The sequence below is a fragment of the Panicum virgatum genome, chromosome 3K (assembly GCF_016808335.1).
Source record: "Panicum virgatum strain AP13 chromosome 3K, P.virgatum_v5, whole genome shotgun sequence".
NCBI classification, from domain to species: Eukaryota; Viridiplantae; Streptophyta; class Magnoliopsida; order Poales; family Poaceae; genus Panicum; species Panicum virgatum.
Genome location: NC_053138.1, coordinates 17,421,659 through 17,549,219, shown reverse-complemented (window position 1 = coordinate 17,549,219; position 127,561 = coordinate 17,421,659). Strand labels below are relative to the sequence as shown.

At 46.8% G+C, this 127,561-nt stretch overlaps 13 protein-coding genes and 2 pseudogenes across 42 annotated transcripts; 8 read left to right on the top strand and 7 right to left on the bottom strand.

The window, feature by feature from the left end:
* The first annotated feature begins 6,593 nt into the window (after positions 1–6,593).
* On the top strand, positions 6,594–8,299 carry LOC120697997 (WRKY transcription factor WRKY62-like). The gene is made up of 3 exons (XM_039981419.1): positions 6,594–7,229; positions 7,346–7,486; positions 7,664–8,299. Exons 1-3 carry the CDS (start codon positions 6,907–6,909, stop codon positions 7,866–7,868), a joined length of 669 nt encoding a protein of 222 aa, XP_039837353.1. The 5' UTR covers positions 6,594–6,906; the 3' UTR covers positions 7,869–8,299.
* A 1,455-nt stretch (positions 8,300–9,754) lies between these two features.
* LOC120697994 (myosin-11-like) lies at positions 9,755–35,641 on the top strand. 20 transcript variants are annotated; one of them, XM_039981409.1, is made up of 49 exons: positions 9,755–10,243; positions 11,264–11,392; positions 11,660–11,803; positions 11,904–12,049; positions 12,150–12,306; positions 12,444–12,502; positions 12,672–12,831; positions 12,907–13,056; positions 13,136–13,272; positions 13,432–13,578; positions 13,662–13,763; positions 13,850–13,907; positions 13,999–14,100; positions 14,861–14,898; positions 14,988–15,114; positions 15,196–15,363; positions 16,064–16,195; positions 16,277–16,386; positions 16,885–16,945; positions 17,395–17,572; positions 17,662–17,867; positions 17,978–18,097; positions 18,188–18,286; positions 18,366–18,554; positions 18,791–18,930; positions 22,828–22,995; positions 23,150–23,317; positions 23,464–23,631; positions 29,330–29,497; positions 29,638–29,805; positions 29,877–30,044; positions 30,138–30,305; positions 30,417–30,584; positions 30,709–30,845; positions 31,634–31,796; positions 31,894–32,103; positions 32,219–32,328; positions 32,402–32,508; positions 32,614–32,685; positions 32,765–32,959; positions 33,112–33,453; positions 33,535–33,675; positions 33,757–33,827; positions 33,919–34,018; positions 34,702–34,758; positions 34,861–34,917; positions 34,997–35,077; positions 35,169–35,251; positions 35,341–35,641. In XM_039981409.1, exons 1-49 carry the CDS (start codon positions 10,241–10,243, stop codon positions 35,456–35,458), a joined length of 6,450 nt encoding a protein of 2,149 aa, XP_039837343.1. In that variant the 5' UTR covers positions 9,755–10,240; the 3' UTR covers positions 35,459–35,641. The 20 variants fall into 20 exon arrangements, 12 of the variants coding, with proteins under 12 accessions (XP_039837343.1, XP_039837344.1, XP_039837341.1 ...); XR_005684636.1 differs by having other exon boundaries at positions 9,756–10,243; positions 30,709–30,873; positions 31,634–31,792; positions 35,005–35,077; positions 35,341–35,397; XM_039981410.1 differs by having other exon boundaries at positions 9,756–10,243; positions 29,378–29,497; positions 30,709–30,873; positions 31,634–31,792.
* On the bottom strand, positions 35,631–38,572 carry LOC120697995 (protein phosphatase 2C 50-like). Its single transcript, XM_039981418.1, has 4 exons — positions 37,914–38,572; positions 37,494–37,832; positions 37,317–37,422; positions 35,631–36,331 (listed from the first exon to the last, which is right to left on the bottom strand). The coding sequence occupies exons 1-4, from the start codon at positions 38,277–38,279 to the stop codon at positions 35,991–35,993; spliced, it is 1,152 nt and encodes a 383-aa protein (XP_039837352.1). The 5' UTR covers positions 38,280–38,572; the 3' UTR covers positions 35,631–35,990.
* A 9,670-nt stretch (positions 38,573–48,242) lies between these two features.
* LOC120697989 (beta-galactosidase 8-like) lies at positions 48,243–55,251 on the bottom strand. Of its 3 annotated transcripts, none has more exons than XM_039981398.1 (19): positions 54,753–55,247; positions 54,347–54,631; positions 53,741–53,936; positions 53,232–53,320; positions 53,061–53,141; positions 52,856–52,950; positions 52,162–52,232; positions 51,897–51,987; positions 51,691–51,808; positions 51,482–51,577; positions 51,349–51,397; positions 51,008–51,198; positions 50,834–50,905; positions 50,603–50,749; positions 50,315–50,365; positions 50,025–50,220; positions 49,090–49,220; positions 48,909–48,974; positions 48,243–48,628 (listed from the first exon to the last, which is right to left on the bottom strand). In XM_039981398.1, exons 1-19 carry the CDS (start codon positions 54,816–54,818, stop codon positions 48,542–48,544), a joined length of 2,178 nt encoding a protein of 725 aa, XP_039837332.1. In that variant the 5' UTR covers positions 54,819–55,247; the 3' UTR covers positions 48,243–48,541. The 3 variants fall into 3 exon arrangements, with proteins under 3 accessions (XP_039837332.1, XP_039837333.1, XP_039837334.1); XM_039981399.1 differs by having other exon boundaries at positions 54,518–54,631; XM_039981400.1 differs by lacking the exons at positions 48,243–48,628; positions 48,909–48,974; positions 49,090–49,220 and having other exon boundaries at positions 50,085–50,233; positions 54,753–55,251.
* Positions 55,252–55,397: 146 nt separating this feature from the next.
* LOC120697993 lies at positions 55,398–64,352 on the top strand. The gene is made up of 7 exons (XM_039981404.1): positions 55,398–55,628; positions 56,115–56,233; positions 57,033–57,115; positions 57,360–57,481; positions 57,984–58,148; positions 63,732–63,825; positions 63,917–64,352. The coding sequence occupies exons 1-7, from the start codon at positions 55,598–55,600 to the stop codon at positions 64,122–64,124; spliced, it is 822 nt and encodes a 273-aa protein (XP_039837338.1). The 5' UTR covers positions 55,398–55,597; the 3' UTR covers positions 64,125–64,352.
* A 572-nt stretch (positions 64,353–64,924) lies between these two features.
* On the top strand, positions 64,925–67,894 carry LOC120697991 (probable ADP,ATP carrier protein At5g56450). Its single transcript, XM_039981403.1, has 2 exons — positions 64,925–65,410; positions 67,062–67,894. The coding sequence occupies exons 1-2, from the start codon at positions 65,039–65,041 to the stop codon at positions 67,686–67,688; spliced, it is 999 nt and encodes a 332-aa protein (XP_039837337.1). The 5' UTR covers positions 64,925–65,038; the 3' UTR covers positions 67,689–67,894.
* A 1,049-nt stretch (positions 67,895–68,943) lies between these two features.
* Positions 68,944–72,696, bottom strand: LOC120697990 (nucleosome assembly protein 1;2). The gene is made up of 11 exons (XM_039981401.1): positions 72,483–72,696; positions 72,348–72,391; positions 72,110–72,205; positions 71,210–71,302; positions 70,710–70,818; positions 70,559–70,623; positions 70,248–70,432; positions 69,974–70,151; positions 69,834–69,877; positions 69,511–69,682; positions 68,944–69,417 (listed from the first exon to the last, which is right to left on the bottom strand). The coding sequence occupies exons 1-11, from the start codon at positions 72,544–72,546 to the stop codon at positions 69,349–69,351; spliced, it is 1,119 nt and encodes a 372-aa protein (XP_039837335.1). The 5' UTR covers positions 72,547–72,696; the 3' UTR covers positions 68,944–69,348.
* Positions 72,697–73,963: 1,267 nt separating this feature from the next.
* Positions 73,964–77,225, bottom strand: LOC120697988 (protein REVERSION-TO-ETHYLENE SENSITIVITY1-like). Of its 4 annotated transcripts, none has more exons than XM_039981395.1 (4): positions 76,918–77,064; positions 75,308–75,670; positions 75,122–75,178; positions 73,964–74,608 (listed from the first exon to the last, which is right to left on the bottom strand). In XM_039981395.1, the coding sequence occupies exons 2-4, from the start codon at positions 75,587–75,589 to the stop codon at positions 74,189–74,191; spliced, it is 759 nt and encodes a 252-aa protein (XP_039837329.1). In that variant the 5' UTR covers positions 75,590–75,670; positions 76,918–77,064; the 3' UTR covers positions 73,964–74,188. The 4 variants fall into 4 exon arrangements, with proteins under 4 accessions (XP_039837329.1, XP_039837328.1, XP_039837330.1 ...); XM_039981394.1 differs by lacking the exon at positions 76,918–77,064 and adding an exon at positions 77,071–77,225 and having other exon boundaries at positions 73,996–74,608; XM_039981396.1 differs by lacking the exons at positions 75,122–75,178; positions 76,918–77,064 and adding an exon at positions 77,071–77,224 and having other exon boundaries at positions 73,996–74,608.
* A 2,242-nt stretch (positions 77,226–79,467) lies between these two features.
* On the top strand, positions 79,468–81,628 carry LOC120697987 (annotated as a pseudogene).
* Positions 81,629–82,028: 400 nt separating this feature from the next.
* On the top strand, positions 82,029–86,058 carry LOC120697986 (glucosamine inositolphosphorylceramide transferase 1-like). Its single transcript, XM_039981392.1, has 4 exons — positions 82,029–82,633; positions 82,728–82,850; positions 83,692–83,859; positions 83,939–86,058. The coding sequence occupies exons 1-4, from the start codon at positions 82,373–82,375 to the stop codon at positions 85,610–85,612; spliced, it is 2,226 nt and encodes a 741-aa protein (XP_039837326.1). The 5' UTR covers positions 82,029–82,372; the 3' UTR covers positions 85,613–86,058.
* A 6,583-nt stretch (positions 86,059–92,641) lies between these two features.
* On the bottom strand, positions 92,642–96,585 carry LOC120697984 (flap endonuclease 1). The gene is made up of 17 exons (XM_039981390.1): positions 96,447–96,585; positions 96,214–96,330; positions 95,622–95,680; positions 95,463–95,522; positions 95,325–95,378; positions 95,164–95,212; positions 95,033–95,080; positions 94,760–94,825; positions 94,615–94,665; positions 94,415–94,534; positions 94,259–94,343; positions 94,084–94,165; positions 93,774–93,882; positions 93,637–93,693; positions 93,509–93,555; positions 93,362–93,416; positions 92,642–93,049 (listed from the first exon to the last, which is right to left on the bottom strand). Exons 1-17 carry the CDS (start codon positions 96,456–96,458, stop codon positions 92,981–92,983), a joined length of 1,140 nt encoding a protein of 379 aa, XP_039837324.1. The 5' UTR covers positions 96,459–96,585; the 3' UTR covers positions 92,642–92,980.
* A 3-nt stretch (positions 96,586–96,588) lies between these two features.
* Positions 96,589–97,720, top strand: LOC120697985 (uncharacterized protein At4g29660-like). The gene is made up of 2 exons (XM_039981391.1): positions 96,589–96,957; positions 97,316–97,720. Exons 1-2 carry the CDS (start codon positions 96,604–96,606, stop codon positions 97,448–97,450), a joined length of 489 nt encoding a protein of 162 aa, XP_039837325.1. The 5' UTR covers positions 96,589–96,603; the 3' UTR covers positions 97,451–97,720.
* Positions 97,721–97,851: 131 nt separating this feature from the next.
* LOC120697983 lies at positions 97,852–102,649 on the bottom strand (annotated as a pseudogene). The gene is made up of 14 exons (XR_005684635.1): positions 102,571–102,649; positions 102,300–102,395; positions 102,108–102,212; positions 100,131–100,217; positions 99,947–100,036; positions 99,618–99,698; positions 99,456–99,524; positions 99,317–99,394; positions 99,127–99,222; positions 98,947–99,048; positions 98,746–98,849; positions 98,564–98,669; positions 98,344–98,422; positions 97,852–98,253 (listed from the first exon to the last, which is right to left on the bottom strand). The product of XR_005684635.1 is annotated as a chaperonin CPN60-2, mitochondrial-like (transcript).
* A 1,710-nt stretch (positions 102,650–104,359) lies between these two features.
* On the top strand, positions 104,360–111,610 carry LOC120697982 (SWR1-complex protein 4-like). Of its 4 annotated transcripts, XR_005684634.1 has the most exons (17): positions 104,384–104,633; positions 104,709–104,804; positions 105,417–105,482; positions 105,568–105,627; positions 105,726–105,782; positions 107,141–107,270; positions 107,827–107,894; positions 107,998–108,090; positions 108,167–108,214; positions 108,558–108,701; positions 109,577–109,687; positions 109,768–109,863; positions 110,086–110,157; positions 110,582–110,636; positions 110,743–110,777; positions 110,989–111,116; positions 111,229–111,610. XR_005684634.1 is itself a non-coding variant. In XM_039981386.1 (16 exons), exons 1-16 carry the CDS (start codon positions 104,520–104,522, stop codon positions 111,064–111,066), a joined length of 1,323 nt encoding a protein of 440 aa, XP_039837320.1. In that variant the 5' UTR covers positions 104,360–104,519; the 3' UTR covers positions 111,067–111,589. The 4 variants fall into 4 exon arrangements, 3 of the variants coding, with proteins under 3 accessions (XP_039837320.1, XP_039837322.1, XP_039837323.1); XM_039981386.1 differs by having other exon boundaries at positions 104,360–104,633; positions 110,989–111,589; XM_039981388.1 differs by having other exon boundaries at positions 104,382–104,633; positions 110,874–111,589.
* Positions 111,611–114,889: 3,279 nt separating this feature from the next.
* Positions 114,890–117,287, bottom strand: LOC120697981 (pathogen-associated molecular patterns-induced protein A70-like). 2 transcript variants are annotated; one of them, XM_039981385.1, is made up of 2 exons: positions 115,575–117,287; positions 114,890–115,391 (listed from the first exon to the last, which is right to left on the bottom strand). In XM_039981385.1, exon 1 carries the CDS (start codon positions 117,153–117,155, stop codon positions 115,653–115,655), a length of 1,503 nt encoding a protein of 500 aa, XP_039837319.1. In that variant the 5' UTR covers positions 117,156–117,287; the 3' UTR covers positions 114,890–115,391; positions 115,575–115,652. The 2 variants fall into 2 exon arrangements, with proteins under 2 accessions (XP_039837319.1, XP_039837318.1); XM_039981384.1 differs by having other exon boundaries at positions 114,890–115,377.
* Positions 117,288–127,561: the final 10,274 nt, after the last annotated feature.

The following is a 127,561-nucleotide window of genomic DNA, read 5'->3' as shown; positions in this document are numbered from 1 at the left end:
AACCTTTTCAGGGACGGGTGTAACTTTTCGCGATGAATCTAATGACGGTAATTAATTGATGATTTGCTACAGTAATCATCTTCTAATCACGCGGTCAAAGGGTTCATTAGATTCGTCTCGCGATTTACACGGGGGTTGTGGAGGTGGTTTTATAATTATATTTTATTTAATACTCGTAATTAGTTGTCAAAATAGGGTGAAAATTTTTTCACCTACAACCAAACACGGCCATGGTATCCGATGGTTCAGAAAGTTCAGAGCTGCGGCAAGAAACCTGTTGAGATTTGGTTTTGACCCATTGAATAGACCACAACACTGTGCGGTCAGAACGCACTCACTGTGTTGTAGGGCAATCCTGAAACCTGCCGGTGTGTGGCTGGTTGGGAAACCACGCTGCAGGAGTTTCGCCCACGCAGGGTTTTCCTGACCGACCGGTTGGACCGAACCAGCGCCCACCGGTTCTGGTTTACCGGACCAGTTTGACCGGTTACCGGTAGAAATCGGTTAAATTCAAATTTGAATTCAAAAAACTTAGTTCAATCGGTTCGTACCAGTATACCGACCGGTTAGACCGGTTTACCGGCCGGTTTGACCGGTTTGAATTCAAATCCAAATTTAAAATCGCATGTGTAACCGGTATACCGGCCGGTTTACTGGCCGGTTTGACCGGTTTACCAAGTGGGCCTTAATGGGCCGTCTCATTTTTTTCCTTTCCTTTTTTGTTTTAATTTTAAATGCCCGAAAAGTATGTTAAACGAATGAATTTTTAAGAAAATTTGACACCATTAGATTCGTCGCACCTTGAAGTATTTTTAGAATTTTTTTTAGAATTTTTTCATTTTTTGAATTTAAATTTAAATTTTAAATTTGGACCGGTTTGATACCAGCCCAAACCGGAACCGGACCGGACCGGTAACCGGCGCCCACGACGTCGCGACAGCGACGCCATTCCCGTGGCTCTGCCGCCGTGTGTCAGCCAGTCAGTCGGAGCCCTTTACCACTGCTGCGGCGGTGCAGGGGCAGGGGCAGCTGCCATCTGCCCTGGTCGTCGGGTTCGGCCGCGACGGGCGGGGGCCGAAAAAGGCAGAGCCGGAGAGGCTCGCTTGGCTTGACCCCCCGCGTTCCAGGACCCTGCCGAGTTGCCGGCGGGAAGGTTCGGAAAAGGGTCGGCGGGGTCAAACCTCCTGACGCGACGTCGGGTCGTCGCCGTCCCGCATGCCCTCTCCGATCCCCTCGCCGGAGTCAGCCCTCGCGACGCATCGGGGGGCACCACCAGCGTCTAACGATTCAGCGCTCGCTGACGAGGGAAGAGCGCGACTCGTATGCTGTGGCATGGTTTTACACTGACGTGTGTGCGTCCGCGACGTTTGGTGGTTCTGGTATTCAATTGGGAGGTCGCTGGGTACTGCGACTGAAACACACAGGATTGAGCATATATTGTTCTTTGTTTCGAATTTTCAGAACCGACTTTATAAGCTCAACACATGCGTGTGTGCAAGGGAGCTCTCCTTTTTACGTGGAAACAGTTATTAAAGTTTATTGCATATGTGTAGGGTGGTAATGGGACATAGTCCTAGGGGTCTTTTCACAGCCCAACAAAGGCTTTTAAATTTTTTAGCTCAAAATTGCATAAGATTAGAGTCCATTCCTTTTAAGATCCGGCTCTTAAATTTTTTAGTTCAAAATATTAGCCCTTTACCACCCCTACGCATGTGAATGACAACTTTGTTTCCTTCGATTTTGTGCCAATCATTAAAAAACTTTTTAATGTTGTAATTTCACAATGATATGATCATCAAGTGCTAAATGTCACGTACGAGATGGCTACTGAACTTGTACCGAAATTTTTTGTGATTAAAAATGAATATTTGATCATTTTGGTTTCATAGCTGGGACAATATTTTTATATTTTCAGATTCCAACAGAAACATTTTGTACCAGCATATTTCCCATAATTACTAAACGATTTGACGCAAGATTGTTTTTTTTTCAAAATCTTTGGATAAATTTGTTAAAGATAGCTTGTAGGTTACTGAAATGCAAAAGGACGCATAATTTACATTACTCTCACCCGTATCAGCTGTAGCTCGACGGGGAAATGATCGCCTTACTATTTGTGGTGCAAGAGAAAGTGATGGATTCCAGCTGGGGTTAGAACCTTTCATGCTGTTTTATACTCTTGTTACAGGATACATGCATGCGTGTAAAAACAATAAAAGAAGGGTTGAGAGGGAGAAGTATGATGCCGAATTGCTGATTTCGTTATCAGAATGTACCAAACAAAGGAGCAACAAACAGCCATACACTTTTTTTTTGCGAGGAACAACCATACACATTATATATACTACGTTAAAGGTGTTTCGCGGTCCCTTCTTTAACGGCACGTGCTTGATTATCCAAACAAACAGGCTCTAGATAGGAACAAAAAGAGACTCTTGTTAATCCGCGATCACTCCGATCTTAAAGGTTTAAAAATACTGTGGTGATCACTGGGCCCTTCTAGACCCACCGAGTCATCATGAAGGAAGCTGCAAACATGGTGGACCACCAGCTTTTGGTCATTCTCAAAGACCCTCCGATCCCTCTTCGTTCTTTTACTTAAACTAATAATTGAGGAGCAGGTTAGGTTCAGCAAAGTTCGTTGCTTTCAGTGGATGATGCATGTAGTACCAGGCCACATTTTTTATTTTTAAACCAGGCGTGCCGTACAACTTGATGCTATATTTACCGTTCAAATCAAGACGGCCTACCTTGCTGGTAGTAGGCGCAGAATATGCAGCATAAGTGAACCGTACATCTCTGGCTATCTTTGCTTGTAGTAGGTGATCAGCTTGTCAATTCATCTATCAGCATGACTGGGCTGCCCTCATTTGCTGGCCTAGTGGCATGTACTCTACCGATGCCACTAGCTTGCGCAAGGCAGCACGCTAAGGCCTTACTGTAGCAGTTAGGATGCCACGTCACCAAGCATAATAAGCCAACTAGGATAATTAAGCAACTATGAGGATCAGTTAACATCAGCACATCTGCTGCGCATGCGCTATGGTACTCACGGGCAGGCTGTAGCGAAGCCACTGTTTTTTTTTTTTGAAAAGAAAGCGAAGCCACTGCTACCGAGCGAACTGTGTCTTTTTTCCCAACAACAAGCAGCGTTTTCCCTCCCTGATTGATTGAACAGACTAGAGGCCGAGAGCAGAGTAGCGTACGTGACCAGGCTGACGTGCGCCGGCCCTGCGGCGCTGACAACCCGCCGGGTCCGGCCGCGTTCCTGGCAGGTTCCGACGACCGGGAGCAGCAATCGCGCGCGTGGGGGCAACTGGATGTCTCATGTCTGGATGCCGTGGATGCGCCACAAATCCGCAGCGGGAGCGCCACGGATGCCGCCATCGAAAGCGAGGGCGGCGCCGCTCGCCCGGATCGGATCGCGCCCGAAAATAGCCAGAAACCTATCAACGCACCGGAAAGGAACGGAGGCCGACGGCGCGACACCGCCCGCCACGCCACGACGCGAGCGCAACACTGCTCCGCCGACCCAGCTAGCACGTACCGCCCCCTGCCGCCGGTCCTGCTGCGGGAGGCGGCCGTGCGCCGGCGCGAGCGCGGGGAGGCTTCCAAGAAGAGAGAGGAGACGGCGTCCGGATCGGGCCGGATCGCGCGGGCCGCTGTCGCCGGCCAACCTGGGTTAAATTCGGGTGGAGCGAGCGCGGGCGGAAGCTTCTGACATGAAGAAAGTGTGGATGTGGTTGGTGGCAAGTGGCGTACTATCAGCTTTCGGCAGTGGTAGTACTCAGCTATTTCGCCGTTGCTATCGCTCGCTCCAAGCTCCGTCACTTGGGTAAAAGGGTAACGGAGGAGCTTGTATTGGACGCCTTGTGGAGTACACTTGGGATATGAGAGATGCGGCCCGTGTTTACTTACAAAAACCAAAATTCTAAATTTTTTTCTAGCACCCGTATGGAGACTTAAATCTAGACGAAATAAAAAATGCATTGCGACTGCTGTCTGTAAATGGCGAGACGAATCTAGTGAACCTAATTAGGCTGTAATTAGATGCTAAATTGTTACAGTAATGCTACAGTAAATAATCTCTCATGACGGATTCATTAGGTTCATTAGATTCGTCTCGCGATTTACAGACGAGTTATGTAATTATTTTTGTAATTAGTTTATATTTAGTACTTCAAATATAGAAAGATGTATTTTCAAAAACTTTACAATGCGCAACCAAACGGGGCGATAGATGTTGTTTGTCACACATACGTAAGCATACTTTTCGTCGTAAAGAGCTTTGTCCAATGTAGCAAGCAAGGAGTATCCGAGTTTTCCCCCCTCGCTCGCTCAAACACTACTCTTTACTTATCAGCTAGGGAAGCATACTCGGGGTGCCACAAGCCGACAACCGATTCTCTATTGCTAGTAATAACAATTTTTAAAAATATAGAAAACTACTAGCACTAATAAGTAGTACTGAACTAAAAATGATCGATAGAGCCCGAAGGCACAGTTCGTACACCTAAAGCATGCTAGGTTGGTGCAATATATAGTGAAGTTATGAGAGCATGACTGCACACCTAAAACATGCTAGTGCACCTGTGTTCTCTTCTTTTCTTTTTTGAGATTACACATCACAACTCAGACACTCACAACGTATACATACTCACACTTCTATGAACACACATAGGCAAATCCTACCCTTATGAGTATCTTCGAAGACCGGCAAATTCTCAAGATTGATGAAGTCACCACAGACGCCTCGCTAAACGCCGTTAAATTCCAAAATATTCGCTCCCATAGGGAGTCGAACTCAGAATCTCAAATGCTAGCGAGACTCTTGTAACCACTAAGTTACAGGTCCTTTCGCACACCTGTGTTCTCTTCTAATCACATAAAATTAAAATATACTTTGATCTGCATATAGGAATAATCTCATGGGGCGTGACGTGACAATTGCATGAGCGAAAAAGGTAAACTTGTATTGCACAAACCCTCTTAGAGCTCGCCGGCACTGCCGTCTGATTGCGATAAGCACATAAATAAATTCAGATCCCCCAAAAAAAAAAGAACAGAGAAAACGACCTAACTTCGATTGCCACTGCTCTGTTTGCTCCCCCGGAGGTCGTGTTCTGCTTTCGTCGCACTCGCGCCAGGTGCACTGCCCCCGCGCACCCCCGAGATCCACCCCATCCATCCGATCAGTTGCGTCCGCCGCCTCGCAACGGGCCCTGTCACGCGATCGATGCGTCACGTGTGCGTCCTGCGAGCCCCCGAGGCCCTGAGCCCCTGACACGACACGACCCGCCTGCCAGCGACGGCGACACATGCATCTGCACCCGCTCCGCCGGCCGCCGGTGCTAATTCGCTAATTCGCATGTGCTCGCCGCCGCGCACCCACCATCCCCGGAGCCATCGGCGTCTCTGCCCGTCGATCCCCGGCGAAGCAAGAGTCCACTCCGAGCTAGTGAGGTCACGTAAAAAGTGCAGAAACTGGAAGCGAAGCAAGAGTCCTGGTGGGCTCCCGGCAGAAGTAGTCAGCCGTGGCCGATCGGCCGCTCGTGCCAGCCACAGGGCGGCGGATTCGGCGGGGACAGGGACGGGGGCGCCACAGCTTCGCTCGGGAGATGGATCGGCCGGCGACGCAGCGCGCGCACGAGAGAGCCTCCGGCGAATAATTTGCCCGAGGAAGCTGCGCAGAATCCAACGAGGAGGAGGAGCCCCCATGGCTTCTAGATGGCGCTGGCTTCGCGGGAGATGGATCGGCCGGCGCACGTTTTGGCTTAGCTTGGTTTGTTAATTGAGCAAGTATATACAATTTTCTGAGATCGACGACGGCGACGGCGTGCGTCTGAGTTTAATACGCAGTACGAATAGCGACCTGGACACGTACGAAAAGGACGTCGTTTTGGACATTCGGCTTCGCTCGAATGACTGAACAGTACAGTACTTGGGTTTGCAGGGCCGTCCGTCCGGCGCGGAGGGCGGCGACGACGAAGGGTTTCGCAGCACATTGCGGTGGTTTTCTTGTGGGCACAGAACCTTGCCGCTCAAAAATTGTTTTACAGTAGAAGCAGTGAACTATCAGTGAACTAAGCGAGTCACTAAAAACCGTTGGCGAGCACGGTCATCTTTCGTTAAGATTAATCTTGCTTTTGTTTGATGAATTTTGTGGCAGCGAGGGATGACAAATGTCAAATGTGAGATGAGTAGGTGCATATGAGTTCAAATTGTAAGGACACTCATCGTATTATGTTAATCTAAGCTCTAAATTGTAGCGATTACACAATATTTTATTATCAGTATATTTTTCCAAAACACTGCTAACTTTTTTTTTTCAGGTGCACGGATTATTAAGCTCTAGCCTCAAGTGCGCATAAATTACATCCCCAGGGCACATGCACATGGTGCAATTCATGTATCCATCCATACGGACACCAATGACAGACCCGTTCCACTGTTACGGTCCGGCCGCAGTCCATGATCACAGCACCCGCAAAAGGAATTGAAAACGGCTTGAATCGGGCGGACCGGACCGCCCCTCCCCACGCCCCCCTTTGAAAGGCAGAGGCACTACGTGGCGTGTGGCGACGAGCCGACGACCGCTCGGGTCGTGCCCCCGCAGACATTTCCGCCCCTGCTATAAGTGGCACGCCGGGCGGGGGCAAGCGGCGGCGCGCGGCGACCCCCGCAGCAGCTCCGAACCTTCTCCCCGTCCAGGAAACTCACCGGGAAGCCGGCCGAATCCCCCCCAAATCCCACACACGCATCCCCGCCACCTCCTGCCGCAGCTACAAATCCACCCGCCGTCGGCATCCCCTCGCTCCCCATGCACACCGGCAGCTCGCCGACCCTCCGAGTTCGGGCCGCTACTGCTATAAATACGAAGCTCCCGCGGCGGCGGTCCGGCCGGTCATGGCGGCAGTCGGCGCGCGCCCAGTGCTGTACCACCACCCGGCGCCGGCGGGCGACGCCGCCTCCATGTCCTCGTACTTCTCCCACGGAGGCAGCTCCACCTCCAGCTCCGCGTCCAGCTTCTCCGCCGCGCTCGCCGCCGCGGCCGCGCCGCCCCCGCCGCCGCTTGCCGACCAGTTCGACATCTCCGAGTTCCTCTTCGACGACGGCGCGGGGGCGGCGGCCGCGCCAGGCTTGTTCGCTGCGGCGGCCGACCGCGGCGCGCCGCCCCCCGTCGCGCCCGCTGCTGGCAGCGCGATCAGTGCGCCCGCACATGCCGCCAGGTGGGTGGTGGCGTTCGTCACTTGGCAGCTCTGCCTGAGTTTTTTTTCCCCAGCTCATCGTCATCGTTAGTCTGGATTCTGAACCGGCCGGGCTCGCCTTCGATTGGGCATTTCAGGAGCGCGGCGGAGGCGGTGCCGGAGCGGCCGCGGACAGAGCGGATCGCGTTCCGGACGAGGTCGGAGGTCGAGATCCTGGACGACGGGTACAAGTGGAGGAAGTACGGCAAGAAGTCCGTCAAGAACAGCCCCAACCCAAGGTAATCCAGAATCGACAAATAAGACGGGAATTGTGTCGCTCATCCTGATCAATCAATCATTCAAGAAATGATGGATCAGCTCATCGCGGTTACTAGCTACTACTAGTAGTACATTTCATCACGATCTGGCTCTAGCCATCCTCGTCTCGACGACACTGACGGGTCGTGCGCGCGCAGGAACTACTACAGGTGCTCGACGGAAGGGTGCAACGTGAAGAAGCGGGTGGAGCGGGACAAGGACGACCCCAGCTACGTGGTGACCACGTACGAGGGCACGCACAACCACGTGAGCCCCAGCACGGTGTACTACGCCAGCCAGGACGCCGCCTCCGGCCGCTTCTTCGTCGCCGGCACGCAGCCGCCGCCGGGCTCCCTCAACTAGCCCCGGCCGGCGCGGCCGATCGATCCAACTAAACCGAGCGTACGTCCAAGAAAGCCGGCGGCCAGATAGCTAGAAGTCGATCGGTATAGTATACTAGTATAGTAGGATAGGTGATCACGATCTGGGTCGGTTTCTGGAGGTGGATCGTTTGGGATCTAGCGCTCGTCCTCTTTTCCCCCGTCCTTTTCGGCGGCCGCTGGCTGCTGGTGCGATCGAATGAATGAATAGTGTGCGGCTGCTGCTGCTGCTGCTGCTGGCTCAGGAGGTTTTCCCCCACATCACTTGTTCCCACGAGCTGATCAGCTAAAACAGTCTGGGAAATGTTAGCATTTATATACTGCTGCCTTGACCGTGCAATAAGATGTACAGATGTTTTGTCCGTTGTGTCATCGATCCTGATAACGATCGCTAGCAATTTCGTTCCTTTTTTATCTAGTTGTGCTACTTGTGCAAGTGGTGGAACTACTACTATATGCGGTATGCGTGAGATTTTGCAAACCAATAAGCAACTCTCGTGTAAAGTCACGCGATATCATGCCTCTAATCAGCATGAGTAATAGAAATTATCTCATCATGATTAATCAAACTGACTCTGCACGGGGGAATATGAAGATGAGATCATCATCGAAGAAATGAAACTAAACTATATACTGTCACTGCTTGCTTTAATTTAATTTCATCTTCGGCCGCTCGCTGTGTCGTTTTGGTTCCGGTGGACCCGCAAGAATATCTCCACTTCTGTATGCGTGCACGGCACAAGTTGCACCGCATCGTTGTCTTGCTACGTTTTAATGTTTTATATAGACTCGATCGGGTGATGACGTGCATGATTGTGTTCTTTGCCCTGAGAGAATCATATGTGGCAGTTTTGTTCTCTGTGTTGTTTTATTTAGGGAAAATTCGATTCATGCCACCACAACTCCGTGAATTTGGGTTTCATGTTCAAAATCATGCCACTCAATGGCATGGATTTCAACATGAAATCCAACTTCAAGAAATTGTAGTGGCATGGATCCAACTAACCCTTTTATTTATATACGATGCTTTTTTTTTAACCCTCTGTGGTCCTTGAATATCACAGTTATTTTATCCTTTGTACTGAAAAAGAAAGAAAAATAAAGAAAGAAAATCTGTCTTTGATGCTCCAGCGAAATAATAAGACAACGGTGCAACAACTAGCTAACAACTGATTTTGTATATTAATCTCGGCATCATGATGCTATTGTCAGTCTGTCAAGTTAATTAACACTGTGTGCTTGTAATGATTCTGTGATGGCCATGGCAATGTGCCAATGTCAAATATTATTATTGTACTCTAGTATGTAGCTACATGTGATGCAATACGTAACGAATAATATACATATGGGCTTTCGATGGTCTTCACTACCACATCTGGGCCAATGCTCTTGGACCGCGCGGCCCAAGTATACTCTAATTTTTTAGCCAGATGTTTGGTTTTAAAACTATTTATTTTATTTTTAAATTTACTTACTCGTATTCACATGCAAGTCAAATCACCCTTTTCTTGTTTGCTCACATGCAAGTCAATTATCTCTCTCCTACTTTAGATCCTGCTGCATGCACAATATATTTATTGAGTCTCGCATGCAAGTCTTGCACGGGGTTCAAGAAAACCTTCAGATGCCATTGAGAAATTTATAGTTGTGACATCTAATATAGTCTTGTTGTTCTTAAAATAATTAATATAACCTTGTCCAAGAGAATCTGGGATGATTCTAGTGCAAAAAGCGCGCAATTTTTGAAATTCATTTAGCTTGTAATTTGCGGCGGCACATTACGGAATTGCTCTACCACACGCTGACACGCCAACGGTCACACCGGCACCAAGCCACCAACGCACCCACCACCCGCTGCTCCCCCTCCGTCCTTCCCACTTTGCCACTTGCCAGCCTCGTTCCCTTCCCCCTCCCTCTCCTCTCCCCCGTGTTCCGGCGAACGCCACGGCGGTGGTGGTGCATGTGGGGTGGCTCCCGCCGCCCCGAATCTTGCCGCTTGTAGCCCGAGCGATCCGATCAGCACCCTACGGCCCTACCATCTCCACCCCCGCTCTAACACCAAAAATAGATATGGGGGATGAGGCCTCTGGTGTCCGGTTCGCGCCCCCACATTCCCTTTTTTTTTTTTCGCGCCCCCACATTCCCTCGTCCGCGTCCCTTCCTTCTCCGCTCGCTCCGCTGCTGGCATTGCGCGCCTCCGCAAGCACGCGTTCGAGACGGACCGCACCAGGTGCCCCGCCTGTTCCCGCGCGGTGGCGAGGCGATCGGCGGGCGGCCCGAGGCGGGGAGACAACGCCGCCGCCTGCCCCGATTCGACGTCACCTACAACGGCTGTAGTGTTCGATCGCGTGGCTCATGGTAAGTGTAGGTTTGATTGTTTGCGCTCTGGTTCTCGCATGAACAGGGAGTTCCGTTGTGCTTGGTGGTGATGTCTGCGGTGCGTGCCCGCCCGTCATGCAACTTTATCGAGTCACTGTAAGCTGGGGGTCCGGGTTAAGGTGGGACAATGTGGGTATTTGTTGCATTGGAAGTTTTGGAGGATTTGGTGTACGAGTGACCTAGTTGGCTGGAATTTCATAATTCCCCGGTACACATGATCGTCAGCCTCCTTTAATGTAGTTCTGTGGAGTGTTTGATCGATGGGGTATTCAGATTTCAGACTAATAGAGTAATAGTTAGCAGAGCCACATGTAGAATGCACTTTAAATACAACCCACTTTGATCTCACTATCTGGTCCAATTTGATGAGATGAATACATATTTCTAGGTGTTGTTACAGTATGATGGATTAAGTGCATAGCAGAATGAGCATTAACTGAAACTTTAGTTTGATGATGAAATTAACGGTATACTAGTAATTCATACTCTCATGTAACTGCCCTGAAACCAGGTTAGGTATCACCAATCAAGATTATTGTGGGGAAGTAGGTATTGAACTTAATGCTAAACATTTTATTGTTCATGACTGGTTGTAGTTTTAGTTAATCCCTGCCCTAGATTTTATGGCTTAATGTACAACATTATCCTATTCTATTTTAACAATATAACCCACTTTCTTATAGTATAGCTTTCATGATATTGTTCTAACTTTACACCTTTTGTCCCCCATATAATTATTTATCATTTGGCCTTTTTCTGCATGGAAACCTTCTCTTGTCATTTGACAGCAGTTAGCTCATTTAGTAACGAGCCCTGTATCATGCTATGTGCCATTCAGTATAATAGGTCTTAAATCCTTATGGTGGTCTGTCCTTTCGCACCTATTGTAATGAACTTTATCCAGAGGTGCACTACCATTTTGTTTACCAACAAGACAGTCATGTGAAAGAAAATGGGCTTTCCAGACATTCTGGAGGTTTTGACTTGTCTTGTGTGCAGGCTTCCACATTAAAAATTGTTGTAGGCTCCCATATATGGATGGAGGATAAAGATCTAGCTTGGATCGATGGTGAGGTTTTCAGAATTGAAGATCGAAACGTCCATGTCCATGCTACTAATGGAAAGACGGTACGCATGTCTTATGCTGCCTGTTGATCTTACATGGTTCAGTGGTGAATCAATTTGCGCATAGTAAGACATTTAATTCGTGCCTTTCTTCTAATTTTAGAAAATTACAATTGTACTGCCTTTAACGTATGAATCAATTAGAAGGGGCTCATTTTGCTTTGACTTGCATATGAGTATGCAACTTTTCCATTGTTTATTTAGACTTGTCCATGTTCATATGTTATCTGCTGTACAACCTATGCCATTTCTTGTATTCCGTGAAACCAGGTTATTGTGAGCATATCAGACATTCATACAAAGGACACGGAAGTGCCATCTAATGGCATTGATGACATGACACGTCTATCATACTTGCATGAACCTGGTGTTCTAAATAATCTTGCTATTCGATATGCAAAAAATATAATCTATGTGAGTATTTTTAACTAAATTATTGTCACTTCAAAATGATCAAAGCAAAGAAGTTTATTTTTGCCATTTTTTATTCTAATTTCCTCATTTTGAGTTCCAGACCTATACTGGCAATATTCTGATTGCAATTAATCCATTCCAAAGGCTGCCTCATCTTTCTGATCCCTATACTATGGAGAAGTACAAAGGTGCTAATTTTGGTGAGCTAGACCCTCATGTATTTGCAATTGCCGATGTTTCTTACAGGTGAATGCCTACAGTAACAGTGGTGAATGATTTCTTACAATGAAGTGTGGCAATAATATTGATAGAACCTTTTGTGACATTCTTTTGAATAAGGAAACAGGCAAATGATGAATGAGGGAAAGAGCAACTCCATTTTGGTGAGCGGTGAAAGTGGTGCTGGTAAAACTGAAACCACAAAGATGCTTATGACATATCTTGCTTTTTTGGGTGGACGATCGAGAACAGGAGGGAGGACAGTTGAACAACAAGTTTTAGAAGTAAGTTGGGAAACACAACTTCTTCTTGTTAACAAAAATGTCCTGCACGTCCAAAAGGCACTGGAGGCTTTTAAAGTATTGTGCCATATTAGTTTAACTTGAAACTAATCCAATATCTAATTACGCCTTGTGTGCAGTCTAATCCCGTCCTCGAAGCCTTTGGCAATGCAAAGACTGTTCGTAATAACAACTCAAGGTGATCTTCTTAAACTACTTTTAGTCTTATAAGACAACTCTTTGAAAGCTATTTAGTATGGGACATTAAAATGTTTAAATATGGAATAGAACTAAATCTTCATAGTTGAAGAGAGAGAGAGAGATAAAATTTCCTCACATACTTGTTTATTTTTTATGACATGATGAAGTCGATTTGGCAAATTTGTTGAAATCCAATTTGACAAGAGTGGGAAGATATCAGGCGCTGCCATTAGAACATACTTGCTTGAAAGATCTCGTGTTTGCCAAATCAATAGTCCAGAGAGAAACTATCATTGCTTTTACTTCCTATGTGCAGCACCATTAGAGGTAAATTTCCTATCTCAATATGATTGACTGGTCGTGTCTCCAGTTCTTTTGCTGATGTATATACCCTACTGGCAGGATATCAAAAGGTATAAGCTGGCTGACCCGTCATCGTTTCACTATCTCAACCAATCCACGTGCATTAAACTTGATGAAATTAGTGATGCTAAGGAGTATCTCGCAACACGCAGTGCGATGAATACGGTTGGCATCACTGAACAGGAGCAGGTTTCTGACATGAATTTCTCAACAAAATATATGACGCAGATGTGCATATAACCTTTTTTGTTATTCATTTATATTTTAGGAGGCTACATTCAGAGTAGTTGCTGCTGTTCTCCACCTCGGGAATATCAGTTTTGTGAAAGGGAGAGAGGTAGATTCATCTTTACTAAAGGATGAGAAAGCTAGGTTTCATCTTAATGCAGCAGCAGAGCTCTTGATGTATGTCTAATATCTCCTCCATCTTTTTATAGTTTACAATTTTTCTTTCTCTTTTGTTAAATATAGAACAGAAAAGGGAGTACAATAGGGACCTAAGCTCTAATACGCATGTACATTCACATTTATAACCTATGATGCATCGTGGCATTCTGATTACAGGTGCGATTGCGGGAATCTGGAGAACGCATTGATAAAGAGAAAAATAAATACACCTGAAGGAGTTATAACCACAACAGTTGATCCTAATTCCGCTACTGTTAGTAGGGATGGCTTAGCAAAGCAAATATATTCTCGACTATTTGACTGGTACAAAATACTACCGTGTACTTAATTCCTAAATCATGTACGTAGTGCACCCTTGTAAGTGTATGTGCTTGTACCATCCGCAGGCTTGTAAACAGACTAAATGCATCCATAGGACAAGATACATCCTCTGACCGATTGATTGGAGTACTTGATATCTATGGTTTTGAAAGTTTTAAGACTAATAGGTAAATTATTTACTAAAATATGACTTCAACTTACAATTGAAGTCCATTTATGGATGTTTCCTGTCTTTGTCATACAATTGAAACAGCTTTGAACAATTGTGCATCAATTTCACCAATGAAAAACTCCAACAACATTTTAATCAGGTACTTGTCGAACAAATGTTTGGATGTTCATGATATTATAGTTCTCTTTGGTTCTATGGGTTGGTAAAAGAGTTAGTATTTGTCATGGCAGAATGTTTTTAAAATGGAGCAGGAAGAGTACAACAGAGAGCAGATTGACTGGAGTTACATAGAATTTGTCGACAACCAAGATGTTCTGGACTTGATTGAGAAGGTACGTTGAAATTTCTTTAGTTTTATTTGAGAAGGCATCTATTTGAGGAGATAGCTGCTTGTTTCTATTCGTTGGTGTTGTTAGACTTCTGCAGACTTTGCTAAGGATTTTATGATAGTTGGCCTTCCCACAAATGCAACCAAAACAACTTTATGAAAAAATAAGTATCATCGGTCAGTCTACAGAACTGTAACTGATGGATGAGCTATTCTGCTGTTTTGTGAATCCAAAGTTGAGCCTAACTCAGTTGATTGAGGGTGTGGATGTACGCATATACTACCCAGATTCAAATCCTCGCCGAGGCGAATTTGGGTGCCTACTTTCTTCTTAATACAAAGCCCTCTAGTGTTTTTTTAATGCATTGTTGCTACCCACCTCTTCTTTTCTCATCAAACATTTGTGAGGGGCAATGTGGGTATAAAGCTTTTATTTATCCCTTGTAGCCATTCCAATGTAGACCTCCTGTGTGTTCAAAATTACCAAAAGGGGCTGTAATATTAAGCAATATGTTTTCTTTGAACAATTCTGCATTACTATGATTTATGGACTTGGAGCTATTTGGTATTTCCTAACCTATAATTACAATCACCAGAGACATTGTGCATGACAATTGCTTTTGCAACAGCATATGATGGTGGTCTAAAAATGAAACATGGTTGGTAGTGCTAGGGGCTAATGTAAATGTGTATTCTCGTTATCCTTTTATATCAGTTTTTCTTTTCTCAAGTTCAATGTGCCTATCTCGTCTCTTTATGTTCAGAAACCTGGTGGAATTATTGCACTTCTTGATGAAGCTTGGTGAGTCTGAACTTCTTATATTGTATTTATTTCTGTTTCTGAATCAATTTTTCTAATGGATTTTTTTTGGTTTATTCTTTGTGCACCAGTATGTTTCCTAAATGCACGCATGAATCATTTTCTCAGAAGCTGTATGAGAAATTCAAGAATAACAAAAGATTTAGCAAGCCAAAGCTTTCTCGCACTGCATTTACCATACAACATTATGCGGGAGAAGTAAGCATTCTTCAAAACATAGCATTCCTTTCAGTACATTTGGATGAGTACATTCCTTTAAATTTTATGTTTCTTTTCCAGGTAACCTATCAATCTGATCATTTCCTGGACAAAAACAGAGATTACGTGGTAGTAGAACATCAAGAGTTACTTAATGCTTCCAGGTGCTCATTTGTGTCAGGATTATTCCCATCAGTACTAGAGGAGAACACAAAAGCATCAAAGACTTCCATTGCTACTCGCTTCAAGGTATGATTCTCCTACAGTCCTACTTGATTATTATGCCTACAATTCCATACCAAAGTTAGTTGGAGAAAAAAATACTTAGGAAGTTCCATTTTTTCACTTGAGGTTTGGCTTTGGTTGTCTTTCGAGAACTAAATTCTCATATATCCATTTGGCCTCAAATCCAGAGTTTTGGTTGTATACTTCAAATTTTATCTATTGATGATGGTGGATTTACTTCCAGATGTAAGTTTTACAATGTCATCATTTGAGTTAGCAAAAAAAAAAGAAGAAGAAGCAAACTAACAAAACAAAACAATATGGAGAAGAAGGTGAAGAGGTTTGCATACTGAAGATATAATACCCCAGTCCATTAGTAGCCTTATCATGGTCAGATTAGTGTCATATGGAGATTTTAGGTAGGTGAGAGCCAATCCTTTGTGTTCTGAACATAGTACCTTCGAGCTAAATCTTTTTAGGTAGGTGAAATGCAAGCAAGGGATTGCTTCATCAATGAGTTGAGCTATGAACGGATATTGGTGTTATAGAAATGTTATCATATTTGCAGGGTATAAAACAACTAATCTAGAAAGTAAATGAATACTACTTGATAGAGGAAGGGAAAAGAGAATATATAAGTTTGTTCGACCATAGAGTTATGTTTCATGTAAAATTAGTGTCATTTATTATCATTTATTATCTGATAACTTCCATGTACTCCCAGTGGCAACTCCAAGAACTAATGGAGACGTTGAATTCTACGGAACCTCATTACATTAGATGCATTAAGCCCAATAATATTCTTAAGCCTACTGCATTTGAGAACATCAATGTACTGCAGCAACTTCGGTGTTCAGTAAGCAACAGATTACTCATGGCAAAGTTTCCTTAGAAACTCAGCACCATTGTATACTCTAATGGTTTGTTGGCATTTCAGGGTGTTCTTGAAGCTATTAGAATCAGTTGTGCTGGATATCCTACAAGAAAAATATTTCATGATTTTCTCTATCAGCTTCGCATTCTTGCTCCTGAAGTTTTCATGGAAAAGTGAGCACGCAATTTTTTTACTGAACTCGCAGAGTTGATAAGGAGATATTATGTATGTGCACACACAGACACAGAGAGAGAGAGAGAGAGAGAGAGAGAGAGAGAGAGCGAGAGAGGGAGGGAGGGAGGAAGGGACCTATCCTTGAAACTCAAGGTGGAAGTGGATGACCTGAAGCATTGAGTTTGAGCATATGAAGCCGATGTTGCTTCAACGCAATGAGCAATTATCACTAAAGCCGTTGCGCTAACGTGTATTCATTTTCTTGCTTTGTCATCATACCTAGCATAGTACACCTTCAAAGTCTTTTCTTCATCTTGGGAGAAGTCTTGAGTGTGTCCTTTTTAGTAAAAAAAAAATCTTCTTTGCAGTTCTGATACCATATTCTCAATTTGTATGTATATATAGAGAGCACATGGCCTAGATTAACAAGTTTGATAGCAAAATATTTTCCCCCTAGATCTGATAGTAAAATATAATTCTTCTCTTATATCTGATAGAAACAATGAAAAGGTGTTGTGCCAAAAGATTCTGGACAAGATGGAACTCCATGGTTATCAGGTGAAGAAAACTATATTTATGGTTGTTTATGTTATATGCCTTTATCTTTGTTATATATATGCCTATATTCTTTTCCTTTCTGCATGTATAACAAAACAAGTCACTCAAGTAAAAAATGCAATGCTTGTTCTCGTCAAGTAACTATAGTCTATGATGTGGTAAATAATAAAGATGTAAACATAATGCTTCGTGTGAATAACATTGGTCCATTTTTTATGATTATTTTTTTTTCCAACAACCAATTTATAACGCCTAATGATTTTGGTTTGCATCACTACTCCATCAGCTGTTTTTTGTCTATTGTTGATTTATATTTTTGTTGCCAACAAGCAGAATTTGTAATAGCTAACTACTCCACGTGGTACGTTCGTTTATACAATTGCATGGCAGAAATCTCTGCTTTCAGCATATTAATATAATGAAATATCATCATGATATGTCCGTGACAGATTGGAAGAACAAAAGTGTTCCTGAGAGCTGGTCAGATGGCTGAATTAGATGCTAGAAGAACTGAAGTGCGGAATAAAGCAGCTAGAGCTGTTCAGAGTAGATTCCGCACTCATGCTGCTCGTGAAAAATTCCTTGTATTACGCAAGACATCAATATCTTTTCAATCTTTTGTTAGAGGTAAGGTGTTGTTAGTTGGTATCCCAAGTGGAAACAATGCTCATTGCTCGGATCATATCGTATACTGAGAGTACCATCAACTATTGCAGTAATACTCGCTTTTAAATTACGTGTTCTACTGAGAAAACAAGCTGCGGCGTTGCAAATACAGAAAAGTTACCGCTGCTATGTTGCTTGGAACTCTTATTCTAAGTTACGCTCTTCAGCAATTACGTTGCAGACAGGATTAAGGTTGTTTGGTGTTTATAAGGAATACAATATCAGAAAACAAAATAAAGCCTCTATTCATATCCAGGTAGACCACAAATTCACTATTTTATCCAAGGGAAAGCTAGCTACAACCTCCAACTTTCATATTTTACATGGACATATCTGAAATGTCACTCTGGGAATGGTTGCCTGCAGGCTTGGTGGCGATGCCATAGAGATTATTCGAACTACTGTAAAATTAAGAGATCAGTGTTAATTTATCAGTGTGCATGGAGAAGACGGGTTGCTAGAGGAGAACTCAGAAAACTCAAAATGGTACGGATGAAGCAGCTGTATCATTTTTTAATCATGTTGTTTCTGCATTTTTCACTAATACATCCTTTTATTTGTCGGTATGTTTCGTAGGCTGCAAGGGACACAGAAGCCCTAAAGGTGGAGAAGGAGAAACTTGAGGAGCATGTTGAAGAGCTGACTAGCTGTTTAGGCTTGGAAAAGAAACTTAGGGTAGATGCTGTTCTCGAATTAAGATAATATGGGATGAATTAACTGGTGAATTTATTCTCGCATAATATCACTTTTTTAGACTGATCTGGAGAAGAACAAAGCAGGAGAAATTTCCAAACTACAGGCTGCTCTTCGTGAGATGGAGCGGCGGGTGGAAGAAGCCACAGAGATGCAGGAAAGAGAATTAGCCAAGAGGGCCATTGAAGAAGCTTTAGCTCAAGAAAGAGAAAAGATCACTTCATTGACTAATGAAGTTGAGGAACTGAAGGTCTTGTACTTTTTTCCTAAACCAACATAGGATTCACTCAAATGCATAGATTCCAAGGCTTTAATTACTGCATTCTAATAAGATGAGATACAGTTACAGGATGTGTTTCATGTTAAACGATAAAAAGAACAGCCCATTACATAACATATCCATGTTTGATTAGAATCTGATGGTAGATGTAACTTATTTATCTATGACATGGAATTCTTTTTTATGGATGGTTGTGACTTTAACAGGTACTACTACTAAGAGAACAAGAAGAAAATAGTGCAACTAAGAGTGCACTTGTGATTGCTCAGGAAGAAAATGATGCATTGAAAAGAAAAATTGTGGTCGCAGATGAAAACGTGGAGCAACTTAGAGATACTGTAAAGAGGTAGGTTACTAGGGACTTTAAGCCATAATTTGTTTAAACAACCAATACTAGAAACTAGTGTTCCTTTCAGGATAGGACCACCAAACGTATCCCTTAACATTGCTGCTTTGATGCAGAGGTCTGACAGAAACGGATATCTTTTGAAAACCTCATATGCAATTTACCCACGAATTCTTCTATGAGCACATGTATCGGACATGGTTTTTTTTTATGCAGTCACACTTATTTAAAATGCTAACCTTTTATGCTGCCTGGGTTTATTTTGTCATTGCTAAACCACAATACAATACTAAGATAACATTTGGGCACTAAAGAATAGTTGGTTCATTGAAATGCTTGTTTGACACTAGTAATTGCAGTTTCAGACTAGCAATGCTGCAGTAGAACATACCAGGTAACATGAAACATATATTAAGATAACACTAGTCGAAAGATATTAACATAGAACAAATAAGATCATACTAGCAAGAACTTAAAAGTGAGATAAAGTACCTAAAAAGGAAATCAAATACTCCATTAACCTAATATGTTTGCTTCGGAAACTGTTTGACCAAATCTCTTGTTGTTCACACGCGTGTTTGTTCCTTCAAATCCTTGAGAATGGGTGTGTCTGTTGTAAGGGTTCTTTCCCTTTTTTATTCTTCTTAATGTAATGATATGCAGATCTCCTACACGTACGAAAAAAATATGAAATTGTTTGAATGCACTTCATCATCCTGGTGATCACTGTGATAGAGCAGGCAGCTCTCAGTGTAGGAGGGAAATAATGGATGTATTATTCCAAACCCTAGAAGTGTGGGATATATAGATCCTATACATGGTCCTCTATACATGGACTCATATATACACCAACACCCCCCCAGTCTGAACTACCGGCGCAGCGGTGTTCAAGACTGAACAACAAGAAAGCCAACACCCCCCGCAGTCTGAACAATCGGCGCAGCGGTGTTCAAGACTGGACAAGAAGAGAGTACAAAGGGCAAATCCCCCCCCCCCGCAGCCACAACTAGCCACCTGCTATGTTGAGGCTGGAGCAAAACTCCGAGAAGGTCGAGGAGGGTAGTCCTTTGGTGAAGATGTCGGCAAACTGGGAGGTAGTCGGGACATGGAGTACCCGAACATCGCCGATGGCGACCCTGTCGCGCACGAAGTGTAGGTCGATCTCCACATGCTTCGTCCGCTGATGCTGGACGGGGTTGGTGGAGAGATACATGGCGCTGACGTTGTCACAGTAGACGAGCGTGCTCTTGGCGAGCGGGCTGTGGAGCTCCGCCAAGAGCTGTCGTAGCCAGGACGCCTCCGCCACGCCGTTAGCAACAACACGGTACTCCGCCTCGGCACTGGAGCGGGAGACAACCGGCTGCCGCTTGGACGACCAGGAGACTAGGTTGCCGCCCAGGAAGACAGCGTAGCCGGAAGTGGAGCGGCGAGTGTCCGGACAACCAGCCCAGTCAGCGTCGGTGTAGGCAACCAGCTCAGCAGAGGACGAGCGGTGAAGAACCAGGCCGAGGTCCACAGTGCCACAGACGTAGCAGAGGAGACGCTTCAGCGCAGCAAGGTGTGACTCCCGGGGATCATGCATATGGAGACAGACCTGCTGAACAGCGTAGGTGAGGTCCGGCCTGGTGAAGGTGAGGTACTGCAAAGCGCCGGCCAGACTCCGGTAGGCAGTAGGATCAGCCACCGGATCACCCAGATCAGCAGACAGCTTCGCCTGAGTGTCGACAGGAGTGGAGCAGGGCTTGCAATCAGTCATCCCAGCCCGCTCCAGAATATCAAGTGCGTACTGCCGTTGGTGAAGGAGAAGACCAGACGGGCGAGGCTCAACAGTGACGCACAAGAAGTGGTGGAGCTGACTAAGATCCTTCATAGCAAACTCCTGCTGCAGAGAGGAGATGACACTCTGAAGTAACTGCTGACTGGAGGCTGTGAGCACAATGTCATCGACATAGAGCAGCAGATAGGCAGTCTCATCCCCACGGCGGTAGATGAAGAGAGACGTGACAGACTTGGCCTTGGTGAACCCCAATGTCAGCAAGAACATGGCGAACCGAGAATACCAAGCCCGAGGAGCCTACTTCAGACCATAGAGAGACTTGTTCAGTCGGCAGACCATGTCCGGACGACTGGAGTCCACAAATCTCGCTGGCTGAGAGCAGTAGACTGTCTCTGACAGAGTGCCGTGAAGAAACACATTCTTCACACTCAGTTGGTGCACAGGCCAAGAGCGAGAGAGCGCAAGCGAGAAGACCGTGCGCACAGTGGCAGGCTTCACCACTGGCACACATGACAGAGGTGCTCAGTAGGAGCCCTAGTACATGGAACATCGGTACTACGACTGAGCTGAGCCAAAACGTCGCGGTCGGGGTGTCCAAGCTGACAGTGCCACGTGGTGCTAGAAGGCGTCACGGCGAAAGCAGCAGATGAAGAAGAAGAAGTCGAAGGCGGAGAGCAGCGGAAGCAGGAAGCCGAAGAGTGTAAAGGGGCTCCGGGCTGTCACATTGGAGGAGCGGACGCCGAGAAGCCGAATCCTTCACAGTAAGACCAGAAGAGTCAAATTCAATGGAACAAGAGTTATCAGCAGTAAACTGGCAAATGAAAAGAAGGTTGTGAACCATCGGGGGAGCAACAAGGACATTAGGAAGGCGAAAAGAATCAGGAGCAGAACCCACGGCGGTGACAGGAAGTCAAGACCCATCACCAACCATGATTGAAGAAGGACAAGAGGGGTGTGGGGGTCGGACAAAAGAGAGTATACCGGCATCAGGAGTGGTGTGGAAGGAGGCACCCAAGTCGGCGATCCACTTCGTGCTGACCGGCGGCGTCAGTCCCATGGTGTTGAAGGACTGCGCCAGAGCGGCCTGGTCCCACCCCCCAGGCCAGGTCGGCTGCTGGGCTGAGCGGGCGGGGTCCAGGACGGCACGAAGAGGGGAGCAGCACCGGCGAACATGGTCGCCGGCTGGAGTTGAGGACGAGGCCCCCCTCCCGGACCCTGGAACGGCCACATCGAGATGCGCCCTAACCATGAGTTGCTGAAGGATGGCCAGGGCGTACGCCCCGACGGCCCCCACTGGCACCGGGACCCTCAGAAGCAGGGCTACCAGTGCCACCCCCCCCCCCCCGCCGACGACGTGTATGGCCCCCCTCCCCCCACCTCCGGTCTGCCCGGCGGGAGCAGCACCGAGGGAGGTGGCAGGAGCGGCGGAGGAGGCCGGTGGAGCAGCGACGAGTGCGATGGGGGTGGGCGAGGACGATCCGGGCGCAAGGCCACTAGTGATCTCCTCGAGAGCGAGGTCGTCCCGGACCTGCAGGAATGAGGGAAGAGGAGGGAAGGAGGAGAGAGGGGGGGGGGGGGGGGGGCGGCGGCCGTCGGCCAGCCATGGCCGGCGGCGGCGGCAGCGGCTGGGATGGGAGGGAGAAGAGGAGAGGTAACCCTCACCCTAGGCTAATGATACCATGTAGGAGGAAAATAATGGATGTATTATTCCAAACCCTAGAAGGGTGGGATATATAGATCCTATACATGAGCCTCTATACATGAGCTCACATATACACCAACACTCAGTACTAGTTTATTTCTTTGTTGAGTTCATAATATCCAGTTTTGTCATAGCTTCACGGAGCTGAAGATTGCAAATATAAATGATACTTTACTTCCGGTTACTCATTGAAACTCAAGATATAAATGAAGAAGCAATAGAGAATTGAAGATTAAGGAGAACATGTTTTTTTGTTGATCCGCAAAGGCCCAATAATACAACTAAGTCCAACCTTTCTCTTAGTTCCATTTCTCGTGCTGATACTTTTTTGTATCATATACTTGATTACAATAAAGTAAATCCAATCTCATCCTTTCTATTCTGAAACTACAACTTTCTTCCTGTCTGTTGAATGCAGATTTGAAAAGAACGCGACAGAACTAGAGTCTTCACTAATGATGGAAAAGGAACAAAACGTGACTACTAGAAGGGAACTAACTGAAGCACACCAAAGGGTGGATGAACTACTGATGGAAATTGCAGATGCCAATGGAAAATCCACAGAGCTTCTGACTACTGTACAAAGGTCTCATTTTGGTTTAGTAAGAAATATAATATTTGCCATGCACTCATATAATCTTTGCAAAAGTATTGTTATCTGTGATTCTCAGCAACCACGTAGAAATATAGGACCATTTAGTTTACTTAAACTTCATTAACTTTCTTCCTCATGAACACAGGCTGCAAAAAAGCTTAATTGAGGGGGAGGCTACTTTACTTACAGAACGACAAGAAAGTGAGGCAACCAAGAAATCACTTAGTGAAGCTCATGCAGAAATCGAGGAACTGCTCAATAAAATTAAAGTAGCTGAACAAGACATTAGTAACTTCCAAGACAACACACAAAGGTAAATTGCATGATTCTGAAAATTGTTTTTCCCTGTCCTTGAGTTCATCCATGCTTGACTTCAGTTCTAAACTCCTTCCATTTTTTATTCTTATAATATCATAATTGTAAAATGACAATGCTAATTTCTATTTTCAATTAACATAGACTTGAAGTAACTGCTACAACATTGGAGACTTCATTGTTAGCTGAAAAACAAAAGAGTACTGCAATCTTTTCACAATTAGCTGAAGCACAGCAGGATATTGAAGTACTACAGAAGAAATTTGCAGACGCTAATAGGACAAATGATCTACTTCAAGATTCTTTGAAAAGGTTGTTTTCTCATGTTACATTAATTACTCAATGTTACCATACTTCAATAATCGGTGGTGGTATGAGTTGTTTTTCTTTTGTTTGAAAGGAATAAGAATAATTGGTGTTCGAGTTAATCTATCATATACTCAAAAAATACATGTATAAAATGGTGGAACATGAACATTAATATACATTTTCGAGCAAGGTACTTATGATTTCATGAAACTGATTTCATGAAACTGCAAAGGGAGTTCCATAGGTTCATTATCAGTACCTCTTTGAAAATGAAGGATCAAAAAGTATATTATAAGTCATGGTGATGATGTGTACAGTATACAGTGGTACCCAGGAAACATCTCAATTGCAGCTGAACCCAACGAGGGCAGCTTGGCTTATAGCCACTTGATTGAAATGGTAAAGGTAATTGCCTCACGGTTACAAAGGATGGCTGCTGCTTATATAGAGCAAGGCCTCTACTAGCATATTCCTTGCATAAAGCAAGATGCTTAGGCTACTTGGGAACCAAGGCATCTCATGATCAACTTGAGAGCCAAGACACCCCTACTTGGTAAAGTAAAAAGTTCATAAAGTAAGATACAAGTGCTAGCTTAACACTAACAATCTCCCCCTTAAGCCTAGCACTAGGTGACCTGCTTCAAGCCAATCTTCCTCCTCATCTCCTGGAACTTGGTCTTGCCCAGTGACTTGGTAAGGATGTCGGCGAGCTGGTCAGCGGTGGCGATGTAGTTGGCCTTGATGCTCCCTTCCTCCAGACAGTCCCTGGTGAAATGGAACTTAGTCCTGATGTGCTTGCTCCTGTCATGGAAGACAGGGTTTTTGGCCAGAGCTAGAGCAGACTTGCTGTCCACCTTAAGCTCCACTGCTTCCATCGTCCTGTCCAGGAGCTCCTCGAGCAGCCTAGACAGCCACATCGCTTGAGTTGCTGCGGTGGTGGTTGCAATGTACTCAGCCTCGCAACTGGACAATGCCACCACCCTTTGGTTCACGGACTGCCAGCTGACCAAGCAATCTCCCAGGAAGAACAGAGTCCCGCTGGTGCTCTTGCTTGAATCCACGTCGCCGGCGAGATCACTGTCGCAGTAACCGACGAAATGTGCTATGCTCGGAGCCCTCTTGTAGTGCAGACCGAAGTCTAGGGTCCCGGCCACGTAGCGCAGCACACGCTTGACCGCCTACAGATGCTCCGCCGTGGGCCGTTGCATGAACCGGCTCAGGTACCCGACCGTGAACGCGAGGTCCGGCCGAGTGAGGACGAGGTACCGCAGGCTGCCGACAAGCCGCCAGTAGTGCATGGGATCCACTTCCTCCGCCTTGCTCTCCCGGCTGAGCCGCAACTTCTCCTCCATTGGTATGGCGGCTGGATTGCACCCCGCCATTCCTCCCAACTCGAGGATGCGCTCGGCGTAGCGGGCTTGGCGAAGAACGATGCCCTTGGCATCTTGGCGCACCTCGACGCCGAGGTAGAAGTAGAGGAGGCCGAGGTCGCTCATGTCGAAGCGCTCCTTCATGGCGGCCTTGAAGTTCTCCACCTCCCCCTGATCGGCGCCGGTGGTGATGAGGTCGTCGACGTACACCGCCCACTGCCCCGCCTGTACACTGCCGCTTCACGCGTGCTCTGCGTGAACCCCATCTTCTTCAGTGTGGTGTCCAGCTTCGCGTTCCAGGCGCGTGGTGCTTGCCTCAGCCCGTAAAGAGCCTTGCGCAGCCAGTACACCTTCCCTTCTTCTCCGGCGACAGCGAAGCCTGGCGGCTGTCGCACGTACACCTCCTCCTTGAGGTCGCTGTTGAGGAAGGCAAATTTCACGTCCATGTGGTGCACCTTCCACCCTTCTTGCGCCGCCAGTGCAAGGAGAACCCGTACGGATTCCATCCTCGCCACCAGCGCGAAGGCATCTTCGAAGTCAATGTCTTCCTGCTGCACGAAACCGCGCGCCACTAGCCGGGCCTTGTGCCTAGTCACCATCCCCTTCTCGTCCTTCTTGAGCTTGTACACCCACTTGAGGGAGATTGGGCGATGGCCGGCGGGCAGCTGTACCAGCTCCCACGTCTTGTTCTTCTCCACAGCTTGAAGCTCCTGCTTCATGGCGGCCTCCCACGCTGGATCGCCCTTGGCTTCCGCGTATCCGGTCGGCTCGCCAGCATGAGAGAGGTGGAGCTGGGCGAAGAGTCGCAGCGCCTGACCTGGAGGAGAGTCGTCGCCGAGGATGTTCTCCATCGTGCGGTAGCGGAGGGGCTCATCATCGTAGGATGCATCGAGCCTGTCCTCGTCATCCTCCAGAGGCGTGGCGTGCTCGATCTCTGGCGCAGGGGTTGGAGTTGGTGCTGCCGGCGTGGACTCTTCTTGAAACAGAGGAGTTGAATCCTCTGTTCCAGGGTTCCCCTGCTCCCCCGGAGCTGGAGATGGCGAGTGCGGCGCAGATGGAACAGGGGAGGGGCTTGAAACAGGGGAAACGGGCGTTGGTGTCCGCGCTCCCTCTGTTCCTTCCTCCCAGGCGTGCTCGACGGCGAACTCCTCTTCTGCCGAAGCCTGTCAGCCTCCTTCCTTGATCCAGTCCCACCCGCGACTCTCGTCGAAGACGTCGCGCGAGACGCGCACATGGTGTCGCCGGGTCGAAGATGCCGTACGCCTTGGCGCCGTCGGCGTAGCCGATGAGGATGCCGGAGATGCTGCGATCGTCGAGCTTCTTAAGCTGCGATAGATCCTTGGTGAAGGCCACACATCCAAATGTGCGCAGGTACCCGACTTCCGGCGCCTTCCCGTGCCACGCTTCATACGGCGTCACGCCCTTCAGCGCCTTGGTAGGTGCTCTGTTCAGCAGGTGAACCGCGGTCACCACGGCCTCGCCCCAGAAGAGTGCCGGCAACCCGCGCTGCTTCAGCAGAGCCCGCGCCATCGCGACCACCGTCTAATTGCGCCACTCCACGACTCCATTCTGTTGCGGCATGTACGGGGCGCTGTAGTGGCGCTGGATCCCCTCCTCGGCGCAGTATGCAGCGAACTCGGCGACGGTGAACTCGCGCCCGTTGTCCGTGCGCAACGTCCGCAGCTTCTTCCCGCTCTTCTTCTCCGCTGCAGCCTGAAGATGCTTGATTGCATCCGCTGCAGCATCCTTGGTTGTCAGCAGAGCCACCCACATGTACCGCGTGGCGTCGTCGACCAGTAACAGGAAGTAGCGCCTGCCGCCGGGAGTTGCCGGCGCGATCGGCCCGCAGAGGTCGCCGTGGACGAGCTCCAGCAGATCCTGCGCGCGGTACTGGGCTTCACAAGGGAACGGGGCTCGGCGGTGCTTGGTGATGACGCACGTGTCGCAGAACTGGCTGACGTGGCTGATCACCGGCAGCCCACGCGCCATGTCGTCCTTGGACAGCTGACGAAGAGCGTCGAAGTGGAGGTGGCCGTACCGCTCGTGCCAGCGCCAAGCTTCATCATCCTTTCGCGCGGCGAGGTAGAGCAGCGAGGCCGTCTTGATGTGGAGGATGCAGAGCCTGTTGGCGCAGCGGCGAACCTTGACGAGCAGCCGCTTGTGCTGATCCCAGATCCTCAGGACTCCGTGATCAATCATCACCTTGGATCCTCCCTCGTCTAGTTGGTCAAGGCTCTTGATCGAGTTGCGAAGAGCGGGGATGTAGTACACACCATGAAGCACCCGGTGTTCGCCATTCTTCGCCTCGAAGATGATGGAGCCGACGCCGTGGATCTCCTCCTTTGACTCGTCGCCGAATCTCACCGTGCCTCTGGCCGTCGTGTCCAGGTCGGTGAAGAGCTCGCGACGTCTAGTCATATGGTGGGTGGCGCCGCTGTCCAGGTACCAGCCGTCGAGCTTGTCGCCGACGCCGGAGCCGCTGTCGAGGAAGGCGCTGGCTTTCGGCTCGTGGAGGTCGAGGTCGGCGTTCTTGGCGTAGAAGGACGAAGCAGGAACCTTGCCGCTGTACGCCTCCGCGTCCATCTCCAGGAACCCATGCGCGAGGAACAGAGCATGGTCATCCTCTGCTTCCGCCACGTTCGCCGCACCGCCACAATCTCGACCACGATCACGCCGGGGATGGGGGAAATCGCGTGCCCAGTGGCTGGCACCGTTGCAGTTGAGGCAGGTGTCGTCACGGTTCGCCCTGCGTTCACCGCCGGCGGTGCCTGCCTTGTCCCCTCTGCCACGATCCGCGCCGCCACGATCTCTGTCGCGGTCACCGCCCCTGGGCTTGTTCTTCTTGCCTCCGCGGGGACGTCGACGACGATCCTTGGACGGTCCGGCTCCCTCCTCCTTCTTCTTCTCGAAGGCCCGCCACTGCTCGACGGTGTAGAGGAGCTTGCCGGCAGCGGCCTCCGACTCCGGCGCGCGCTCGCGGTCCTGGGCCGCCTTGAGCCGGCCGGTCACGTCCTCGATGGTGAGCTGTCCGAAGTCGAGTAGCGTCTCGATGGAGAGAACAAGCTGCTCGTACTTCTTGGGCACACACCGGAGAAATTTCTCCACAGCGCGCTCTTCGTCGAGGTCGGTGCCGCCGTTGAGGGCCATCTGCTCCATCAGGTTTGTCAGGCGAAGAGCAAAGTCCTCAATTTGCTCACCGGGCTGAAAGGCGAGGCTTTCCCACTCGCCGCAGAGCCGCTGCAGCGTGGCGCGACGGACGCGCTCACCACCGAGACGCCTGGTGGCGATCGCCTCCCAGGCGAGCTTGGCCGTCGGCTTGTTGGCGAGGGCGGCGCCGAGATCTGCCGGCACCGCAGCGCACAAAGCCTCCAAGGCCCGGCGATCATCCTCGTAGATGACGTCGCCGTAGGCAACGGCCTCCCAGAGCCCGTGCGCCTGGAGCTTCACCTTCATGAGAAGGCTCCACTCGTGGTAGTTGGCGCGGGTGAGCATGGGCCACCCGCCGCCGATGTCGCGGTAGACCTGCACCACCGGCGACCGACCACGTCGTCTGTGGCGCCGATCTGGGGACGGAGAGAGGTGTCGACGGTGCTCCGGAGTGTGGAAACGCTCCGACCCATCGACCGCCGGCTTGCCATCCTCGATCTCCTGGCGCAAGGCGACAGCCGCGGCTACGGCGACTTGAGCCGCCTCTGCCGCCTGGGATGCTGCCTGTGCTGCCTGCGCGGCCGCTGCTTCTGCGGCGGCAAGACGGGCCTCCCGTGCCTGGTCCTCACCGTGGCCAGATCCGGAAACGTCCTTGCCCTTCGCTGCTGCGGCGGCGGCGGCGGCGCGCTTGCTGGAGGTGGACATGGCTGTGGCGGCGGCTGAGGGGAAGGGTGTCTAACCTAGGCTCTAGATGCCAATTGATACCCAGGAAACATCTCAATTGCAGCTGAACCCAACGAGGGCAGCTTGGCTTATAGCCGCTTGATTGAAGGATGGCTGCTGCTTATATAGAGCAGAGCCTCTACTAGCATATTCCTTGCATAAAGCAAGATGGTTAGGCTACTTGGGAACCAAGGCATCTCATGATCAACTTGAGAGCCAAGGCACCCCTACTTGATAAAGTAAAAAGTTCATAAAGTAAGATACAAGTGCTAGCTTAACACTAACATACAGGATTGGTCATAGTTTGGTGCGGACGCTATTGTCTACCTTTCTGACGTCTTTCATAATGCAGCATCTGCCTTTCTTCATATCTTTATTTCTACCCTTTTTTTTGAACTGGTCTTTATTTCTACCCTCAATAAACAGTTGGCAGTATTAAAATTTTCGCTCACTGAATACAGGTGTGAGGAAAATGCGACCACAAGGGATGGATTATATGTAGCAGAAAGGAAAGAGCATGATGAAACCAAGCAAGCACTTTCGAAAGCTCAGGAAAGAAATTGGGAATTGCTTAGGAAAGTTGATGATAGCGAGAAAACTATAAACAAGATGCTGGAGAATGCTCAGAGGTTCTTATCATGCTTCTACTATTTGGACAACTGAGCTTTGTTTACTAAAGCATAATGCAATATGTGCGACTTAAGAGAGCTACTCCTGTATTTTTCAACTTTATGAGCTGACACATGTTTCCTTTTCCTCAACGAATTAGACTTGAGAAGCATGCAACAGCAAGGGAATCTTTGCTGCTTAAGACAAAACAAAATCTTGACTGCACAACAAAAGCATTAACTGAAGCTCGAGGGAGAAACCGAGACTTGATGATAAGTTTTGAGGATTCAGCTAAAAAAATCAATATGCTTGAGGATTCAGTTAGCAGGTTAGATTCCATTTGTTAGAAGCATTTATGGTCTGCCATTGCTTGAGGATTTTTTTTCTCTTTGCACATAGACTAGAAGAATGCATAGCAGAGAAAGACTCTTTGTTGGAAGTAGAAAGACAAGAACACCAAACAACTAACGAAGATGTAGCCAATGCCCAAAAAAAGATCAATGAATTAATACACGAGTCACAACAGTTTGAAGAAACAAGAAAACAATTGGAAGATACCATCAAGAGGTTTGATGCTCTATTCAGAGGATACATGACTCAACTTAATTATCAATATCATCATTACACTGTGATAGTGATCTTTCATTGTGATTTCTAAAGGATTGAAGCAGATGCTACTGCCAGAGATGCACTTTTGTTATCAGAAAAACAAGAACATGAGACGACCAAGAAAGTTCTAATTGAAACTCAGTGGAGAAATGAGGAGCTAATCAAGAAAATTCAAGATTATGATAAAAATAACCTTCAGCTTCAGCTAACTGTTGAGAGGTCCATAATCATTCCTTGTTGTCTGCCTAGCAACCTCTAGGGATATGAATTCTATCAGAAGATTATCTGTTATATTTTTTGAATCAACTCCATATTTCTACCTGAGAATAGGCTTCAGGAAAATGCATCTGCTACAGAGGTTTTAATGTTGAGAGAACGAGAACAAAACAATGCAACCATGAAAGCACAAGCTGAAAGTCAAGAAAGAAATTTGCAGTTTCTAAAGAAGCTCGAGGATGTTGACAAAAAAATTGGTCTTCTTCAGGGCAGTGTACAAAGGTACTCTATATGGTTATTGTTTCATTAAGCTATGTTCGGGTCTGTGAATGTTTATTTATAGTTATTGAGTGTGCTTACGTAAATGTAGATGCTACTTGACATAATAAATGTTGATCAATTGCAGACTTGGTGATAATACAGCAAAAGATGCTTTGCTGCTATCTGAGAGACGTGAGAAGGATGCACTGAAGAAAGCACTTACTGAGAGTGAATACAAAAATGAAGAGTTACTGATGAAAACTGATGAAGCCAACAAAAAAGTTGAGCATCTTCAAAACACTATAAATTCGTATGTACCTTCAATAAAGCTTTATGGATATTATATTACAAGTGCATACCTATACTCCCTTCTAAGCATGTGATGTGTTTTTTTTTTTAATTTCAAAAATTAAAACGAAGGTGATATGTTTCAAATGACCACCTCACTTTACTAAAATTTTCAAATTAGCTGGTAAATTATTTTGCATGTACCAAATCCACATTTTTTTGGAATTTCTTCTCATGTTACAAGATCAGTGTTATAAAGCACATGATTCCATACTAAAAAATCACACCGATTTGTCCTCTCGTGCTGTTGACATAGCACCTAGATGTCCCTCTATATTAAATATAGTATCACAATTATATTGCCATGATCAGACGCTCTTATGTCACACTACCTATTTACATGACACTTAGAATGCATCAGGGTCACATGTTCTAAAAAGATATATATGCAAAGCAAGTGAGACATTGATGATGGCAAGTATGTGAGGCATGCATGCAGACTATCTGGGTATCGAAAGCCTATCAAAGTTGAAAGAATGATAACAGCAGAAAATAAAAATAGAAGTGCATTTATGAGTTTCTAAGATAGATTGGAACTTCTCATCAATCTATGGCTATGTGGCATGCATCCCACAACACCTTGGTTTTATGCATTCCCCCTTTTTATGCTTAACCCTTATAATATTTCCTGTTGTGCATTATTACTAATCAACATCATGAAGTTGCATTCGGTCAAAACAAACATTATGAAGTTGCAGCTGTTGTTTATGCCCCCAAAACAGGCTTAAGGAGGATATGGCAGCTTCATTGGAAGCTGAAAGACAAGAAAACGAAACAATCAGGAGGTCCCTTGTTGAAGCTCAGGAGAGAAATGATGTGTTATTTAAGAAAGTTAGGGATAGTGAATACAGAGCCCACCAGCTTCAAGATACTGTGCAGAAGTTGGTATCTTAATTTACTTTTATTTAATTATCAACTACAGTGCCGTCAAATTATCGATGATTCTATCATCCTTTTGGAGACTAACGTCTTTACAAATCAGGCTTCAAGTAGATGCCATATCAAGATTGTCTAACTTTGCAATGGAGAAACAAGAAGGCGATGTTGTCAAAAACGTACATATTGAGGCTCATGGAAGAAATGAAAATCTAATAAGAAGAAATGAAGACCTCCTAAAAAGAAATGATGACTTGGTCAAGAAGATTGAAGATTCTACTATACTTGTTACTCAGCTTCGCGAGAACCTAGAAAGGTAGCTTACCCTCAAAATAACTTTCTTCCCTATGGCAATTCGTTTCATTTGGCTACATCTTGCTTGTCTTTATGCGACCAATTTTTTATGGTTTCCTTTCTCTCCACGAATATAGGTTAGAAGGCAAAGCTGCCAACTTAGAGTCCGAAAATCAAGCACTTCGTCAACAAGCAATTACAACTCCTCCATCTACAGCCAAGTCTCAAGCTGCATGCTCTAAAATCAGTATGATCCATGTAATATATCTTCAGTAGAGCTCAATTTCAATTGTTGATGATATTCTAATCTGAGCTGGTAGATGAATTTCAACAGAGATGTCCAGAAAATGGTCATATTTTAAATGGCAACGCAGCATATGCTGAAATGAAGTCCTCACTTGGTCCAACAGAAACAAGAGCCTCAATGGTAGTTTAACCAAGTGTGTCATTCTTTTCTCAAACAGGGCTGCATGTCATTCGATTTGTCATATAAATTTATTTAGCTCTTGCACATTTTATTTAAAAAATGCAGGGTAGTTCCCCTGATTTGATTAGCCACAAGGATTATGAAAATGGGCAAAGGTTACTTAATGAAGTATATCAGGTGTGAGTTTGTTATTCTCTTCTTGTTAAATTTATTATAAACCTATAGCTTTGAATGGTAATATTGTTTATTTTGGTAGCCTTTTCAGCACCAGCAACCCCTGAATCATCAGCAGTTATTGCTGAAATACATTACCCAGTATCTTGGATTTTCTGGCAGTAAACCAATTGCTGCTCCTCTTATATACTATTGTCTTCTTCATTGGAGATCTTTTGAAGAAGCAAAGACAGGTGTCTTTGACAGTATTATACAAGTTGTAAACTCAGCAACTGAGGTTTGTAGCACTTCTCTTGATTTTTCTTAAGCTCCTTATAATGTAGCGGTACTCCAGTAGCTCATAATCCACAACTTGTAATTCTATATGATACAGCTTTATGCATTGAATTTTCCAGTACATGTAATATTAATCAATGTTCTTACTTCAAGGCTCGACATGATACAAGGGGCTTGGCCTATTGGTTATCCAACTTGTCCACATTATCAGTCCTACTGCAACGCTCATTCAAAGTTTCCAGGACAACAGTCTCAACTCCACATAGGCGAAGATTTTCCTGCGAGAGGATTTTTCAAGCCAATCAAACTTCAAACAGTGGACTTGCTTATTTCAGTGCTCAAATCGATGGAGCTATTGGGTTTCACCAAATTGAAGCAAAATATCCAGCTTTGCTTTTCAAGCAGCAGCTAGTGGATCAGATTGAAAAGGTGTACGGAATGATAAGCGATAGAATGAAGAAGGAGCTAAACCCATTACTTGAGTTGTGTATCCAGGTACCACGCTTCTTGACCAAAGGAATCATCCATTATGAAAACTCTATCCGTTGAAAATCTGGGGAATTTCTAAATATTTAGGATCCAAGAACTTCTTACTCGACTCAAGCAAAGGCCTCGCTGTCTCCTGCTAGTGGTTTTGGCCAACAGGAACAACTCATGCATTGGCTGAGCATCGTGAAAATCTTCAACAACTATCTGCATGTTCTCAGAGCCAATCATGTAGGTGCTGAACGAACACAATCATCAATGCGTTATCCATTTGTAGTATTATAAAAACATCATAATGTGCTCATTTTGTAGGTTCCCACAATTTTGGTCCAAAAATTGCTTACCCAGATATTTTCTATGGTCAATGTACAATTATTTAACAGGTAATTTCGTTTTGGCCGTCCTATCATATTATCTTGTTAGAAGTGAACAGCTCACTTTAATTCATGTTCAGTCTTCTTTATCTGAAAACAGGCTCCTCTTGCGGCGTGAGTGTTGTTCCTATAGCAACGGGCAATACATCAAAGATGGGCTAACTCAACTAAAACATTGGTGCAATGACGTCAGTCGAGAGGTGGTTCGCTAATCTATTATTCTGTTGTACTAGGATACATCTTCAATAGTACAAAGAAAAAACGGGCGGTGGGGAAAGGCTGCTCTATGGTATTGTAATAAAACGAAGCTATCGATCAGAACCCCAGCTTCACCCTTTATAGGGCTGCGACCTCTGCCACTACCCCTCTAGGACCGCAATATCACCATAGGCCGGCGCTCTGCCACTTTTTTTTTTGGGGGGTGGGGTGGGGTGGGGGGGGGGTGATTGCTAGCAAGGGACCCTTTTTTTTGTGCCATCAGGGTTTAAACCCCCTCCCACAGGGAGCTAACCCTTACGCTATGAAAGCATTGACATCTTCAAGAGTAAATTACAGAATAGCACTGGTTTGCTGTTCTTAATGGTTAACAAAACCCAGTCTTTAAAACGTTACACCCCAAGCTAAGAAGATGGAGTGATGGACCCTTTTGCAGTGCTGTGATATCCTCGCCCCTCTCCACTTCTCTTCTATTTCATTAAGATGAGGTTTCAAATTTCATGAAACATTAGGGCTACAAATCTGGCATTTATGTGACAACCCAGGATATGTCGGTTTTTTAAACTAGCACCATAGAACTAGAGTTTTTCTGTAACTTGCTCACTTTTACATGCCATTTTTTAAAATAAAAATTAACTTCTGCAAATTTATGGTTCGTATTGACCAGTTTGCAGATTCCGCATGGGCAGCACTGAGGCATATAAGACAAGCTGTTGACTTTGTGGTTTGTATCATTTTCCCTTAACAAGAAAACCTCTGTGACTCTTGAACACAGTCTGAAATTTACCTTCTCTCAAATATTCTCCCTACCCCTTTCATTCATCAGGTAATTTCTCTAAAGCCAATAAGGACATGGGATGAGATACGCAATGATATTTGCCCGGTAAGTGTACGCTTCGCCAAGAATCTTGGGTCATTTTGGGTTGGCACTGTATTCCGCACTGATTTAGCTATTTGTTCAGGATCTCAGTTTGCAGCAGCTAGAGAGGATAGTTGGTATGTATTGGGACGATGTCAATGGAACGAATGTAACATCAGCTGAGGCAAGAAGATAGGCTTCAGTCCTCTAGTCTTATATGTTGTTTTGGTTTGAAATTCCAGTGACCTTAGTTTAATTCTGTTACTTTTTTGTAGTTCATATCAAGCATGAGAGCTACAATGCGTGAGGAATCAAATAGCGTCTCCAGCTTTTCAGTTCTTCTGGATGATGATTCCAGGTCTGTTCCCTGAATTTACAGGCTATAGACTTCCTGGCCCCCAAATGCTATTTGCTCGGCTACACTCAATGTTTCATTTCTCTTGGCAGCATACCCTTTTCACTTGAAGACATTGCCAAGTCCATGCCAAACATTGAGGACACGTCAGTTAATGACCTGCTACCTTTTATCCGCGAGAACCAGAGCTTTACCTTTATATTGCAGTAGAGATAATGCGTAGTGATTCTCATAGCCTCCCAATTTGTACGAGATTACAAGCTTGAAAAATTCTTTTCTTTTTTCTTATCTGATTGACTTGTTAAGAAAAATGTGTTTCCTCTGCTCGTCCTTTCCTTCCACTCTGCGGGTACACAACACAGGACTTGCAATACAAATCTTCTTTTGATACAACTGATTGGGTTGGCCTTGAATCATAAAGGTAACAGTATGTTAATTTCAGTGACTGTCTCAGCCGCTTGGCTCTTTACAGGTTCGACTATCATACAGCATTACAAGGGGTATACTAAGTGCCAGGGCTCAAGGTAGAAGATGACTTCAGGTCATTTTAGCCACCAGAATCCAACGTGGGGGTAACATCATGCTCCCCTAGATGGACAATGCATCTAGCATATACATGTACAATTCTTGAGGCCCAACGGAAAAAAAAACTGTGGGTCAAGTCTCAGGCGAACGACCAACTAGCAGTATGAACTCTTTTAGACATATCATGGTCAGCTACTCCCGATGAATCCAGCTCATGTTATGAGTTGTTCTTAAGCTTCTTTCGAGGCTTCAAGTCGACCACAATGACAGTGACATTGTCCTCTGTTCCCTTCTTCAATGCGAGCCTCATAAGATAATCAGCAGCGGATTGCGCAGCAGGATCAGTGGATTCATCACCTTCGTCACACAACGATGTTGTAACGCCATTGTTCTTGTGCCACAACTGGATTTGTCGCCGTGCAACTTTGCATGCCTCTTCATTTGATACAACATCCCACAGTCCATCACTTGCAAGAATGAGACAGTCGTCATCTTTCGCCCTAGGAATGACTGTAACTTCTGGTTTTGAAATGACAAACGGTTTCAAATATCGATCCCCTGCAACAAGTGTTTCCAAGTTCAAGTTAGAAGGTAACACAAAAATTGGACATTGAGTGCTATCCAACGCACAGAGAATCAGCTGAACTGTTGGTTCAACTAAATTTTCAGGTGAAATTGGAGGAACAATATTGTCCAAATGTTGAACGCAATAGTGAAGTTGATTTGAGTAGGGCAAGAATTGTGAACAAGTCCAACCAAGACCCATTGTTAGGCATGGTCCAAGCTGCAGCCACTTGCATGAATCATGACATAAGGTACCTTTGTGGAGTCGATAAAAGGTGGATTTTCTACTTTGGAGAAGTAACTGTTTTTCCTAATCACATCTGCAGTCTGAGTTCTATCATAGAAATATATAGAACTTTGCATGTTTGCCCCTGGTTTTAGTCTTCCAGTTGCAAGAATGCCCCTGTTTTATTGCAATTTTCCCAAATATATATAAGGCCGTTTTACAACTTCATTGATAGCAATTAGAGCCAATATCCAGGCAGTCAAATTCCAGAACATGATTTCATAAGGGTATTAAGTCTAACATGATTCCTATCTCACATAGAGACAAGTTATTCCAACCCAAATTGCTGATCCAGTAAGCATTTATTTTTAGTAGGAAACAACTATATCATGTTAAGTGTAAACAAGGGCACAAAGAAATTTCTTATCTGCTCATCACACAAACATAGCATGTAGCAAAAATCACCACTAGCGCAATACAGTATCTTTCAACAAAATGGCTAGAGTAAAATTTGCCTAGGTCTCCATTTGATTCATCAACATGCTTGTCTAACATAAACAACACCTCAGGAAGTTACAAGATCACATATAACAAAATTAATCCCAACATAGAGTTGATCCCTACAAAGTCATATTTCACCTAATTAAATACTCTTAATCATGCAGCAGAAGCTTTGCAAATTCTCATGTTGCAAAAACCATAAAGGGAACACGTTCTTCTACCTAAATCAAGCACATGAATAAATATTCATACCTATTGATCGCGACATAGCAAGTATACCGGACACACGGTAACCATTCCATTGGATGACCTTGCCTCCCAGGGCCTCGACCCTCGCTCGCTCATCCTTCCTGTCAGGCTGAAACAACAAGTGTCAGGCACAAGAACTCCGGATGGATCTCGGCTCCAACACACAAAATAATAACTCACCTTGTGATCAATGGACAACGCCACTGGCTCCTTCCCTCGGCAGAGCACAACCCGTGAATCTCCACAGTTTGCAACCACCAAATGAGATGAGCACACGACCACGACAACCGCCGTGGAGCCCACGTTCTCCGGGGCAACCTGCCTGGACTCCTGTACACCGCCGACGAGCCTGCTCACCCGCCCTGACACCTCGTCATCTACTCTCTGGAAACATTTGCTGAACAGCTCGTCCCAGTGCTCCTTCATGTCCACCACGCCCACCTCCCCCAAATCCTTGCCGAGCCGGCTCAGCTCCTGGCTCAAGAGCACCTGGAGCCTTTCCCGGCAGTAGTTCGCCACCTGCACAGCAACACGAAGCGACGAATTGTCAAATCATGGGGCGCAGGCTGCAGGCAAGCAGCGGCGTCGAAGCCCGCGTACCTCGGCGCCGCCGTGGCCGTCGAAGACGCCGAACAGGTGCGCGGGCAGCCGGAGCTCGTCGGCGTCGAGTCCCAGCCCGTCGAGGTCCCGGAGGCTGGCGAGCAGGCGCACCGGCACGTGCGCGAACCGCGGCGCCGCCGCGCAGGCGTCCTCCATCTCGGCGCTGCGGCCGCGCGTGGACGCGCAGCCCCAGACCGGCGCGCAGTCCATGAGGTACACGCTCCTCTTGCCGCCCGCGAGCCCGGCCTTGCCCTCGGCCCCGCCGCCGCAGCCACCGGCGGCGAGATCCAGCTTCTCGATCCCCGCGCATTCCGCCGCGGCGCACGCCGCCTCGTCCTCCACGCAGATCGCCGCCGCCGCCGCCATCGCAAAATCACAGCGAAATAGGGAAAGAAAAAAACTCCCCCTCCCCCCGAACCGCGCTTCCCCCCGCCCACCGCGGCGCCGAAGAACCACCACCGCGAAGAGATAGAAGAGTTCCAGACACCACGCCGCCCCCCCCCAATACACGAGCAGCAGGAGCAAGTGGCGGAGGCGAGTAGCAAGCAAGGGTACGGCTATAGCCTCGGTGAGGTGGGGTGGGGTGGGTGGAGAGGAGGCGAAGGGTGGGAGTGGAATGGAACGGTGGTGTGCGCGCGCGCGTGGGGGAAGAGAGGGGAAAGGAGAGAAAGGGAGAGGAGGGGGGAGAAGGGAGGAGGCGGCGAGGTGGGAGGAGGTGATTGGCCGGGGGGGGGGGGGGGGGGGGGGGGCCGTGTCGGGCAGGTCTCCCCGTCACGCCGCTGGGGAGGGTCCGCGTGGCGCTTGATATTATTTGTCGCGTCCGCGCGCCCCGGTTTCTGCTACCTTCACGCCACCCGGGCACACCTGTTGCGCTCCCACTCGGCAGCATGTGGGCAGCACAGAGCCTACTTGACAATAAGTATCTCGTTTAAGAGCTCAAACTACACATGGGTTGTACAAGCATAAAAATCTGATAAAGAAAAAAATATAAGAAACAAAACACATTTATAGCATTTAAATGAATGTAAAAAGTACACCCAACTAATCCGGTAGATACGCTTGAAATGAGCTCCATCTACCACGGTGCTAGAACGCTCGAAATGAGCTTCGCCAACCATCTTGGCTGGGCGGGTACTGCCCCCACATGTCAACCTTAAGTAAAAAGTTTCCCATGCAAAGCAACCCAGCATATTCACATGATTACTGCATCCGCTCATACAGCCAACCAAACACTCTTCTTTCTAGGATCACTTTGTTATTTCCTCGAGTTGTTTTACTCATCTGTAATGGCTCTACTTATCCGTGTTCAAGCAACCAGGCACACCTTAATCAAATGCTCAAGGAAGATATTTGCAATGGGTGACGTTGTCTGTTGTTGTACTCGTATACAAACCATATCACATCTAACATCGTAGCATTAAATAAATAAGAACCTCTTCCAGCTTTGAGAGTTGAGACACGAGTACTCCTATATTATTTTTCCAACATAAGTTTCTCCTCCGAGCCCGCAAGAATATTCAAAGATCTCAAGATATCTCGCGACGTTGATCGCTCGAGTCATTCCGGGATGGGTGACTCGCAGCTCCTGCAGTGTAGCCTGACAAGCCAAAATAGTCGCCGGGGACCACGTGTCACCTCGAGCCCTCTGCTGGGTAACCCGGCGTGGTGCCCCCTACCAGCAGATCTCTCCCCTCCCTCCAAAACTCTTTCCGCCCTCCAGCACGCAGCGTACGACACGTTGCATCCGCGCGAGGGCGGAGGTTGGCCTGCACGGCTGCACCCCCGGCGAAGAGGCTGTTCGTGTTAGCTTGTCTTCTCTCTCGAAATACTATTTATTCTACCAATCCTATACGAGCTCGCGTCTCTCCTGGTCGCCGAGCCCCGCGCCCCCCGACAGCCAATGGCGCCCCGCCACTTGTCCACGGCGGACAGGAGAAGAGCTCGCGTCTTTCTGGATCGAGGCCTCGCCTCGCAGTCTGTTTGCTTTCCGTGCCCCTCGGCAGCTTTACGTCGGCTGCTGCCGTGTGTCGCTCGCCAGCTGTGGACATTTCGGGGGAGGGGATAGCGTTTGCGTACACGGTACACCGGATCGTAGCTGGTAGAGAGGGCGCCGATTCGATACGCGCGCACGGCTGAGAGCGACGCATATGCACTGATCGCCAATGATACATGCATGGATAATGGGGGATTATACATGGATGCACGAAAATGGGGCGCGTGAGTGCGCGACTAGGCACGGATATGTTTTTGGATGAAATGAACCTAATTATTATGGAAATCATGTGAAGGTTTAAACCAACTAGGGACAGATAATCTTGTTGGATAGTGAAGACTAAATCAAAAGGAAATAATGTTTACTCCTCCGTTCCAAAATAAACGCAATCCTATGACTGAGTACGTAAGTCGATGCTATAGGTAAAATTACAAAAATATCTTTTATCTTTTAAGATGAGTGATGAGGTATTAGTTGTTTTTTACGAGAATGTTTCGAATCTTGCTCTATCTTTTGTGGTTGGTATGTCAAAATTAGCATTTTTATGAAACAAATTTTGAACTTTATAATTACAATTATTTTAAGATAGAGGGAGTAGATCAGAGCTGCCAAAATCTGAATTACAATTCAGATGGAATGATGGATCCGAACAGTGTAGTTAGCCTGGTGACGATGGGCACAGCACGGTAGCTGTGGCGGTTTTTTTATTTTTATATTTTATATTTTTGTTTTTTACAAAAATATATTTTCGATTTGGAAATTTACAGGAATATACCCCGGCCGTCCGGCTGCCGGGCGGCCGGGACCTGGCCCCCCGGCAGCGGGGCGGCAGGGGTTTTTTTACAAAACCTTTTACTCAAATAATTGCGCGGAGGTCTCTGGGGCCGGCCGCCCGGCAGCTGGGCGACCGGCTCTCCCACCCATATATAAGGGTTGGCTGGTCCCCCCACCCCTCATTTGCATCACTAAAATTTCAGAAACCAAGAATAAAGAGGGAGGGAGGGAGAGCGGCGAAGCCCTTCCGGATTTTCGAGCCGGCGACTGCAGGTAACCAAAATTCTTCTACGCTTTACTAATAGATTATGTTGTAATTATTTTTGTTGAAACAGTAGATTAGCAATCAATTTAATTATTGTTAGGAGTGATTAGTGGTACATTTAGGTGCAGTTACTTGTAATGATTAGCGTTGATACAGTACATTTAGTGTTAGATTAAGTATTAGAAAGTACTAGAAAATTGTTAGAGAAGTATTAGAAAGTCTTAAAAACTGGAATATAATAGTAAATTTTTTTAGAAAATGTTAGAAAATTGTAGAAAGTATTTTGTTGAAACAGTAGTTTAGCAATCAGTTTAATTATTATTAGGAGTGATTAGTGATACATTTAGGTGTAGTTACTGATAATGATTAGTTTTGATATAGTATATTAGTAATCTGGTTGCTCACTTGTGATTGCCAGGGCTCAACACCATGGCATCCTCAGGATCCACCTACATTCCATGGAGTAAGGTGACGAAAACAGTCCCCCAAGTAGTCCAGGTGCCTATGTGTTTTTGCGGATCCTTGTGCAAACTAATGAAATCAAGGGTTTTGGGGACAACTTTGGCAAGAGATTCTTCATGTGCGAGAATTACGAGTACGACCCGCCCAAGCATTACGACAAGGACCGAGCAAAGGTACTACAAAACACTATCAGAGTTTGTCACTTTCTGATCTAGTAATGACGTCTAACATGATTTGGGGAAAGACTCCACCGCCTCTATGTGATTCCTTGCAGTGGTTAGACACCGAGCAATCTCAGCAGGATAAGGACCACGTGGAGTGTCAAGCAAGGTGGGCTGCACAAAGTTGGCAACGAATGTTGCATTAAGAACAGATGGAGGAGAAGCGCAAGAAAAACCAGGAAGACATTCAGAAGAGGAACGTCAGAAGGCAGAGGAACGTGAAGCTGATAGGGAGAGGAAGCGAGAGAGGGCCTGCCATGCTAAGGAAGCAGGGTCTGAAGCTATTAGGAAGAGAAAATATCTCCGGTGCACTCAGTAAAGCACTACCATGTAATCCCGGCATTTTACATTTCCTAAGGCATGTTAGGTTTACTCACAACACGAGGTTATCGTGTTGCACATGCCATGCTTTTCATTGTTCAAGTACCTAGTAGTACGAACGTCTTAGGCCTCTGCTTTGTAATCGTAGCATTGTTTACAAAACTGTATTGCAAACCGAAATTTTATGATTCGTAACTACCCTTCTATTTTCAGTACACTACATTCAGTGAGCAATCTAATTGAACCAACCTACACATTTAGAACTATAACCAATAAATCTTACTACACAAATACCTTCGTAATATTACATGCTACAATCTGGTGCATATACATATCCATACATAACGAAATGTAATTATCACATATAGGTCGGAATACATATCCATACATCTGGTTCAAATACATATGCACACATAACGAAATCTAGACGCGACGGCCTCCAAAATCCGGAGGCAATCCATCGGTGGGATTTCCAGAAGGTCCAACATCAGCACCAGCATTATCTTCTTGCATTTTAGGGCACTTCTTGTAAGTGTGATCATCTGCTCCACATAGGTTGCATCTTTTTTTCTTCTTTCCTGCCTCAGACTCATCCATTCCGTTACGGATACGAAGTGTCTGCCGTCGACCTACCCCTCTCCTAGCATCTGGATTGGGAATATACATTAGAGAGATATTTGGTGTAGTGAATGATGCCAGACTGCATATGCCATATATCTCATGGCCCCAAGTGTGCACAGCGATTTCTTTTCTGTAATATTGTGAAACAAAAACCTCAGGATCCAACCCAGATTCTGAACATGCCGCAATGACATGAGAGCATGGTAAGTGAAGAAGCTGTGGCTTCTTACATCTGCAAAAAAACCTTGCCTTCTGATGTTATCAAGCATTCCTGAACGACCATTTGTATGCGGACACCCTGCCCTGTCCTATCCTTGCATGAAACCTCAAACCTTTGATCCTTTGTGCCCATGGAGACCACTCTGTGATATTGAGCATTTTCAATCTTTTCTTTCATGTAGTTAGTGACCCTATTAAAAAAATCACTTCTGGATCATTAAGTAAGACAGCAGCTGCCTGGTACCACTCTCTGAAGTACCTTGTGCATCCGTACATGATGAACTCAACTATGCCAACAAGAGGAAATCCACGAACATGACGCATTACTATATTATAACACTCTGCGTGGTTGGTTGTCTCGATCCCATATCGACGACCACCAGTGTCGTATAGAATTGACCACTTCTCCTTGGGTGCATCCTTAATCCACTGTGTGAAAGGTCCGCCACCGGAACGTCTCCGGCTGGAGGTTGAGGCCTATTCCTTTAGCAGCTCGGCGCACATGTTATCTAGCACCTGCCACAATGCATCAAACTTCCGCTGCTTGATTCTGAGTGCACAATCTCTTTAACAAATTCATAAGTTTCTTATTCTTTAAGCGCTCATAAAAGTTTGCACCCATATGGCTTATGCACCACCTACTCACAACATCTGGCCATAGAGGAGGCTGTCCTCGACTTCCTTCATGTAGTTGCCTTATTGCTGCTAGAAGACCAGCATGTCTGTCACTGATGAGGCAAACATCAGGCCTTCCAGCAACAATGTGAATCTTCACACGTTCAAGGAACCAGTACCAGCTCTCTGTGTTCTCATTCTCAACAAAAGCAAAGACGATGGGAACCACCTGCTTGTTGCAATCAACTCCAATCGCTGTCAGTATTGTCCCCTTATATCTTCCTGTCAAGAATGTGCCGTCAATACATAGAACAGGAAGACAATACATAAATGCCCTCACACATGCACCAAGTCAGAAGAAAGCACGAAGTAGAAACCCAGGTCCCCCATCTAAACTCGGTACAATGTAGGTATCAGCCGCGCTTCCAGGATTTCTCTGCACAATTGCTGACAGCATGTGAGGCAGGTTATCATATGATGCCTCATATGTGCCGAATCTCATCTCAAACACCTTTTGTTTTGCCCGCCAAGCCTTTGCATAGCTGATTTTGTATTGAAAACGGTCGTCGATGTCCCTAATTATCAATTTTGGCTCATAATCAATTTTGTCCAGAATCACCCCATACATTTTCTTGGCCACGAAAGTGGATGTGATGTTACGGTGAGTTTGCGCAACAGCAATTAATCTATATGTATGTGGTGTAACAATTGAACACTCCCAGTGTGTCATGTACTTGCCCTTGTAGGCATGTACTCGCCATGTACAGTCGCCATTGACACACTTCACCTCATATTCTTTGCTGCTAGACTTCACAACTCTGAATTCCTTCCTCAATGATATAGCCCAAAGCTTCACAGCATCTTTCACAGCTTCAATGCTAGGATACTTTGCCCCCTGCACAACCTCATTCTCTCTGTATTCGTACTCATTACTCCTAATACCCTGTATCACTGGATTTCCAAAACCCTTGTCTCGCCATTCACCTAGCAATGGGTAGTCCTCATCGTTTGATGAGTCCCCACATTCTTCCATCATTCGAGTCTCTTGGTCTTCATTCTGTACAGCTTCCACTATTCCAGGTATCCGCTCCCCCTCATCAGCTAAACCTTGCGGCTCAGGTTGAATGACATGCACGTTCTGATCTTCTTTTTCTCCTATCTGATCAGCCATACCTTGCGGCTCAGGTTCTGTGACATGCATGTTCTGATCTTCATTTTCTTGTTCCACTGCTTGGTTCATATGAGATGATGTACTTGTTGACCCTTCACCAAAATGGGCTGCCTTCTGGTGAATCTGAATTAGCATTGCAAGAGGCCACCCGCGGTCAAGAGCTGCTTGCATGTAAGTACGCCATTCTTCGGTGTTTGCTATAAGCATCAACTCCCAGAAATCCCCTTCAGTTCCCCAATTCGTCATAGTCTGAACGGTTAGGAAATGAGTCTTTGGATTCACATTGAATATCTCGTGAAGCCATTTGCATATGGAACCAAAACTCCTGTCTAAGGGTTTATCTATTCCGCACTCTCTTCGTTGAAAAGCTGATAGATCTACTCCATACGCATCATGAGAAATATATCCGTCACCATAATGAACTTGAAAACGAAGCTTGCTCGACATATCTGGACACACAATCATGATATTAAATTGATTACTAATCTACTGTTTCAACAAAAATAATTACAACATAATCTATTAGTAAAACGTAGAAGAATTTTGGTTACCTGCAGTCGCCGGATTGAAAATCCAGCAGTGCTTCGCCTCTGTCCCTCCCTCCTTTTTTTGATTTCTAGAATTTTAGTAATGCAAATGAGGGGTGGGGGGACCAGCCAACTCTTATATAAGGGTGGGAGATCCGGTTGCCCTGCAGCTGGGCGGCCAGGGCCAGCCGCCCCGCTGCCGGGCGACCGGCCCCCAGGTAACTCTGCGCAATTTTCTTCGCGAATTTTTTTCACAAAAGCCCCTGCCGCCCCGCTGCCGTGCGGCCAGGTCCCGGCCGCCCGGCAGCCGGGCGGCCGGGGTATATTCCTGTAAATTTCCAAATCGAAAATATATTTTTGTAAAAAACAAAAATATAAAAAATAAAAAAACCGCGCTATCTGGGTGCTGGCCTGAGCGGTTGAGCTGTTAGGTCGTGTCGGGTCCCGGCCCAACCGAGGGCTCCAGAAGCAGTCCTCGTAATGCATTTTTTTGCACCTGAAAACGCCCCCTAAAAGAAGAGCTTATGTAGATGAAAACTCCTCCGCGCAATCCTACTCCCGTCAGTCGTGACAACAGGGAAAAATGGCCACGCGTAGTAAATACGTAAAAAACTAGCAGAAAAAGCCGCGGCAGTAGGAGCGAGGTTGCTCGCGTGCGCGACCCGATCCAAATCCAACCCCAACCAACTCGACCGGCTCGGGGCCACGGTGTGGTAGGACCGGCTCGCCCGGGGTGCGGGCGCGTGGCGGATCGGCCGGGAGGGTTGCAGCACGTGAGCACCCACCCTGCCCACGCCACACAGGGCGGCGCGCTGCCGGCCGGAGCAAGCGCTCGGATCGGATAGGATGGGAACACACCGGGGGGCTCCGGCGAACCATGGGGCGCCACCGCGGCGGCGGGCGCGCGGGCGAGGTGACCATTTTTCCCCCGGGAGGGAGGGTCGGAGGGACCGCCTCGCGCGTGCCCCCACGACACGACGGAAGCTGGTCCAGCGTCCCAATCAAATCATTGAAGACCACGGACGGATCGCCTCGCGCCCCCGCTGAGATGACTTGTCAGGTGCCACGGCGCTCCTCGCCGGATCCGGCGACACTTGTCACCCGGCCGGCCGAGCACGGACGGCGGCATCCACCCGTCGCTGTCGGCCGCCAGCGAGGGCCCTCCTCCTTCCGTCTGCGTCAAGGAAAGAAGCCGAGCAGGGCAGGACTTGGGAGTCTTCTGTTTCTGGAGGCGGTGGCGTCAACGGTGACGGTCCGATGGAGTCGTAAAAATGGCGCCTTCAATTCGGCAATTATTACTCGGCTCATCAATCAAAAAAGTGAAAAAAAAGAATTCGTTGCCGAATAAATAAAGGCCCGGAAGAAAAAGGATACTTTGGCCTGCTGCTGCTGAGCGGCTGGCTGCTGCCGCGCTGGGGATATGTACCAGGACCCGTCGATGTCGACGATCGTTACGTGTCCCTCGCCGTGGAGCCTCGGCATTGGCCCAAGTGTCCAGGGCCACTTTTCGTACGTGTGGACAAAGTTGGCTGCCAGGGCTACCTAGCATATCTGTGGGCACACGTAGCGCTCAATCTCTCTCTCACACACGCAGTGTTTAGATCCCACAAAAACTCCAAATTTTCCATCACATCGAAATCGCATCGAAACATTAAATATAATAAATAACTCATATATGGAGTATTAAATGTAAGTAATTAAAAAACTAATTGCATAGTTTTGATGTACGTTGCGAGACGAATCTTTTGAGGCTAGTTAGATCACGGTAGGACAATATTTACCATAAACAAATGAAATGTGCTACAGTGTCCGATGCAACTTTTTCTATCCGTTTTCCAGGGATCTAAACACAGCAAAAAAAAAAAAAGAGAAGAGAGGGGGAAAAGGGGAAAAGCCTAGTAGCAGGCTGTACACGGACCGGGTAGACGGTTGGTTTGTTGGAGACTGGGGACTGGAGAGGCAGCGGCAAAGCCGGCAATGGCATGCGAAACACGCCTTGGGCGAACAAACTCGATGATGGCTGCTCCAACACTCCCCCATGGCCCCATCCGCGCTTGCCTTTCGATTTTCGAGGGCCCGAGGGAGGCGGTTGCAATAAGGTCTCGCTCGGTTCGGCGGAAAGGTTGGAGACGCCGAGCCGTGCACGGCAGGAAGCGCGGAGACGTGGCGGCAGCTGGCGGACCCCCGGTTGGAGTGCGGTGTGATGGTGTCTGGTGCTGTGGAATCGTGGAGTCCGGTGGCGCGCACGGAGGGGCCGAGGGGGCTGTCTATCTATCTTGCGAAAGATAGATAAATCATTTATTTTAAAATTTATTTGGCTCAATTATTTTGTATAAATTTCTGCAACTATGTTTAGTATTTTAATATAATTAATTTAATATTTTATTGAACTAATTTAACATTTAATAATAAAAATATTGAAATTGTAAGCATGAAATATTGAAATGTTAAATTCTAAATGTTGAACGGCGATGAGGCAAGCTTCTTCTGCTGCGAGCAGCAGGGCGGCTCGGGCAACGACGCAACGGCGCAGTAGCGCGGGCGCGCGGGCGGTGCGCTGCGGCGGCGCATCGCACCGGCAGGCTGTTGCAGGCTCGCGACAGGTAGTACTAGTAGTCAGCGGCGATGACAGGCAGCATGCAGGTAGCGCGGGGGCAGCGGGAGTCGCGGGCGCGCGGCGAGGGCGGCCGGCGGTGATGGCGGCGGGGATAGAAAAGCTTGGGGAGAGAGTTAGGATTTAGATGGATTAAAGACTGTTGTTGTTTGCATGAATCTTAAATGTTGAAAGGTGGAGAAGAAAAAATGGATAGAAATTCCGCCGAGGGGGCCGGTCGTCAGGAAGTGTGTGTGGGCTTTGGGCTTTTGCTGGGCCTCTCAATACAAGCAATGGGCTGGGAAGGCTGAAACTCCCTTTGCAGTCTGGTCTAAATATACATTCCAAATTCGAGCCGAGAGTCGTTTCAAAAAATTCGAGCCAAGCGAACCACTGACTTTACTCAAGTGTCAGTTTAATCCATCTTGGTCTATCTTGTCAAATTCAGAGATCACTTGGCTCAAGTGGAGTTGATCCACTGCATGACCGTTACGATCTGAAACAGCTCGCGAGATGCATTTTCTTTTCAAAGAAAACACTCGCGAGATGCTGAAATGGTGATCATGTAGATTCATCTCTGCTAAAATGGTGACTCCCAGATCTGAGAATACAATGTTCAGTAGAGCACGCAATGGACATACCGCGGATCAGCATATACGACGACGGATCTAGAGAATGAACCCTGCTCCGCTAATCATGGCGTGAAGATGCTACGTGTGGCGCAAAGCGAAGGGGAACCTTGCATCTTTTGGATGGCAGCACACTAGCACCAACGTCGAGATGAGAAGCGAGAGGAAGGGGACCAAATCCGCTGCACCGTGCTCTGCACACACGTGCAAACCATTCTCACTGTTTTGGACCGCATGTGAAATCTGGATCTGTTACTAAGTTGACGGTGAGCTCAGGATTTGGACCGTGCAGTTCAAAGATTACCTGAAAAGAATAAGATCACGTTGCATATGTTACTTTCTTTATCACTTAATGAACAGGCAAAGATCGGCAATCAAATGAAAAGAACTCTAGCCGGTAATAATTAGAATGAATATGAACAATAAGTAATTACCTAATCCAGTTATGTTAAATGTTTACCTTTTTTCTGAGCATAGAAAGGTGGATCGTGCTATTTTCCACTATTTTCAGAAAATGTACAGCAAAAGCAGAAAAAAATCATAACCAAAAAGTGTATCACCATAAGAACAGATAAAGTACATACAATGACGTTGTCTCCAGGTCTGAGGATTGGCCCGGGAACATAAAGGGCACACTGTGGTCCACGTGCCTGAAAAAGAAACAGTTCAATTTCAGCTAAAGTGAGCAAAACATAGATTTATTACTAAAATAAATATAACTGGAATTCATAAATAAATAGAAGAACAGAATGCACAGGATTTTACCGGCCAAAATCTTCCAATGTTGAAGTTGTTCACAAAAACAACACCCTTGTTCCAACCACGAAATGATATAAATGTATCCTTCATCTCACTCTCAGAGTCAATATGGAAATGGCCTTCATAAAATTCAGGTTCTGCAGAAGCACTTTATGTCATAAGATGATACAAGGATATTCAGTTTTAAAGCAGCATGCTTTTTTGAAACATATATATCACATATGACATTTGACATCCAATTAGAAACCAAACATACCGGTTCTTAAAGAAAAGGTATAATTCAGTTAGCTGTTCGATTCACATGCCAGCTCAACCAAAAAGAACATAAGGAAATCATTAAACATATGTTTTTACGAGAATTTCCAGTTTCAATATTTTTGTTGATTGGCACAAAAAGAGCTCTAGTGTTCCACTAACTTAAACTGATCCAAATAACAAATGGGGCCAACCACGCCATGAGATTCAGAAAGTTATCCTTATAATTATTATGTGAAATAATGATTACATCATAATTTCACACTGATAGTTAAATTCCAGTTTCAATATTTTTGTTGATTGGCACAAAAAGAGCTCTAGTGTTCCACTAACTTAAACTGATCCAAATAACAAATGGGGCCAACCATGCCATGAGATTCAGAAAGTTATCCTTATGAAATAATGATTACATCATAATTTCACACTGATAGTTAGCACGGCAAAATTTATGCAAAGCTGCAATCATGTTATTTAATAGATAGCTACATCTTGCTCCTACAATTAGTACTATCCTAGAGGTGAGCTGTTGCTCATGCATGAGCCATGATGGACCATAAATTGTGCCTGACTATTGTAAGAAGATCATATATGCATGCAAATTAGACGTCTGAACATTTTACTGCTTGCAGATGTTTTTGGTTTTTGAGGGAAACAGCTTGCAGAATTATTTGAATGTGGAGACTTACCATTCAAATAGAACGACGATTCCTGGAATTTCTTTTCTGAGTGACCATGAATAACGGACACTTTACTAGCTCTAACATCAGGCATTTGAGTGATTAGTTGGAGTTTTGGAAGGTTGTCCAGTGAATTGAATGTAAGTGGATACATTTTCCAGTGATGGAGAGTGACACCATCTATTTGAATAGGAGATAGTATTCCCTGTATTTCAAAACTGGGCAATAATCAGCACAAGAAGCTTATAACCATCGTGAATGCAGATGCTGCAACTAGCAAAAGGCAATGTGATACTTACTTTTCGGTCAAAAATATATGCCCCATAATTTATACGACCCATATTTTCTACCTGTAGAACAATTGTGTATATGTTAGTAAGCAATAAATCACTATGTAAGAATAATTTAAATAATCGAAAGGAAACCTGGAGAAATACCACCTCCGTTCTTTCTTTAGCTGATGTTTTAGAATTGGAAAAAAAAGTTTCTTTTAATGTGATTCACTAAAATTCGAGTCAATCAACAATAATTGTAAAAGTTGTAATACTCTAGCAAGAAAATTATAAAGAAGACGCAAGAAAGATTACCAGGATATATAGGCTTGTATTAGCTGAACATCCTAAATTTGGTATTTCTAGTGTTTTACTAGACCATCTTTCAATTACACCAACATATCTTGGGTTTCTGACACTGTCAGTTGAGCAAGACAGGAACACCTGAGCTCTGTCATGTACCTGCAGCAACCCAGAATTTATTTTACATCTTAGAAGCGATAAACTTCTTTCATGCCGAGAAAAATCAAAGATGAAGGTCACAACCTTTGGGATTGATAGAATGCTTGATGGGAGTTTCCCTTGGTATTCTGACATGTACAATAGAAACCCAAACATCTAAACAAAAATAAACCCCATCATAGATATATGAAATGTAAACTTACTCGATATGTTCACCAACAATAATGGAAATACAGGTATAATTAGATTTGTATGTACCTGGCCTATTTGTTCCATATACAGTGGATGCTCTGAAACAGCACATCTCAAAGGATCACTGATGTTAGCAATGATGTCAAACAAAGAAGTAACCTTCTGTAATTTCACAAGCCCGTAATTTGCTTTTTCAATGTCAGAAGGAAGTGGATGAAGAGGAGACCCGATACATTCATGTATTACTCTTCTCAGCGCTGCTTGAAAATACCAATTGTGATGATAAACCAAAATACAGAAATAAAACAGTGCTTCTGAATGTTAGAAAGCAGAGGCTAAAGTGCACCAAAAAAATCTTTTTGATTCCAAGTAAGTGAAATTTTAAATAGGAAGATATCACAGCATGCCTTTGTATTTTGAATTATGCACATCTCCATGCTCCTTAATTGGTGCATCCTGCCCATTAAAGAGGTCATGCAAATAAGTTGACATGCAAAAACAAGTTAATAATGAAAGAAATTTTTTTGGAGTGATACTTGCATAGTCATAAGAAGTGAGGTCTGGCTTGTAATCAGATTCATCTTGGCCAGTATTTGCACCACTATAAAATCCAAAATTGGTCCCACCATGAGCCATCTGGATAACCTCATGAAGAAATAGTATTAATATACCTAGACTACAAATGCAATGAATTATCTTTTCAAAAAATACAAATGCAATGAATTGATGAATGAGCTCCAGTGACAGACATAAAGTACAGCAGAACCATTGCGGCACAAAATTGTTTTAAGGGATTTCGCCGTACTAGTGGCATCTGTTGTTGCCATACTTTCACCCCAGTGTGTTAGCCACCCAGTATAAAATTCCCTGAAAAGTAAGAGGTGCCAACACTAGGTAAAGTCACACCCAAAAAAATACATGACAGAATATTTCACAAGATGTATAGCCAACTTACGAACTTAGAGGGGCTGATTTTCCTGGTAAGTTGTATTTCTTCTGTAATCTGAATATGGGCCATGGATTGGATCCGGTTTCAAAATCAACAGCTGCATAATCAGACATATTATTATTTCCTAAAGTGATTAACTGAGGAAAACAGGGGAAATATAAGTTTGTAAGGTTAGAAACTTAGGCATGTCAGGATATGAAGAAAACATGATTCTTCACTGAAGGCAACAAATCATCCACACCATGACACAAGCTCAGTTATCATATTTTACCAGCAAAAACATCATCTTGAGAAATTGATCCATTCTTTAAATTGCCCATGGCGCCCCCATCAGTTGTATAACTGAAAGATGATTTAAGAGTATGCATTGTCACGACCTAGGTAATTAGGAACTAAATCATATTAAAAATCAACGGAATAATAGCATATAGGAAAAATTCGAAGTCCCCTTCCTCCCTCCCTTATATCATGTGTGTGTCAGTGCATAGCTCTAGTGTTTTCTATACTATTTGAGCAATCTAATGATTCAATATACCGAATTTCCTTTATATTGAATGATAAACATGTGGGTGATACCATTTCATCCAATTCTTATAGCATCCCCACTATCAACCCACAAACTGGCATAAAGGAATAAATAATATTTGTGCAGTAATATTTGACGAATTTCATAAGGATACAGCCAACAAGGGCAGCTATGGTTGTGGTTAAAATATACGGCCGCACACATCTTTTCATTAACAGCACAACACGGATACAAGGATGCTGCCTCAGTGCTGTTGAACAAAACTTCTGTTATCGCATACCTAATCGGTTCTACAATTTCATAAACACAACTTACAAAGCCAATTCCAAACTGAACATAGCTGCAAATGCTGAAAAGAAAACCGCAATAATTTGTATAGCTAATAGTATGAGCAGAGCATTATCTAAAAAAAATAGTATGAGCAGAGAGAACTGTGTACAGAACAATGTCATCTCCAAGATATCTTCTAGCCAGTTGAACAAGGTAATGAAGGTAATTCTTGTCATCTCCAAATGAACCAAATTCATTTTCAATCTGCCAGACCAGCTATACAATTAGGCTCTTCCACATATGAAAAAGCTGGATACACTAGAAAGGAAAATGAACAGGACGTAGAAAAGCAACTGAAACCCTGGTGAACTTGCCTGAACCATAATAACTGGACCTCCATTGCTGTACAATAATGGTGCTACTTTTGGAAATAGTACTCCCCACCATCTCCCCACCTGGAAAATGCAGTAGCATAGGTCAAAAAATCTACAGAAACATCTAAAACCAATTCTATATACCATAAGAATGTGCTTTGGTCAGAATACCAAGGAGAGATATGTCGAATCAGATGATCGCAGTTTAAGAGCAGGTTCTATGGCGAGCAACCAAGGTGGAAAACCTCCTAAGTCCCATTCTGCAGCGCACACATTACAAATTATAAATTTCAACACAAGCACATGCAACATCACAACTCAATCAACTTTGAAACTGATGAATAGTGTGCATACTATAGGTTGCTACAATCATGACATTACTTCATCACGTTTAGAGCATCTAAATGGTCTCAAATGTAAAATCGAGTAGTTTCTACAAATAAGTGGACAAAGGTTTATTTCTTTTTCCATAGATTCAAAGATCTATCTATTCTGTACTATTGCAACCAAGAAGTGGCTCTTCTAACTTTCATAATGAGCCATTTCAAGTGTATTAATCCTCTGCAGCAATAATAATTCTGTTCATTGATTATTCAAGAAAAATAATTCTGTTCGTTGCAGTATATAGACACAACTATGTCGTCAGTCATTAGCATGCTGAATCCATGAAGTTTCAATACCTCCACAAATGTATGGACCTACACGAAGCATGACCAGCATTCCTAATTCTTGAGCAAGTCTCAGATATGATTCAAGATCTGCAAACCCATTGAATTCCCAACTCTGTGGTTCTGGCTCATGCAGATTCCAAGGTACATATGTTTGAATTGTGTTCAAGCCTAGTGCCTTTGCTCTTAAAAGGCGATCCTTCCAGTACTGCAAGCATCAATGAATTGGAGAAGCTAATGATATTATAAACAAAGATAATAAAGATACCTAAAAGAACATATTGACATATACTGATAAATAAGGTCAATCACATAGTAATTCGCACGTTCGTATCAACAAAATAATTTCATCTCTAGATGATTCTTTAAGTACTTTGGAAGCTGGTGTCTGGCAGCATATAGCTAGGCATATCATAAAATGCTAAAAGCCCTCCAACGAAATTACAATCATGCTTAATATATGAGACAAGGTCGTCCAGTATTTCGACATGACCAGCATTTTGGAATGTTGGTGTATTGAAAAATATTACTGGAAAATTCAAAGTGTATGTAGAACAGCTGGAATTCAAACTCCAGCTACCATTTGCTCATATACACTTGATGTTTGCTCACACATACTTGAGGCAACTGATGAAACTCTTGGAGAAGGATCCAGCAGTTACAAATTGGTTCAACACCAGTCTCAGAGACTGTCACGCAGCTACTTCTCAGGAGCAACGCAGGAACACCTGCTGTTCCAAAAAAAAAAAACGCAGGAACACCTGCTAAAAAAAAGAGGAAAAATCTCACCTCAGGAACAATGCGGAAGTAGTGGACGTCGCCGCCGACGATCTGGAACGGCGCCCCATCCTTCATGAAGGTATCATTCTCGATCCAGAATCTTCTCGACGCCTCGCCACCGACCTAACACCCGATCATCGACGAGACCAGAAGCATCGCCTTTAGTTCAGCACGGGCTCGACAGGGAATCGCCAGAGATCATCGGACCGCAGACAGCAGCGAAAATCGTGATGAGCGTACATACCGACGAGGTGAGCGCGAGGCAGAGGACCGCCAGGCGAAGGTTGCGGAAGGCTCCACCAGAGGCCATCCCTGAACTCGTTGAGCTTGCCGCTGCAGGGCTCCTCTCTGCCAGCGCCTTCGGGTCGCACTTGTACCGCGGGAAGCGTGCCTTACGAGCCACGCCCAATCCCCACACGTCGGGGAACGCCGTGGCCAGGACGCCCTTCTGGCTTCTGATCGAGACCGCCGCGAGCACGGGCCCGAGCGCGGGGCCGGTGCCGGGAGGCGAGGCGAGTTGCCGAGCTGGGCTTGCACGCGGCGGGGAATTGTGGTGTGGTGGTCCTGGTGGGCAGCGGTCGCTCGACGGCGGATTCCGGAGACGAAACGGGTCGTGTAGTGGTATGCGTTTCGGGGTAGCGGCAGCCAGCAGCGCGTGCGCCGACGCTCTGGCGGCGGCGGCGGTTGGTCCTGGCGGCGGTGGCGGTTGGTCCTGGCGCCGGCGGGAGTGATAGCCGTGGCCCGTCGCCCGTCACCACTCACCCGTGGTGGCCTCTGGGTAGGTAGGCGGGTCCATGTCCGGAGTCTGGACAAAGCTGCGGTGCCACGCTGGCGAGTGTTGACTGCTATGCGCGTGTAGCGCCGTTCGATCCTGTGCGAAGGAAAATCTGGACCGTCCATGCCCGGCTTCTCCTTCTCTTCTTCCAGTGCTCGAGTCCTTCCTCTTCAGGCTCTCTGCCCGCGTCGCAATCGCAAACTCTCCTCCTCCTTCCGCGCGCGCGGCCCTCCGGCGAGCCGCGTATCTCGTAGGTGACTGCGCTTTGAGGCAAGGCGGTTCGGGGGATCCTCCCTCACCTGCCTTCCTCGTCCATGCCGGCGGAGAAACCCCCGCAGTCCCCAGGTAAGAGCCCCCCACAGTCCTCATGCTGGTGACTGAATTCTCAATCGATCTGTTCCTTTCCGCCGTGATTGTGTGATTGAGGACATTTTATAGGGTAGCATGATATTAGGATTTTGCAACCTCAGTTGAGTTGTGGAGATCACATGATCAACTCCAGTTAGACATGGTGGACTTCAGAATTTTAGTCCCAATTCTAGAGATTTAGAGCCTGCTTGGTTGGATGCCATTTTTGGCCTAGCTAAAATTGGCAAGCACTGCATAGCATGCTCTGGCCACTTCCCTACTGTTCCACTTTAAAAACAGGTCAGATTGTGAGCCTGCACTAGGCCAGGTCCTATTTGGTGTGTACTAACATAGTTGATTTTCTGAAGAGTTATAAGGCTTGAGCTCTGTAAAGTTGCAGAATCTTGATTTATACTTGATAACATATTTGATTTCGATGTTATTTCCTACTCTGATTTTTGTACTTGTGTGATGGTTTTACAGTTCTTCGTGAGCAAAGAGTTATAATTCCGAATGAGCATGGGGAGAAGCTTGTTGGTTTATTACATCAAACAAGTTCGAAGAAACTTGTGATCCTTTGTCATGGATTCCGAGCCACAAAGGCAAGTCCGTACCATTTGTAGCAATCGCATTCAAGTATATTAGATATTGAGTGTAGCCATCTAAAGGTTATCATACGTTTAATGTCTTTTTCCCCCATACTTGTGTTGCTGTCATATATTGTATCGTTGGAAGTTGGAACAATATAGTGTAAAGAGATATTTAGTATCTAATTCTCTTCAACACTAATTCCCTGTGACTACTTTATGAGCATGTCGAGTGAAGTGATAAATAGGAGTATAAATCTAGTTTGAATGTCAAATATCTGAATATTCTTGTATGGGTTCATGTTTGATCTGCTAAGATTATTCTTTTGGGTTGGGATGAGGTGTGGTACTGCTTTATTTGTATTCTTCTCTTTCAAGATGTAACATTCTAGATGCTATGACAGTGTTGGCCCAACTGTTTTCTCTTTCTTCCTTCCTTCCTTTTTTTTTAATTTTTTGTGGCAAACTGTTGCTAGGAAAAATTTGTTCCATCTGTGATGTACAGTCTGTTTTCTTATGTCAATGTGATACAAATTGAAGTGCAATACAGGTCTTGCTATTCGTATTGTAAAGGAATGAGCAAGAATAACAGACTGCTACCTGCCACAACAATCATATGTTGTCAATGTATGACAACAATATCAGCATGAAGCCTTTTAATCCGAGCAGGTTGGGTTAAGCTAGAGATAAATCCCATGGGAATCACAAGATAGAGCAGAAAGGATTATGTATAAAAAGTCAAAATGTTTCTGCTTGAGCACTATACTATTACCATCACTATTAATAATCTAGCACTTCTGAATAAAACTTGCAGGATGACAGCATCTTGGTTGACCTTGCTGCTGCTTTCACATTGGAAGAAATCAGTGCTTTTCGTTTTGATTTTTCTGGAAATGGGTAAGCCATCTGTAAACACCTTTTAGTGCCTACCGCAAATGGCATGATAGCACATTTAATCGTAGACCTTTACTTTCAGCTCTGGGTTAAAGTGTTTCATAACATTTATACCATGCCATCTATTGGTCTAAACCATAATTCTCCAATTTCTATACTAGTGACACATGAGTATTTTTTTTTTCTGACAGCCACATTGAATTTGTCTTCTGGTGTTATACTTATTTTTGCTCATTCTTTTTAAAAGGGAAAGTGAAGGTGAATTTCAATATGGACGCTACAGAAAAGAGGCAGCTGATTTGCGCTCTGTAGTATTATATTTCTCAAAACAGAAATATGATATAATTGCTCTTATTGGGCATAGCAAAGGTAGTTAAGCTGTTGACATATGCAATATTGTTTATATCTACATTTTCCTTTTTCTTTGATGCCTATTATGCACAGTGAAGTATATGTTCATGTACAAGAATTGCATTAACTTGCATAGTTGCCATCAAAAGTTGGTAGGGATGCAAAGTTGAAGTACTGCTTTCTGAGTTAGTTGCTTGGTGGAAGGACAAGTTGAGGAACATTCAGTATTACTGAAAGTAATCACTTTAGTAGTTTAGCGTGCATACCTGCCATGTATATGTATTCTGATCTCCCTTAGTTTTTTGTGTAAATTGAATGTCTGAGCAGATATTGGTAGTAGCCGCTAGCCACTATTGTTTGCAGGAGAATAATTTCAGATTTTTCATTTACTCCTATTGTTCAAAATACTTGGCCAAGTTTGCATGACATTCCTTTTCTCATGATGTGCTTTCATCTTTCTGAGTAATAAACAATGCAATTTACGTCATATGGTCTTGATACTTGTATTCCTTACCTTCAGGAGGAAATGCTGTGCTTCTATATGCTTCCAAGTACAATGATGTTCCCATTATTGTGAACATTTCTGGCCGTTTTGCATTAGAGCGAGGTATTGATGGGCGCCTTGGGAGGAATTTCATGCAGAGAATAAATAAAGATGGGTACATAGATGTCAAGAATAAAAAAGGTATAAGCTTTCTTTATGTGATATTGTATTCATTCTCTGCTAATGCTATGTTGTGGACACAATCTTTGGAAAGAAATACCAGCGCAGGGGCAAGCAGCCGGCGTCCACAACAAACTAGGCGTCTTTATTTGGTAATTCCGGATTGTTAGGCTTATTCATAGGAAGGGTTTGTTAGGATACAGGCTATTTAGCCTAGTCATTGGCGTGCGTTGTGGGCAAGCAGAAGGATAACCTTGAGATGCTCAGAGCCTCCTGCGTGAGGGCGAGCCAGGGGAGATCCGATCTGCTAAACTTGTTATCTCATTCGATTAATAATAGAGCAGTCCACATCATTTGGTATCAGTCTAGGTCCTTCCTCGGCTTGATTCCAATCCGCTATCGCCGCCACATTCCCCTTCCCCGGCGCGCCGCTAAATCCACCGCAAATGCCCGACGTCGGCGACAGCACGCCGGCCACTCAAGCCTCCATGGAAGCCATGTTCGACAAGCTGGTGAAGATGGTGGGCGATCTTGGCAAACGCATGGACGGTGAAATCTCTTCCGTTCGCCAAGAAGCCAGCCTCATCTCCGCTTCCGTCAAGAACGTCCAGACACAGCTCCTGGACAAGCAAGGCCGCTTCGACACTCACGACGCTTCGTCGTCCGGCCCCCCGTCGGTGCCCGGCCACAAACTGCGTTTCCCCAAGTACGACGGCAGCGACGATCCCATCACGTGGTTGCACAAGGGAGAGCAGTTCTTCCGCGCCTACGGCACACCGGAGCATCTCAAAGTTCCGACGGCGTCTTTCTACCTTGACGGCGCCGCGACCCAGTGGTACTACCGCCTCGAGAAGAATCAGGGCGTCCCATCTTGGACGAATTTCGTAGATGGCATCAACCGGCGCTTCGGACCGCCGCTCCGCAGCAACCCGCTGGGCGAACTCACCCAACTCCGCCGCACGTCCACCGTCGACGACTACCAGGAGCAGTTCCTCGTGCTCCTGGCGCGCTGCGCGGACGTCACGGAGCCGCAGCAGATCGCAATCTTTACGGCGGGTCTACAACAGCCCCTCAGCACCGACGTCAAGTTGCAGAAGCCCGCGACGTTGGAGGACGCCATGGCGCTCGCCCGCGCGTTTGAACGTCGCCAACATGTGTCTACGGAGCTGGCCGCCACGGGATCGCGCGCACCGTCTCGTGCGTCTCAGCGCCCCCTAGCCGCTTCGTCTCGCTCGACGTCGACCCCAAGCGCCACGATGGCCAGCTCGGCGACCGCTCCACCCAAGGCGCCTTCACCGACGGACGGCCGTTTTAAGCGCCTGTCACCAGACGAGATGGCCCAGAGACGTCTCGAAGGGCTGTGCTTCAACTGCCCTGAGAAATTCTCCAGGGAACATGCCAAAGTTTGCTCCGGCAAAGGCATCTACTACCTGGAGCTCGGTGACGATGACGCTTCCGACGACGGCACAACGGAGGACGACATCACCATCTCGGTGAATGCGGTCACCGGCATCCGCACGTCCTCCACACTCCAGCTCCGCGCGACGATCGGGGGCAACGTCATGATCGCGCTGATCGACTCCGGTTCTACTCACTCCTTCATCTCCGACACATCGGCGCACCGTGTTGGCCTCAAACCGGTACCACGACCGGGTCTTTCGGTGGCAGTCGCCAATGGCGACAGAGTTCCCACAACAGGGGTCTGTCAAGGGGCGCACATGGACATCGCCGGCGAACCCTTCTCCATCGACCTCTACACAATTCCGTTGGTGGGCTACGATCTGATACTCGGGTGTGACTGGCTGCGCACCCTGGGACCGATGGTCTGGGACCTTGACAAGCTATCCATGACCTTCTGGCGCCATGATCACAAGGTGCAGTGGACTGGGGTCACTGCCGTGCCATCCCCGCGGCTGACGGCGACTCAGGGCACCAATCCTCTACAGGCCCTGCTCGCCGAGTTCGACGACCTGTTCACGACTCCGGTGGGATTGCCACCCCCACGGCCCCTGGACCATCGGATACATCTACTGCCAAACACGCCGCCGATCGCAGTGCGTCCGTACCGGTATGCTCAACTCCTCAAGGACGAAATTGAGGCCCAGTGCCAGGCGATGTTGGAACAAGGCATCATAAGGGCAAGTACATCGGCGTTCTCGTCGCCGGTTCTGCTGGTCCGCAAGCGCGACGGCTCTTGGCGCTTCTGCGTAGACTACAGGGCTCTCAACAGGTCAGGGACAAGTTTCCCATACCTGTCGTGGAGGAGCTCTTGGACGAACTAAAGGACGCCGTCTTCTTCACCAAGCTCGACCTCCGCAGCGGATATCATCAAGTCCGTATGCATCCTGATGATGTGGCCAAGACGGTGTTCCGCACACACCACGGCCATTTTGAGTTTTTGGTGATGCCATTCGGCCTCACAAACGCTCCTTCCACGTTCCAAGCTCTCATGAACGAGGTCCTTCGTCCGTTCCTGCGTCGGTGCGTACTTGTCTTCTTCGATGACATTCTTATTTTCAGCCGCACCGAGACGGAACACCTGCAGCACGTGCGCGCGGTCCTCAGCACCTTGCGCCACCATGGGCTGGTGTTGAAACGCTCCAAGTGCTCCTTTGGGGAACGCCGGATTCACTACCTGGGCCACGTCATCGAGAACGGTGTGGTGTCCATGGACGTCGACAAGATCAAGGCGGTGCAGGACTGGCCCCTGCCGCGTTCCCTCAAGGCACTCAGTGGCTTCTTGGGCCTCACGGGATACTATCGGCGCTTCATCCACAACTACGGCGTCATCGCCGCCCCACTGACGGCTCTCCTCAAGCGGGACGCGTTCCGGTGGGGCGACGCGGCAACGGCGGCGTTCCACGACCTCAAGCGTGCACTGACGTCGGCCCCAGTGCTCAAGCTGCCTGACTTCGCCGAGATGTTCGTCGTCGACTACGACGCGTCCGGATCGGGCTTTGGCGCCGTGCTGCACCAGGGTCAAGGCCCGATCGCCTTCTTCAGTCGGACGGTCGCCCCACAGCACGCCAAGCTCGCAGCCTACGAACGCGAGCTTATTGGCCTCGTGCAGGCCGTGCGACACTGGCGGCCATATCTGTGGACGACGGAGTTCCTTGTGCGCACGGATCATTGCAGTCTCAAACATCTCCTGGACCAGCGTCTATCCACCATCCCCCAACATACCTGGGTAAGCAAACTATTTGGATATAGTTTTCAGGTGGAGTACAAGCCCGGCAAGCAGAACGCGGCCGCTGACGCGCTCTCGCGGCGTGATGAACATGAACCAAGCGCGAGGGTTCTGGCCCAGTCTCTCTCCCGGCCGGAATTTCCTCTCTTCGATGCGTTTCGACGGGAAGCGGCGTCGCTTCCCGAGCTCGTCACGAAACGCCAAGAAATCCTTGACGGCACCGCGGGCGCAGGATGGACCGAGGCTGACGGCTTCACTCTGCATCACGGGCGCATCTACGTTCCGGCGTCGTCAGCGCTCTGGCCCCAGCTGCTCGACCACGCCCACGGAACAGGACACGAGGGCGTCCAGAAGACGCTCGCCCGGCTGCGCGCGTCGTTCTTCTGTCCGCAGGCGACCAAGCTCACACGCGACTACATCCGCGGCTGCCTGGTGTGCCAACGGAACAAAACGGAGCATCTCCACCCGGCCGGCCTTCTTCAACCCCTCGACGTTCCGTCATCGGTGTGGAGCGACATCGCCATGGACTTCGTTGAAGGCTTCCCCAAGATCGGCGGCAAGTCGGTCGTACTCACGGTGGTGGACCGCTTCTCCAAGATGGCTCACTTCGTGCCATTGGGTCACCCGTACACGGCGCTATCGGTCGCTCAAGCCTTCTTCGTCAACATTGTGCGCCTCCACGGTTTTCCTTGCTCCATTGTCAGTGACAGGGATCCGGTCTTCACCAGCACTTTGTGGACGGAGCTCTTCTCTCTCGCCGGGGTGAAGCTTCGCCTCAGCTCGGCGTTCCGGCCACAGACGGATGGCCAGTCGGAGGTGGCTAACCGGGTGCTGGGCGTGTACCTGCGATGTCTAGCGGGCGACCGCCCGCGCAGCTGGCTCCGCTGGTTGCCATGGGCGGAATACTGCTTCAACACGTCGTACCAGACGGCGCTTCGGGCAACGCCGTTCGAGGTCGTCTATGGACGGCCACCGCCTACCTTGGTGCAGTACGACCCTGGGATGGCGCGTGTTGTCGCGGTGGCCAAGCAACTTCAGCACCGCGACACGTTCCTGGCGGAGATCAGGGACCGTCTCCTTCAAGCACAGGATTACATGAAGACGTCCCACGACAAGCTCCACAGGGACCTAGCGTTCCAAGTGAACGACTGGGTGTGGCTTCGTCTTCACCAGCGCACGGCGACGGGCATCACTGACGGTACCAAGTCGAAGCTCTCGCCACGTTTCTATGGGCCGTTTCAGGTGATCGAGAAGATCGGTTCTGTTGCCTATCGGTTGCGGCTACCGGCTAAGGCTCGTATTCACGATGTTTTCCATGTCATCTACCTCAAGAAGCATCAGGGAGAGCCTCCGACGATCATGGGATCCTTGCCGCCTATTGCTAATGGGCGCGCGGTGCCTGTTCCAGCTAAGGTCCTGCGTGCCATGCCAAGCAGGAACTCGTGGGATCTTCTCGTTCAGTGGGAGGGGCGCAGCTCAGCAGAAGCGACTTGGGAGCCCCTCCAGGAGTTCAAAGATCGGTACTCTGATTTCAAGCTCGAGGACGAGCTTTTTGGTCAGGGGGGGAAGTGTTGTGGACACAATCTTTGGAAAGAAATACCAGCGCAGGGGCAAGCAGCCGACGTCCACAACAAACTAGGCGTCTTTATTTGGTAATTCCGGATTGTTAGGCTTATTCATAGGAAGGGTTTGTTAGGATACAGGCTATTTAGCCTAGTCATTGGCGTGCGTTGTGGGCAAGCAGAAGGATAACCTTGAGATGCTCAGAGCCTCCTGCGTGAGGGCGAGCCAGGGGAGATCCGATCTGCTAAACTTGTTATCTCATTCGATTAATAATAGAGCAGTCCACATCATGCTATAACTCTAATTGAATTGAATATTGTAACGTTTTATAATTAAATAGTACAAGGTCAAAGAAATGCATCTGATCTTCCGCAATCTTGGAACTATCAAAAGTTAAACTATATTGTCGGTGGTTCGGCTCACTCTTTCCAAACTAGGACACATGCCAATGTAGTAGAACGATTATAAAGTGGGTCATAGCACTCACACTTCCATTGCAAATGCCTTTTTGTTACTGATGATAGTGATAGCTCTACCACTGGCATGATGCAGTGGGCCTTGATGCCAATATTTTTTAACAGGGTTGGTGTCAATGAAGGCTTTATTCTTTTTTGGTTCAGTGCAGGTATCACAGAGTTAGTCTGCTGGGCAGCTAGAAACTTAAACACAAAAAATACAAAAAAAAAATCTAAAGCCTTAACTTTAGGGAATAGAATAGCAGCCTAAGACGGCTTACAGTGTGCAGCATCTTTTTAAGCCCCGGTATCAAACATGAATACAGGCTAGAAACATCATTGTCTCAGGATTTGTTTGTAAAATTCACTGGCCGGTGCAATCCTTTTGTTCTCACGCAGGGGAGGTGGAGTACCGGGTGTCAAAAGCGAGCCTGGAAGATCGTCGGAGCACCGATACCCTTCTTTCCAGCCGTGCCATCTGCAGAGACTGCAGGTGGCACACACACCTCTTACACCTCATCCAACAGGCATCTGCTCCCTTTTCCTTTCCCTGACACAGACTCTCTTCTGATATCGATGCGCAGGGTTCTCACGATCCACGGCGCCAAAGACGAGATCGTCCCGGCGGAGGACGCCCGGCGGTTCGCGGCGAACGTCCCCAACCACGAGCTGCGCATCATCGCCGAGGCCAACCACCGGTTCGCCGGCCACGAGCGGGAGCTGACCTCGCTCGTGCTGGGCTTCGTCAGGCCCCATCTCCAGAGCACGCCGCCCTTGCGTCCGAAACTGTAGAACGCTGCGAGACCAGCCGTGAACGAACCTGATGAAATTCCTTGGTTCCGATCCCAATTGAGATGGCGTTATCTGGACTCGAAGGTTGCTAGACTTTCTGATGCCCGAATCAAACTCAACCCTGTCTACTTCTCAAAAAAATTTCTACAGTACCCGTCACATCAAATATTCGGATAATGCATGGAGCATTAAATGTAGTTGAAAAAAATAACTAATTATACCGTCTAACTGATTAGCACGAGATGAATTTTTTAAGCTTAATTAGTTTATGATTAGATATTATTTGTCAAGTAACAATGAAATGTGATACAGTACCAAAACCCAAACTTTTTCGCGAACTAAACAGTGCCGATCAGTTTGGCTCTCTGATCCGAAAAAAGTCCGTGCCAGGCCAGTCTGATCCATTCGTCGTTGCACACAGCTGCTGGCCACGGCCTCCCTGATCATGAAAGCGAGAGCCGGAGAGGCAGGCCATTTCGTTCACAAATTCCGCTCGCGTCGCTGGCAGCGCGGTGACAGTGACAGGCGGGCCCCGCATGGCATCCGTAGAGGAGGATAGGATCGAGATCGATGGATGAGGGAGAGAGAAGACGGAACGGACGGACGGACACGCGACGCAACGCCACGCATCCGATGGATTGGAAGCCCATCCCGATGCGCTCACCGAGCCCAAAGAGACGCAAGTGGTCGAGCCCAACCCGGAGCACAGAAGAAGTCCTCCGAATGCGACGCGCGCACGCACGCCGGCACGCCGAATCCAGTAGCACAGTGTGAGTGGTAGTACTAGAGCTGTAACTGCTATTGAGGTGGGGGAGGCCTCAGCTTCTCTGGTCTCTGGACGCCGCGCCCGAAACAGGCCACAGCGGCGCCGTGGGGGAGGAGAGCGAGCAGCGGAGTCCAAAGGGGGGAGGCGAATGAGCGACGAGGCGGCGGCGCGGGCGGGGGTGGAGGAGTCCATCGGGCGGCGGCGGGAGCGGGGCGGGCGCGGGGCGGCGGCGGCGGGGATGGCGGCGGGGCCGGTGTGGGAGTTCGAGCGAGATCTGGTGGCGGGGGCGGTGATGGGGGGCGCGGTGCACACGGTGGTGGCGCCGATCGAGCGCGTCAAGCTGCTGCTGCAGACGCAGGACGGCAACGCCGCGCTGCTGGGCAGGGCGCGCAGGTTCCGGGGCTTCGCCGACTGCGTCGCGCGCACCGTCCGGGACGAGGGGTTGCTCTCGCTCTGGCGCGGCAACGGCACCGGCGTCATCCGGTACTACCCCTCCGTCGCCCTCAACTTCTCGCTCAAGGTTCCTTCCCTTCCCGAACCCGCAAACCCCCCCGCCGTCCTTTGTCTGTTCGCTTCCGTTCCATTGATTCTCGTGCATTACAAGCTAAGAACTCATGTTTTGCTTGAGCTGCTGTCGGAGGACACATCGGGTCAGATGCAAATGCAATCCTGTGATTATTTTGTTTTAGGTTCGTGGTTCCATTCCTCGTTTGATCCCTATGCTTGGCGTATTTGCGATATACGCCAGTCAGGAGTATGGAAAAGTATGTGGTTGCTTGGTTTCGGACCTTGGGGGCATCGGGCATCCAGTACTATCCGTGTTTGGGCCTGCAGCGTGCGGTGTGAATGAAAGAATATTGGGTTGCTGCTGTTGGTTCTTCGTTCTTTGTTGACAACAAATGATATTTGGGTGGGATTTCGCTTTCTAGACATAAATGTTTCCCACCACAAATGGCAAAAGTGTGAGAGAATAAAGGGATCATTGTCAGAGAGCACTAGATGCTAGCAAGTACCCCTGAATAGTGAACGCTGTCTTTTGTGCATATATTTTTGCACTTTTTAGACTAGTTGTATTCGTTGAAATTCGAGTGATCATTTTTTTTCTATCGAGGATCCAGGCCTTCGGGATAATCCGTGAGCAGAATTTTAACGGTTGATTCCTAGGATGGTATTATGCTAATACTGTTATATTGTCGAATCTTGTTAGGCTGATATCACTACAATGAATATTTGGTTTCTTGATTCCATCAAGTTTGTTCAAATCATTAAAAAAAGACCAGGGGATTTACTTGTGGGTTCAGTCGCCGTTGTTTCTCTTGACGTATAATTTAATGGCACATAATACTTTGCTACGAAAGCTTGGTTGCTGAAGATTAGAACTATCGAACAGTTTTTTCACAAGATGACAAGAGGCTATGTTTAAATAACAGTTATTGTCTTGAATGAACAATAGAGTTCCAGATATAGTTTCTGGAGTATCTATCGGACTTGGCAATTGGCATTGCTGTTTGGAATGTAGCAAATATCATAGATTCATGATGTCATCTTTTTATTCTTTATTACAATGTTGTAACGTGCTTTTGGAAGGTATGCCATATTGTGATGTGAACGGTAGTTGATTTTGTGAGCATTACTGACTATGAAGTGAAGTCCATAGTAGACATATTATCAGTGTTTTACCAAGACTGTAACCATACTAACCAATAGTTTTTCTTTACCAATACATAAAGCTATCTGCTGTTCTTGATCTTCATTTTTTTAAAAGCCTCAAGTTAGAGGTTCATGGTTAGGACACTAAATGATGCACCATATCCAGGTAATATAAGTCTTGGAGTGAGACTTGAATTTGTACTGTACATGGGCATTGCCTGTTATATGCCTCACATCTTTAAGATTTTTTTTTTTTTTTTGCATCAGCCTTTTACAGCTAGCGTGTAACATGTTCCTTGTACATGAGCATGATGTTCATTTTCTTAACTAACCAAGAGTATATGAGTAAACTTAGAAGGTTTGGTGAGTATGCTCATGATGTTGTAATACAAATACATGCTCTTTTTACAAGAGTGATTGTTAGCTCCTGAGATAGTCTCAGAACTCAGATGGTCATCTCTAATCCATTACCTCTCAGAACTCAGATAGTTATCTCTAATCCATTACCATTTTTCTTTCAGGATCTGTACAGGAACATACTGAAAGATGCCGGAACCTCAGCAGACGATAAGTTAGCTTCTATCGCTCTTACCAACTTCTTTGCTGGTGCTGCTGCTGGATGTACTACCCTGGTTCTCATCTATCCGCTCGACATTGCCCATACTCGTCTTGCTGCTGATATTGGCCGGACCGACACCCGTCAGTTCAGAGGCATTCGCCATTTTATCCAAACCATCTACAAAAAAAATGGTATCAGGGGCATCTACAGGGGATTGCCAGCATCACTCCATGGGATGGTTGTCCACCGGGGCCTGTACTTTGGTGGCTTCGACACCGCCAAGGATGTTCTCGTGCCTCTGGAGTCCCCCTTGTGGCAGCGCTGGATTACAGCACAGGCTGTCACATCCATGGCAGGGCTCATCTCCTATCCGCTGGACACTGTGCGGCGAAGGATGATGATGCAGTCGGGGATGGAGGTGCAGATGTACAGCAGCACCCTTGACTGCTGGAGGAAGATATACAGGCTTGAGGGTGTCAGGTCTTTCTACCGTGGGGCACTGTCTAACATATTTAGGAGCACTGGTGCGGCTGCCATACTCGTTTTGTATGATGAGGTCAAGAAGTTCATGGATAGGGGTAGGTTGTAACAGCTATAGCGGGGTCCTTCACAGATTTTTGGATTCAACATGGGGGAAGGAATTAGGCCAAAGGTACAGTGAGCAGCAGCTCGAGCATTTTGTAACTGAATGCTGGTTTCCTACTTCTTACTAACCATTTGATGTAACTGAGCCTCGTGCTTCTAAACAATGTGGCTTGTTCATTTCACCTCATGGTAGTTCTTCCCTTTCACCTTCTCTCCCTCTCTTTCTCAAGGCGCTTGCGCGTATAGTTTTTTGTTACAAACTTTTTGTTGGGCAATTGACGTTCTCAGCTGCCAAGTTTGAATCACCAATTCACCACATTTGTTGTCTTCCAAATTGGAAGAAAATTTGGGATCACCCTCGACGCTCGCTCAACCATCGACCGGACTTGGTTTGTTTCTGATGGGAGCCAATGTTTTTTTTAAAAAAAAAATTACTTTCCTTAACTATAGCCGAAGTCTGGATAACCCTTTAAACTATCATTTGATTCATTTTACCTCTCAAACTATTGACTTTTGGTTCAAATTACTCCCTAATAAAATTTGTCTTTTTCATTTCTCAATACATAGGTAGAGTTTTAAGTTAAAATTTTATTATAAAGTAATAATACACAACATAACGCATGTTAAAAAAATATATCATAATTTTTATCATTATTTTGACAGTAGAATATTTAATAATGAATTATTCATTGGAGTTCAAAATTATATTATTAAAACTAATGTAAAATTTTTTAAATTTTTTTCCTAAATATTCATTGCGATGTCCACTACTATTCTGCAAAATTTGAAATTAAAATTAACTTATAGAGTAACAAAAAAAGGGCAAATTGTATTATGGGGTAAAATAAACTAAATAAATAGTTTAGAGAGTAAATTGATCCAAATTATAGTTTAGAAGAATATCTAAACTTTGACTATAGTTGAGGAAAGTAACTTAAACTTTTTCCTCTATTTTTTTATAACATGAGAGCCATTGTTTGCCATGCCAATAGAATCCTGCATTCCTAAACGGCCAAATAGAAGCCGCTGGGCTGGGCATATATAAGTTAGAACGGAATAATTTTCTTCAGCTAGCAGTCCCAAAATCAAGTCAATCATCTTCATCTGAAAGACGGAGCCATGCAACCCCATAGAGGCATAAGCATGCTAAAACGAATTAAAGAATGGATACTGGAACGGACTAAAGAATGAACCGTTTGAAGACGGGCCACAGCATTCTCACTCATCGTAGGGTAGCATCTGATCAAAAAGTTGTAGAGTAGCATATAACATCCATGTCTGTAAAATGCAATGTGCAAACATAGTCAGGTGAAAGTAGCCTTTCCGGCTTTCCTCTAGAGCAAAATTTCTCCACAACACGCTTCATGAATGTACAGCATGCTAAGCCAGCGGTATGTGCAATAAGAAATACCAGGCTGGCAACAATGATCACTCAAAGCATAAGTAGAGCACATAATATCTGAAACCCAATACATCAAGTGACAAAACTACCAACATATGATAGCGATACCATGTCCCAGAAAAATCCCCCCCACCGACTCCACAAAACCAACACAAGCCCCTCCAAGGGCCCCACAAAACCAACTCAATGACATTGCATCAAGCAGAACCAAACTTCCATCATGCAAGAATCCACTGTGTGCAGAAATTCAATGTGCAGCACCTCACTGCTGCTTGCACTCGGCGGGTCGTTCACCCTGCTGGCCATCCCCTCCGGCAGCTCCCTTGGTCTTCTGTTCCAAAGAGGAAAAATGTCAAGAGATATATTCTGGAGCTAGATAACACATCAAAATGCTATTCCTTCTTAAGAGACAAGGTTTACATACCTTCGTATCATAATCATCTCCACTTTCCTCATCCTCTTCATCTTCATCTTCATCATCTTCTTCTTCATCATCCCCATCACCATCTATAAGGCCTTCAAAGTCATCATCTTGAGCAGCCTCTCCAGTGAACCATGAGACAGCATGTGGAATGATCTTGTCTCTGATGGTAGATCTGGTAAATATATAAAGGGAGTTTAGAATCAGTGAAACTAACTCTAAATCTACACGTATCAGCGAATTGATTGAATCCACTATCAACAGAAGTATAATTTGTATCCATAATGCAGCCACTACACTATAAGACAGCATACACAACGACATACCCGATATCATAATCTTGCTCCATTTGGTTCTGCAATTGTTCAGCCTATTGAAAAGGAAGCATCAAGTCAAGTTAGGTTACGTTACGTCCATGCATGCATGTTTAACCATAAGAGCAGGTACCAATAAGCTATAAACTTACTGTATCCTCATCAATTTCCTCATCATCATCAGGGACTTGAGGTGGACTGAAGAAGTTGAAGAAGCTATCGCAGTCTTCAGTTTTTGTGATAGGTTTAGTGTTCTTTGACCCCTTCCTCGGCTTCTTTTTTAGAACCTTTTGTGTCAAGCACTTCCCGGGGTACCATTCGATTTCAGTACTGAAAAACAAGAATTTGATGAGCATAGGTGGTAGTAAAATTTTCTAACCAGCCAAAATAAGAGTTGAACTCCAAGAGAGCAGAAATGTTAATTACCCAATGGCTTTCTCTAGAATCGGCTCATCCTCATCAATCATGTGATATGTTTTTGTAAGCACTGAATTCTTGAAGAATGGATTTGTATCAAAGTGAAACTCAAGCTTAAAACCCTTAGGTTCGCTGATCCTGTACCACTTGATGTCCTTAAGGTACTTGAGAGCTTCCTCATCCCTCTCCTGGATCTGTAAATGGAAGGACAAGAATTATTTCAAGCAAGAGAATGGTTTATGTATGAAGAGCCAACAAGTTGGAACAGAGTATTGACAGTTCTCAGAAGAAAATTATTGCACAAAGATGCAAGACTCCACCTCCTCAGCCAGGATTTCATGGTTCTTCATTGCATTAAGCCAGAAAGCTGGCACACCTTTTTCTTCTGCAGTGAAGCATTGTGATTTTAGTCAAAATAAAAACAAGAGGGTATGTTTATCTTTAATACAGAATTCCATTATCTACATTCACCTTTTTGCTCAGCAGGGGTTTCATCTCCACTATTTTCCTCTGCAGGGGTTTCATCTGCACTTTCTGTGATACCCTCAACCTCGATCACACCATTGACAATTTCGTAACGCTGTCAATTTCAGATCCAATAAAACAATGAGAAGGATCATGGCTCATAGCATAGAATAGGATGCAGCAATATTGAAGGGAAAATTCTTGTATTCTGGATCACGCAAAACAATATCCATCTCTTTTGTCTATGTAGGAAGGATAGATTGTGTGGGATGAATTGCATTGAGCCTCTCGGGCGATATAAATAAAGTACAGAGACTTCAGGCAATACTTATGGCAGTCCATATAACATCTAGCCTACCAAATATACTCCCAACAATCTACAAGGTAATCTAGTGGCAATTGCTGTTGTACTGATGAGAGTTTCTCAGAACAGTTAGGGGTTTGCAATAGTATAAATAGAGGACAACATATACAACATCATTGTATCAAAACATGAACGAACTTACCTTTGAGTAAAGTGGTTCATACATCTTCTGATACTTAGCTTCAAGTGCAGCTCTCTCCTCGAAAAACTTTGCCTCAAGTTCATCATGTTGTCCCTGGAAGACAGTAAACACTGGGTAATGAAATCACCACAAATTGTATCTACAGCATCATATATTCAAATTGCACTCCTTAAATAACGGTGATAGCTGCATAACATAAAGGCAGAAATATGTTGCACGAGGTAAAACAAGTCCAATCACGTATAAGAACTATCGTGTATCGACTGATAAAGAAACAAAGCTTCAAATCATGAAACGGAGGTTTTCAGATGGTCAGATTATAAAGATAAAGTGTATGGGTCCTGAATTCTCCAACAAAATCCCAATAAACCACCTTGAGTTAAGGAGCCAATGGTACGTTACAGCCGAACAATCTGAAGTAGATATGCCATTTTGAGATGGTCAGATTTATAACGATAAAGTGTACATGTATCGTACTGTCTCCTAAATTCTCCAACCAAATCCCTACAAACCACCTTGAGCTCAGGAGCCAACAATACATTACAGTAAAAAAAATATAAAAGTAGGCAAACTAATCAGTGGATGAGACATGACGTGAAAATAGGGGGTGACAGTATTATACAAACATTTCTCCAGAACTTCAAGTAATAATCAAAGGCAAAGGTAGAGAGTACGAGCTTTAACAAAAATGAACCATGCAACCTAAACTGGTGCTATTAAACAGAACCTTCTATTAATGCTGGAATTCTGGTGCTAGTGTACACGACCACCACAACATTTTCAACAGGTATTAACATAATCACTGAACTCACGCAACAAGCTCCCTATAAAAGCAAGCCAACACCGCAGAAACCATCAAAAAACAGCAGTATTGAACCAGAAAAGTGGAAGCATCGATACCTGGATCTCCCTGAGCTTCTCGACACGCTTCCTGACCTTGGGCTCGAGGCCTTCGAGCACGTCCATATGCTGCGACGCCAATCCCTCGAGCGTGTTCTAAGCAAGGGCACAAACACCGAATCAGGATAAGTTCATCCAAAAATCCCCAAACTCCCCCCAAAATGAGCACAATCCCTCCTAAAACCCAACCAAAAAAACAGCGAACCGCCGCCCCTAAAAAATGCAACAGAGACCTCACCTTCAACGAGGCCACGAGGTTAGCCTTATCCTCCGCGCTGAGCTCTGCATCGGAACCACCGCAAATCAATCAGCAACCACACCCCCAGCAACACTAACAGCGGAGTGGTAGAAATCGAGGGGCGAAGCAACGAACCGTTCGAGTTGGGAACGGCGGCGCCGAGGCCGGAGAGGTCGAGGGAGTCCTTGCCGTCGCTCATGGCTGCTGTGGAGGGGCCGCGCGAGGCTCTAGAAGCTCCGGTGGGGAGATTTGGGGGGAGGCGGCGAGGGGAGGAGAAACCCTAGCGGCGGCGGGAGGGGGCGCTGGGGGTTGAGGGGAGAGGGAGGGGATGGCGGAGTAAGGGATAAAAAAGAGTGGGGAATTGAGGGTTGCGATATATAGCGGGCGCGTGGGAACTCGAGAAGACGTGGGGGGAAGCGCCGGTTTGGTTTCGAGTTTGGACTAGCGAGCGGAGCGGTCGGGGGTGGGGTGAGACTTGGGCTCGTTTGGGAGCGCTTCGGCCGGCTCGGCTCCATTGCCAAATCCACTGTAGCGCTACTGTGCACCGAAGCGCCTCCACCTCCCTCCTCTTCTCTCACTGACACGCATACTGTTCACTGAAGCCCCCGAAGCCAGAGTTGGGTGGCTCCGCCGGCTCCGTGTTACAGTGATGCTACAGTGCCGGAGCCGGAGCCGGAGCCCTCTCAAACAGGGCTTGAGAGAATATATCTAGCCCACCTGTAAGGCAACGAAATACTGTAATATTCCTACCCAATGTCGAATGGTATGTGCCATAAATTTTGTGAGGGTTTTTATTTTTTTTATTTTTTTGGCGAGGAGTGTGCTACAAAGTTTCACGGATTTGTAGTGCAAAATCATCTAGTAAAATCAAACAAATTTCAGCGTACTTGTGTTTTGGAGAAGGTTTGTGAAAGCAAAGTTTTGGACATTTTTGTGTTGATCACATTTTTTGTACTCTGAATGAGTAACAACAACAAAGCCTTTTAATCCCAAGCAAGTTGGGGTAGACTAAATGAGTTTTGGACATTATACTCTAAATGAGTATAATCTCAAAAAAAAATTGAATGAGTTTTTTTCTACCGACATTTCTATTTTAGAATAAAGTGTATCAAAGTCATATGATCAGTTCAATGGTCCGTTTCTAAACTGAATTGTTGATCCAAAAAACTTGCAGGGGACATCGCTAGGTCTCTCCTTTCTCGTGATGCGCTTTGCTAGGAACGTTGATGGCATCTTGGAGCAAAATTAAGGACCCCAGAATGCGTTCTCAAGCACGAGATTTTTCCTTGGAAGTCGGGGGCTCCCTGCCTTGCTTGCATGGGCAAAGCAATGCTTGCCGTGCGGACCGAGAAGCGCACAGGTCCGTGCGCGCGCGTACGTTTGCTTCCTGGCCGTGGCCAGGCCTCTCATTCGATGTCTCCGGCTGCCAGGTCACTCATTGCTTCCCGTGCTCCGTCATGCCGGCCGCCGGCCGAGCGATCCGTGCACTCAATGATGCTCAGGAACGCTTTATGGCGGAGCGCCAGCACACGTGAACGGGAGTCGGATCCAATACCCATCCATGGAGATCGAGTCTTCTACGCACTACGGCGATCGGGTCCCGTACGTACCCCATGGAACTTCATTGCGTCTCTCTCTATTCATGATGTACACAGCACTACGTCAGTGTATTTTTCAGCACACTTTTTTAGTTTGTACCAATGTAATTTTGTTCGAACGAGGAGGATTGCTCTAAAATGTTTCTGAAAATTACTGTATATATTTAAATCCCGGTCGCCATTTATCAAAACAGGCTCTCCCAGTTTGCCTCCCCGGCTAATTGTGTGCGAGTCGGTGTCGGTTCAGCCGACGAGGCCCTTCAAGCAGTAGACGCCGAGCACGAACCAGCCGAGGAGCAGCAGCGAGAACGCGGCCATGCCCAGGAGGAACGACCAGCCGGCCATGAGGACGCCGACGCAGGAGACGGCGGCGAACGGGAGGAACGACCGGACGGCCGCCGCCCGGTCCAGCCAGCGGCCGCGGAGCCAGATGAGCGCCGCCAGGTTCAGGACGTTCCACCCCACGGAGCCGCCGTAGGCGAGCCGGTTCAGGCAGTCGGCCACGAAGGAGTGGCTGTTGCAGGTGAAGAGGTTGTAGCACTTGTGCTCGAAGCGCCGCGCCCCCGACCGCAGCGCGTCGTCCCACGAGATCGCCGTCCCGGCCTCCGAGTGCTCGTGGGACCTCGCGCACACGTGCTCCGCGAGGTTGGCTGGGAAGCAGCACTGGATCGTCACAAGCAGCAGTCAGCACAGGTTCAGCTATTCAAGGCTAGGTGGTAATGTTGAAGAGAGTATGGACAACAGAACAGAACTGGGGTAGATTGTCAGTAGGTAAGCTTGCCAAATTGGGTAAAATAGTTTCGTTTCAAAGAAAAATAATCAGCATATCGGCATACCAAGATACTACTGAACATTTTGATAACTAATCAGCATTGTTCTGCACAAATGAGGCTGTGACTGCGAACCATTTTCAGACTGTTACATGAAAAATGTGACTGACTGACTAGGAAAGTGCAGCAAAAGTGGACCTAATAAAATGATATGATATCAAACAGAGAAGCATATGTTATCCCTGGCACATTATCCTACTAAACAAGTGATGATTATAGCTTACTTAGAGGAGAAGCGTACCAAAATGAATGCCATGATTACACCATGTTAAGTTCAAATTCAGTAGCATGGTATAAAACTAAACGAGTACTAATCATTTTTTGCTTATTGAAGGTACAAACTTACTATATGAAACAGCGATGTGGTGTGGAACAGAGTCGGGCACCCTCTGCATTCTGAAAGCTAGTAATGATATTTTTCACAAAGCAAACTCAGGATCCCACCTTACATCCCCTGGTCCTAAAGGTCTTTGAAATCTTGATATAGAAACACAAATCTGGGAGGGAATGAGTGATTGAGCATTATGCATACCTTCTGCCTATCAAGCTGAAGGCATCTTGCCGCAGAACCATAAGCAAGATCATCTACGCTCACCAAATTCGAACCTGCAAAGTCCATGACAGTTCCATCCTCCCGGGCAATCCCCACATGCCCAATGTAGGGAGCCAGCCAAGAAACTACAGGGAGAGGAGTCCAGACAATGCAACAAGGAAACCTTGCTTTCTTTGGGTCTACTTCTCCCAGAGGCCACAACTCCTGCATCTCATCATTTGAGCTGAATACTTCACCGTCAGGAGTGGCTTCAAGCTCCATTGAAGGTGATTCTTTCAGCTACTCAAATGCTCCTTGTAATATAATCTGCTACTGCTAAATTCCGTGTCATGGCCTCTCAACCTAGAAGATGAAGCACCAATCAAGTTATCACATTAACTTGTATGATCATCATACATTCTACTGTAAGGCAGAAAAAGCAGGTACAAAATGATGACCACATAATATCTGGGGTACATTGGTGGCTTTACGAAAACAGCTACAAGACCTTTTCTTTTAAAGAAAGATGACAATAACAGGAACAAAATTGTTAGATAAGCATAGAAAAATGGTAGCAGAAAATCTTCAGAAATAAGTGTGACAGTGACGAATCAACAAAAAAAAAAGTCAAACACTGACTAAAAGGATAAAGAGGCAGAGCAGTAGGATTAGGATGACACTAGCGTTTTCATTTGCCTTTTATAATGCAGATAATCGTGTTCTCAGTGTAGACGTGGTAATGAGTATTTAAATAACTTCTTTACTACTGCAGTCACTACAATACGTCTCAGTAATTATTCATCATAGCAACGCTACCAGTTTGATAGTAAACAAATGACAATGGAGGTAAGCTGAGATAAACGAAGTCCACAGCTGAGTTCAAACTATTGTTAAGAGTAAAAAGCAAGTGTGTAAATCGAATATTCAAATGTAAACTGCAGCTGCATTAGCTCATGTTTATCCCCCATTATACACATAAAGACCTATTATCAGATTATTTTTGTCCACTTCTAGAGAAAAAGCTGGTCTTCGTTCACCAGATCAACGTAACGTAGTCTGCTAATTCACAGTATGAAGTAGACCATACGGTTAACAGAAGTACAGAACACACACTCCAGCTATGGATCTGAGTTTCAGACTGATGTGAGCTGCTTTTGCATTCTCACTAACCCGTTGGGCATCCATTTCTACACTGAATTTCACTGCCAAATCAGTCCCAGCGCGTGACTATGCCATCGCTTTCTTACTGATCGGTTACACACGCAAACAGGATTCAGATATTTTTTGGCGCTACACAGTGTCCTCTTTTTTCTTTGGGGGTGATGGGCAATGTAAACCGCACACTCGTATAAAATTCAGAATCACCCTGACGAGATCATCTTGCAACTCAGCACAAAAACCTAAATACAACAAACAATCCTGCAAACTAAACACCATATTCTAGGCGAACCCTTTTTCACCCGTGACACTTCTCTTTGCGCGCAATCCAAGGATCCTACTACTAATGCAGCAAGAGAACATCCATCTAGTAGCATCAAAGCACTGAACGGGATCCCCAACCCCCAGCAAACATGCCTTACAAACAAGAAACCGCCCTCCTCCAAGCTCACCTTCCTTGACGACTGAAAGGACCGAGATTTCTCAAGCCAAGAAGACCCTAGCTAGCGATCCGCACCCAAGCACAGAGCAGCCGTGAGGGGGATGAAGGTGAGGGAGAAGACCTGAACCGCGATTCTGAAAGCCAGGGAGCGAAGGGAACTCACCAGAAGCAGCCGGATCCTTCGCGGCAGCAGCATTGGGTGGGTGCGGGTGGACTGGATTGGGACGCCACGCCACCGCCGCTGTCGGTGTGCAGGTCAAGTGTTTGACGCATTGGGGGAGGAGGCGGAGGCGCAGCGCGGCAGCTGTTGTTATAGCGTGCAGCGTGCTGCCTGCTGCGGGGGAGGAAAGGTGGGGAAGGTGCATGCACCTGGGGAGCGCGGGTGTCGGGTGCTACGCTCACCCCAGACGCTTCGCTCTGCTAGGATGACATGTGGGCCCCGGTGTCGGGCAGGTCTTTGGTTCCTCGGTCAGCGCACGACACTGTGGTGGATTCGGACGCGGCGGGTCGGTACGATCCCGCGCGATCTGCCGTTGGTTTGCGCAGCTGCATTGGATTAGCGGTTTGGATTCGCAGGGGTGCTAATTGCGCAAGAGCTGACGTGGACAAGGGAGTAGTAGTGGAGTTAAATGAGTAGCGCTCCACTGTGAAGGATTGCATGCTTGGTTGCGTCACGATGAAAAAGCAGATATTCTTAATGAGACGGCACGTTTGGTTCACTAACACGCACTACTTTGGCAATGCTATAAGCGCTTTTAAAGTCCATGTAGGACAAGAGCGTGACAGGCCACATTTATAAACTTTTTTTTTGAACGCAACACAGGCCTGGTTTGTTTTTCAAAAATTTTCTTTAGTCCCTGTCACATCAAATTTTTTTTACTATTTTGAAATATTAAATAAATTCTATTTATAAATTTTTTTGACAGCTGAGTGCTAATTCGCGAGATGAATCTAATGAGTCTAATTAATCCATAATTTGCTACAGTGATACTACAGTAACCATCCGCTAATCATAGATTGCTATACTTCATTTGATTCGTCTCGCAATTTAGCCCCAGGGTTCTACAGTTAGTTTTATAATTAATCTTTATTTAATACTTTTAAATACTAAAATTCTTTTTGACGTGACATAGACTAAAATTTAGCCCATCGAACCAAACAACTCCTCACTCATCTTACCTACTCCGTAAGAACCTATATATAGTTGTCCAACGTCTGGAAGATCAATATTTGCCATCTAAACCTGCTTCAAAAGATTTGGTGCTGGAGACCGGAGAGCGAGGCTGCTTATCACACTCACACACGCAGGCATCTGGCATCATCTGTAGAACGACTAAGACTAATGCGTGTCATTTCCTCTTATCTCCGCAAATGGCTTTTGGGCAGGAAAAAAAACTCGGTCACAAAAATCGCATCAAATTAAACAAAGTGGTAATAATCGTGCGATTCGGTAGCTAAGCTAGGATGTTTAACTGATTAATTATTGTTGGAATCTGGAACTTAGTAGAAAAGTTCCAACAGAGTCGTGGCAGCTTGGCGTCCGCCCTAGAGGTAAAGGATGCCGCTTTTCCCGATACGATCCAAATTAAATACAGTTCAGTTCAACCTTTTTCGAAAGATGTTTTCTGCCGTGTCGACACATCACCGTCCGATCAGTACTGAACTGAACTTGGGAGTAGATATTTGCATCTGCTTTGGGAAATTGGGAGGGAAAATTGGTTCTCTACTAGTGAAAGATCATAACTTCCGTAAAACACCATCGAAAACGTTCACCTCCATAAAATACCACTAATATATACAAATATTATCTGAAAATACCAGTCCGTTACAATTTGTTTGCTAAAATATTTCTTTCATCTTTTTTCAACACAAAATCTGAACGTGAAATGACTCATGTACCCCTAGCCCATACGAGCCGCCCCTTATGTGGAGCAAGGCGCTCCCCCTCAGTCCCTCTCGCACCAGCTTCTCATGCTGGCGCCGCCCTCTCCTCCTTCGGAAAAGATCACCAATTTGCACTATAAAAGAAGCACATTTCCTATCCTCTTCTCTTCCGGAAAGGATTGCCAATTTGCACCCTAAAGAACACATTCCCTTCCAACGAAACCAGAACTTGTTGTATACCTAGGAGCACATCACATGAAACATAATTACAATATAAACACTGCTGTGCCTTTTGAAAAATAAAAAATAAAAACACTGCTGTGCTTAGGGGTGGTAATGGGCCATGGCCCTTGTGGCCTCTTCACAGCCCAACAAGATCCTTAAATTATTTAGTTCAAAATTGTATAAGATTACAACCTGATTTTTTTAGAACCCGGCCCTTAGTTTTTCTAGTTCAAAATTTTGGACTCTTTACCGCCCCTACTACTGTGCTCCTTTCAAATGGGTCAATGGGTCAGATGGGCCCGAAGTGATTACGGTATCCCATGGTCGCATTCGCGCTAGTGGGCCGCATGGCCCACCTAAGGCCGAAAAGATCTCACGTCGAGATCTCGGTCCGGTTTCCTCCAGTGCCGAGAAGCAGCAGCGTCTGACTGCGGAGTCGAAGTGTGCCAACTGCTAAACGTGGAGAGCAGGAGGCGGCCACGCAAACGCCACGACCCACGAGACGAGGGAGCGAAACCGACGCCGCCGAGCCGTTGCTTCCCGGCTCACAGCACCCGCGCTCCGGCAGCCCGGCCCGCTTTCCCTTCCCCATGGCCGCCTCCCTCCCCTCCCCGCCCCTCCAAGCGCGCCTCCTCCCGCTCCCCCTGCCCCCAAACCCTGGCTCCGCTCCCCCCGCGGGCGGCGCGCGGCGGGTCGCTCGGCCCCGGCCTCCGCGCCACCGCTGCCTCGCGACGCCGCCGCCGTCGCGGAACGGGAGCTCCTCCTCGCCGGAGACCGAGTGGTGCCCGGTGCCGCCGGAACAGCGGCCGGTGAACGAGTACGAGGCGCTCGCGTCCTCCCTGCCCTTCTCCTGGGCGGCGGGGGACCTCCGCGTCTACTGCTCCCGCCTCGCGCTCACGGGCGCCGCCTTCGCGCTCTTCGTCGGGCTCCCCGTCGCCGCCTTCGGGGGCCGCGGCGGGGCTGGCGGCGACGCCGTGCACCTCGCGCTAGGGGCCACGGGGTCCGGGATCCTCGCTGTCACGCTCGCTGTGGTGCGGATGTACCTCGGGTGGGCCTACGTCGGCAACCGCCTGCTCAGCGCCACGGTGGAGTGTGAGGAATCCGAATTTGTTCGCCTTCCTGTTACTTTGTGTTGCAGTAGTCTGAAATCCGTATCGTGTTTGATTCAGATGAGGAGACGGGATGGTATGACGGACAGGTGAGATGTTTCTGTTGATCGCGTCATTTTCTGGTATTTGATCTAGTACTAAATTGGTTAGCAAAACTCACTCCCTCTTCTGTGATTGAACTCTGCTATGAGATGTCCGTATATCATCAAAAGCTAACTTGCTTGGTTAGGCCATGATCCTTTTAGTAAAATAACATAGGATGATCTAGGAAAGCTACCTGAATCACACAATCAGGAATATAACCAGTGCCACCGAACAATTTTTGCAGTAATTGCTCTCTCGCTCATCTTTATCAAGCCTGACGTTACTGATATTCAGTTCATAAAAAGTGGTGATGTGTTAATCTGCTGCTGTGACATACTACGACAAATGCTTCCTTGGCAGTTAAACAATGATATAGAAATGTGGAGTCATTTTCGTCATGTGACATGTAGGCAGTCGTCTTAATGTGTATTTTTAATATGGCCATAAAATTTGACTCCAGATGGGTCCTGGTCTCCCACTTTGCTGACGCGATTTTTTATACGTACACTGCTGATTGGATTTTCGTATGTATGGAATTCAGTATAGTTAACCCATCCTTAAGCAGCAGAATTAGCTCTTGTTTCTAACATCGTTTCTTGTTGTTGGCAGATATGGGTTAAAACTCCAGAAGTTCTAGCTCGAGATCGGCTTCTAGGCTCATTTTCTGTAAGCTGTCCTAATTGACTTCTTAAATGTTCAATTATTTTGTTATTAGTAAGCTTCGTGCTTTGTGTTTCTAGGAGTATTGAGGATCAACTCTATGCCATAAAGCTTAGGAAATCAATATTAGTACATGCACATGGCATGAGCTGTGAAAATCCTTCGGAGATATGATTGCATTATGAATCATGCTCTGGATCTACATTTGTGGGTGCTATCTGGCACAGTCCTTCTCTGAAACATTTGAAATTGTTGTGCCAAAAAAAAAAACTCAACATCATAGCATCATTGCAAAGAATCTTTTGCATGCCTGCTAAGCACTGTATTTTTTACCCTGTTTTGTTATGCTCCAGGTCAAGCCTGTGCTGAACAGAGTGAAGTTTACTTTGGTGGGTCTGGCAGGCTCCCTGATCCTCTGCATTCTTCTATATGTCAACACTGAGAACCCAAAGGAACCGTATGAAAATACGGGTGGGAGGGCAATCCCTGGAGTATACAGTGACACTGCTGCAAGGTCATTTGAACCTGATGCATTCTGTGGAGAACCTGATCTGTCTTAACAACTGAAAGTGTGTAGCAAGTACTATTACAGGTTCTTGCCTTTGTAAATGGTGGATGCATCCATTCCTGTTTGGGTTTTTCGATCCATCAGGGTAATGTAAATATTTGACCATACGTAGTACTGATACATTTAGACACAAGTTCTCGTGAAAATTTACTGTGCTCGGCCCAAAATTCAAGGGCTAAATTGCGCTTGGATTGACTGAAATTTTGTTCTTCCGGGTCAAAGCTCTCGTGAAGCGAAGCTTCCCTCCTGCTTACGGGCACGGCCTGGAAGCTGCAGAACATCAGAAATATACCAGGACAAAGGCCAATTGTCGCTTCTTTCCAGATACGTCACTGTTATGGCGAAAAGAAAAATCTCCAGTTCGGAAAAAAATGAAGGATTTTAGCATTTTCTCTCAGAGAAGAATGTTTGAAACGCGGAAGAAGAAGAAGAAAGGGAACCAACGTTCGTGCTGGTTCCCACTTCAAAAAAAAAAAACGTTCGTGCTGGTTCCGGTCAATTGGTCAAACATGCCGTCGCCGCCGTCCCTGTTGGAAAACCTCTTCCCCCTTCGGTTCAACCTACAAGTCCAAGCATCCAAACGCCGCATCCAGATCACCCCGACCCCGAGCCGTCCGCCCCCGTCGTCACACAAAACCTCCCCCACAAAGCAGCTCGCCGCTAGCGCTAGGACAGCGAAGCAGCTCTGGCTTGTTGCAAGCTGCCCGCTAATCCCCCTCTGTCCAACCATAATCGCGCGTCAATCACCCGCTAACCCCTCCTGCCGTGCCGGCCGCCGGCGCCTGGCCCGCCTCGCATTCCCATGCTTAAATTAATTCCCTAGTGGAGGCTGATCCAGCTCGGCGGGCTCTGGGGGAGCGAGAGGGGAGATTCCGCGCGGCGCCAGCCCGGGATCCGATCGGGCGGTCGATGCTACGGGCGCGGGGTGGCGGGGCATGGCTGCGCGGCGAGGGGGAGCTATGAGGCCGCCGACCAGCAGCATGCGCGCGGCGCTCGCGCGGTCGCCGGCCGCCTCGTTCCTGCTGGCCGCGGCGGCCGCGGCGGCGGTCGTGGGCGGCCTGTACTTCTGGGTGGTGGTCTCGTCGTTCCGCCTCCCCGACTCCGGCGCCGCCGGGTGCCGCCCCGACGGCGAGGGGTCGTGGTCGGTGGGGATGTTCTACGGCAGCAGCCCGCTCGAGCTACGGCCCATCGAGCTGGTGGGTGGCGTGCGGCGCTCTCTCCTGGGCTGCGGCCTTCCGTGTGCTGGGATGACGCCGGAGGTGCTTACTGGTGTGTAATTTTGGTGGGCAGGAAGGGAGAAGCAACGGGAACAGCTCGGCGTGGCCGGTGGCAAACCCCGTGCTGACCTGCGCGACCCCGACGGAGGCGGGGTACCCGAGCAATTTCGTCGCCGACCCATTCCTCTACGTCGAGGTGAGCGCTGTTGCCTTCTGTGCTGCCGCTCTTACCCGGGGTGGAATTCTGCTGTGTTTTCGTTCAAAAAAGAATTCTACTGTGTGTGGGTGTAGCAATGGTTTGCAAATTAGCTAAGATATGGTAGCAAATCGTTGAGCAGCAAAATAGGTAAAATTCAAGTTGACTAACTGAATTGGTGACAGTAACTGGGTTCCTTAATTCAGCTCCCCTACAGGGGAATTTTTTAGGACTTGAAGTTTGGGTTTTTGGGTGCTTAGAGTAGTTGACTTACCTGTTTAGCTGGTTACCTGGATAGCATTTTCTTTGTCAGTGCCTTATTAGTATTGTGTGAAGAATAGTGTGTAACTTAGCCAAGGCATGCAAAGTTAAGTTCATCGCACACCTGTTGCTATTCCATGACTCGCCAGTAAGCTAGCATGGTTCAAAGCAAATTCTAGCTTATGATGACCCAGAGAACTGTAATTGGGGGAAGGATTACGATATTGTTGGAAATACCATTACATGCTTTCTTAGGTACATTGAATGTTTGAAACCATTAATGTAAAACTTGATTTGTAGAAAGGTTTCATTGCCTCATTGGCATCTACTTGATAAAATCATGATCCTTGGTTGAATATGCAAACCAAGCCAGATAAGGAAGTTTTGCAAATGCTATTTTATCAACCCAGAAATACATTCATCACAATTATTTGCTGAATCATCCAATGAGTAGCATTCTTGACTGAGTTTAAGATACTACCGTCAAGGGATGTTTTTCCCCTACTAACATGCCGTGCCTTCTTTTGCTCTTCTTTTTTTCTGAAGTTCGTAGTCTGATATTGTACTACGCATCTTGTAGGGGGATACACTATTTCTCTTCTTTGAAACAAAAACAACAACCTCGATGCAAGGTGATATTGGAGTTGCAAGAAGTTTCGATAAAGGTGCAACATGGGAGTTTCTTGGCATTGCTTTAGATGAGGCATGGCATCTGTCATATCCATTTGTGTTCAAATACGAGAACGAGGTAGATCCTTATCCATCATATTGATAAAGACAGCGTCCATTTCTGAAGATATAAGTAAACTAACTTTTTTTTCTTTTAGATTTACATGATGCCAGAAGGAAACAAAAAGAAGGAGCTGCGCCTTTATCGTGCTACCAAGTTTCCCCTTGAATGGACATTGGAGAAGGTGCTTGTCAACAAGCCACTCATTGATTCCTCATTAGTCCAATTTGATGGATACTGGTGGTTATTTGCTTCTGATTTTTCACGGTATGGCGTTGAGAAGAATGCAGAGCTTGAGATTTGGTACAGTAACTCTCCTCTTGGTCCTTGGACTGAGCACAAGCAAAACCCTATTTACAAATCGGACAAAAGTTTGGGAGCTCGAAATGGTGGGAGGCTCTTTGTATTTGAAGGTTCATTGTATCGTCCTGGTCAGGATTGCAGTGGTACCTATGGGCGGAAGGTTAAGTTGTACAGAGTTGAAAAGCTAACCAAGGAAGAATATAAAGAGGTCCCAGTAAAACTTGGGATTGAAGAGCCTAAGAAAGGTAGAAATGCATGGAATGGCATGAGATACCATCACATGGATGCCCAACAACTTGCATCCGGTGGATGGATTGCTGTAATGGATGGTGATCGTGTCCCTTCAGGCGAGTCAACACGACGTTCTCTCTTTGGTTACATAGGCTTCTTGTTAGCAATTGCTCTTGTTGTTTTTGTGGGTTTTGTGAAAGGTGCGATCAGTTGCTACATTCCTCCAAGCTTCTGGGTTTTTCAGACAAGGAGAACTGAATTGTCTCGTATCTTGCCTGTGCACCGCTTCAACCAGAAAGTCCGCAGATATTCTACCAATATCAGCAGATATTTCTCTGCTTCCAAAACAAGACTCAATGAAAAAACTTGGTCCAACATGCTGTTCTTTTGGGTAGTTGCTCTAATTGGTATCGTGAATGTGTGCATTGCTGTGCATTTCTTATTTAGCGGCATTGGTGCTGAAGAGGCGTACACATATAAAGGGCAACACTCTCAATTCACGATGGTCACAATGACATATGAAGCTCGTCTCTGGAACTTGAAGCTATTTGTTGAACACTACTCGAGATGTGAGTCTGTTAGGGAGATAGTTGTCGTTTGGAACAAAGGTAACCCTCCAAGCAGTGATGCCTTTGATTCTACTGTTCCTGTCAGGATACGGGTTGAAGAGATCAACTCTCTCAACAATAGATTCAGGGTTGATCCTCTGATAAAGACCCGAGCTGTCTTTGAACTGGATGATGATATTATGATGACCTGCAGTGACTTGGAGAAAGGGTTTAGGGTCTGGAGAGAACACCCTGAGCGGATGGTGGGCTTTTACCCTCGGATGATTGATGGCAACCCATTACAATACAGGAATGAGAGATACGCTAGGGGTAAGAGGGGATACAATCTGATCCTCACAGGGGCTGCTTTCATGGACAGTGAGTTTGCGTTCAAGAAGTACTGGAGTGAGGAAGCTCGTGAAGGGAGGGACTATGTGCACAAGAACTTCAACTGTGAGGATCTGCTGATGAATTTTCTATATGCGAATGCAAGCTCCTCCAGGACCGTGGAGTATGTCCACCCGGCATGGGCTATTGACACATCCAAGCTTTCTTCCGTCGCAATCAGCCGAAACACACAGAAGCACTATGATATCAGAACAAATTGCTTGGCGAAGTTTTCCTCCATATATGGCCCCCTCCCTCAGAAATGGGAGTTTGGCATGCGAGAAGACCGTTGGGATAAATAGTGTGACAAAGGCGCTGTACCGAGCAATGAAACACATATGCTTCATTAAGATTTTTTGTTGATCCCATGCAAAGTTTTGTAGCATGGGGAGAAATTATAGCCCTTCTGGTACAAATGCCCTGGTCTGTGATGTACGTATTAGATTCGGCTAGAAGCCTAGAACTGTGCAGATTGAGGTGGATCATTGTACACAACTTTAGAAGCTTATGTTGAAATAGACCAAATGCAGTGCAGTGAATGTGAAGCAAAACAAGAGTCTGGAAACTGCATACTGCGCGGTGAGGTTCAGATTGTTGGGTTCCTTTTATCTCTGTAGCCTGTGTACATTTTTACCCCTAAGATTGGGCTAGCTTGATGTGTGATTATATGCGCTTCTTTTTGTAAGTTGTAACATAAGAATATCGTTGCGGCTGGTAGTTTTAATTTTCAACTCTTTCAGCCTCATCATGTGGATGCCTTTATCTGTCTTTAGTTTACCAGCACTAGATTGTATCGCAGCGCGTTGTTCGTTCCAGCGTTCTGTTTCTGGAATCCGCGTTGTTGCTTCCTGGAAAATACGTATCTGTCTTCCTCGGCAGCTTCACCTTCCGTGAACGCAGTTGCCACCGCGTGGGGTGACCGTTCTTCACCGCCTGCGCACGCACGGCCAGGCGCCACCAGCGGCCGGGCGGCCCGAGCACGACGCCTTCCGGAACGCGTTTGCTCCAGAGTCCAGAAATGGGCGCGACGCTGACATCGTCCAAGACCCGGTCGTCAAGGTGTCCGACGCGCGCGCCCCGAGCATGATCCGCCCCAGCAGGCCAGCAAGTCGACCGCTGGCACTACCGCGTCGTCCTGGCCTCCGGGGAGCACAGCACACGGCGCCGGCACGGAACGCTCGGAGGCGCGGCGCGCGGCGTGCATCACGAGACCACGCGGGGTGCGAGGCCTGAGATCGAGCACGCTGAGGTCGTCGAGCGCGCTTGGCCGCCCAGCAGGCCGGCAGCCGTCGCCAGCCTCGTATCTCCAACCGCAGGGGCCGCCATGGTGGTCTGGTGAGTGGTGACCGCGCGCCCCTTCAGGAACCATCCATGGCGATGCCCCCACCGACCGCCCAGAGACAACAAAATCCGGATTTGATGGCTGAGAGGACGCCAAAAAAATCATACAAAAATGCACGTGAAGGGATCATGGAGATATTCACCAGCCTGCAAAAATTCAGGATCCGATTCGATCCCTGGAGTGAGAAACAAAAAAGAGAAGCTTCTGCTGAGATACCGTCCACCCCGGGACCCCAAGAACCGCAGTTTTACGACGGTTAGAATGCGCTAAAATCACGAGAAAATTCACGTACAAGGGAAATGCAGTTACGCATCATCGTGCAAAGTTTCAGGCTACGGTGTGATCTGTAGAGCGAGAAAGAAAAACGAGAAATTTCCGCCGGGGTGGACGGTAAATGAAATACCGTCCACCCTCTGAACCACGGGGCACGGGCTACCCCTCGACGCCGGACGCGTGCACACGGTCGTGTATAAGGCCACAAGCACGACCATGTCCTCAGATTCGCGGCGCCCTCATGCAAGCCGAGCACGACGCTCCGCCGCGCCCGGTTCCTTGGCGAAACCGTCACCACCGGCTCTAGCAGGTGCACGACGCGCCTTCCGTGTCATCCATTGTTCTTCGCACGGGGTGTGGGCGCGAAAGGGAGATCGTCCTTGGGACCATGAACACGCAGGCGGGCACCTCTTCGCGAGCCCGCTTGCGCCGTTCCCTGACACACGGGACGCCGCCGGGCAGGTGACCAGCGGCGGCCCGTGGTCTCGACGCGCGCGAGCACTGTCTCATCGTGGCATCGTCCGGCGGGCGGCGGGTTTGGATGCCTCTCCCTGTGCGTTCTTGCCAAGCGCGTCCCGTGTCATCGAGCGCGTCCCGTGTGCGGAACGCGCCACCCCGAGGCCGCTTGCCTATCAGCAGCATCTCGCCGTTAGCATGCCCTGTCCGGTGCCCGGTGAAGAACACTCCATGTCTGCCGACCCCGACCAAGAAAATCTCAATTTGACGGAGTTAACGAGGCCCATAAATCACGGGAAATTTCAAGTGATCGGGGAACGAGGTTAATCATCATCGCACGAAGTTTCGCTCACCGAAGTTATCTTTAGCGGGAGAACGAAAAAGGTGAAATTGCTGCAGGGGGTGGACGGTAAACGAAATACCGTCCACCCCGAGATCCGGAGAGCTCTGGATTTCACAGGGCTAGAGATGCCCAAAAATCGCGAGAAAAATCATGTAGACAGGGGATGAAGTTGTCCAGCACCACATCAGATTTCAGGATGCGAAACGATCTATGGTGGGATAAGGAAAATAAAGAAGATCTCTGCAAGGGGGTGGTCGGCAAATAACGACCACCCCTCGCCACGGGACGCGCGTTCTCGGAGCACGCCGCAGTCACTAGCGCACTGCGCAGTAGCCTCTGTCGGTGTCGGTGGCCTCGTGGCAGGGGGCAGGGGAGCTCCGTGAACTGCGTCGTCAGCGCCACCAGGTCCGGTCCGTGATGAATGCTGTTCACGTCCAGGAGCCTGACGCCGCCGCCGCCGTCCTCGGCACCCTTGCTCCCGCCCAGCCGCCCAGGTGGTGATCCCGTCGGCGATGCGAACTCGAGCGCGAGCGCGACCGCGAGCGTTGGAAGTAGAACAATACACGGTCCAGGCCTAAAGGGAGCAGAGCGTGCGCCGGCGCGGTGCGCGCCGTGCGTGGCGAGGCTGCGCGCGGAGACAGGCCGGGATTGAAAGCCCAGCGCGTTTCAGCGCGCCTACACGCGCCGTGGCCGCTTGGCCACCGGCAGGCCCGCAGCCGTCGCCATCCTCGCGGTGGCCAGTGGCCGCCATGCCGGTCTGGTGAATTGTGATCGCTCGCGGCCTCGCGCCTTTGAGGAACCATCCATGGCGATGCCCCGCGGTCATACTGTCCACCCCGAGATAAAAAAAAAATCGCAATTTCACAGGTCTTATGGTGCGCAAAAATCACGGGGAAAAACATGTAACACAGGGAATTAAGTGAATCGGTATCACACGAAATTTCAGGCTCCGATATTATCTATGCAGTGAGAAAGAAAATAGAGAAATTTTGGGAGGGCAGGGGTGGACGGTAAATGAAATACCGTCCACCCCGCGATCCAAACAAAATCGAAATTTCACAGGGTTACGGACGCGCAAAAATCCCGATAAAAATCATGTGAATATAGGACGAAGCTAGACACCATCACAAGAAATTTCAGAGTTCGATACGCTCTGTGCAGGGAGAAAGAAAATAGAGAAAGTTCTGGACGCGGCGTTGGCCTCATGGGAGCAGACAGCAGAGCGCGAGCGGCAGAGCGGCACGGCACGCTTTGGGGCGAGGTGCGCGCCGCGCGTGGCGAGACCGCACGCCGCGAGGCCTTCGAGCGCGCCGAGATAGGCTTGCGGCCGCCGTGGTGCGGCCGTTTCGCTGCAAGCACAATGGTGCCGGGTCCAGGCCTCCAGGAAGCAGAGCGCGCGCCGTCGCGACATGCTTTGAGCGCGAGGTGCGTGCCGAGACTGCGCGTCGCGCCCAAGACAGACCGGGATCGAAAGCCCAGCGCGTCGTAGCGCACGTTCCCGCGCCGCGGCCACCGGCCACCCAGAGATCCACAAAATCCTGATTTGACAGGTGAGCGGATGCGAAAAAATACGCGTAAACAGAGCATGGAGACATCCATCAGCATACGAAATTTCATGATCCGATTCGGTCCGTGGAGTGCTGCTGGGGTGGACGGTAAATGAGATACCGTCCACCCCCATGATCCCAAAACTCGCATCGTTTTAAGGCGGCTCGGTTGCCCTAAAATCACGAGAAAATTCACAACTACAGGGAGCGCAGTTACGCATCATCACACAAAAAATCAGACCCTGATATGATCTCTCTAGCGAGAACGAAAAATGAGAAGCTTTCGCGGGGGTGAACGGTAAATGAAATACCGACCACCCCAGAAGCACGGCGTACCCCCCTCGAGCCGCCGGACGCGAGCGCGCAGGAGACCCGTCCCAGCATAATATCCTCAGGAAGTCAGGAGCGCGTTGCCATCCCGCGCGGCCTGCGCTGTTGAGGACGTGGTGAGCGCGGCGGCGGCGGCGGCGGCGGCGGCGCGGACCACGGAGCCATCGGGCGCGACGGTGCGTGCACGCATCCCCGAGCACCACTCGCCGCGCTTTCGTGTCCCTCGGCGAGTCCGACGCCGGGGCGTCCGCCGCGTCCTGTGAGCGAGTCCGAGTGCAGAACGCGTCACGCCGAGACCACTCCGCGCCGCTAGTAAGCTCCAGCTGCGGACCGTCGAGCGCTCAGCGCTCTCGTGCCCGGAACCGCCATGGCCGCCGTGCGTGCCGCCATGGCAGCTTGGTTGATGTAGCCGAGCGCTTCCACTGTCGCCAAGAGTTTTCTACACGTACGTGGCTGAAAGTTTATGAGATCAGATCACGCGAGAGAGTTGCGAGAGTAATCTCTAACGTTTGGCTCCAAGACAAGACGATGGCTTCAACTTGTGAAGAGCAGTCCATGGCGCTGGTGAGGGGTGGACGAAGAACCAAACGCCGACCAAGGAAATCTTGATTTGACAGAGGTACGGAAGCGCATAAATCATGAAAAAAATCATGTGATCGGGGAACGAGGGTAGTCAACATCACACAAAATTTCTCTGTCCGAAGCGATCTGTAGCGGGAGGGCGGAAAAGGTGAAATTGCTGCGAGGGGTGGACGGTGAACGAAATACCGTCCACCCCGAGATAAAAGAAATCGCGATTTCACAGGTATAGAGGTTCGCAAAAATCTCGATAAAAAACATGTAAATAGGGTATAAAGTGATTCAGCATCACAAGAAATTTCAGACCCCGATATGATCTGTGCAGGGAGAAAGAAAATAGAGAAATTTCTGAAGGGGTGGACGGTAAATGAAATACCGTCCACCCCGCGATCCAAACAAAATCGCAATTTCACGGGGTTAAGGACGCGAAAAAATCCTGAGAAAAACCATGTGAATATAGGACTAAGCTAGACACCATCACAAGAAATTTCAGACTGTGATACGATCTGTGCAGGGAGAAAGAAAATAGAGAAATTTCTGGACGGGGCATTGGCCCCCCAGGGAGCAGACAGCAGAGCGCGAGCGGCACGGGCGCGCTTCGAGGGGAGGTGCGCGCCGAGATAGGCCAGGGTAGAAAGCCCAGCGCGTCCCTGTGCGCCTCCGCGAACGACGCACGCGGCTCCCGCTTCGCCGCCCAGCAGGCCGGCAGCCGTCGCCACTCGCCAGCTTCGTCTCTTCTACCTAGGTTGCCAGTGGCCGCCATGCCGGTCTGGTGATCGGCTGATCGCTCGCCCCTTGGAGGAACCATCCATGGCGATTCCCCACACGCACGACGGCACGAGTGTGCCCGAAACCCGTACCAACATGTCCTTCGGTGCGCGGTTGCCATCCCCCGCGCGCGGCGGCGCTGGTAGTCGAGGACGTGGTGAGCGCCGCGCCGGTGCGGAGCCATCCGGCACGACGGTGCGGGCACGCAGCCACGCATCCCCGAGCTGATGAGCACTAGTCGCCGCGCGCTCAGGTCCCTTGGTGAGATCGCCACCGGGAGTCGCTGCATCCTGTGAGCGAGTTCGCGTGTAGAACGCGTCATGCCGAGACCACTCGCCCACTGGTATAGCTTCAGCCGCCGGCCGTCTCGCGCTCTCTTGTGACGAACAGCCATGGCCGCAGTGCTGTTTTTTTTTTGATGGTCGCAGTTGGTTTTGGTTGATCTGTAGTCAGTTTACTACGCGTAGGTAGCTGTAAAATTTTGGGATCATGCGAGAGAGTTGCAAGCATAATCTATAGCGTATGGGTGCAAGGCATGGCTTTGCCTCGTGAAAGAACAATCCATGGCGCTGGTCAGGGGCTCAGGGCTGGCCGATGAACCAAACGCCGACCAAGGAAATCTCATTTTGACGGAGGTACGAAAGCTCATAAATCACGAGAATATTTATGTGGTCGTAGAACGAGAGTAGTCAACATCACACGAAGTTTCGCTCTCCGAGATAAAAGAAATCGCGATTCCACAGGTACAGAGGTGCGCAAAAATCACGAGAAAAAACATGTAAACAAGGGACGAAGTTGGTCACCATCACAAGACATATCAGGCTCCGGTACTATCTATGCAGGGAGAAAGAAAATAGAGAATTTTTTGGAAGGCTGGATGTGTTAAACGAAATACCGTCCACCCTGAGATCCAAACGAAATCGCAATTTCATGGGGTTACAGGCACGCAAAAATCGCGAGAAAAATCATATGGATATAGGAAGAAGCTAGCCACCATGACGAGAAGTTTCGGACTCCGATACGATCTGTGCAGTGAGAAAGAAAATAGAGAAATTTCTGGAGGGGGCGTCCTGCCACACCCCTCGCCACCGGCGCAGCCGCGCCCGGAGCACGCGACGTCGTCCCCGCGCCCGCGCTCGATCCATCCTTCTGCGCAGCAGCTGCGCCTTTCTCCTCCCTCGCGCGCGCGGCAGGCAGCCAGTGAGCCAGGACGCCTGCAGTCTCGCCGCCGGCGCAGGCTACCTGCCTCTAGCCAGGAGAAGGTCTGGAGGTTGTGATCGCGGCCGTTCCGCTGGTACAAGCATGGTCGAAGGACTCTGGACCCTGCCGGCAGCTTGGTCCAGATGCATGCGTGCCGGCGGCCGTCGCCGGTGTCGAGTCTTTCGCCGTCATGCCTGTTGCATTGGCTGTCAAGGACTCGCTGCGCCCACCAAACGCCGGCCAGGCAGAAAGGTTGCTACCGATTGCTTCACGCAGGTACAATCGCAGACGACGACGGCCGGTCGGGGCAGAGCATGGCGTTCACAAACAAGAGAGAACGCATCAATCACGCCTGAATCCACTGGAACACTGAGCATCAAGCACAAAACCCCTGCTCCCGGACAAGTCCACACGGCCACACCACATACTCCCAGGAGCAGGAGGTTCGGCGTATCAGCAAGCAACATAAAAACTCCAGAAGGGAAGAGGAAAATGTACAAGCATGAGCGGACGAACTAACATACATGATAGGTTTCTTTTGTCACATGGTACACCAATTCCTTTTCAAGGACAACTAATTTACTTAGCTTGGAACATTGAAAACATTGACCGCTGGCCAGTGAACTTAGATTTTTGAGTTACAGCTTGCACTGGCCGCTAAATTTTTGTCACTTGGTGCACCAATTCCTCTTCAAGGACAACTAATTTACTTAGCTTGGAACATTGAAAACATGATAAGTTTTGAGTTACAGCTCGTAGTTAAAAAATCTAAGTAAGAAGGCCACTGGCTGCTACAGCTTCTGTTGCTCCATTGCGCATCAAGCATTCAAGCTTATTTCTTCTTTCCACCGGCCTTTGTTTTCTTGTTCGCAGCTGCCTTAGTTGTTTTCTCTGAAGTCTCCTGCATTTGTGTGACAGAGATTCATGACCTTAAGTACTGACGTGCGAAAGAAAGAAACTGTCTCATAGTGCAGTTAAATGAGTAACATGATTTCAAACAAAACACGCTGCTATGAGTATTGAAGGGGAAAACAGGCTGCACAAGGCCATAAAATCCTATTTCAACTATATAGCATACAATAGCACTGGCTAGCAAGACCCAGCTTCTATTGACCAAATTCCCATAATGCATATGTTGACATGCTGATGACTGCAGAGAAGGCTCAGAATCATAGATAAGCATGAGGGATGGGGTGACCATTGTAGAATGTACCTTCCGTTTCAGTGGTGCTGATGTGCTAGCAACTGGCTTGAAAAAGGACTCCAGTCTGGTTACATGAAGTCAACAATTACTACATTAAGATCAACTTCAACAAACAAATATGCACACAGGCACTTTGTAAAAGATGTACAATGATACCTTCCTTGGGATGATTTATTCTTGGCAGATTTGATCTTCTCTATGGCCTAAACAAAACACAAGGAAATCATAGATGGCAAAATTGATTGGAGAAACTGAACAGTGAAAACCAAAATAAAAGTGCATACCTTTGTGACCCGATCTTCGTTGAAGCCATTATCTTTTACCAGGAAGGTTATGAGACCCTGGAAAGAGGCAGGAGCAATGGGTACATTCAATATGTATGAATGGAGTTTAAAGGTAAGCAAGGAAGGTCAGTAGGTACCTTCTCATCAGGTGCAGTCCATTTCAATTCAGGAATATCTAATGTAACATCAGGTTCCTTGAACAAGCGTCGAGCTTCTTGGTAAGGCCAGTCTTCAGGAATTTGATATCTGCAGCAAGCATGCAGACAAATTAAGCAGAATCAAATAGCAAACAGTTTCCTTATGTCACCAATAACATATCCAACACATGGTATGCCAATAAAAGAAGAAAATGTCATTTGTTAATACAAATGAAAAGTACAGTGCCATGATGGTTAATAAAAAGGAAAAACATCAAAGGAAATCTACAAATATTTTGAATGAACTAGCCTGTCTTTATTAAGATTCTCCAAAATGCTTTCTATGGACCCGTGTTGACGAATAAGCTTCAGAGCTGTTTGTCCCCCAATACCTAATGCGACAAGCAAAGATGCAAAATTTGAAATGCATTTTAGAAATGCAGTTAAATTGTGGAGTAATATGCTATAGAATTGATATAGGATACCTTTGATGCTGTCACAATAGTCACATCCACAGAGGATGCATAAATCAATGAACTGGTCCATGGTGAGTTCAAGCTCCTCCAAAACCTGCAACATAAGAATTGGTGACATATATGCAACATCAAGGCAATTATTGAGAACATAACAACAATGCACACTTTGGCAACATCAAATTCCATCACAGGTATTTTCTTGGAACTTGGATCCATCAAATGACGAAGGAACCGTGGAGCCCCAAAAGTAAGGGAGTCCATATCTTCTGAAGCAATGGCGTACACCTGCAAAATAGAAGCACTAAGTAAAACGTGGAAGTAGTGGAAACAAGAAGGCCAGGTCCTTGTAAAAGACTCAATGGTACCTTATCATTTATACAAAGTGCTGCACATTCTGCTTCTGCTTCACAAGGTGCCTATTAGTTCGACAAGGTAGATGTCAACTCTTTAGATCAAGGCCGACTCATCATAGTGGCATGATACAAAAGAAAACTAAAAAACTGAATTCACCTCTACAACAGGAACCCCCATAAGTCTCAATAGTCGTTTACAGTCATCGTTGTGCTGCCTTGTGACCTGTTCATAAAGGGGAGGAACAAGATGAGCCCATAGCTTACTCTTAGGGGAAAAAACTTGCAGCTTATTATCTTTGACATTTGTAGTTTTGTACTGTGAACGAATCTAACGGTGCTCCAGAATATACTAAATCACCTTGAATCCTTCTGTGGGGAGCACCCATGAACTTTTCAAGTAAGCCTACTGACAGAAAAATGAAGAACTTACCTTTACAGTCCTCTTGCTAAGTTTTTCAATCGCGTCCTTATCTCCTTCCTGAAACATCAAGGGCCGTTTTCAGAAGAAGTTGACACAAGAATATGATGCCAAAAAGTGAGAACTTTGATCAAGACAGTTACCTCTACTGCCTCAGTCAGTTCTTTGGTTGCATCCTCTCTCTTAGAGTATCTGAAAAGAATAGTATACTCTAGCAACAATATAAGAATTCAAAGTACAGATTTAAGGAAATCTCTAAATAACATAGGAATAATCAAAGGGTGAAAAAAAAAATATATCATGCCTTTTAGCAAGCTCTTGTTTCTTCATATCAGGAGGCTTGCCATCAAAAACGTAACTGCAAACAACGAAGTGATTCATTTAGATGGCATATTCCTATCAAAGATTACAGTGGAAATAAAGGAAAGGAAATCGTGTTTACACTGGCTTGATTCCTGCCTCCAGCAACCTTATTGTCCGGTTGAACATACCTTGCAGGTGACTGGTGAACAAATAATAAATTAAAAAATACTAACTCTAAAAACATAGTGACTGCATCTTGAGATACCAAACATGCTTGAAAGGATATATTTATATGTACCTAGTGACTTCACCAGCTTCGTTTGTGAGAGTTTCCATACCTGTTCTTCCAACTACAATCTGTTCAAGGAAGCATAAGAAACATGCCCCAACTTTCATGCCAGTAGGTAATTGGTATGGTAGTAGCATCTCAAGACACAACGAATACATGCAATCAATGCAATTTGCCTTCATCTTTTATTTTATTTTTAACAAGCCAATCTTGGAGGCAGCAAATGTTAATCAACCCAGTTGAACTAAGGGAAAAAGGGAGAACAATGTACCCATGTAAGTGCTCCTCTTTTGCACAATCACTCGGATAACGTTGCCAGTTCAATTGCACATCTAAAAAAAAGGTTGTAGAACTATCCATAATCTAAACACGCACAATTGGAATAAGAAGCCATTACAAGGTTTATAACAATGTTAAACCCTAAACCCAATTTAAAAGAGTAGCATTCCAAGCAACACCCATATCATTCGCAAAAGCAGCAGTCAACAGCATACGAACAGGAAATCATCCCATAAAAAAAACACAAACAAAACTAGTGTCATCTAAAGCCCAGGACGACAAGGAAAAAGAAATGAGGACTAGTGTCTGTGGCTCAACACACCAGGAACTGGTAGATGCTCATGCTGGCGTCGACGGCGATTTTGCGGCCGAAGTAGCTCTCGAACTTCTGCTCCTTCATCGCCTTGGGCGCATTGTCCGCCAGCAGCTTCGTCAAACCCTACACACGCCGCCGGCGCGAACCGAAGCAGAGCCCATCAATCGATTCGCCTCCGAAAGGCAATAACCTCGAAATCCAAAGGAAGGGAGACGGAAGATGGATCCCCCCGCACTCACCTTGATTCCCATCTCGTCAGCGGCGGCTGCGGCGGGCGGCGGCGTAGCCGGAGTGGCGCAAGAAACCGCGAGTTTTTCGTTTTTTTTTTTCCGCCCTTTTCCACCACCAGCCGGTTTTTGTGTTTTCGCGGCGCGGAGACTGCGCATATGGGCCGTAATGGGCCGGGTGGAGGCGGGCAGAGCTTACTACCTAATTGTGAGCCCGCACGACCCAACACGCCGGCCCATTTCGAAGCCTCACGTCTCCGACTCCAGAGCCGCCCGGCGGCGAGGCCGCGCCGCGTCGCAGATTGCGCGAGCTCGCGAGAGGGGAGGGGAGGCGGCGGCGATGTCGAGACATTTCTGGAGGTGGTACGCGGACCGGCAGTTCCACAAGTGGGAGAAGACGGTGCTGTGGGACATGGTGGAGCCCTACCGCCCGCCGCGCTCCTTCGCGCCGCTCGTCGGCACCTACGTCGCCGCCTTCTACACCGGCGTCGTCGGTGCCGCCGTCACCGAGCAGCTCTACAAGGTCAGCCAACCTCATCACATCGGCTCTTCAATCCTCCCTTGGCTGGCCCTCGCTCCTTTCCCAGCGGCAGCGTCCACCGGCGCTGCAGTGCCCATCAGGTGCTCGTTGGAATGCTTGCCGGGGAAACCACACCAAGCCGCCGCGATTTCTAGCTCAATCGAGTTTGCCGCAGATTTCTATTCTGAATTTTACTTGAGATTACACTGCCCTTGACATGATTTTGCCGCATTCTGTGCTCGAGGAGTTTCTGGCTTTGTGATGTTCTAGAAACATCAATTTCTTCAAGCATTGAGCTATCAGAGCGTACTTCGTTGAACGTGCGCGTGTTAAATTAACTCCCCATTTTCCAATTTCGCAGGAGAAGTACTGGGAGGAACACCCAGGTGAGGCCGTGCCTATAATGCCGCCCAAGTTCTACTGGGGGCCATGGAGGGTGATGAACGGAGAAGTTCCCCGCTTCATCCAGTCGCCTGAAGAGGCCAAGACGGCATAGGACCTTCGAGCTTGGTTGAGATACTGTCAGAAGGTGCTTGTGTCGGGTCTGGATAGAAACCCTTCAAAATGATCCAAATCTTACTCTTCATGTGGTCTTTTATGTCTGCTCTCTATAGAAATATACTTAAAGTCTTCAAGATGATCCAAATCTATGAGTCACGTCCCCTGTGGTCTTGAGGTGCTGCTTCGTGTAACAATGATTTCTAAATGAATAATATATCGTAGGTGCTTGTGTAACTGTATAAGCAAACGATGTGAGGTTTCTGCGCGTCCTTTGGTATGTGATGAACATGTGATCAATGACAGACGGTGCCGCGTCCAGCATGATACATACAATTGGAGGAACAGGATCGATGCAAGTGGAAAAAAACAATATGAGAATTCGGTGAGGAGACGAGGTCGAGAAGGACTGAGCGGCAGCCCAAGTGATCTCGTAACTCGTAAGAGTCCGCAGTTTCCGCTGATTCTGACAGTACCAAGTTGCATACCATACATTTGAGTCTACAGAATGGAAGGCTCTAAATTAGTTCAGATTGCATCACCATTGGCCCTACACCAAAAACCACATCTGGGTGCCAGCTTTGCACCTCGTTTAAAATAAACTCTACAGATGTGTCCGCCGGGGAAACAAAGTTCGTTCCCAAGTACCATCTTTGGCCAAGAACATGTCAATCATACATCAGGTGGAGTCGTCCTCAAAAATCCATTCCACTCATTTGCGGCATCCGGCTGGCTATTCTGGCCTTCGTTGATGGGAGCTCAGAAACGGCAGCTTCTGTCGTTGTCATCAGCAAGGAAACACTGCACAGCAGCAATAAAGCTTTGTAAACAAGTGTGATCATTTTAGTTGTAAAAAAGAAGGGACATGGGCAATGATGCTGAAGATGTTACCTTGCAGCATCTTGAAGTGCCGTGCGGATCACCTTCACTGGATCAATGATCCCGGCCTTAGTCATGTCTACATACTCACCTGAAGTTGCCGAAATGCATGAATTATTTAGTGATCACTATGCTGCCGGAAAAAAATATGGCAGCATATGGGACAGAATGGTATTTGCTGGAGCCCCTCAAATTTAGAATGAATTGTTCAAACATAGTTAACAGTACAAACCTCTTGCTGCATCATAGCCCAAACTAAGGTCATCTTTTTCAATTAGCTTCCCGATGACTATAGCCCCATCAATGCCAGCATTTGCAGCAATGGTCATCAGGGGAGCCTGTAGAAATTCGAGGAATCATTATAGGTTCAAGAAACAAATAACCCAGTGCATGAAACTACACAGTAGGAGTTACCTTCAAAGCATTCTTGATAATTTGAACTCCAATCTTTTCATCCTCGTTTGCTGTGCTAATCTTATCGAGCTCCTTCGAAGCATACAGAAGGGCAACTCCACCACCTGTAAAGAGACATGAAGCAAAGAATGAATATAAGGTTAGGTTGTTATGAAATAAGTGGAAAAATAAGATGCGAATTGCCCGAGAAAGTTCTCTAACCTGGCACAATGCCCTCCTCCACAGCGGCCTTTGCAGCATTTAGAGCATCTGTTACCCTATCTTTTTTTTCTCACCAACTTCAGCTTCACTAGCTCCACCAATCTGCAATTTAAGTGCATACTGAAGAAGACTCAAAAAAGGAAATTCACGCACACCTCAGTTTCTGAATATTCAACAAACCTTGAGGACAGCAACACCTCCAGATAACTTTGATAAACGCTCTTGAGCCTTTTCTTTGTCAAACATAGCAGTGCTTGTGTCAATAGATTCCCTAAGCTGCCAAGGACATCAGAACAATGTAATTCCCAGTGAAAAAGCTTCCTTCTAGTATTATCCATGGCTTGAAATTCAATGAGTTGAAATGGGAGACCTGTTGGCACCTCTCCTCTATCTGCTTTTTGTCACCTCCACCATCTAGGATGACAGTATCATCAAGAGATACAGTAACCTGTGAAGAAGAATGTCACGGTTTTGACCTCAGGCACAACAATTTATGAAAGCTGACAAACCTTTTTGGCACTGCCAAGCATTTGTAGTTGTACTTTGCCAAGATCGAGACTCCGTTCCTCACTAACAACCTTGAAATCAAAATGATGTATCAAAGTCAGTTTGAGTCAAAGAAATGTAGTTCAAGTTATGAAATTTTAGGTTACTGGTCAACAATAGCTAACCTCTCCTCCAGTCATCACGGCCATATCACCTAGATTGTGCCTTCTGTTATCACCAAATCCAGGAGCTTTGACAGCACATACCTATAATTGACCAATGGCAATTAGTTGAAGAATTTACGTGAATAAGCTTCACCATGATAACCATTAGACATAGTTCAATGGTGTGCAGAAGGGAAGAAGTGCTACAAACTAGGGTGCTCTTTGATTCAAAAAGAAAAAAAGAAGATAGAAAATAACTTGCTTCCATGCAACGGTACAGATTGTCCAGTAGCTGATATAAGCACTTCAGGACAGTATATATCAGGCCTGAAGGAAATAATTAATATCACCTTGAGTCCAGAGCGATGCTTGTTCAGTACAAGCATTGACAGAGCTTCTCCTTCTACATCCTCAGCCACAATGAGAAGGGGCCTGCGATTCTACATAGACCAATTACCAGTTTAACACTCGTCAGATGTCACCAATTTTACATAGCACATCACCAGAAACTGAGACATGAATGAACAAAGATACCTTGATAGAAATTTCTAATACTGGAAGGAGAGAATTCATGTTTGAGATTTTCTTGTCATGGATAAGAATCAGAGGGTTCTCCATCTCCTGCACAAATATATGAAACGAACATGGCACCATTTATGCCATTTCGAGTGATTTTGGTGATCGAATGACAACACAACACTTGGACTAATATGATTGTTAAGATGATCATTCTCAGTCTTTTAGGTTCAAGTGATGACAAAGAGAAAGAGAGGATAGGCGTAGTAAGGCCCGATCAGGCTCTTCAGATCAGGAGCACCGGAAGAACCGATGCCTAAGCATCAGTGCATCCGACGCTTGTCGGAAGAACCGACGCTATGATGTTTGGTGCAGGAGGAAATCGAAGCCAAGTCAGTCTATAGTCACCGGTTGAACCGACGGTCCAAGAAAGGGCATCGGTGCATTGGACGTACTGTGTCCCAGAGACGATGTCAAGTGCCCAGGAGAAGTTTTCTTCAGCACCGGTTCAACCGACAGTGTATCGGAGTATTGCGTCGGTGCATTGACGTCAGCAGAAGAGAAGAAGGTTGTGAGTGACCGGTTTAACCGACGGGCAAGCATCGGTTCAACCGATGGTCACTGTGTCAGCAGTCAGAAGTTCAATGGCTACTTCGTGTCTTAGAGTGACCGGATGAACCGACGCTACCCCTGCCAGAGGCATCGGTTCATCCGATGATACGCAGATTTTCTGCTGACCGTTGGAGCAATGGCTACAAGACTTGGTGGCCTATATATACGCCTCACCCCGGCCATTTGAAGTTTGCTGGAATTGCTAAACATCCCACACACATCCAAGAACATCTCCAAGCCATACAAGAGCATCAAGATCATATCCTTAACTTTTAGCACTAGCTTGTAAAGTGTGAGTGCTATAATAGCTCTTAGTGAGTGAGATTGCAAGGCCTTGAGCCTTTGTGCTGTGGTTCTCTAGTGAACCAAACAAGAGTTTGGTGTGCCGGCACCTTGGAGCGTGAAGCTCGCCGGCAACGTCATGGACCCTCCGACTTGGTGTGGAGCGGCGACGACACTTTGTGCAGGGGACGTGAAGACCCCCATCCTTTGTGGAGAAGCTCCTTAGTGGAACCCGGGGCCAAGGTGACCGTGATTGTGTTCACGGAAAAGACTTGGTGGCCGAGTAGCAATACTCTTAGTGAGTGCTACAACAACGTGGATGTAGGTGTGCCTTTGTGGCTAACCGAACCACGGGATAAACACACGCATCAAGAGTTTGCTATCTCCTATCCCGCTCTTTAAGCTTCCGCATTTAATACTTGCAACATTTGTGCCTTTACTTTCATAGAATAGTTTCTTGTTGGGAAAGGCTAAAGGGTGCATAACTCTTTTGGGATAGGGGTTTCACACTAGAACAACCTAGTTGCACATCTAGATAGCATGTTTTAGTTTAAGTTTTGTGCAAACTAGTTGGAGCCATAGGTCAAAGTTTTTATTAGTGCCTAATTCACCCCCTCCCCCTCTTAGGCTAGAGCAACCGATCCTTCCAATATAAAATAGATAGGTGAAATTAATCTCATACCATTCATACGGAATCTTCCTATCTGTTTATATGCATCTCATCAATGTTTTTTTTCTGTTCTTGTCAAACTTTTAATAAGCCAAAAGCAATCCCAGATACCCCAGCTTTAAGGACAAGTAAACACATATGAAACGTTTGCAAACAAAATCTAATAGAAGAGTCAACAAACTACAATCTTTAAGTTTCCTGTTAGTGTACTATTTCTACCAGCATACATATCGCAATCACGAAATCAAAGCTCGAAGAGGAACTGAAGGCATGTTTGGTTCCCTTGCCAACGTTAGGGCCCAAGAAAAAGAAGTGGTGGGCGAAGGAAACAAAGATAGCCAGGGAAACCGAAGATTCCCTGAAAGAAAAATAACTAAGATATTGTTGTGCTGGCTTTTAACTGCTTAAACTAGGAAACGCGAACAACTTACACATTTTTGAGTCTTCTCATCATTCACAAAGTAAGGAGATATGTATCCTCTGGACAGCTTCATTCCCTGTACTGCTTCAAGCTCATTGTCCAATGTTTTACCATCCTGCCAATTTCCAAGGGTAAGCCGCAGTACAGTAAAATGACTACACAAAAAGAGCCTAACAACAAAAAAGAAATACACAGCACTCACAACAATAGTAATGACTCCATCCTTTCCAACTTTTTCCATAGCCTTTGAGATCAAATCTCCAATTTCCTTTTCACCATTGCCAGAAATGGTTGCTACCTGGTTTACAAGAGGAAAATGAAATTAGGCAGAATCAAAATGATGATCTCTCATTGCTTACAACAGCAGATGCAAGTAACAAGCAAATACACAATAAGCTTCAATAATGGCTCATTATGGAGTTGGAGGGCTCAGAAAAATAAAGCTACCTCCTTTACATACCACCTAATCTCACCTGATTTATTTCTTCTGGGGAATTGATCTTCCACGCTTTACTTTTGAGGTGAGCAGTGATGGAATTTATGGCCTTGTTTATACCAGCATTATAAAGTTTATGACCTCGTATAACATCTGGGGGGAGATAAGAGGAAGAGAGAAGCATAAAAGAGATCAGCACACCAAGCTTCCCTTCGTGAATCCATCCCTTGTATTGATCATCTATGAGAGAATTCTAAGATATCGCACATTATATACAAATAAATATGAAATTATCGTACCTTATAGCATGTATAAACTGATATATTAGATGGGCATTAATATTTGAATAAAAAAATATATAGCAAGACACTTGGATGCCTAGTTCTATCAATCCATATAAAAAAATTATACATTAAGTAATATCACTTCACATATATAGTAACTAGTAACATGTACATCTCCCATAATCTTCTTTTGTAAGAAGAGCTATAGTCACATTCTCAATCTTCTCACGCAAATAAAGAAGTAAACGTCCAGTTGTACCTATCGATAGAAATACAACTTGCTACATACAACTTGAACAAAAGTATCAAGAATGGGGATAAACTGACTATACTACTCTTAGCACTAGCTTCTCCTGTGTTTTCTGGAGAAGCGTGCACTTTGCCATGAAAAGGAAAAAAATTAAAGTGTGCACAAAACTTCTTTATATTTTGATGCATGGTTATGACTCAAATCTAATATTGTAGGGAGTAGTTTTACATCTAGTATTGTTAGGAGTAGTTTTATGTTTCAGAGCAAAATCAATGAACCAACTATAATTAAGTACAATCTTTAAAGCATTCTAATAAGATAATGATATCTTTTGCTGTTAGCAAGCAAACACCGTGTGGCATCATTCGAAATTGTCTAGGAACAATCGTACCATATCTATCTCTTTAGGTCAGTCTCAGTGGGAGTTTTATGAGTTTCATGGTGATGAAACTCTCCTCACATCTCATGAAACTACATCCTTCTCTCTTCTTGTCATGGGAGCAAAATTGATGATATTTAATGTCATGAAGCTCTCCATAAACTCTCCATTGAGACTAGCCTTAGGTATATATGCTAACATCTAATTAGTGACCTTCATCATACTCACTCCGTCCCATAACAAGTATACTTTTAGAGTTCAAAATTTATTATACATCTAGGAATGAGACAAACTATGAAACTTAGTTGTACTTTTTTTACTTTATCTTCTCTCATAGTACAATAATTACATTTTTATAAGAATATATATATATAATTTTACACTGACATTGATGGCTTCGCTCAAACTCAAAGTGCATATTCAGAGGGAGTACTCCAAAGCATTTTTCTTTCTGTGAAATACGCACAACACTGATGTGAAACTTTTCAGACCGACCCCAACAGCATTGGCATCACGAAAGTCAAACCGGATATGCCCCTTCAATCCATACTGTGCGTAGCCAAATTGTCTCCAACAGAGTAGGTATAAGGAGCAGGCACTTTGCCTTCGAAGAGAGAGGCGAAGTAAAATTACCTGCCCTCTCACCTGCAACGCATTTGAGGAGTGGACAACGACCGAGCGTTGGAAGAGGAGCCGGAGGCGAGCAGGCGGCACCACGCGAGGACACATATGGGAAGTGCTATCGCTGTTGGAGACGTGACCGAACACATGCATGTTACATTACTGTACACGCGAGGCAATCCTCAGATTGCTTCTCAAAATTACCTCTCATTGGAGTCAGTCTCAAAACAGAGGTAAGCATTGCAGCTGACGTGTTAATGGGCACCGGATACGGTTTTGAAGTTTGCACCCGCAACTTAACCCATTAATGCTTCGTTTGCTTTCCCCGTCCCGGGCCTCGCGAGCTCGAAACACCCCCCGGCGGTCCGGCATCCCTCCCATGTCGCAGTAGTGCTGACCAAAACCCTAACCCTAAATTCCTCCACCGACGCCCTCTTCTTGAGGCCGTATACATGGACGCGAAGGACATTCTCGGGCTCCCGAAGACCCCCTTCTCGTCCTCTCAGGAGAAGAAGTCGCGGCCGCCCAAGGAGCCGCAGCGCAAGCCCGATGGCGTCTCGCGCGAGGTAACGCCATTCTTCACCCTCCTCTTTCTAGTCGCCGCTGCTTGCCTGCGGTGCTGACGTCTCTTGGAGATCTAGGTCTATGCGCTCACAGGAGGGGTGGGAATGGCCCCGCTCATGCCGACTATCGAGGCATCTCACCTGAAGCGGCGGCCTGCTGCGGAGAAGGAGAAGGTGAGCTAGCACAATTCTTCTCGTACCTGTTGGAAATTGGGTAACCTCTGAATTGTGCTCGAGCGTTTAGCTAGCTACGCCCATTTGGAGAATCGTCTTGAACATTGCTTATGTAATTGAACTTGGGAAATTGAAATGCTGGCCAGTTCTGCAAAAATTGAACTGCCAACAAAACTGGCTTTGTGTTAGCAGATTAAATTTCCTCATGTGCATAGTATCAAATGAGTACTGTTTGGCATGTTGTTTTATGTCAAGTGAACTAAATATATTAACACATTTTAATATGTAATATGTTTTTTTATGAAGCCTGGACTACACTGAATATCATAGCATGTAGTCAGCGAGAACTGCATTTAGAGTTAAGCTTATATAGAAATATGACTTTTGATGCACCTATTCATTTGTGTTATGCTTTGTTATAATTTTTTTGCATTAGTTTTACCACAAATTTGTGAAATGTCACATTTGTTGTCCACTAGCAAAGTAAGTCATCTTGCAGTGGGCTTCTCATAGAATTCAGAAAATGACTAATATTATCTGGTTCTTTGACACTAGTGGAGCTATGGGACCACTGTAGGAGATTTGACGGGACCATTGTAATATCTTGTGCAGGTAGCATGGCAGTGGTTACCTTTCACATCCTCTGCGCGAACTGACAACCTTCAACTCTATCACTGGGTCCGCATCTCATGCTTTACTAATGTGATATAAATTGAAAAATAATAAGACTTAATAACTGTACTTCACCAATTTGATTGTTCAGGTTAGAGTTGTTAATGGTGTTCCACCAACTGGTGACTATCAGTTTGCAAAATATAATAAGGTAACAACTATATTACGTTAGGTATAATTGAGCAGCAAGCCTTCCCTTTGCAAAACCTGGGGCTTATTCTGCCTTTTATTTATCATTTCTTTTTGCAGAAAGTGGATATTCTTAAATACACGGATGAGGAGTACGAGAAGTATTTAATTGATCCTGTAGGTACTAGTTACAATAAAAGTCTGAAATTTAGCATCTAATTTATTTCTATGATATTTACTCTTCTTGTCCACAGTTAAAATCCAGGAAAGAGCCAATCTAGCCTTTTACAAAGGCAAAATAGGCATTTTGGTCCCTCAACTTTGAGCTGAGGGTTAAGTTCATCCCTCAACTTTCAGATAGGCCAATATGGTCCCTCAACTTTCGTTTTTAGGTCAAACTCATCCTTGTGCTATATTATACTACGCAATATCATGAGATTTGTGCAAAAAGTCCTCTTTACCCTTGTCTCCTTCCCCTTCTAAAAAAATTCCTCAACAGTTTATTATTACTAAAAAAATATTTAGCTACGCAAACCAATGTAGTGGCACGAGCATCAATGCATTTAGGAGCTGAACATCACAAGTGTTAAATTTGAAACATAGAATTTTATTTATCCATGCATCGCATTGTATTGCGGGCGCATGAAGAGTGGACATTTAGGAGGGGAAGAATAAGCCAAGGGTAAAAAGGATTTTTTGCATTTATCTCATGTTATTATGGAGTATAATATCAGCATAAGGACGGGTATGACCCTAAAATGAAAGTTGAGGGACTATATTGGCCAATTTAAAAGTACAGGGATGAATTTGACCCTTGCAATAAAGTTGGGGGACTAAAATGGCTATTTTGCCTTTTACAAATGTTCATGTTATGTTTTCTGGAGCTGTATTACTAGTGGTGAATTACTGTAGCTCTCTTTCCCATCTGAATAGCTTTTGCATAGTTATATCCTATAAATTTTAGACATCTGTTTGATAAAAACATTGTGCTGATTTTACCAAGCTACTATATTTGTCTTAGTTAGCGCGTCATGCTGGTTAACATATTATTCATATTTGGCGGTGGGCGGTGGTCCTACCCCAGTTGATCTGGTAGGGATAACACCCACCCTTGCGAAAGTCTTTTGAAGTTACTTAATTCATAAATGAAAGCTTTCATATTCTGCTTTTGGAACATCATAAGGTATTAAATACACATACTATTTAGTTACAAATCTTAAAAACAGAAAAGAAGTTTGGTGATGGTAGGACCTCTTTGCTGAAGGCCTCTTGGTTTAATCACCGACCATTATGTTAGGATTTCTGAATTTTTCAGTCATTTGTGCCTTGCTGTACACGTTATTGTTCAGGAATTCGTCTACTTTAACATAAGTATTTCTAGAATAGAACCAATGGACCATATGTATGATTTTGATCAGCAGTCATTTTGGATATTCATAAATTTTTTGATTTTTAGGGTGTTGAATTTTTACAATGTTTTTTGTTCACTGTTCATTCCGAAGGTCTAAAATAAATATTTGGTGTATCTATTTCAGGCTTGGAGTAGGGAGGAAACAGACCAGCTATTTGAATTATGTGAACGGTTTGACCTTCGTTTCATAGTAATAGCAGATAGGTTTCCAACTTCTCGCAGTGTGGAAGATCTGAAGAGCCGCTACTATTCTGGTAGTTTAATCTTGATATCTCGGTGGTCAAATAGAATCTGCTTTTGAAATTCTCCCGTTTCTAGCCTTCTATGTTTCATAGATGCATTAGACCGAAGGCTTTTGGTCCTGCTTTATACTGAAATCAATTATACATGCAATTTATATGCTAAGGAGCCCCGCATTGGTGAATTGTGATTGGTTATTCCATCTGTCGTTCAATTTACAAGCAATTAGTCATCAGTGTAACTTTTAATCATGTGGAGAAGATTTTTTTACACCATCTTTTATCATATATTGTCTAAACCACCCACCTATAAATTCTTTTTACTTCTGTTGAAATGATGAATAAAATTTCTAAGCATGTCGTTGCATTTTTTTTTGCCGTAAACTTGTCTAGGCATGCCTTTCTTTGCATTATTTAATGTTACCAGAGGTTTTGTGGCATCATGTCTTATTATTCACCTATTCAACTAATTGCTACTGATAAGCATGCATGCAGAATCTAGTAGTATTTCCACCACTTCAGTTTATGTCTTATACTTTACCTCTATATTCATTGTTGTTATTTTTTGCAGTTTCTCGGACTCTACTAATTCATAGGGCCCGGTCATTTGATGATGTTTCTGGGAACCCCCTTGTGAAGGTAGTGCTTAATTCTCTTCCCTACCTGAAAGTAACTACTTCAGTGTTCAGTGTTAAAATAAATTTGTCCTGTAGTGACATATGTTTACTGCATTTGTTTTCAGGATAGCTATGATGCTGCTCATGACACTGAGAGGAAGCGTGCACTATCAGCACTTCTCTCCCAAACTAAACAGCAAGAACGAAAGGATGCTGAGGTGAGAAAGTAGCTGAAATTTTCAGTCTATCAGTTACCATTGTTGTGCATCTGACTGCCATGTGCTACCTTTTCAGACTTTGGCAGAAGCAAAACGCATTATGGAATCCCGTGCTGCTAGCAAAGTGAGTGACCAATGCATGTGAATCTATATGTTGTATAACAAAAGTAATCTTAGGCAATGAGCTTCTAATTGTAATCTGTATGGTATTTAGGGTAGGGGATATAAGTGTCTCTTTTCTTTTTGTGAAGAACTAAATGGCAAATCACCAAGATTTTCATTTTTTTGCTCAATTAAATATCACTTTTACCATTTGGGCACTTCAGGTTTATGCTGACGTGTGGGCGCAGTATTTTTCATTAACTCCCTTTATTGTTTCAAACTTTCAATCGTTGTTAGATAAAATGGACTTTGCTTGATGTTAATGCTATGACTTCTCGGATGCCTAATTGTTTGATACTTTGTAGACTGTGGATGAAGCTGGCATGCCTTCGAGCTCTTATAATGCAATGGTTCCTGTTGATGGTGTATCTCCCTTGAGTAGCACTCATCCACCGCTAACACATCCAAATACAGCAGCGAACAGCTCCATACCTAATTCACTACGAGCGGTAATTCTGAAACTAGTTCGTGTTAAGTCTTTTAGTTGATTAGTTGACATTTCATTTTTCTGTGCTCATCTAAATCACAACTCCTAAATTCAGCATTTGTGTGACCACCATTCAGTAACTTTGAAGGTGAATACATCAACTTAAATTCCAGACTCAGTTTATGTATCTTCAATGTTGATTTCTGCATTCTGTATCTGAGATATCAGTGTACCACCCTAATTTTTTATGATAGTGTTCTCTCGGGCAGTGAGGTTACATTAATATTTTATCCCACTAAGGTACTAATACAATGAAATTCGGATGAATGCCATGTGTAGGGGCTCAAATATCAATCGCACAACTGGTGGTATTTTTGAAAATGCATACATCACATTGGCATTTATTCATGTTTCCATTAAAGGTGCTGCTGTGTTGAAACGCACAGATCTATATTTTAAACTGCCATATTTGTAAATCTATTTTTTCCTGCATTCTATGGCACGCCATCGCCATATCCAGTTGTACATGGTAATCAGGTAGAAAAATAATGCATTTGCATGTTAGAACTGTATTATGTTATACTACTGTCGGCTAGTGCAATTCTTAATCATTCCACTTGCATTCTCATGGAATTAAGCGGTCTGTGCTTCCTTTCAAATGTGCAATTTTACATACATAGATCATATTTATTTTTCCAAATGAATATAATTCTGAGTTTCATACATTCTGTGAAGATGGCTACTCTTAGTGTTACTATTATAAATATGCCACTAGTGACTACTGGTCACTTTTATTGTGTTAACTGCAGTGTCTATCAATGCACCATATAAAGATTGATACTTCTGTCTTCATAATTTTCTTTCATGTGCATTTGACTTCTATACTTTCTCTTTCAGCTTCGAGTGTATTTGAGAACCCATGCGCTTGATCAAATGGTCCAAGCAGCAAGTGCTTCAGCTGGCCTTAGAGTTATCAAAAGGGTTGATCAAACACTACAAGATCTAGGGGTTTGTCCTGTACTTTATGCACACTTGAGCAAATCATGTATAGCAAAAATGTATTTGAGCAAGCGACATTTTTTTGGTAGGTGAATTTGAAGCCTAAGGTTCCAACGAAAGCAGTTTGTGTAGAACATCTTGAATTGCAGTACGAGATACTCACATTGCTTAACTTACAGAAGCAGGTACTTATTTTAAGACTTAGACTTCCAGGTTCGTTAGTAGTTTACATCTGCTTTTAATCTATTTAGGTTGCAAAATTGTTGATTCTCTATCTGTGATCTTTTTTGGAAGTGCCTGTTGAATTCCACTAAAAAGGAAGAAAACCGAGAATATCTGTAAAAATATTTAATTGTGTTAAGTTTTTCCCTTCAGCTAACAGTTCTCTTTTGGATTTTATATAATAGCTGCAAAATAAAGAGGCAGAAGTTTTAGCTAACCGAGAAAGTTCCTTCACGGAGGCACCAAGCACTCCTAAGGTAATATATGAATCACCTACTTTTTTCCTCTTTTTGCTGGCGTGGATCTGTGGACGTAATGTGAAGTCATAAACCTTGGGGATTATATATGTTGTAATGCAAATAGGCTTCCTCTTCTGCATTCTGTTGCAGCGTTTGGTGGCTCTAACAAATAGTTCCTTTATAGAAGTTTTGATATGAAGAGCTTCATGAAGTCTTAAGGGGAGCGTGCAAAATGTTGATAACATATGTTAATTCATGGCACTTCAAGGTTCAAATATCTAGTGGACCATCTTAAAAACAAAGAAGGAAAGAATATCTAGTGCAAAATGAATTATGTTTCTCTGTGTTCTGTAGTAGTAATGCTCCCTGGCCAGTGCCCTTCCATCAATGATTCTTTTTTTTTTTTTGCTTTCTACTTAACAATTAATGTATTTATCTGCAGCGTTCTAACAGAGATATTGATCGTCCCTTCGTCCCTGATACAGTTGGGTTTACAGGTAGTTAAAAGCAGAGACTTGGTTTTACGTACTTCGCTCCTCTTCGATATGAGAGCTTGTATTTCCATATTAATATTTCTCGCGATTCTGCTTCATGTGACCTCAGGTGAAAGAGCAGGCAAACGGGATCACAAGCGGAAGGTTTGCTGTTTCTTTCCCTTTTTCTGCTATTAAACTGTGCTTTGTTTTTTAGTGTATGCACGGCTTTGAATTGATGCATCCTTACTATTTCTACAGTTTCTACTTTAGACTACAGAGGATTTGTTGGAAATCTAGTATCATCTGCTACATGGATTCATCTTATATATGTTTTTAACTATTTCAAGACTTCATCTCAAATCATTTTTGCCAGAACACTGGAAGATTTATAGATCCGCCTCCGTCACCACCCCAATCCAAGAGGCCTAGGAAATTGAAGGGATCAGATTGATAAGGCTGTTCAAATAGCCGACGGAAACATTTCTTTAGTCAAACAACCCTGTAATGCCATATCATACTGAATCTGAACACAATATTTTTCTGGTTATCTAGTTACCATTTCAGCGCAGACGATTGAGTTTTACAACATATTTGAATCATGTATCACTTTCAGGCTTACATCTAGAGATGAACATGAACAAAATAGGTCAGTTCGGCCTTGGTGGAAGTCAGTGTGGAACTTCAGATGGTCAATCTTGCAGGAATCTGCTTTCATGGCTAGAAGATGCGCATGCCCTGTCTCTGGCTCTCTGCTGGGCGGATCTTGAATCTTATCTTGGCTGGGATATTCGGTTCAGTTTTGTATTTGTAATTATGACATGTATGTAGAGGTAACTTTGTTATCAAACTCCTACCTGTTCAGCTGATTTCTGATTTGATCTTAGCACCGGTTTTGTTAGCGTATGTTGCTATAGTTTGGCTAGCTTCTCATGTATGGGACACATAAACCAGTCAGTCCGTTTTTTGCACCTGCTCGACGCTGAAGCTGATATTAACCTCGACGTCCACCGGCACCCCGTCTCTGTCGTTTGATCACTGGCCACCTCATACCTGGCTGCAAGCCGCCAGCTCCTGGATTGTGATCTTTAGTCTGGCACCTTGCCACCTCTGAGCTTGTCTGTTTTAGTTGGACGAACGGGCTTCTCACGAAATCTAACTTGTTTATAGTAGAGGAAATATGTGTCAGCTTCAAAAATGCTACTGGACTACCCACTGCTAGACAACTTATACGGACAAAATCACATCCAGATACATAACAAGCTCCATACAAACGAACAACGTTTACCCTGTGGCCTATGGGAACCTGAGGAACTAAAAGAATGCACCAGAAAGAAGTAAACCTGGATACTGATGTGAGTCTCTTGATGTACGAATTTTTTTCTTGTTTTCCCTCTACTAAATGTACATGCATCGTTCGTCCTAGAAAAAGAATATCGGTGCGTTATGGTGCCATGGAGAGAATATTGCACGGTTCTACAGCCAACACACCGTATAAATGTAAGAATTTTTTTTCCTTGTTTTCCCTCTACTAAATGTACATGCTTCGTTCGTCCTAGAAAAAGAATATTGGTACGTTATGGTGCCATGGAGAGAATATTGCACGGTTTTACAGCCAACACACCGTATAAACTCCATAAATATAAAGTTGGCAAAGCAGATCCAAATACATGTTATTCCATCTCACCAAATCTGTGGGCACGAAACACTTAACATTCTACACTGGAAACCAACTAAAACGAGACTTGGTGCACAGCTAGCAACTTTCTACGCTATAAATTAATGGAAGCTAGCTTGAAATTGGGAGTGCGATAATATGCTAGACTCTCCTCATATAGCATCGGAACCAGGGGCGAAACGTTGTGGCTCATTCCATTCAGCTCCTCCTTAGATTGGTCTATGGAGTGGGACAGATCTTTCCCTGACGAAGGTGCTAGAACTCGTATGCTGATCAGGTAGCATCTGATATCCAGCTCCAGGGCACAAAGTTTGCTCTTTGCATTTTAGAAGTGGCACTGGATCAAGTGCAATATAGTTTTCAACTTCCTGCTTCAATGGGGTCACTCATAATAGAAACCTAGCGGAAGCCGGTTCTCGGCTAGATTAAATGTACGGCATCACAGTCCTGTTTGCAAGTCGCAACCGAATCGGGCGTGCAAGGCCAATTTCGCCGCGCAGCCGGGCGACGGATTCGGGGATTTTTATATTAAAAAATAACTATAATATAATTTTACAAGTTACAGTATAAAACTGCTCGTTGGACTGGGCCTGAAGCAACGACAGGCCAATGTTCAGGCCCAACGAAATTTCGGGATACGACGCCGAAGGTTCTTGCACTCCAACGGATCACTCGGTGTTCCGCGAGAACGAGAGATTGCGCGTCGATCAGCTAGCTCCAAACTGATCTACGTCCCCTCAGCTCCTTGCTACACGACAGGAGGCTTGTCAGCTATTAGCCCCTGTCTCCACATCCTCAACCTTCGAGAGGAAGTTGCCTGTCGCCGTGAACGCGTCGACCTCGGCGCTCTTCTGTGGGCTGTGGCGCGGGACGTCACTGGGGCTCGCCAGAGGGCGTGCAAGCGCCTGTGTGCCTGCCTCCATCCGCGAGGATCGGATGAGGACGTCGCGAACAGGAGGCGGGGGGAAGACGTTGGAACGGAGTTGTGGCTGAGATCAGGGCGCCGGCCGGCCGTCATCCTGGAAAGACTCCGTGAGGTAAGCGTGAAGCGGTGGAGGACCGGCGGCGTCTGCAGCGCCACTCGCCAGCCGCTTCGCTGAACCACCCTTTCCTTCGCCTCGCGGCACCAGACCCGCCGGTGGAAATTCAGAGGCGTAAGATTTCAAAGAAATTCAGAGGCGTCCACGACAGCTGCTGCCCGGTGCGCCTTCACGTGTCGGGTTGCCATCGGCCAATCTGTCAGCCCGGCAGAGCGCGCTCCGGCCGCTCGTGGGGACAAAGAGGCCGACGGCTCCGGCTCGACTCGTTCGTGTCGGAGAGCGACGACCGGGGGCGGCGCCGCGCGTGTCTCCGTCTCGGTAGGCCGACGTCGCCCCTGCCACCTCGCTCGCTTCGCTTGCCCACATCCAGCGTACTTAGTACAAGTTTTTGTTTCGTTTTGCTATCGCTTACAACTAGTATCTATCACTATCCAGCGTAGAAGCTAAGTCACCGTGTGGGGATGTGATCGCGGCGACGGCTGGAAGCCTAGAACCTGGAGGAATATGCTCGTGGCCGGGGGTGCGGTGTGGGTTTCAGGAGGCTGGCAGGAGGGCGCGAAGGAACGGAACCGACCAGGACAGGCGCGTCGCGTCGCGTCGCGGGTGGCGGTTTCCGGGCGACAGTGACCTGGGATCATGGGGATCGATGGCGAGGCTCCGGCGGCGGGCGATCCGATCCCGCTGTGGTGCGTTCTCGGAGGCGGTTGTGAGAAAGACTTTAGACGGGCAAAAGCGGTCAACTCTGGGGCCGTTTAGTTCCCAACAATTTTCACCTCTCCTTTAAACACATGTATGAAGCGCTAAATGTAATTAAATAACAAAACTAATTACACAGTTTGGATGTACATGACGAGACGAATCTTTTAAGCCTAATTAATGCGTGATTAGCCATAAGTGCTACAGTAACCCACATGTGCTAATGATGCGGTCAAAGGCCTCAAAAGATTGGTCTCGTGGTTTCCAAGTGAGTTCTGAAATTAGTTTTTTAATTAGTGTCCGAAAAACCCTCCCGACATCCGGTCAAACTAGCGACGTGATATCCAAAATTTTTTGTGCATGGAACTAAACGGCCCCTCTGTTGCAGAAATTTACAGTGGTCACTGCTAACCCATGGCCATGTGCTGGTTACGTCACGGACAATGGCGTAGCAATGTCAGTGGAGCGGTTGGAGGGTGGAGGACCATCGACGGCGACCGATTATTTGATTTCGGGACCTGGCGAGCGAGCTACGTCTCTCGTCTCAAGAAGAGGGGGGAAAAAGAGACGGTGAAAGAGCCGCAACAAAAGACAATTAGGCAAAGGTACAGAGGCCAAATGGGCCGTGTTAGATGGGCGGTACGGAAAATGACACTAAAAAAATATGACACGAACACGACACGACACGGTGATTTTAGTGTCAGTATCAGCACGACACGAGCGTAATGTAGTACGTGGGCCGAAACTCCAGCACGCAGTGCCAACACGGCACGGCACGACTAAACCTTAGTGCCTAGTCGTGTCGTGCCGGAAAGTGCCGTGCCGAGCCGTGCTCGTGTGGTTCCGTGCGGCACGTTTGGACATCTATAGCCAAAGGCATGTAGTGTACCTTTCATCCATCAGCGTTGAATTGTGTTACACTGCGGGCGAGGCTGCAAAGTACGCAACCCGCAGGCTGTCGCGGCGCATCCTGGAAAGCCACGTCCACGTCGCCGCCGAACGACCGGACGTGATGTATACAACGTGCACTGCATTCACTGTTCAGAGCGATGCTAACATGCTATGCCATTTCCAGAGAAGGCTCCGTCCAGAGTCCTACGCCGAGAGGCTCGTGCACGGGCATCACCATCATCATCGTTTTACCCCGGAAGGAAGAAGCATCATGGGCCACCACCGTGCGAGACCCGTGCACGCCCATGATCCCATCATACCTGCCCCACACTTGTTAGCTCTGGAGGTCAAGGTCGCCGGGAAGATGAGCGGTGCAGAAGGGCTCCGGCGTCCGAACGTCCCAACCACCAGGAACGCCATTGCACTCAGCGCCACTGTTCACTCATCAACGCCTAGTAGCCTGGCAATGATGAACTGTACCAGAATTAGGATCCAATCGGATAATTTTCAGGAGGTTCCAGATTTTTTTTTCAAAAAAAAAAAAAACTAGCAGTTCTTACAAGCAATTCAGCAGTCCACAAAAAAAACATTGTATAATTCACACTCTAGTGATCGCTGACCCAAACATATTTTTTACTAGTAATATTAGGATCCTACCCAGAAGCTAGCTAGCCGATTCCTGCATGGCGGAATGGGGACTCCTCGATCTCCTTCCTCCGTCCTTGCCGGCGAGAGCTACTGCTTGCCGCCGCCGCGGTTGAGCATCTCCTTGTAGTTGAGCAGCGAGTTGAGCCGCTGCAGCTGCAGCTGCTGCCTGAACTTGTTGATGAAGTCGTCGGCCCGCGCGTCGACGCACTGGTCCGCGTCCGCCGCCGCCGGCTCCTCCTCCTCCGCGACGACGGAGCTCGACTTGCTCATCCGCGGCTCCTTCTTGCCCTGCTCCCGCGCCGGCTCCGACCGGCTCCGCCCGTAGTGCGCCGCCGCCTGCTTCTTCTCGTCCGCGGCCGGGGGCGTCGACTCCGCGGCGGCGGCGGGGAGGTCCGGGCCGAGGTCGCCGGAGCGGAAGCGGTAGAGGCTGAACGAGCGGAGGCGCTCCAGGAAAAAGACGGATGGCGCGCGCGCCAGCGGCGCGGCCGCCGGAGGCGGGACGTACTCGGCTTCGCGGTGGTGCTGCGCCTGCTGCTGCCTGAAGCTGTCGATGAACTCCTCCGCCCTCGCGTCGACGCTCTCGCCCGCCAGAGCCGCCTCCACCCGGCTCGGAGCGGCGGCCTTCCTTGTCTCCGAGCTCGACTTGGCCATTTTTGACCTGGCCTCCTGCTTCTCGCTACCCTGCTCCCACGCCGGCTCGGACCGGCTCCTGTCGTAGTGCGACTGCGCTTGCTTCTTCTCGGCCGGCGCCGGCGGCGCGCTTGCTGAAGTCGCCGCGGCGGCGGGTTGCTCAGGTGCGAGGAAGCCGTAGAGGCCCAGGGAGCGGAGGCGGTCCATGACGGACGACGTGCGCGCCAGCGTTGCAGGTGCCGGCGCCCGCGCCGGAGGTGGCGGAACGTACTCTTCCTGGTAGTTGTACTCCTGCTGCAGCGGCGACGGTTCCCGCCGGAAACTTGCAGTGAACTGCTCCGCCCTCGCGTCCACGGAGTAGTCGTCTCCGGCGACCGCCTCGACCACCCTCGGTGGCGCGCGGGCCGCCTGCGCCTTCCTCACCTCCGCACCCGACTTCTTCACCCTCGACACCGGCCTCCTCTCCTCCCGCGCGGGCGCCGGCTCCGACCGGCTCCTGGCGTAGTGCGCCTGCTGCGCCGCCGTCTCTTCCTCCACCGGAGCGAAGGCGTCCTGCGCGTGGTTGGGCCCCGCCGCGGCGCCGTACTCGGGCGGGAAGTCGCCGGAGCGGAAGCGGTAGAGGCCGAAGGACATGAGCCGGTCCAGGACGGAGGACGTGCGGGCGAGCGGCGCGGGCGCGGGTGGCGTCGCGTACAGTGCTTGCTGCGGCGGCTGCTGGTAGTAGTGGTCGCCGTACGCCGGCTGCTGATGCGGGTGCGGCGGTTCCTGCAGGTGGTAGTGGCCGTGGCCGTCGTCGTGGTAGTGGTGGTGCTCCCGGCGGCGGCGCTGCTGGGTGGCGCGGGAGGTGAGCGCGATGGTGCCGATGACGAGGTTGACGACGAGGAAGAGCGTCGCCGGGGTGAAGTACCCCCGGATCGACGCCCACGCGCCGAACGGCGCCGCGACGTCGGCGCTGTCCATCTTGCCGGCCGCAACCGCTGGGCGCCGAGCAGCGGGCGAAGGATGGGATCAGATTCAGGGGAAGGGGAACGGCTTGGGGGGGCGGGCGTGGAGGGAGGTTGGGAGGCGGTGGCGGTGGTGGGGATCGGCGTCTGGTGCGGAGTCCAACTGTTTAAATGGTGGGCGGGGGGGCGGGGGAAGGCACGCGGCGCGCCGCGGATGGCCTGCTGCTGACTTGGTGGGTGGAAAACGTGGGAATCCAAGTGCCACCCCCCTCGTGCCCCGCGAGCCGACCCGCCGGGATTGCAGGCGAGGTGATGGTGCCGAAGGCCGCGGCATCAGCAGGGACGCGAGATTGCGGCCCTGGTTGGTTGTGATATACAGTAAGTAGTATAAAAATTTTGATCAATAATTAGGGTATTAAATGAAGGCAATTTGTAAAACTAACTCTATAGTCCTGCGTTATTTCGCAAGACGAACCTAGACCTTTGACCACACGATTAGAGATTAGTCACTGTAGAATTACTGTAGCCAATCATCGATTAATTACCGTCATTAGATTCGTCTCGAAAAGTTATACACATCCGTGAAAAAGTAGTACTCCATACATTGAAGATTCTTTTCTCGGTAATCGTGTGTGAGTCGTACGAGTAACAGTGGTCCACATGGAAGGGTTGGATTTTGGCGGCAGTGGGTCCTTTTCCAAATTTCCATTGACGTAGGGTGATTTCTAGGTGGCCTCGCCTAGACTGGGTATGGTATGATCTCGTCCATCAATCTCGTCAGACGGAATTTTGGGCCCTATAATTTTCCTCTTTCCATTTCCACATTTTATTTTCTCGAGTGTTTGAGGTACCGGCTCGCAGTGTCAAGTGAAGCTTGAAAAAAAAATCAGGTCCTACCATAAAAAGTTCGCTTCACTCCTCAATTGATGCTATATTCAGGCTTCACTAGCTGAGCTTGTAACCTGTACAAATACCATGTCTCCAGCTCGGACAAGCAGTTGTGGAGGAAGCAGTACACAACAGTAATTTTTATGGAGTTAGCACCGATGCAAGAACTTTCGCCGCTTCCAATTTTTCTAGTGCGGGCACCGCAGGTCACAGTTTGGGGGAGTGATACCAATTTTTTCACTAGACCAACATTGAGTCACCTCGTGGCTCGTGCGACATCCCTGTCACTGGCGCAGCTAGGAGTGTCACCAGTTACCGCCACCGTGCGTGCCTCCGGTTCCATGCAGACTTGCTATGACACCATTCAGATATTCCTTACCTCTCCATTGCTGTCGTTGAAGCCAATCAATCACACAGAGGGCACCAGCGCCCGGGCTTGAACCCTACTGCGTGCACGCTGGGCGCGCAGCCCTTCCATGGCGTGGCCAAAACCGCCGCAGAAGCACCAGTTGACCACTCTGTTGGCCTTTCCAGTGAAAAAAAAACACACCAGCAGGCAGCACCCCCCGGGCCTGTTGAAGCGGATGGAGGGCTACGCTACGCAACATGTTTACCGTCACTTTCCTATCGTCAGTTGACAATTCTACGAAGGATCCGACATAATGGTAAGTTAGTGGCCGCGTTCGGTAGGCCTACTTTATGGCTGGGCTGGTGCGTATCGACTGGGCTGGTTAGCCCAGCCGTTCGGCAGGCCATCACCAGCCGTTCGGCAAGTCTTCACCAGCCAGCGTCGGTTCTAATTTAAAAAAAAACAGCGTCGGTCGCCCCTCTCCTCCCACACCGCATCCTTGCGCGTCGGACCCTCATCCCTCGCTCGCGACCCGCGCCGCCGACGGGGCTAGGGTTGCGCAGCCCTTGTGTAACCATCTAGGCCCTCTAGGTATGTTTCGGTGATTAATGACAACCATTATTGTGACTAATGAGTTTGTGCAGCTTAATGAAATATTATCGCTCATTGGATCATATGTTAAAGAGCCCCCTAAATTTCATTATTCAAAAAGGCGATCTCGGTATTCAACTCAAGTATATAACAAGACTAAGGATCTTTCTAGTCCTAAGTGTCACAAGGTTGAGAAGGACACTTAAGTTAGTATAGGTTTTATAGTTTTGTAGAGGTTGCACTATTAAGAGGGGTTAAGGCCAAGTAACTTGACCATGGACATGGTCAATTAAAAATGGATGCACACTATGGTCACTCAGGTTCCTAGAAGTTCAAATAAGTGGTTTTCAACTTATATCTCAATAATATTTGGATTTCATTCAAGACTCAAATCAGAAAAGGCAAAATCAGAAAAAGTTTATACACCGGTTTAACCGACGACTCCAATTTTCAATACGCCGGTTAAACGCAGTTATCGGAGTCTGGACAAGTACATACACCGGTTAAACCGACGATATTTGAAATTAACGTCGGTGCAGTTGTCCAGAACGTTGGTTTTCCAAGGTGTTTCAAAGTTACATTCACCGGTTAAACCGACGATATTTGAAATTCATGCCACCACAACTCCGTGAAATTGGGTTTCACGTTGAAAATCATGCCACTCAATGGCATGGATTTCAACATGAAATCCAACTTCGCGAAATTGTAGTGGCATGGATCCAACTGACCCTTGAAATTAACGTCGGTGTAATTGTCCAGAGAGTTGGTTTTTCCAGGGATTTCAGAAGTTATACTCACCGGTTAAAACGACGATGGATTTGAGTTAACGTCGGTGCAGTTGTCCAGAGAGTTGTTTTTTCAGTTGATCAGTGGATAACTACACTCACCGGTTAAACCGATGATACGTCGGTTAATCTGCCCGATTTTTAACGGCTAGTTTTCCAAATGGGCAGTTTACATTCATCGGTTAAACCGACGATGACTTTTGGAGGACCGTTGGATTAACCGGCGTTGCATACTTTTCTGGCAGCTTTCCTCCAACGGCTCTATCCGCGAGAGCTGCCTATATATACCCCTCCAATGGGTCATTTTGAGATATCTTGACACCAGACAACATTCATACACTCATACTATTGTTGAGAGCCACCTTGAGCTTCATATTCCACACATTTGATCATTCAATCATTCAAGAAGCAAGACTAAGGACTTGAGTAGAGAGAAGCTTGTGTGCATCCGTTCTTGGTGATCGGTTCTTGCTCAAGTGAAGGCCCTAGCTTGTTACTCTTGGTGATTGGCAGCACCTAGGTGATCTTGGTGATTGAGGTGTTTCTTCCGGAGCTTGCCAAGTTGATTGTGGGAGCCCGAAGAAGTTTGTACGTGGCTTGAGCTCCACCACGCCGGGATGGTGAACAGAGACTCTTAGTGAGCGCCCTCGTCTCGGTGACATGGGAGGTGACAAGACTCTTAGTGAGTGTCACAACGTGGATTAGGGGTGTGTGCCAACACATCGACACCACAAAAAAATCCGGTTGTCTCTTGCCCACTCTCTACTTTCAAGCACTTACTTTCATGCAATTATTCATGTGCTTGACCTTAGAGATCATAACATAGCTCTACCTTGCTTAGTTTCATATCTTGTTGTATTCTTTATAGCTTGTGTGGTTTGCTTAGTTAGCCGGTTTGTGAATTGAGCCTTACTAGCATTGCATAGGTTAAGGTTGCTTTATTTTGTTTTAGAAATTTGAAAAAGGCACCTTGCTACGTCGCGGGGGGACTCGAGGCCTCATCCCGCGCTCGCATCGCACTCGCCGAGCCATCCCCTTGCGTGCCGCCACCTCATCCCAATCGCCTACTTGCGCGCTGCCTAGGTAGGGTTTCGGCATCGCCTCCTCCAGCGCAAGTCGCGTGTCCCGTTGCCGACGGGGGAATACGTCGTCGTCGTCGGTTCGGGAGCGGGCCTGCCGTCGTCGAAGCCGTTGTTCCCGGTCTGAAAGGACACCTCTAAACGGCGCCAGCAGCTGCCTCAGTACCGGATCCGCCACGCTCCACCTTGGCTACTACTTCTCCAACACCGGATCCGGCATCCAGGTCGCCGCGCATCCAGGCACAATCCCCTTTGTTCTTGTTTTCTCATTAACGTAGACCTTGCTTGCCGCATGGTACCAACAAGTACTGCTTCTCCGCAGTCGAAGTGTTCACCAGCCGTCTGCGAACAACCTGGCTGGTTCATCTGTCGGGTCGTGCTCTCCATCTCCATCGAACAACAACCGTCGCCGGTGCAAACGCCCCCGACCAAGAACCAAGGTTAGTCACCAACCCACCCCAATAGAAACTCCTAACCAGATTGACATCCCCTCATGCGCGCTTACTTACCTCGTATGTGCATGTACATTACATACATTCATCGTCCCCTGCATCAAAACAATCAATTTTGAACATCACAACAGATGCCCAAACCCTGTGTGAACTGGACTCCTGAGGTCACAAGAACTTTTCTTGAACTGTGCGTCCGAGAAAAGAACAATTTCAACTGGGAATACAAGTAACTCACCAAGCTGGGATGGCAGAACCTTTACCCTGACTTTTACAAGATCACCGGTCTGACGCACTGGGATGAGAAGAAACTACACAACAAGTTCCGAGACTTGCGGACCCATTTCATCAAATGGCGTAACCTCAACTTCAAGAAGAGCGGTTTAGGCCGTGATAAGCACACTGGTGACATTACTGCTCCTCCCGACTACTGGGATGACACTAATCTGGTACATTGTCCTACCTTGTTTGCATTATTCAACTGTTGATTTGGTTCCAAGGATTAAATTGTTCCAATATTGAACCTTGTCATACTTCTTGTACATTATATTACTGACATTGTTTGTAGATTTCACAACTGCTATACACTATAATTTCGAATAACAGCCGACTTCCTGTAATTTTCATTTTATACCTTTATTTTGCTTAGAAAGCTTAAATGTTTCGAGCAATGAACTATTGATTTGATTGGAAGGATTAAATTGTTGCATTATTGAACATTATGCATCAATTGGTTGCAAGGCTTCAATTGTTCCATTATTGAACTGTTCAAATATCTGCATTTCGTAGGTCGGCAATTTTTGTTGGTGTTTATATGTGCATAATTGTAACACCCTAATTTAAATTTCCTATTTAATAATAAATTTAATTGGTTTTATTTAATTTTCTAGTATTTAATTTGCTTAGCCTTGCATTTATATATTTTTTGCTTCATAAAGTAATTAAAATTTATTTTAGGGCTAAAATGTGTGTGCATTCATGCTGGTGCATATTTCTTAATTGTTTGAGTGCATAGGAGTTTGAATTCAAATTTGATTTGAATTCAAATAGTTTTAGTTTGAGTTAGTTTGAAATAGGAAAGGAAATAGAAGAAGAAAAAGAGAAGAACCAATCCAGCCCAAAAACCCCAAACCAGCCCGGCCCAACCCCGTCCACGCAGGCCCAGCTTACCCCCTCCCCTCCTGGCCCAGCAAACCCCGCGGCCCAGCTCCCTTCTCTCCCCGGGCCCGCTCGCGAGCTCCCTCCCTCCCCGCGCTCGCTCTGGCCCATGCCGCACGCGCCAGCCCAGTCCACCCTAGACCTGGGCATGGGCTGCCCGACCCGACGGACCCGACCCAACCCGCCCGAAAATAGCCCGACCCGACCCGACCCGACCCGAAGAGTTTGATGGGCGGGCTCGGGTCAAAATTTTTGACCCGGTATGACTGACGGGCCGGGCATGGGCTAAAAATTTTGACCCGAAACCCGAAAAACCCGAAGGAACCCGACATTTTACATAGGCCCGGCCCGACCCGACCCGAACCCGACCCGACCACCGGGTCGGGTCGGGCACGGGCCGCTAGAAAAAACATCGGGCTTTTTTTGGCCCGACCCGAACCCGACCCGGCCCGGAGGATGCCCAGGTCTAGTCCACCCGCTTCCTCAGCCCAGCACCGACCCCCGCTCAACCCCGACGCGCGATGCGCACTCGCACCCGACCAACAAGGCGGCCCCACTTGTCATCCAGAACGCCCGATCGCTCGCGCTCGGCCGCTCACCCCTGCGCTCAGCCCGCGTGCTCAGCCCATACCGTGTCCGCGCCTTCCGTCGCTGACCGACAGGGCCCACATGTCGGCGTCGCTCCTCCCGCAGCCGCGCCCGCTTCCCTGTCTCGCTGCAGCCCGGCCCCACCCGTCATCCCCCACCTTCTTCCCCGCCTCTCCCGGCCGCGCAACGGCCAGCCGCGATCCTCGCCCGAGAACCTCGCCGGTTTCTGTAACACCCCGGGTGTTTGCACAGTAATTAAATAAGTGTCCGCACAGTAATGGTGTAGGTTTGCTTTGCATCATGTGCTTGAAATGCTTAAAAAGGATCTTTTTGTAATTATGAAAGGGTATATGTGTAATTATGATTTTATGCAAGGTCCTTTCTGCAGTTGTGTTGAATAGGTTGTGTAATTATAGTTTTAGTGGAGGGTGTTTGTGCAAAATTTCAGTGCTTTTAATGCATGGTAGTCAGTTTTGCTTAAAGGTCTACATTTGAAGTGAAATTGCTTTGAAAAAGACAAAATTCCTGGAATTCAAAAATCCTTCAACGATTTTAATTTTAACTCTTGAATCTTTGGTCAAATAAATTTTTGCACAACATAAAAGTTGTAGATCTTGAAAAGTTGAACAACTTTCATGTTGGGCACTTTTCCATTTGAGCTTTGGTTTAAAAGTTATTGCTTGTTTACAGAAAGGTCCCTGGAACTTTTGGAAATTGCAAAATCGCCCTTATGACCATCTCCCCCTCTCTGCTCTGCTTCTCGCCGCCGGCCACCGACAGCGCCGCCCGCCGACGCCTTCCCGGCTTTCCCGGCCATCAATTCGCCGTGCGCTGGCTCCCACGCGTCGCCGGCGAGCTCCTCCCCCTCCTGTTGCCTCGCGCTGGAGCCCCCACCCCTCGCCACGCGCCCCCGCCGAGCCCAGAACCTCCCCGGCGGCCGCCACCGCGACGCCGCCGTGGAGAGCCCAAACCCGAGGCCCAGCTCTCGATCTTTCGCGCGCCTGAGCACTACAAGAAGCCCCGCGCTCTATTCCCCTCCTCTTTTAGCCAGTTCCCTAACCCCACGCCCCAGAACGCCGCCGCCGCTCACCCCGAACGCCGGCGAGCTTCACCCCGCCGCGGAGCCGCCACCCCAGACCCGCTCTACCCCTACAGCCCCCACCTTTAACACCGCCTCGACCTCGCGCAGCTCCCAGGCCACTTCCCCTCGCCTGAACCTCACCGGAGCACCCTCGCCGTCGCTTACCTCCGCCGCCGACCCGCCCTGCTCCGCCGAGCCGCCGCTTCCGAGCCCCTCCGCGCAACCCTAGGCCACCCAGAGGTGCGCCTTGCACCCGTGAAGCTCACGCACCCCTCCCCTCTCGCCGCCGGTGAGCCCCTCGCCGGGAAACGGCCGGTCAACCGCCGCCTCCCCTCTCTGACCCGGCCCAGGGACCTCGGGTTGAAAGGAAAGAAAACCCAGGGGGTTATTTGCATAGGCCTAGACTCAGATGAATAGTGCCAGTAGGGGCTGCTTTGTAATATTTTCAGTGAACTTTGAAATTCTAGATCAATTCATAGAAAATTCGTAAAATAGCAAATCTTGATGTTTTGGAATCCTTTTGAAGAGCTCTATGCAGTAGAACCATAATATGTTAGGCTTTAGTTGCAAGTTTTTGCTGTATAAATGGTTTTGTGTCACTAGATAAAGAAATACTAGATGTTTAATCTTTTTCTTATCTGGTGCTTGAAAGCTGATATTGCTATGAAATTTTGGTGGTAGTTTACTTATGTAACACTAGCTTTTCTATAAAAAATTCATGGTCAGTTCTCTTGTGTAGCTATTTAATTGTTTTAATCTTTGTTTAGTACACTTTATTTATGGTAAATAGTTTCTGTTTGTAATAAATCATGATTTTATTTTGACATGTTCTTTTTGAGTAGTTTAGTTTGTCCAGGAAGTTTAAGCTTCAGTTCATGGCTAGATCAGTAGTTAAAATTGATTTTTGTTAAACTGATGTCTGTTTTGTTTATTTTATCAGAATAAATTCTATGTAGATAAAATCATGAAAAATTCACAGTAGCTAGATCATCCCTGTGTAGATCTCATGTTAAATTTTGAGCTTCTGATCTTCTTTAGTTTGACCTGTGTAATTCTTGCTTGTTCTAGATGTTATCGTAGTAAATGATTTTTTGTGTTTAAATGGTTAAATGTCTTGGCATGATTTTTACAGGGTAGATTACTTTGTTCACGTTCTGTTTAGGGTAATTTTGGTAGATTTTAGTACTATTTGTACTCTGATTTGTTAATTTATTTACAAACCCTGACTTACTTGTATAGGAAAATCACCACCACTCATTTTGTGAAGTTAGTTAACTTCTTTTGTGCTGTTGATCATAATGCCTTGTGTAGTTAAATTTGTTATTTAACTACTCTATAAACGATTACCCATGTTTGTTTTTAATGTTGTTCTTGCATTGCATATAGACACGACTGCCTTATCGGACGGGACGTACGAGCTGATCCCGGAATCTGACGGAGGTGATCTCGAAACTCAAGTGAACACTGCGGAACTAACTGAAGCCCCGAACCAAAGTTCGGAAGAGCCTAGCGCTGAAATAGTTAGCAATTACCGAGAAGGCAAGCCCCGGACATAACCTATATTTCAAATTATTATCATTTACTGTTATTACTTACTTGTGCATTTACAGTTCTTAGGATTTGAATTGAAACCCTAGATGCATGATCCTAGGAACCTATGTACTGAACACTAGACCTAAGTTCGACTATCTGCTAAGCTTATAGGAACGGTAAAAGTCGAGTGATTGCCTGTCACTCGCGAGCTTTATAGGAATTGCTTGTTTACTTTCTGTTATCAATATAAGGACGACGGACGGGGTTGTGTCGATATCATGTCCTATGTGAGACCCCGTCTGTGTTGATGAACTTGCTAAGGTCGCGGTGTGTGGTAGTGCTGGTTAAGTTTTTGAAAGTACTAGTCACATGCCGTAAATATGGTACGCGGCAAGCCTAGTAGCCGATTGGACCGGGGAGTGGATATACCTCCCACTCTCTCAGTAGGGATAGGTTTTATTTTATGTTGCGCAACACTACGACTTCTAGGGACAAGGTTCGGCCTTGGAGCCCTGTAGTCGGGGAGAGTGGCACTATCCACAAGCCGGAAAGAAAGGTTAACGGTTGTTTGGGAATGACCCGACGGTATTCCAGACGTGTGTGCTAGGTTACCCTTGCAAGGTTGAATTTCGATTCAGAATCGTCCGCCTCTCACGATGAAATGAGACTGCTTGATCTCTTTGCCACACAGAGTAATAAGAGCAACAATATTCTTATTAATCTTGATGTTTGCTTAGAAGTTTCACCATGAATGGTTAGTAGATGCTTACATAGAATGGTTAATCAACTAGAATCTTGCAGCTAAAACTTGAAAGTAAGGACCTACTCTTTATTGCTTTTCAGCAAAGGAAAACCAGAGCCTTACAAAGCCTTGCATAATCTAGCTAAGGTGGGCTACTTATACCCGTTGTCGGTTAAGTCTTGCTGAGTATTAGAATACTCAGCCTTGCTATTGAAATCCTTTTTCAGGTATGAGTTTTGAGGATCAGATCGCTAGCTTGACCTATCCTTGCGCTTTGCCTCCTGGCTGGTCCGTAGAATGGGATACGTCTTCGGCCGGCAATGACTATGACGAGTGATACCCGGCTTGGGCTAGCTTGGTATACTTTTGGCGACGTGTCGTAGAGATCGTGTTTCATCTTCCGCTGTTTAGACTCTGAACTTATAATTATGTTTTGTAGAACTGTTTTACTTAAGTTGGTTTTGTAATAATGGTTTGAACTATTTTGTAATCACTACTGAACTTGCCTGTGTTGTAAAATTTGTGGTTGTAATATCTCTGGACTCGCCTTCGTGCGAGGTATGCTTGTTCGATCCGAGAATCGGTGGTTGTATCGGGACGTTACCCGACAGACCAAAAATTGTTCCGTTTGAAGTGCGTTTAAGCTAATGTTGCCTTTATGGTGATGGTTTACGCACTTGAGCCGGGATAATTTAGGCGGTTCTGCCACAGCTGGTATCAGAGCTACAAGCATATACCAGAGGTGTTGGAACCTTAAAAATCGTTTTCCATATAAAATTGGAACCATAAAGAATTTCGGAAAACTACGTTGGATTCGTTAAGAGTTGTGTTTAGAACGTAAAGTCCTAGGGAATTTATGGGAATTACTAGGTGGTTATTTTTTTGTATGGTTTATGTTATCTGACTTCCAGCACTTTACATTTTGTCAAACCATACTCACAAGCAACTCTTAATTCTTGTAACGACGCACCTACGTGAGGTAAGATGGTAAGGATCCTCAGTCAGCTGAGGGAGTCTGACCTTCCCGTCGGTGATGCGAGCCGAACGCTGCCCTCAAGCAGTGGCTTACTTGAGGTGCTTCCAATATACCGACTATTAGTTGACTATATTGGGAGTAAAGTGTACTCAGTCAGCTGAGGGAGTCTGACCTTCCCGTCGGTGATGCGAACCGAACGCTGC

Coding starts and splice junctions, on each gene's coding strand:
- LOC120697997 (XM_039981419.1), top strand. CDS start 6,907: ATGGCGGCAGTCGGCGCGCGCCCAGTGCTGTACCACCACCCGGCGCCG. Junction 7,230..7,345: donor GCGCCCGCACATGCCGCCAG/GTGGGTGGTGGC, acceptor TGGGCATTTCAG/GAGCGCGGCGGAGGCGGTGC. Junction 7,487..7,663: donor AAGAACAGCCCCAACCCAAG/GTAATCCAGAAT, acceptor GTGCGCGCGCAG/GAACTACTACAGGTGCTCGA.
- LOC120697994 (XM_039981405.1), top strand. Junction 11,393..11,659: donor ATGCTACTAATGGAAAGACG/GTACGCATGTCT, acceptor CCGTGAAACCAG/GTTATTGTGAGCATATCAGA. Junction 30,874..31,633: donor CTTCAAAACACTATAAATTC/GTATGTACCTTC, acceptor CCCCCAAAACAG/GCTTAAGGAGGATATGGCAG.
- LOC120697995 (XM_039981418.1), bottom strand. CDS start 38,279: ATGGCGGCGGCGGCGGCGATCTGCGTGGAGGACGAGGCGGCGTGCGCC. Junction 37,833..37,913: donor ACGGCCACGGCGGCGCCGAG/GTACGCGGGCTT, acceptor GTTGCTGTGCAG/GTGGCGAACTACTGCCGGGA. Junction 37,423..37,493: donor CGTTGTCCATTGATCACAAG/GTGAGTTATTAT, acceptor TTGTTGTTTCAG/CCTGACAGGAAGGATGAGCG.
- LOC120697989 (XM_039981398.1), bottom strand. CDS start 54,818: ATGGCCTCTGGTGGAGCCTTCCGCAACCTTCGCCTGGCGGTCCTCTGC. Junction 53,321..53,740: donor AGGTCCATACATTTGTGGAG/GTATTGAAACTT, acceptor TGTGCGCTGCAG/AATGGGACTTAGGAGGTTTT. Junction 51,988..52,161: donor TCAAGATGATGTTTTTGCTG/GTAAAATATGAT, acceptor CTGATTATGCAG/CTGTTGATTTTGAAACCGGA.
- LOC120697993 (XM_039981404.1), top strand. CDS start 55,598: ATGCCGGCGGAGAAACCCCCGCAGTCCCCAG. Junction 57,116..57,359: donor TTTGATTTTTCTGGAAATGG/GTAAGCCATCTG, acceptor TCTTTTTAAAAG/GGAAAGTGAAGGTGAATTTC. Junction 57,482..57,983: donor TCTTATTGGGCATAGCAAAG/GTAGTTAAGCTG, acceptor CCTTACCTTCAG/GAGGAAATGCTGTGCTTCTA.
- LOC120697991 (XM_039981403.1), top strand. CDS start 65,039: ATGAGCGACGAGGCGGCGGCGCGGGCGGGGGTGGAGGAGTCCATCGGG. Junction 65,411..67,061: donor CCCTCAACTTCTCGCTCAAG/GTTCCTTCCCTT, acceptor TTTTTCTTTCAG/GATCTGTACAGGAACATACT.
- LOC120697990 (XM_039981401.1), bottom strand. CDS start 72,546: ATGAGCGACGGCAAGGACTCCCTCGACCTCTCCGGCCTCGGCGCCGCC. Junction 70,819..71,209: donor ATGAACCACTTTACTCAAAG/GTAAGTTCGTTC, acceptor TGAAATTGACAG/CGTTACGAAATTGTCAATGG. Junction 69,878..69,973: donor AGGAAATTGATGAGGATACA/GTAAGTTTATAG, acceptor CCTTTTCAATAG/GCTGAACAATTGCAGAACCA.
- LOC120697988 (XM_039981394.1), bottom strand. CDS start 75,589: ATGGAGCTTGAAGCCACTCCTGACGGTGAAGTATTCAGCTCAAATGAT. Junction 75,179..75,307: donor TTCAGCTTGATAGGCAGAAG/GTATGCATAATG, acceptor TATCATTACTAG/CTTTCAGAATGCAGAGGGTG. Junction 74,609..75,121: donor CCACATCGCTGTTTCATATA/GTAAGTTTGTAC, acceptor GTGACGATCCAG/TGCTGCTTCCCAGCCAACCT.
- LOC120697986 (XM_039981392.1), top strand. CDS start 82,373: ATGGCTGCGCGGCGAGGGGGAGCTATGAGGCCGCCGACCAGCAGCATG. Junction 82,851..83,691: donor ACCCATTCCTCTACGTCGAG/GTGAGCGCTGTT, acceptor CGCATCTTGTAG/GGGGATACACTATTTCTCTT. Junction 83,860..83,938: donor TGTTCAAATACGAGAACGAG/GTAGATCCTTAT, acceptor TTTTTCTTTTAG/ATTTACATGATGCCAGAAGG.
- LOC120697984 (XM_039981390.1), bottom strand. Junction 94,826..95,032: donor TTAGCAAGAGGACTGTAAAG/GTAAGTTCTTCA, acceptor CTTTATGAACAG/GTCACAAGGCAGCACAACGA. Junction 93,883..94,083: donor GAGAATCTTAATAAAGACAG/GCTAGTTCATTC, acceptor TGCTTGCTGCAG/ATATCAAATTCCTGAAGACT.
- LOC120697985 (XM_039981391.1), top strand. CDS start 96,604: ATGGGCCGGGTGGAGGCGGGCAGAGCTTACTACCTAATTGTGAGCCCG. Junction 96,958..97,315: donor TCACCGAGCAGCTCTACAAG/GTCAGCCAACCT, acceptor CCAATTTCGCAG/GAGAAGTACTGGGAGGAACA.
- LOC120697982 (XM_039981386.1), top strand. CDS start 104,520: ATGGACGCGAAGGACATTCTCGGGCTCCCGAAGACCCCCTTCTCGTCC. Junction 108,215..108,557: donor AATCCCGTGCTGCTAGCAAA/GTGAGTGACCAA, acceptor GATACTTTGTAG/ACTGTGGATGAAGCTGGCAT. Junction 108,702..109,576: donor TACCTAATTCACTACGAGCG/GTAATTCTGAAA, acceptor TTTCTCTTTCAG/CTTCGAGTGTATTTGAGAAC.
- LOC120697981 (XM_039981385.1), bottom strand. CDS start 117,155: ATGGACAGCGCCGACGTCGCGGCGCCGTTCGGCGCGTGGGCGTCGATC.